Source organism: Danio rerio, chromosome 2 (assembly GCF_052040795.2).
Source record: "Danio rerio strain M-AB ecotype USA chromosome 2, GRCz13ab, whole genome shotgun sequence".
Classification (NCBI taxonomy): Eukaryota; Metazoa; Chordata; class Actinopteri; order Cypriniformes; family Danionidae; genus Danio; species Danio rerio.
In genome coordinates, this window is record NC_141022.1 from 55,790,001 (window position 1) to 55,922,500 (window position 132,500).

Genomic DNA, 132,500 nt, shown 5'->3' on the forward strand with positions numbered 1-132,500 from the left:
ACTAGACAAATTGTTTAAACTTATAAGTCTGTTACGATCATTTTGAACAGGTTTTTTTTTACTTAACTTCACAAGGCTAAAAGTGCCCGTTGTTGAAGAATGGCCCTCATATAAATTGTTTGCAACCACTTATCTTTAAAAATAAATAATGTAAATCCAGTCAATCATAGTTTCAGTGTAATTCTAAAAGGGACAGTTCACCCAAAATTCAAAATATCTCTCAGCCTGAAGTGGTTCCAAACCTTTGCGAATTTCCTAATTATTCATTTATTCATTTTCTTTTCGGCTTAGTGCCTTTATTAATCAGGGGTCTCCACAGCAGAATGAACCGCCAACTTATATAGCATATGTTATTATGCAAGGGCGACACAGTTGCGCAGTAGGTAGTGCTGTCGCCTTACAGCAAGAAGGTCGCCGGTTTAAGCCTCGGCTGAGTCAGTTGGTGTTTCTGTGTGGAGTTTGCATGTTCTCCCTGTGTTGGCGTGGGTTTCCTCTGGGTGCTCCGGTTTCCCCTAAAAGTCCAAAGACATGCGGTACAGGTGAATTGTGTTGGCTGAATTGTCCGTAGTAAATGAGGGTGTATGGATGTTTCCAAGAGATGGGTTGCAGCTGGAAGGGCATCTGCTGTGTAAAACATATGCTGGATAAGTTGGCGGTTCATTCCATTGTGGCGACCCCAGATTAATAAAGGGACTAAGCCGAAAAGAAAATGAATGAATGAATGGTATAACGCAGCGGATGCACTTCCAGCTGCAACCCATCACTGGGAAATACGCTCTTACATTCACACTTATACACTAATTTAGTTTTTTCAGTTCACCAATAGAACATTCAAACTCCACACAGAAAGGCCAATTATTGTCATGATCATCAGTGATCTTAACTCTATAGATTGCTGGAATACATTCACAATCGCTTATGGACTACAAATTCACCAGGTTATGGACTACATTTTCATGCATGCACTCCGCTCACACACACATGTTCCTGATTACACACACACACCACCAAAGGAATGTCAAGGACAGATTACACACACTATTTAAGCAACACACACTCACTCCAGTCGCTGAGTCTTATTTACTGTATGTGACATTACAACACGTTTCCTTTGTCTCGTTTTTCTGTGTTTCTCTCCTAGCCTTGTTAATCTAGTTATCCCTGCCTGCCGCCTGCCTTTTGACCTCTCGCCTAATACTTTGACTACAATTCTGGATTTCCTTCACATATCTGTTTGCACCCGTGTTGACCATTGCTTGCCTGCCTCAATAAACCTGCATGTGGATCCGAACTCTGTAAGTGTCATACCCCTGGTTACAATTATGTTCACTTTAAAAGAAGTTATTTTGAAAAATGTTAAAAACCTGTAACCATTGACTTTCATAGTAGGAAAAACAAATATTATGTAAGTCAGGGATAGGCAAACTCGGTCCTGAAGGGGCCGGTGTCCTGCATAGTTTAGTTCCAACACTAATCAACCACACCTGAACAAGCTAATCAGTGTCTTCAGGATCACTAGAAATCTATTAGCAGGTGTGTTTGATCAGAGTTGGAGCTAAACTGTGCAGGGCACCAGCCCTCCAGGACCGAGTTTGCCCACCCCTAATGTAAGTCAATGGTTACTGGTTTCTAACATTTTTCTAAGTAACTTCTTTAGGCTTCAACAGAAGAAAAAATAAACTGGGTAAACTATATCTTTTCATTGCTTGCTTTTGTTAACCAAGAGCACATCTGTTTATACTGTAGGCCACTTCCCTTGTTGTTAACCAGAACAATAGCACAACCTTACAAAACACAAGAAGAAGATTCAAAACATGTTTCTTTTTTTAAACACTGATATAAACTGGACATTTTAGTTTTTTAATCGTGTGTTTGTGGTGCTTTGCACTGTTGCCTCACAGCAAGAAGGTCGCTGGTTCGAGTCCCAGCTGGGTCAGTTGGCATTTCTGTGTGGAGTTTGTATGTTCTCCCTCTGTTGGCGTGTGTTTACTTCGGGTGCTCCGGTTTCCCCCACAATCCAAAGACATGCGCTATAGGTGATTTGAATAAACTGGCCGTTTAATGGGTGTTTCCCAATACTGGGATGCAGCTGGAACAGCATTCGCTGCTTAAAAAATAGTTTGCAGTTCATTTCGCTGTGGTTACCCCTGATAAATAAGGGACTGGTTTATACTTCTGCATCAAGTGATCGGGGTGACCCACGGCACATGCAACGCGTGTAGTATGAAAAAAAAAAAATTAAATATCATTATAAAAAAATTTGAATTACCTCAGAAGACCATTGTACCATAGAGATATATGCACTATATTAATTGTCTTTAATGGATATATATATATATATATACACACACACATACATACAGTTGAAGTTAGAATTATTAGCCCCCCCTGAGTTAGTAGACCCCCTGTTTAATTTTTCCCGTCATTTCTGTTTAACAGAGAGCAGATTTTGACACATTTCTAAACATAATAGTTTTAATAACTCATTTCTATTACTGATTTATTTTATCTTTGCCATAATAACAGTACATAATATATGACTAGATATTTTTCAAGACACTTCTATACAGTTTAAAGTGGCATTTAAAGACTTAACTAGGTTAATTAGGTTAATATAGGCAGGTTAGGGTAATTAGGCAAGTTATTGTATAATAATGGTTTGTTCTGTCGACAATCGAAAGAAAATTAGCTTAAAGGGGCTAATCATATTGACCTTTAAAAGGGTGTTTAAAAAAATTTATAACTGCTTTTATTCTAGGCTAAATAAAACAAAGAAGACTTCTTCTAGTAGACATACTGTGAAAATTTGCTGTGTTAAACTTCATTAGGGAAATATTTTAAAAAGAGAAAAATATTCAAAGGGGGCTAATAAACAGACTTCAACTGTTTAAATATATATTTATACACACACGCACACACACGCACTTAGGGGTTAGTTGAATTTTGAATTTTGAATACAGTACAAATTGTTCAAGAGTGAAATGTTATTGTACTATAAAATAACTGTTCAAAAGTAGTTTATAATTTAATTTAATCATTTATTCCAGTGATTTTGATGATGAATTTGCAGCTTTATTATTCCAGTCTTCAGTCACATGATCCTTCAGAAATGACTCTAATAATAATAATAATAATAATAATAATAATAATAATAATAATAAAACGTATTATTATTATTATTAATGGTAATAGTAATAAAAGCAATAATAACTGGAGTAATAATTTAATTTGAAAGTACAAACAATAAAAATCAGTTATTTAAAATTGTTATAAATAGTTAACTTTTGTCTTTTACATTTCATAAATGCCGCTTTGATGAACAGAATAATTTTAACATGAAAAAAAATATATATATAATAAAATTTATTAAATAATAGCCTACCTTTCATATGGAGATCAGAAAATAATTATCGCGCAATTAAAACAGTTCACAGATTTTCATTTATGGATCAATAGCTACTCGAAATAGTACTGTAAACACAATCTGAAGGGGTTAATCTATTACAGTATATTCCACTCCTGAACTTAGATAGCCAGAGAGAGAGAGGGAACACGAGTGACGTCACTTGTGGGCGTGGTCATGCGCAAGTAAAGTCTGTTCAACTGTTTGAGCTTCAGTCTTCAGCTTTAACGCGTTTTGTTCAACCGCGTGGACTGAAGCTCGTGGCACTGAAAGTACAGTACGGGAAACGAGCGGGGACACGTTACATCATCATCTTCATCATCCGCGCACCTTCACGCAGGTGCCACGGACACCCGGAAGAACTACTACTCGCTACAGATTCAGTGAAGAAGAATCACAGTCATGTCGGAGCTGAAGAAGAACAGAATGTTTATTGTGCTGATGGATCTTCTGTGTGTCGCCGTGGGTAAGTCTCGTCCTTTTTAAAGGGCTTTTCTGTCTAAAACCTGAGCTTGACGAGTGATTGTGAAAGTTCGAGTTCACCAAAGTTCACCTGCCACCTTTACCGTGCTTCTATCCATTGGAAACAAGCAAACTTACTGGAAACTAGCAACGCTAACTTGTTTATGTATTAATTTTTCGTCAGTGACTATGGCAGTGATGTCTGAAATGCTGAAAAATAAATCTATTAATGTAAAGATAGTGTAAAAATGTTGCTTTCATATAAATATTTTTGAAAAGTTTTGATGTATACCGTCATAGATATGTTTTACATTTGACTATGTATATATTTTAACTGTAAATAATATCTATTTTATATTTTCATAATTATCTATTTTCATATGTCTATTTTATCTATAGATATATGTGTATATTTACATATATAACTTAGTTTGTTGATATTAATTGAATAGTTATATGTCAAATCATAAGTTAGAATAATAAATACACCAGATTTTAATCTGTTTCATCATTTACTCGCTGTTTACTGTCCCACAAGTTGTTTTAAACCTTTATGAGTTTAATTGATTCTTTTGGAAACAGAAGAAGATATTTTAAAGAAAGCTGCAAGCCTGTAACCATTGACTTCTATTCGTTTTTTCTACTATGGAAGTCAGTGGTTACAGGTTTCCAGCTTTCTTCGAAATATATATTTTTTGTGTTCAACAGAAGAAAGAAACTCAAACAGGTTTGGAAGAATTGTAGGGAGAGTAAAAGATGACTGAATTTGTATTTTCGGGTGATTATTTATCATTAACTAATAATAAAAGATGTTATATTCAGGAATTAGCTATTTAACTTGAATATGTATTTATTATTATTATTTTTTTACATTTATGAAAACATTGTCTAGATCCCGAGAAAGCAAATAAATGTCATGATCCAAACGCATTTAATAACATGCCGATTGATTTTTCTGCACTCTGTATATTGAGTTATGTAACTTATATGTTGAGCAATATAAAGCCTGAGGTGTTTAATTTGTAAGTTTAGTGCGACATTCCTCTCAAGTTTATCATACGTGGTAATTATGTATTTCATGCCACTAACAGTGGCATGAAATACATGGAAATAAATGGGAAACTCTTTTTTTTTTCCCATCAGCTATCAGACTTTTAAATGGATAACCAGTGGACACAAACAGTTAATTTTTTTTTTGCTCAGTAACACACTATATTCCTCATCCAGTTTGCACTTTTAATGCATACAGTTGCACTTAATCTGCTCCGGCCATTATACTGTTGTTTGCACATAAGCCAATTGCACTAGGCACTTTTTGCATAATAAGCGCAATTTCAAACAATTATTCTACATTGTTTACATCTCGTCACCTTGGAATTATAAGGTTCTATCTGTGTTCTAAATGATTTCGAGATATTGAGCTTTAAAGTTTTTGCATTCTATATAGCAAACAGCTTGTGTGTAACATTTGTTTTTTAAATAAAGTCTTAAAATGTAAACAACGTATAAAAAAACATGCCATAAAGTAATTAAGTTGTCATTTAATAGGAATATGTCAATAACTCAATTCTGACAAAAATGTCAGATAGAACCTTAATATTCTAAGCAGATGATCTGTTTACACAGTAATATAAATTATTGACATTCATAGATATTTATACATACACATTTCATATTTATACTTCTATCACTTCTGTGTATATATATGTGTATGCCGTGTATGATGTGTATATTATATGTATGACTTCACTGTGGACGGCAAAGTAAGAATGTCATTGTACAGGGAAACGTGTTTCCTTACTGTACATGGCAATAAACAAATTGGATTAATAGAGACAACCTATCAAGGTTGTTAAAATAATACTCAAGACTGAGAGGTGAAATCTGACACGCACCCGCGCACACAACCACACACACACACACTATTCAGTAATTTTCTTGTCGGCTTAGTCCCTTTATTAATCCAGGGTTGCCACAGCGGAATGAACCTCCAACTTATCCAGCAAGTTTTTACGCAGCGGATGCCCTTCCAGCTGCAACCCATCTCTGGGAAACATACACACACACACACATACACACACACTCATACACTATGGACAATTTAGCGTACCCAACTCACCTGTACCGCATGTCTTTGGACTGTGGGGGAAACCGGAGCACCCGGAGGAAACCCACACAAACGCAGGGAGAACATGCAAACTTCACACAGAAACGCCAACGCGAACCAGCGACCTTCTTGCTGTGAGACGACAGCACTACCTACTGCGCCACTGCTTCGCCCCCCCACACACACAAAAAACTCAAATTTGTATAAAGCATTCACCTTATTCTCCGCCGACCAGCGGGCGCTGCCATTTGAATCTTTTTGTCTCGAGACTTCCGGTCACATTCACTTCCATTAATTTTTTGATGTTAAAAACTGCTCGTTACGCTGCTTGATGTTGCAATTTGATATTTTCTTGTTATATTATTCTACTTGGTCTGTATAGTCATGCAAACATTTGTTTGTAGAGCAAGTAGTTTGACCATTTTCTGCCGTTTATTATTCCTAGTCATTTCTCCCATAGGCGACTGAATCGGAAGTTCTAAGACAATCGCGAAAACAGGCGCACTTCCACATTTAAGAATAAGGTCAATAGACAAACCCAAATATTTAATAGAAATGTAATGCTATACAATATAAATTATATTGACAAAAGATAACCCATCGTTATGTTTTGTCCATTTTTTTTAAACAACCCAGATTTGTTTAGTTTTCAATGATTATTGTGTCTACCTCAGTAAGAAATCACTTTCCCGAACTCTCGCGCTCAATCTGTTCAGTTGGTGGAATGAACTCCCTAACTGCATCAGAACGGCAGAGTCACTCGCTGTCTTCAAGAAACGACTAAAAAGTCAACTATTTAGTCTCCACTTTCCTTCCTAATTTGCAATTGCCTCTCTGACTCCTCCTCTAACTACATTAAAAAAAAATGTTTTGCTTCTTACACTTTTTTTTTACACACCTGAAACTTGCCTACAGCACTTATTCATTGTTGCTCTTATAGTTGTGTAAATTGCTTCCTTGTCCTCATTTGTAAGTCGCTTTGGATAAAAGCATCTGCTAAATGACTAAATGTAAATGTAAATCTACTTGGATACATCCAGGGGCGGCGCGTTGACAGATTGTGTGTGCGCTCTATGACAGAATTTTTTGTCATATTGGAATTTTTCTTCGCCCTCTAGGAGAAGAGGGAGGTGGGGGGTTGTTACCCTTATAGTAACTCCTGTGGCCCCTAAACAGCGTGGACCATTAGAATTGCCCTAACTTTCCCCCCTAGTGATGCCACTGGATATATCTATATATTTGAGTGTGTTCACATAATGTTGCAGAAGCATGTTAATAATACAGTAATATTATCAGTCATTTAGTACCATGATGATGGAGTCCAAAGACTATTGTTTAAATTGAATATGATACATTATTTAGGTTTATATATAAATATTTATATTCTATTCTGTTCTATTCTATTCTATTATATTATATTATATTGTTACATTATGTGTTAAATTTGTATTATTAAAAAAAAAAATTCTACAAATTATATTTAACAGGCCAAGGAGATTTTCACAGTAGTTCCTGTAATATTTTTCTTCTGGGGAAAGACATTTATTTTAGTTTGGCTTGAGTCTTCAATTTTTAAAAAACTATTTTATGGACAATTTTATTAGCCCCCTATTAGAAATATTTATTTATCAAATGTCTACACAGCAAACACTTTCTAACAATATATATTAAATTATCCTAACTAGCCTAGTTAAAATAATAACATAGAAAAGCCTTTAAATTGCACTTTTGTCTTGCAAAATAACTAAAATGTTATATCGGTTATTAGAAATTAGTTCCTAAAACAAAAAACAAAAAAATCTTTCTGTTAAACAATGCTTGAGAAATATTTGTAAAAAGTATTAAAAAACATCAAAAAAAGAAAAAAAAATTACAGGAGGACTAATATACACAGGAGGACTAATAATTTGATTATACATAAAATAAACACCACCAGTCCAAAGTTTGGGTTCAGTTTTATTTTTTTATTTTTATTTATTTATTTATTTTTTTTATTATGTTCAGCAGGGTGGCATTTATTAAATGTGATTTAAAAAAATAATTTATTAAAATGTTTAATAACTGCTTTTTTATTGTATGTAGTTGCATATGAAATTATTACTTCAAAAATCAATATTGCTTTTATTCCTGTTACCATTAGTAATAATAATAATAATAATAATAATAATAATAGTAATAATAATAATATAAAATAATAATAACAATAACAATAACAATACTAATAATATTAATTATTATTATTAATTTTAGAGTGATTTTTGAAGGATCATGTGGTGAAGCTGAAAATTCATCATTAAAATCACTGGAATAAATTATTAAATTAAATTATAAACTACTTTTGAACAGTTATTTTATAGTACAATAACATTTCACTCTTTTACAGCGTGTACTGTAGTTTTTGATGAAATAAATGCAGCCTTGGTTGGTGAGCAGGAGAAGCTTATTTTAAAACATTTAAAAATCCTGCTGACCTTAAAATTTTGATTGGTAGTGTATGTGGTCATAATTATATATATTTTATTTATTTATTTATAATGTAACTTTGAATAACCGTGCAAAAACTAACCCAAACGAGCATCAGTGGGAGTAAATCTGACCATCTGAACAGAGAGTCTCATGATCAATGTCATGTTGTTTTGCTTATCTGATTAGAGGCCTGGAAATAGAGCGGAATCATACATTTTACATCAAAACTTGATTCTTTATAACACTGTTTACCAAACTTCTGGATCCCATCAGTCCAAAGCTGTAGCATTTCATAAGCTCAAAACATGTTCGCGCATGCTCTGCTTTATTTGGCATGAATCAATCTTACCTTACAAAACCTCGGACATTTTTATTTCCACGATGATAGTAACTATGTGACATGTTCCCTTTAATTAACATTTGTGACATTTTTGAATGTCTCTGTCTTTCAAATTGGTTGTGTTAGGCCTGTGACAATAATCAATATATTGACTTATCGCACACCACATGGACATGACCTCAATCATTTTTAATGATGCAATTCCAGCAATATTTTAGCCGACTATGCAACATCTCTTCCTCTATTGGAGCTGTTAGTGTCAGTATTATTAAAAACACTCTAGTTTTTACTATAAATTACTATAATATATTGTCATGTGGGTGTTTGGCGACTGAAAATAGATCTGGTAGCAGATATCACAGCCTCTGTTACTTTTGCCCTCGCACTTGTTTGTTAACATTTATTATTATTTATTTAGGAGGATATGTGCTTACACATTCTGATTCTGCTTGATTATAACATTGTTAAAATGAATGCAATTAAATTAATTATTCTTAAGAATCAAATACTTTGGAAGAGTGTACTTGCATTGTGATGATATTACATTGTTCTAACATTATATAAGGAGTGGCGTAAAATGGTCTAAAAATGACAATACTCACCGGTCACTTTATTAGGTATACCTTACCAGTACCGGCTTGGACCCACTTTTGCCTTCAGAGCGGCCTTAATCATTCATGACATAGATTCAACAAGGTACTGGGAATATTCCTCAGAGATTTTGGTCCATGTTGACATGATGGCATCAGGCAGTTGCTGCAGATTTGTCGGCTGCACATCCATGATGCGAATCTCCCGTTCCACCACATCCCAAAGGTGCTCTACTGCAGTGGCTCTCAACTGGTTTGGCCATGGGACCCACATTTTTACATGGTCATTAACCCGCAACCCAAATTTTTAGGAACTAAAGTATATAATTTTAGGAATTATAATTAATTTTTATTTATTTGTTAACATACACAAGTAGTGACAAATAAATCATAAGAAAATCCCCTAGACTTACAAATAAACAATATTTTATTACTATCATTTAACAAAATGTCTCAAATTATAGAAATATTACAAAGTAAAAACGACAAATGTTTGGTTTCTAAACGTGCTCTTGTGAGGGCACATCACTACATATGAAACACTGAGTTTTTAAGCCTTTTGAGTCGACAGTATATGTAAATCCATACTTTACATAATCGGGGTTGTACTTGTAATTCAACAAATTTGTTGCTATAATTAAATCAAATTTCACATGTTAAACAGTACAGTTGTCGCTCGTGCATTTCAAAATAAAAGTCTGGTATAAGCAAAATAAGTTAAAAATGAAACATTTGCTGTTTTTTTTTGACCACACACTGTGGGTCGCGACCCACCAGTTGAGAAACACTGCTCTATTGGATTGAAATCTGGTGACTGTGGAGGCCATTTGAGTACCGTGGTTGTAACAAGTAGTTATTTGAGTTACTGTTGCCTTTCTCTCAGCTCTAACCAGTCTGGCCATTCTCCTCTGACCTCTGGCATCAACAAGGCATTTGCACTCACAGAACTGCTGCTCACTGGATATTTCCTCTTTTTTGAACCATTCTCTGTAAATCCTAGAGATGGTTGTGCGTGAAAATCCCAGTAGATCAGCAGTTTCTGAAATACTCAGCACCAACAATCATGCCACATTCAAAGTCACTTAAATCCCCTTTGTTCCTCATTCTAATGCTCGCTTTGAACTGCAGCAGATCGTCTTGACCATGTCTACATCCCTAAATGCATTGAGTTGCTGCCATGTGATTAAAAATTTGCGTTAATGAGCAGTTGGACAGGTGTACCTAATAAATGTTTGGTGTAATATATTGTACAACAAAAAATGAGATATGGTGACAGGCCTAGTTTGTGTGCTGCTGTATTTTTTCTGTCAGGATCCTGCTTTGTATGTCAGCACCAACTGTTATTGGAAATAGCACATAATAACAGTGTAATGCTACACCGGTGTAATGAACTGTGCAGCATTATCTACATGTGCTCAGCTGTGTCCTCTACTGAAGCGTAGATCATCACAGTAATAATGGCCATCGGTACATTTAAAAGTGTCTCTGTGCATTATTATAGAAGTGAACAATACTTTACTATACTGGAAGTTTTAAAGGGAACCTATTATGCCTCTTTTTACAAGATGTGTGTGTGAAGTTTCAGCTCAAAATACCACACAAATAATTTTTTATAACTTCTCTTTTTAGGTTTTGATCCATATTGTGGCGTTTTGGTGCCTGTTGCTTTAAATTTAAATGAGATACAAATGCCTCAAAACAGGACTGACGTTATCACTGAAAAACCGAAACTGCGTCCTAAACTCCACATTTGTAATGCCTCTTATGCCTAGATCACACTACAGGATTTTAAGCCTGGTTTTGACCCCAATTTGCAAGCTAAAATGCTCGCAGAGAGATCGGATCTGTGTGAAAACCACAGCAATTTAAAGACACAAAATCAAGTCATGTAGTCTGAACAACCCAGCAATCTGCTGATGTTTAAAGTTATGTAGTGTGACCTAGGCTTTAGTCGCTGGCATTATCTTCAGCTGGTATGGCGTAAAACTCTAATAGCGGACGGCTGCTTCTCACTCTGGGCTGTCAATTAGAGATGCGCGGATGGCGGTTACAGCCGCGGAGTCCGCGGATAAACCGCGGATCGGGCGGATGTTGTGACGAAAAACAATATTTTAATTATATTCGGGTGGGTGGCGGGCGGTTGTACTGTTTTTGTACACATAGCTGGCGCACCAACGAAAAAGCCTAGGACTGACTTCACAGAATGAGAGGAGGAATCGGATACACTAATTCTGGATGAAGTACAGAAGTATTCCTCTACAAACTTCCGTATAGACGGATCAGCAGAGGAAAATCTACTTTCCTTTTGGGAGAAACAAGGCAGTCATTCCCACGATTACAGCTCCTTGCCAAGAGAATTCTATGCATTCCAGCAACAAGTGCTGCGAGCGAGCGCTCCTTCAGTGCAGCAGGGCGCATTAGAGGCCAGGCGCTCTCGTCTGAATGTTGAAATGATGTGTCAAAATGCGTTTTCTATTAGGCTACTATAATAAAAAAAAAATTGTACAGTACAGTGCGTTTCATTTAGACTATTTATTTATTTATTTATTTTTGTCCCTGTGCACCGATTGGAGATGTAGTTCACTGCTGATATTCTGAGAGCTTTATAGGGTGCTTCTCATTTCTTATTTGTGTATCCTCGTTTCCTTCCCTTGCTTTCTTTCCTCGTCTTTCCACCCCTATAGGATGCGAGGGAAGGACGCAAAAAAAAAAAACTCAAGGACCGAGGAATCAAATCAAGTGAAACGACACGTCCTCGTATTGTTTAGCGTCACTTCAAAGCGTCAATTAATGCTGGATTTGACTTGCACGTTTGGATTAACTGCATGTCCTTAAAGTCATTCTCTATTTTCTAATAATCAATAAAGAAACATTCATTTAATAATAAAAAGGAATAAGCCATTCAAATAAAGAGCTCAGTCAGCAGATGGCGGGCGGGTGCGGTTTAAAAATTGGTCAAAAATGTTAGTGCGGATGGATGGCGGACGGATGATGAGTTTTATGATGCGGTTGCGGATGAAATAATAGCCCATCCGCGCATCTCTACTGACAATGCTAATAAGGGAGAGATCGTCACTAGTGGGCGGGGCTTCTTCCCTCTGATGTCACGTACAATGGGAGAATGTCAATCAAAGTGTTTCTGCAGACTGTTTTTATTTAAGTGTGATTATATAACTATATAATTAATTAATTTCTACCATTAGAAGCTGGCTATATTACACACAAGTGTGTATAAACCCCTTTTCTTTGATACAGCTATATGCTTGGGTTAATCTGTGCAGTCTGGTAGCTGCATTCAGATGACTCAGAGAGACAGTAACATTTGTAAATCACTTTTACTTGGTTTCACTGGAGTGTGAGTCAGATCGTCATCCGAGAAGTGTTCATTAACTGCTGCTGCTTCAGCAAACTCTCTCACAGATCAAGACTGATGAGTCGAAAGCCATTTAAACCACTGCCAGGTTTTGGCGGACTGGGATCTGCTTGCATTTAAAGCAATACTTTAACACTTTAGCAACACTTTACAATAATGTTTTTTTTAAGTTAAAGGTGCAGTAGGTATTGTCTTCAGAAACATGTTTGGTTGTGCTGGTTGAAAGTCTCTTCACATTCTAATAGTAATGTTTAAAGTAAATGATCTAAATGTGTTTATATGTATTTTTACATTCCAGGTAAAGCATAAGACAAAAAAATGTTTATCCAATTAAAAATTGTCAGGCCGATTACTCCCATTATTCTGATAGATAAGTAGTCCAAACTGTCTGTCAGCAAATGTAGATTTGAACAACTGCGCACCCGTTCACGCAGATACGCTGATGTGCGTTCACGAGTGACGGCGTTAAAAACAAATGCTGAATCGAAACTTTCAAAATTCTAAATCAATATTGGAACCAGTTTTACACGCTGGAGGAGGAACGACACCATGGCTGAAGTATTTCTGTTAGACATGTAATGTTCTGTTTTAAAACTCTTTTAGCCACGCAAAGCTGATGTAGATTGTGTTGTTATGAATGGCCTATATGCACAGAAGTGTTGTTCAGTCACTGAAATCTTCCAGAGATAGATTAATTTGACTATTTTTGTTTCATAAGGGACCTTTTACGGCATTGATAATCAGGAATGGGTACCGAAAGTCGGTACTTTATCGGTATCGATGCTACATTATAAAAGACCAAAGTATAGACAAGCTCTGACGTTAACTGTTCTGTTATCGATACTGGAGAATTATTGCTTACTACACATTACTTACAATAGCATGATTTAACTAACCCAGTTGTCTAATTTGCAGTATTTGATATTCGTCTGCACAGTTCGCAATCTCATCTGAGAAATGTTCCGTGTTTCTGGCGAAAGCATCAAGTATAAAAGCCTTTACAGTTCTTGGCTCTGCGCTCGTGCACTCAGCGGAGGCTTGCGCTAAGCGCACACACATAGCTCGCGACAGACTCGTGCTCACACAGCTCGTAAGCTTGCAGAGTGAACCAAACGAGTTGTATGTCCCGAGTGGACAGCGACAATGCACGTTGCAACAAACGCAGCAAGTTGTTTTCTTGTATAAGCGGAAACTTAAGCAATCTTTCTAAGTGAAAGTATCTTTCAAAAGTGCATTTACTGCAGAGCAAAGTTTTGACTGCCTACCTACTAACGCTAACTTTACATCATCCACATCGTTATGCCAGCAGTCAATCACCTAAACTAGTATAACATTAATAGTTAAATAAACACACACATTCAGTTAAAATGAAAGCAGTATTTTTCTGCAGCAGCCTAAATAAATCTTAAACATTAAAATGCTTTTACATCAACTGTATTTACAAATATCTTGCGAATAGCCTAATAATAAACTATGCTTATTAGAAATTATAAAACAAAACAGCTTGTTTTTACATTGCAAGATGCCCCAAAACTGTATTAAAAACACAGTAAACTCCCAAAACACTGTTAGCTCAGTTATGTGAAGGCGTTAATGAAAAATTCTAAACATTATTCTCATTTAACTTCATTTTGCAACTCAAAGACAGTATTTTCAACTGCAGGGAGCACAATAAACCAAGAAAGATCCCGACTTCTGCCAGAAAAGTCAAACGTTCCTTCAAAGTCATTTTCCTTCAAACCATTGTACATTCTTTTATAGAAAAAATATTTATGTATTTATTTGTTTAACAATTATTGCTTTCATTTAATTTTACATTAAAAACGTAATAATAAAATATAGTTGTTAATTCTGTTCAATTAGTTTTTTTTTCATTATAAAACACTACAAAAAGTACAGATAAGAGAACTGTTCAAGTATCGAACCGATTAGCAACCCATTACTGGGAAACATACATACACACTCATTTACACACATACACTATTGACAATTTAGTTTACTCAATTTATCTATAGCGCATGTGTTTTTACTGTGGGGGGAACCGGAGCACCTGGAACCCACCCTAACACAGGGAGAACATGCAAACTCCACACAGACATGCTGAGTGACCAAGCCGAGGCTCGAACCTGCAATCTTCTTGCTGTAAGATGATTGTGCTAACCACTGTGCCACCATGCTGCCTTTTTAAAAAATTATTATAATTATTGTTTGTTTTTTTAATTTCCGTTTTTTTAAATTAAGTTATTTTTTAGTATAGAAAAAAATCCTACTAACAAAAAATGATTGGGATATTTTTATATCTTTTTTTAATTTCATTTTTGAATTTCATATTTTTTTTTTACATTTCCGACATTTTATATTTTTAAAGTTATTAAACTAATTTCCTTCTGAAAAAAAAAACGATTGGAATTTTAAATGTATATTTTTAAATGTATTTATTTGTTCATACATTTGTTTGTTTTTTTATTAGTTTATTATCTTTTTTTAATTTTTGTTTTTTTACTTTTTTAAATTATTTAAAAAATGAATTTCCAACTGAAAAACTGAATGGGATTTTATTTATGTCCAAAAAAAATTTAAAACTTTTTTATTTCATTATTTTTTATTTTTTATTTTTATTTTAGTCTTTTATTATTTTAAGTTATTAAAAAAACAACTAATTTCTTACTAAAACAATGAAGGGGATTTAATTTTTTGATCATTTTTATTACAATTCTTTTATTTATTTATTTTTTAAAATATTTTGTGCAGCATGGTGGTGCAGTGGGTGGCACAATCGCCTCACAGCAAGAAGGTCGTTGGTTCGAGCCTAGGCTGGATCAGTTGGTATTTCTGTTTGAAGTTTGCATGATCTCCTGTGTTGGCGTGGATTTCCTCCGGGTGCTCTGGTTTCCCCCACAAGTCCAAAGACATGTGGTATATGTGAATTGGGTAAGCCAAATTGTTCATAATGTATGAGTGTATGGCTGTTTCCCAGTGTTGGGTTGCAGCTGGAAGGGCATCTGCTGTGTAAAACATATGCTGGATAAGTTGGCGGTTCATTCCGCTGTGCCCATCCCAGATTAATAAAGGGACTAAGCCGAAAAGAAAATTAATGAATGATTTTTTTTTATTTCATTATTATTTTTACAACTTTATTGTAATTTTCTACAGAAAATGAATTTTTGATTCCCTGTTGCAGTTTGAACATTTTATTAGTTGTTAAATAATCAACATCAAAATGTAAAATAATGAATTTTTACCGTAATCTTCTAAACAACTCATTTTTACACCAGACAACACTGATTGACCAATGAATGTGGTTTATTTCTGTCAATGTGGGTGTGGCCTACTGATAAAACCTACCTGTGCCATTCAGGCAACTCTTCAATGTGCACTAACAGGAGAGACAAACTCAAAGAAACGTGACCAAAATAATGAACCCCATGCTTTTGTGTTTGTGTCTGCACATTCTTGCGGTACTGTTTGCGTCTGTAAATGTGATGTGGAGCTGCGTGTCGAGGCTTGCTGTAGATTCATGCCTGTGCAAGTGCAGCTTCAGGAAAGTCACACACACTATTCTGTGCTGTCAACACTGGATAGGAACTGTGCTCAAATACGCCCCAGTTACATGTCTGTCCAGACAAAAGCAAATATTTGTGCATGCCTGGGTATGGTTATCTGGGACAGAGGGATGATTTTTAATGTCATTTTTGTGCAATAAACATTTAAATAAAAGTACTTATATGGTGATATCTGTAAAGGGCTGCATGGTTCATTAAAATAAAGCTAAAATTGGTAAGAGTGATTGTTAATCAGGGTACGTTTCAGAATAGTATGTTTAATTTTTAATTAAAATTTCCTTTTTACCACAAGACGTAATAATTTAATGTAATAGTACATTTGATTTAATGATGATAATAACAATATTTGTTTTTTATTCAATATTATATTCTTATACTGTATTATTATTATTATTTAATTTATTTGACATTTTATTTTATATATTTTTATTTTATATAATATTATTATTATTTATTTTATTCAATTATACATATTTAAATTTATATTTTATTTATTTTATAATATTTTGATTATTATTTATTTTATTTTACATTATTTAATATATATTTTATTTATTTTATATTATATTATTATTATTTGTCATTTTACAGATTTTATTTTATATTATAATATTATTTATTTTATATATTTTAATTTATATATGTATAAATATTAGTTTTATTTGACATTGTTGTATTTATTTAATTTGACATATTTTAATTTATATTTAATTTATTTTATATTAAATATTTTTTTACTTTTTTACATATTTAAATTTAAGTTTTATTTATTTTAGATATTATTATTTATTTTATTTTATTTATCTTAATTTAGATTTATATTGTTATTAGTTATGTATTTTACATATATTTTATATTGTATTATTTTAATTGATATTTTTTATTATATTTTTATTATTTATTTTATATAGTTTAGTTTATTCATTAATTCATTTTCTTTTCTTTGCTTAGTCCCTTTTTATGCAGCAGATGCCCTTTCAGCTGCAACCCATCACTGGGAAACATCCGTACACACTCATTTGCACACATACGGACAATTTAGCTTACCCAATTCACCTATTTGCATGTGTTCAAACCTGTGGGGAAAACCGGAGTACCCAGACGAAACCCACATGAACATGGGGAGAACATGCAAACTCCACACAGAAATGCCGGGGCGCAAACCAGCAACCTTCTTTCTGTAAGGTGATTGTGCTACCCACTGCGCCACCATGCTACCTTTACTTTGTATATTCAATTCATATTTTATTTTGTATATTCAATTCATATATATATATATATATATATATATATATATATATATATATATATATATATATATATATATATATATATATATATATATATATATATATATATATATCAATCATGTTTCTGATGGAAAGATTTGAATTATTATTAATAATAATTGTATTTTATATATATATATATATATATATATATATATATATATATATATATATATATATATATATATATATTTCTTTTATATTGTTTTATTTTAAATATTTTCATTAATAAGTTTTTTTATATTATTATTTATTTTATATAGTTTTATTTTATGTTATTATTAATTTCATTTGACATATTTTAATTCATATTTAATTTATTTTATATTGTATATATTTTTTATTTTATAATCATGTTTCGTAAAAAATACAGAAAACTTTTATAAAATTTGTTTAAAATTGTGCCGCCCTACAAGAAAATAACGAAAAAAATCCCTGAGTAATATTTACTGTGCCTGCATTAAAAAAGCCAATTTAAAATTTTTTTATTTATTTATTTTTTTTTTGCAAAAAGAGCATTTTAAAAAATCTAAACAAATGTTTTTTTTTTCCAGTGTAAATATGCTTTTGTAGAATGGAAGGATTCCACCCTGTAAAAGTGACAAGTTGTCTTTATTTTAAAGGAATAATTCACTTTAAAATAAACATTGACTCACTATTTACTGCCCTCAAAAGTGATTCCAAACCTTTATGAGTTTCGTTCTTCAGTTGAAAACAGAAGAAGATACTTTGAAGAAAAATTGACTTTCACAGTGTGGTTACAGGTTTCCAGCATTCTTCAAAAAATCTTCTTTCGTGGTCTACAGAATAGCAAAACTCCTAAATGTTTAAAATAAAGTGTGAATAAATAATGTCAGAAATTTCAATTTAGGATGAACTGTCCCTTTAAAAGAAAGTGAGTAAACTCGGTGTAACTTTTAAGTTAACTATTAAGCTGGCTTAACGTCATTATACACAGTTTTACTTTATTTTAGTGCGGCTGATTTTCTCATGTTTTAGGTAGTCAACTAATAGTTGTATTTACAGTGTTAAATGTTCCATAGGGGCCAATAAATTATCTTTATATTAAGTGTACAGGGAGCCATGGCAGTCCAATTTAATGTCTATGACTTGATTTCCTTTTTCCTTTGGTGCATCAGCAGTTTGAGAAGAACTGATGAGTTGATGTTTGTGTTTGGCTCATAAAATCCTCCACAGGATGCGGAGGTTGAGTCTCTGCTGTTCTGCCTTTCCTCTTCCTGTGTCCCATGATTCCCTCTGATTTGTTGACAACACCCCAGGTACTTAAAGTCAAGCTCTCTGATGTATAGAAATCACACACATGACAAGCTTCCTGGGAAAATGTAAATGACAGGATTTCCTTGAAATAACTGGACTGCGGGTTTAGTATAGTGAGACAAAGTAATTAATATCAGCTGTCAATCATTCAGTCAATGCCTTCTTCCTTCAGATGACAGGAGCTACAACCGCGAAAATGTGAAGCGCTGAAGATGAGAGAATGAAAATAACACCTACAGTTACTAATAATGGAACATCTTATTAGTGATCATGTATAATAATAAAAGACTAAAAAAAAAAAACTTCCAGTGGGTTCAAGTCTGCTATGAAAATAACTAAAGCCATTCACTGTAAAGTCTGTGGGACGGGGTTTACAGGTAACAGAGGTGGGTAGAGTATCCAAAATCTATACTCAAGTAAAAGTACAAGAACTTGCGGAAATTTTTATTCAAGTAAAAGTTACAATCCTAAAAGCTACTCAAGTAAGATTAAAACATTACTCTAGTAAATATTTACTAGTTACTTTTGATCATTTATATATATATATATATATATATATATATATATATGCGGCGCCGGTGTATGTACCCTGATAGAAACCTATGTTTAGAAATCTAAAATGCATGGTGTTGCGCAGCGCGTCGCCTAGCGGCGCTTCTGGTGTGCGATCTGCTTTAGTGCTCCCACCAGTGCCGATATACAGCCATATCGCACTGCTACGAGTGTGATGTTGAGTTTATACAACAGTTTGACAGCATAATTGTGTATATAAAAACAAAATCAAACATGGAGGGTCTCAAAAATCCTTTGGAACTACTTTCTTCCGCGTTGGATTCAAATCATAAGCTGACAGTTGAACAGCTGAGCAAGCATCTTTTAAACTATAGATCTGTAGTATCTGCTTTTTGCTGGTTGTATGTGGGCGGAGTAATGCAGAAAGGGTAAAGAGGCTGTACGGGTGCTGATATTACTTAAATATATCACGTCTATCAGTCAATCAGATTCGAGAACCAGACAGAACTGTTGTATGTGTGTGTGTCTATGTATATATATATATATATAAAGGGTGTCACGATCCTCCAAATCCTCGATTCGATTACATTTTCGATTCTTAAGTCACGATTCGATTCGATTTTCGATTATGAATAATTAATTAATTAATGACCAATTAATTATTTGTAGCCTACAGTTTAAACTATGTGACCTGCATGGTCTTTGTTTTACCCATAAACAAATCATACAGTAAATGAATAAAGGCAAGATACACGCATAATTACCACCTGTCAATCACTTTTTCTGCGGGACTCGTGAATAGGCAGTGATCTGTGTCCTTATAATGGCGTCGGTAAAAAAGATGCACAACCAACAGGAACCAGCCAACAGTATCTGAGGTGTTCGCTAAAATGACAGTACAAGTGAGTGAAAGATTGAAGCAGTCCTCTGACTGCCTGGACCTGCTGTCTCGAGCGCATGGCTGTGTGCGTCTGTGTCTGTGTGGTCACGTGATGTGCATTTTCAGAGGTAGAGAGGAAGGAGGGCTGCTCAGAAATGCTACACGCCACTGTGGATGTCAAATCGTTGTCGTTCTAAAATGCCATTTAAAAACAAAGACAGTGTAAACAGGGCCTGAGTGTGTACTTTTCGCGAGCATTTGCAACGGGGGCGGGCGGAGGATCGCGATGTCGGTGTTGTCTATCGGACGAACCGTACGTAATACGTACATAGCAGAGCTTGCAAAACTGTGTTTTTTTTGTCGACAACATGAACGTTGTCAACATAACTCACTGGAAATCCAAAATGCTTCCACACCGGCGACTTCATTGAAAGAGGAGAGGGTTTAAGCTCTGTCGACGGGTCTCCTGCTTCTGCAGTTTAACAAGCACTTCAACAAGCCTGTTTTTTCCCGCTTGGCAAGCCAAGCTGACGTGACATGGGGGCGTGGCAGCATCGACGATTCTATTTTTTGATTCGATTATCGAAATTGAGCATAAATTTCGATCGATGTCGATTTAAAATCCCCTAATTTATATATATATATATACTATGTGTGTGTGTATGTGTGTGTGTGTGTGTGTATATATACACATACATATATATATATAATCTGACCCAGCCGGGACTCAAACCAGCGACCTTCTTGCTGTGTGAGGCGATACTGCCTAGCACTTAGCCACTGCACTGCACTAGCCACTGTGTCGCCCCAATATATTCGTTATCAAGATAATTTAGGCTCTGTAGAAGAAAGTTATAAAGGTTTGAAGCATATATTTTAATTTTTAACTTTGCAATCACTTTAATAGGTAAACTGTTTTTTACATGCGCTCCATCAGTGAGAGTTTTCCTCCTCCAGATCTCTTTTGTTTCCCTCTAAAACGCCCTGTTGCGTTACCAAGAGAACTCTCAGTTTTGTGATGGACCAGTACGAGTTGTCAGCCGCATATTTCAGCAAATATTTCATTTACTTTGCACTGTTGAGGAGCTCTGAACATTCTGATTCAGAGAGTTTTGTACTTCTCTCTGAATAAGCTCGGGACGTCCCATCCAGATACCATCAGAAAACATGCCAAACTGATTTAGCTCAAACCCTGTGATATTCAGAGAAGCTGTTGCGCTGAACGCTCAGGGGCTTCATCTTTAATTCCTATCAGATGCTTTCCTTCCTTTACTTTAAAGCCGTGCTTCAGTCTCCCTCGTCTGCATCTCTGCACATGGATGCTTTTTAGTTGTATTATATCAGATTACAACCGTCAGAAGGCCATATTTCCTCATTGCAAATGTTCAACAAATTATGTTTGCGGTCACAAATAAGCGTCAAATGGCCAGAATAATGGGACATACTGGAAGCGATCTGGTTTTTCATGTCACGCAGCTCATTTCCAACGGCTCCATTCCAATCTGTTAACTATCAATGGGTCAAAGATGAAAAGGCTTTCAAGCATCAAAACAATAATCGAGTAATGCAGTCTTCACATTCAGTGTTTTCCTCATACACTGGAACATGGCTTTACTTTCTTTATTGGCCACAAGTGGAAATTCATCTTTGGCTTCACCACACATACAGATCAACGTTCACATTACACACATCACAGAAAAAGCAGGCTTCACAAATACACTCAGCGTTATCACGTATATCACATTAAAAAACAAATTTAAAAACCTTTACATACTTAAAACCCAGTATTTAAAATTCTAATGGCACTCAACACAAAGGACATTTGATACACATTTTTCTTTACTTGAGGTTGCCTATTTACTTGAGGTTGTCTTTTTGATGGCAAGAGCTCAAATGTTATATTTAAGGGATGGGAACAATCTTCAATTAATCAGCTTTACCTACAATTGCACTGGCAGTTTTTACTACTCAACACAGTTTTTGCTTTTCCTTTATTGGCATTAATCCACACCATGCAATCATGCTACACTTTCACGTTCTTGTTTACCATCTCCAGAACATTTTGACTCACACCAAATTGTTGTAACCTCCTAATGAGATATAGTCTCTGCATTGCTTTTTCAAAAACGCACTCTGCATTTGCAGCCAATGTTAATCCACTATCAATAAGTGTTCCTATATATTTAAAACATCTGACTGTCTCTATTTCATGTCCCTCAAGGACCAGAGGTTTGAACCCTTGACTGAGGACTAGATCAATCTGGCAGATCATTCATTAAAGCATTACTTTTCAAGAAATACAATCAAAAAATATATAAGTTGGTGTTGTAACAATATGTTGATGCTTGAGAAAGTTAAATTTTGGTTTCTATAACATTTATTTCATGTTTTAGAATAAATATTTTTTCTTGTTCAAATTGAGCTTAAAAGGCTGTGCTAAATATTTTTTTCCTGTGCGGATGTTAATTCTATCTAATTAATATGTTAATATTTATGACATTTTATGCTTTATGTGAATTATTGAACCGTATTTATTGAATTTTATATGCCCTATGAATTAAATTAAGTATTTGCCCTTCAAGGCTTAATATAAAATTGAAAGACTTTAAAAGAAACAGACGATGACCAAATGAGTTTAATAAACACTGAAGTGTTTCACTGACTATATGTAAACAACTAAATATATTTCACATTTAATATATACGTTTTTTAATATTCATCTCTTTTTCAACAATATAAAATGTAACATTTCATCTTAATGTCTGCGACGCGGTGCCAAAGTGGGTAGCACGATCGCCTTACAGCAAGAAAAGCGCTGGTTCGAGCCTCAGCTGGGTCAGTTGGCATTTCTGTGTGGAGTTTGTATTTACTCATCGTTTTGCTGTGGGTTTCCCCCGGGTGGTCCGGTTTCCCCCACAAGTCCAAAGACATATACATATACATATATATATATATATATATATATATATATATATATATATATATATATATATATATATATACATATATATATATGTTTATATGTGTATGTATGTATGTATGTATGTATGTGTGTATATATATATATATATATATATATATATATATATATATATATATATATATATATATATATATGTATATATATATGTAAGCAAAAATGTGCACATTAATTTTGACATTCACAGACATAGTCGCCAAATATTAAATCAGAGAGGTCAGACTTTCTCATTTCAGTTGTCAAGTTTTGTAAAAATCGATCTATTTAATTAATCAATCTATTAAAAACTTTGATTAGAATTATGCACTATAGGTTTAAATTATAGAAAGAAATAACAGATGAAGCAGGACTGCAGTCAGATCCTGAAGCAGATCCATGTTGATCTTTTTCTCCTGGTATCAGTGCAGAAATTAACAAAACATCAGGCCTAATACAACATATTATAAGAATAAAATATGGAAAAGTTATCAGATGGTAACTTCTATTGGTCTATTGTCCTGGCGGATAAACGGCACTCAGTAATGTTCGAGCATGCTTTCACTTTCGTATTCGAGATGAAACGCACATTTGCCAGTAGGTATGACATGACATCATTCTCTCTTCGTATAGCCATGTATGTGGCTATTACTCAGCCATGATTAACTGCGATATAGCCTAGTTCGTTAGTTTGTTGGATCGTTTTGCTTTCTCACTACAAATGATCCGCTTCAGAGTTCGTTGCAACCGAGACTACCTCATTCAGGCAGTCTCGGGCCGATTGAAATGGCGCGGATCTGAGCGCATTTACACGATTCACATATACCAAACGAACCGCACTAATTGGACAAACAAAACAGGTCTGAAACAAACATAGGTCTAAAAGCACCCTAAGACTATTTGAATGCAATTGACAAACAGTCACAGCCAAATTAAGCTAGTGACAAGGCAGCACTGGCCCGATCAGGCCAATAACGATCCTGCCCACTGTCCCGAGCATCTTGCACGCTGGCCCTGAGCCATCGAGCAGTCCTTATTGTCGAGCCCTGTGTGTATATGCATGTGTGTTTGTATCTGTGTTCGTGTGTACAGTATGTGTGAGTGTCTGTATGTGTGTGTGTTTACTTTGAATATTTGTAAATGTCTGTATACACGTGTGTGTGTGTGTGTGTGTGTGTGTGTGTGTGTGTGTGTGTGTGTGTGTGTGTGTGTGTGTGTGTGTGTGTGTGTGTGTGTGTGTGTGTGTGTGTGTGTGTGTGTGTGTGTGTGTGTGTGTGTGTGTGTGTGTGTATGTGGCCTGGGGTTTAGCAGACTGAAGAGTGAATGAGTCAGATAATCAGGTCTGTCTTCACTCTGCTGAACACTCAGAATGCATGAAACAAAACCACAAACCACAGCAGTGACGGGACGAGGGATCAGAGGAGAGCAGGAAAGAGCTGTGGGTGGTGACATTTGGAGATGAAGGGATAAAAGGAGGGAACGGACTGAAGAAAGCAGAGACGGAGAGAGGAGGATTAGAGGAGGGAGCAGGTCTCTCCTCCTGCGGGAATTAGATGTGTCAGGTTCAGCGGCCAGTTCTGGGAGCACATACCACTCGCATTACTCACACACACACACACACACACACACACACACACACACACACACACACACACACACACACACACACACACACACAAACGCATATACTGGACACATACAGACACAGTCACACTTGCACACACATACTGTATATATGATCGCATACACACATACAGTTAAAACCAGAAGTTTGCATACACTCTAAAAAAAGGAAGATAACCATTTTTTTTTTTAAATGTCTGATGGTAAATCATACTAAACGTTTACTATTTTAGGTCTGTTAGGATTACCTAAATGATTTACATTTGCTAAATTCCAGAATAAGGAAAGACATTTTTTTTGGAGAATTTTTATTAATTTCTAGATGGTCAAAAGTTTACATACATTTCCTTGGTATTTTTTTAGCATTGCTTTTAAACTGTGTAACTTTGGTCAATTGTTTTAAGTATCCTTCCACAAGCTTCTCACAATAGTTTGCAGGAATTTTGGCCCATTCCTCCTGACAGCATTGATGTAACTGAGTCAGATTTGTAGACTGTCTTGCTCGCACAAGCTTTTTCAACTCTGCCCACAAATTTTCTATAGGATTGAGATCAGGGCTTTGTGATGGCCACTCCGAAACATTCACTCTGTTTTCCTTAAAGCACATTTTAACTAATTTGGCAGTATGCTTAGGGTCATGGTCTGTTTGGAGGACCCATTTGTGGCCAAGTTTTAATTTGCTGGCCATCATCTTGAGATGTTGCTTCAGTATTTCTACACAATGTTCTTTCTTCATGATGCCATCTATGCTGTGAAGTGAACCAGTCCCTCCTGCAGCAAAACAGCCCAACAACATGATGCTGCTGCCCCCATACCTCACAGTTGGGATGGTGATCCTTAGGCTTGTAAGCTTTCCCCTTTGTCCTCCAAATGTAACACTGGTCATGATGGCCAAACAGTTCAATCTTAGTTCCATCAGACCACAGGACATGTCTCCAAAAATTAGTCTTTTTCCCAGTGTAATTCAGCAAATTGTAATCTGGCTTAATTGTTGATTCTGGCTTGTTGATTTTCCCATGTTGTCACACAAGGAAGCAGTGTGTTTGAGGTTTTCCTTAAATACTATTCTACAGTTGTGCTTCCAATTAACTTAAATGTTGTCAGTTAGCCAATCAGAAACTTCCAAAATCTTGACATCATCATCTGAGCTTTCTCAGAGGCAGAATAATCTTCTCCAAAAAGATCCCTCTCATTATTCTGCTATTAAGCAGAACAGAAACACATTTGATCATCCTAACTTACCTAAAAGAAAAAAGTTTACTCACATTAACGTCTGACTTTTTTAAAATGGTTATGTGTCTTTTTGTACAGTGTATGTAAACTACTGGTTTTAACTGTAGATACTGTACACATGCAGACACACTCTTGAGCTCTGTTTAGGCGCGCTGCATTATGATTGGTTCAAATACCATACTGCAGGAAAATTGTACTGTTTAGATGTTCGATTTAGAAATTGAGCATGTACAAATTGCAATTTTGATACGATTTCAGTTAATCGCACAGCCCTACTGTCCCTCCCATAGACTGTATTAGAAACATCCCTTCATAAATTGATGCAAAGATGATATAATACAAAATATAGCTTTATAAATGTACAGTTCATACATTTAAATAAAAAATCTCTCATATCAAAAACTTTCAAGGGATTAAGATGCTGATGACCACTAAATGATTCATCACCATCTTTTGAAAAGGGTCCATTGTTTTTATAACTCTTACAGGAAACTTAAAAATAAAACTCATTCTGTATGATTAATAAACTTTTCGAGAAATGGGAACACTCGCAATGTCCTCATAATTCATCTGAACATCGTAATACCATATCATTTTACACATTCTTGTCCTGATGTCACAAAACACGCACGCAAGCGCGCACACACACACACACACACACACACACACACACACACACACACACACACACACACACACACACACACACAGTAAATCAAGAACTGAAAGGAACATTTGGGTATGAGTGCTGAGGAACTACTGTACATATTGCTCTGCTTTAAACCCTGTTTATTGGGCTACATCTACAGCTCAAGGGGATTTATCATGCTTTTTACTTGTTCAACTTCCTTCAGTGTGTTATGTTGCTGTTTAAGACAAAGCACAAAAGGGAGTTCTTCTCTATATCAGTAAACACTGTTCTTGAAAGTCATCAAACTCCTCTATTGTAGACCTTATAATGAGTTGTCATATGTGCACGCCTAATTTAAAAATGTGCATATTCGTTCCTAAAAATTAAGCTATAATGTGTACTATTTGAACCCTATTTGTACCACCCCGTGACAGTTTTTATGTCTTTATTTTTGCATGTAGATTAAAACTTGTATTTAATTCAAAATATATATTCATTCTTTATATTCTGTGACTTATTGATCAGGTGTCGCCACAGCGGAATGAACCACCAACTATTCCAGCATATGTTTTACGCAGCGGATGCCCTTCCACTTGCAACCCAGTACTGGGAATCACCCATACACACTCACATTCACACATGCTCCTATATACTACAGCCAGTTTAGTTTATTCAATTCTCCTATAGTGCATGTGTTTGGACTGTAGGGGAAACCGGAGCACCCGGAAACCCACGCCAACACTGGGACTCGGGAGAACATACAAACTCCACACAGAAATGCCAACTGGCCCAGCCAGGACTGGAACCATTGACCTTCTTGCTGTGAGGCAACAGTGCTAACCACTGAGCCACTGTGTGGCCCTAATAAGCTTTTAAAATTATTACTAGGCCTAGCCGATATTGGAAAAATCTGCCATTGCTATATTTTTCTGTCATATATATTGCGATATGAATATAATTTCACCAGATGAATTGAATACAGGTCTATTTGGAAAGATTTCATTCATCTAGATAGGTTGGTATGATCAAGTCTTTTTCTATGCAGAGCTATAAATAAATTAACCCCTTAGCGTGTAGCCTGTAAATAAACCCCTTAGCCTGTCAAATTAGCTTAAAATGCCTAAAAATGCATACCCAAAGTTAATTGCATGCTACTTTTGTACCATTTTTAGTGTATGCATGGTTTTTGTGTCTTTTGAAAGGTGACACACTGAGGTTTATTCCTTAATAGTCATTCATTCATTCATTTTCTTGTCGGCTTAGTCCATTTATTAATCCGGGGTTGCCACAGTGGAATGAACCACTAACTTATCCAGCATATGTTTTACGCAGCCGATGCCCTTACAGCTTCAACTCATCACTGGGAAATATCCATGCACTCTCATTTGCACACATACACTATTATTACAATTTAGCCTACCCAACTCACCTGTACTGCATGTCATTGGACTGTGGGGGAAACCGAAGCACCCGGAGGCAACCCACGCGAACGCAGGAAGAACATGCAAACTCCTCACAGAAATGCCATCTGAGCCGAGGTTTGAACCAGCGACCTTCTTGCTGTGAGGCGACAGCACTACCTACTGCGCCACTACGTCGCCCTTCTTAATAGTCAGAATCGCTGTAAATGTTAGTGTTGATATTAGTCGTGGGCCGTTATCGGCGTTAACATGCTGCATTAACGCGAGACTCTTATCGGGCATTTAAAAAAAAAACATCGCCGTTAATCTATTCTCGAAGTTGGGTTGGGAGCTGGCTCTATTCTACGCAAGCTATGATGACTCTCACCTTGGTATTTTAGCACGGATGTATACCTGACCGGTGAGCAGAAGTGCCACTCTGAATCAAATCAGCAGGATGCCCTTCTGGATCTTTCACTTCGAAGACACTACTGACTACATTTGGACATCTGTAGTTTAGTTATTTGCCTTAATAGACAATAATATAATTAAGGTGCTTTTGTGAAGTGTTTTTATGAGTTTTCTGTAATTTTGGGTGACTTTAACTGCAGTTCGGCAGTTTCACTTTGACTCATGAACATTTCATTCATGCCCTGTGACAATCTGGGGTATTAGACGCAAATATGGAGTAAAGACTGGTGAGAGTGTTACGGAATTTAATAATGCACGCCAAATGGAAAGACAAAACTTCCGCATGCCGTCTTTCGGATGAGATGTTAAACCGAGGTCCTGACTCTCTGTGGTCATTAAAAATCCCATGGCACTTTTTGTGAAAGAGCAGGGGTGTAACCCCGGGTCCTGGCCAAAGTCCCTCTATCGGCCCTTACGATCATGGCCTCCCAATCATCCCCTTCCACTGAATTGGCTCTATCACTGTCTCTCCACTCCACCAATAGCTGGTGTGTGGTGAGCACACTGGCGCCGATGTCCTGTGGCTGCCGTCACATCATCCAAGTGGATGCTGCACACTGGTGGTGGTGTGGAGAGACCCCCCCCCCCTCATGATTGTGAAGCGCTTTGGGTGTATGGCCATACACAATAAATGCGCTATATAAATACACATTACATTACATTACAATTATCATAGCAGAACAGTTTCTCAAGCAGTTTGGGATGCATTTTGGAAACAGGAGATGAGCCCCTGGTGTAATGCGCCACCTGGCTTGAGAAACCCGTTCTTAAAAACTTACTTTTAGTCATTATTTGGATAGCACCAGGGCCGGAGCAAGCTGAACTGCCGCTCTAGGCAGAGGATGATCACACCTTAAATTGATATTGTACAGTATATAGTAAATAGTATAGAATATAGTATAGTAAAAGTATTGAGTAATTAAACTTGCAGTACACTGAAAAATAAAATTTACAATTGCCTAAAATTTTTATCTTAACTAATGTCTACAGAAGACTGAAATTATAAGGTATCAGTTTGACAAGACAATTGGATCAAAGCATGAAGCCTTGCCAAGCCAAATTTTCTATTTTCATAACAGTACCATAGAAAAATAGTGTTTTATACACGTTTATCTAAGTCAAAGTCAAAGTCAGCTTTATTGTCAATTCAGCCACATGTACAAGACATACAGAGAATCGAAATTGCGTTACTCTCAGACCCAAGGTGCTAAACATTAATATAAAATATATATATAAAAAATAGTAGAGTTTAAGAAAAAAAGAAAATTTACAGTATATACATTGCACATAAATGTGGTCTAAAAAATATACATATGTAATAAAAATTGTAAACAATACAGTGACATTAAGGGCATATAGCAATGAGTGCAAAGTAAACCAGAGTTGTGCAGATAAAAAACAGTATAGTGCAAAAAGAACTTGTAAACATGATAATTGTGATAAAGTGACAGTGACCTATTGGGAGGTAGTATAGTGTGTCTGCATAAAGTGACCAGTGCAGATGAGTGTGTGTGTGTGTGTGTGTGTGTGTGTGTGTGTGTGTGCGTGTGCGTGTGCGTGTGCGTGTGTGTGAGTGTGAGTGTATGTGTGTCAGAGTCCAGAGGTGCGACATTCATCTAAGTGAATGTCTAGGCGCTCCCCAAAAAAGCCCACCTGGAGACCATCTTCAAGTCTATGCAGTGCATTTGCATAAATTGTAATGAACTACAAGCATATATAAATACAACAGAGCAGAGATAAAAGTGAAATAAAGGGCGCTTTATGGTTTTCCAGACAGTCTAACAGTATTCAGCAACAGAAATTGAACAATTGAATAAACAATTTTTAAATAATTAGATTTAGTAATATCTTTATGACTGTCGCTTCATATCAAGAAGGTCGCTGGTTCGAGCCCTGGCTGGGTCAGTTGTCATTTCTGTGTGAAGTTTGCATGTTCTCCCAATGATGGATGTGGGTTTCCTGTTGCTTCAGTTTCCCCCACAGTTCAAACACATGCGCTATAGGTGAATTGAATATACTAATTTGGCCGTAGTGTATGAGTGTGAATGAGTGCGTATATGTGTTTTCCAGTACACACGTTGCCCTAATCATTATGCACTTCACAACTTCCTTTTTTTCTTCAAGCAGCAGATGTATAATGTGTTTCTAAGCATTTTCTTGCCTCATTATAACCTGTGCTGAAGTGTCCATCCGAAGGGTCACAGACTCGCTGTCTTCTGAGCAGCTTTTCTCCTTCCTGTTAAACGACAACAGCTTCAAAACGGCAAACGTTCATCCAAGGCCACGGAAACATATTTGCAGTTCAGCGACCTCTTCCAAAACTCATTTCTCACACTTGAAGAGTGTTTGTTCATTTGCTCAAACCTTAAAGCGACAGTTCACCCAAGACTGAACTCTCGCTATTTATTCACACTCAAGTGTTTCTAAACTTTTGTGAATTTCTCTCTTCTGTTGAACACAAAGTGAGATGTTCTGAAGAATGTTGGAGACTAGTAGACATTGACATTCGTATTAGGAACAAAAAACAACAGAAAAAAGAAACTCTAACAAATTATTTCAGTTTTTGTGAGCTATCCCTTTGGGGAGGATTGTTGCACTGCTTTAAACCACCAAAGTCCCTTTAAGGCAAGTCATTTTACTTGGCAGCCATCTTTAAAACGCCTCTCGGGCTGTATGCTCGGGCTGTTTGAATGGGGAAACATCAAATTATCCAAAACTACTTGCCAATCTTACAATTACATTTCATATCACAAATAACCAATTAAAGTAAACAACAGCTGTCTCTTTAGTTTTCATTTTAAATGTTCATATCACACAAAATCTGCAGAAACTCACGTCTGGTCTGACCCCTCCTTCTGAGAATTGTCATCCTATAGTGATCGCTGATTGGCTCCTGTACTAGAAGGCGGGCTTTATTTACTATATATTGATCGCTGATTGGCTCCTGTACTAGAAGGCGGGGCCTCAATTGCCATATTGACAGTTACCCTTTTCTCTTGTTCAAAAGTATACGAGTGACATGTCTTGTGTAATCCATAGTCTATAGCCCCTTTCACACATACAGACCTTTCCGGAAAATTGCCGGCAATTTTCCGGAAAGGTTGTATGTGTGAACAGGTCCTTTTTGAAAATACCGGTAAATTCGTTCTGGCTATTTTCCGGAAAGAGAAGTTGTAACATTACCGGCAATTTGCCGGAATGCTGCGCTGTGTGAATGCAGACGGAAGATTGCCGTAATAAGAGCGTGCACGTCTAGAACGTGCTGACGTGAAACGTCTGCTTAAGCCAATCACAACAGTCAGACGCATTTACATCCGTGCGGTTTGTGAGAATAAAAGCCTTTGAATATTTTTCCAGACACATTTAGCTGCTAGAAGATAGTCAGGTCACGTTTATATGTTCTTCTTTATGCCAACTGTGTAAATAATCATCGATGAGATGCTTATGATAAGCCGTTGTTTGTTTACGTTCGTGTGCCTGTGAAACAGCCTGTGAGCGCCTGCACACGCACATATTATGAACATCTCGACATGCGAAAGTGATCCTGAGAAAGTTGTTCACAATATTGATCATCCACAGAGTTTGTAATTTAGTCAAATGTTTACAAATACAAGCGCAGCCGTTTAAAGCTCATTTGTGGTGAATGATGTCAGAATTTACCGTTATTTTGGAATGGATGTGTGAATGCTCTTTTCCGGAAAATTTCCGTAACGTCCTCGCCTGTGTGAACAGCGCTTTTTTGAATATACCGGTAAAGTCGTTCCAGAAATTTTCCAGATATTTACCAGTATCGCTGTATGAAAGGGGCTTATGTTTAAACTCAGCATGTTCACTGCAGTTCTTCAAAAACGTTGGCAATTTTAGCATTTTCTAAAAACAGTCAACTTTTGAGTTCATAACAGTGTGTAGAAAAAAAACTCAAAGTGTTGATTGGTAAGATATTCAATTAGGGTTGGGTGAGGTCGACCAATTTGGCATCGTACGTTGTCTAATGTGAAACATCGCCATGGACGATGGCATCGTCATCATATGAAAAGCAGCGGCGTGGGGTTGGGGGGGTTGATGAAGTGCGTGCGACGTGTCTGAAGAGCTAGGAGGAATCCGGGGGTGAGAAGGGTGCGCGACTTATTTGAGGACCGAGAAGGAGACGCGCGATTTCCGGGAGATTATCACTCCTTTGTGCCCATTATGAGTCCCGCAAATGCATAGAGACTCCCGGAACTTCCGGAAGACTTGGGATGTCTGAATATAACGTTTAACAACTATAGTGAGACACGATCCAGCGGTGCATCCTTGATAAACTGTCCGACATGCACTGCGCTCTGGAGCTCTGAGAGCGCATGACAGTGTGTGTGTGTGTCTGTGTGTGTCTGTGTGTGTGTGTGTGTGTGTGTGTGTGTGTGTGTGTGTGTGTGTGTGATCACGTGATGTGCGTTTTCAGTGGACGGAGGGCTGTTCAGAAATGCTAGGTAAAACGTGGTGTGGCTGTGGGTCATTTTCGTATTAGTGTAAACGGGGCTTGAGTGTGTATTTTTCATGAGCGGGTTTGCAACGGGGCTGGGCGGAGGATCGGCAATGCCTGCTCTGCCTCGTGTTGTCTATTGGCCATCAGTGATGGACGATGGCATCGTCTATCGGCCCAACCCTATATTCAATAAAAAAGTATTGCAGTGTAGCAAAACATCCTTTAAGTCGGCATTATCATCTTATTTTTATATGTACACTACCTGACAAAAGTCTTGTCGTCGATTCCAGTTATAACAAATAATAACTTGACTTCTACTTGATCATTTGGAAAAGTGGCAGAAGGTAGATTTTCCTGATGAATCATCTGTTGAGCTGCATCCCGATCATCACAAACACTGCAGAAGACCGACTGGAACCAGCAGAGACCCAAGATTCTCATAGAAATCAGTCAAGTTTGGTGAAGGAGAAATCATGGTTTGGGGTTACATTCAGTATGGGGGCATGTGAGAGATCTACAGAGTGGATGGCAACATCAACAGCCTGAGGTATTAAGACATTTGTGCTGCCCATTACATTATGAACCACAGGAGAGGGCAAATTCTCCAGCAGGATAGCGCTCCTTCTCATACTTCAGCCTCTACATCAAAGCTCCTGAAAGCAAAGAAGACCAAGGTGCTCCAGGATTGGCCAGCCCAGTCACCAGACATGAACATTATTGAGCATGTTTAGGGTAAGATGAAGGAGGAGGCATTGAAAATGAATCGAAAGAATCTTGATAAACTTTGAGTCAAACCACGCTCAGACTGTCCTAATTAAAGAATTAAAAATCAAGGGATGATCATATTTTATTTTAGTCAAAATAAGCATAATCTAGAGGCCTTTGTCTTTCATATAAGCCACTTCTGATGCTAAATGATCAACTTGAAGTCAAGTTATTTGTTATTTGTTGCTCCTAAACCTTAAAACGACAAGAGTTTGTCAGGTAGTGTAGATAGTAGTGCTTGTTATAAATGTTATATACTAGTTGTGTCCAAACTCAGTCCTGGAGGGCTGGTGTCCTTCATATTTTAGTTCCAACCCCAATTGGACACACCTGAACCAGCTAAACAAGCTCTTTCTAGGTAAACTTGAAACCTCCTGGCAGGTGTGTTAAAAGAAGTTGGAGCTAAACTATGCAGGACAGCGGCCCTCCAGGACTGAGTTTGGACACTCCTGTTAAATGTTATTCTGTAAAAAATTTATTTACCCTCATAATCTTTAATCAAATAGCATTAACTTTCCTCCTTCCTTTAAAAACACTTTTTTTTTCACTTCTGGTCACATGGAATGCCTTTAGGGTGGGCCTATCAATAATTTAGGGTGGGGTTATCAATCATTTAGGGCAGGCTGTTTGTAATTTAAGGGTGGGCCATTAGTTTGGGTCTTCTTTCTGCCCTGCTTTCCTCATTCATCAATATTTCTCCATTTCGAAAGCAACACTCATCTTCCAACTATCCAATTGGTTGCAACTTTTTTTCTAATTTCAGGATGAATTTCAGTCCTAATTGGATGTATGTCACGATATGTGAAAAAAAGACAACCTTTTTTTCGTGTTGACTTTGAAGTCTGTGTGAACCAGAAGTTGCAGACTTTTATTTCAGTATGTTGATGGTACATTGAGTAGTGGGCGGGGCTTTCTTTTTGCACATCGTTCCCTCATTTCAAAGTAAAAGGGGCGTGGTCAAACTGACATCATCAGAAAAGAAGCCTCCCTTTAAAATGCAGAAGCAAATGGTCAGAATTTGATTAAAGATTACCAAAAGTGTGCGCTGGCATAATAAACACTAAATTTGGATTTCATACAGACTTAAAGTACTTAAGTGGAAAAATCATAAGTTTTGAAAGGCCTCATTTTGTAGGATTGAGTCCACTTATTAAGTTATATTAAGATGGTGTAGATGTTTAAATGTTTTTCTTGTTTATGCCATGATGTCAGAATGTTGTGGGTGTTTGCTAATGAGTTTCTATGCCGTTTCAAAGGCATTGTAGGTGTTTTTAGGAATATTGCAATGTAGTTTTTTTGTGTTATGGGAGTTTTTTTTTAGCTTAGGGCTCTAGTTATTCTATCATTCATTCATTGTCCTTTGGCTTAGTCCCTTATTTATTAGGGTTCACCACAGCGGAATGAACCGCCAACTATTCAGGCATGTGTTTTACGCAGCGGATGCCCTTTCATTACTGGTAAACACCCATACACTCTCACATTCACACACATACACTCTCATACCCAGTTTAGTACCACATGTCTTTAGACTGTGGGTCTTATTTTGTGGTCTCTTAAAAATCCCTTGTGAATAAACTATGACTCCTAGAATACAGCCATTTGAATAACTGGCAGAAAAGCCTTGAGCACCACTTGACATTAAATCTAATAGGCTGACATGTTGAGTTCATAATAGCATATGATGAGAGTGTTGACCTCAGACTCGGTCCTTTAATTGTGCTTTTTTTCACGCCTGTCCTCAAGTTGGTGCATGTTCTGGCATCTTTCATCATGTAAATGCTGTGTCAGTGATTAAAATGATGAGTGCAGTGCATTAGGAACTGCTTTGATGAAGTCTGAGTGAACTGACTTAACAACTGCAGTTCAGACTGAAGGGTTTGCTCTTCTCTATGTTTCTGTAATTTCCTCTGACTTAGTTTGGACATTCCTTCTGACTCTTATTTTTTTATCTTTTGCTGGTGTCCTTCTCGGAAAAGAGGAAGTTGTGCTTTTTTCATTTTAAGTCAAATGTAAGGGTCAATCCTGGGGAATATTTACTCCCTGTTCAAGAACCTCAGGCATCATTTTAATCACCCCCCCTCCCCTCCAATCATGTATTTTGTTGAGAAAATTTGTGATGTTAGTTTACTACAGTAAATATTGCAATTAAAACTATTTATATTTAGCTTTTTTTCTTCTTTTACGAACTTATTTTCAACTAGGAACATCTTAGCAACTTTTTAGTAATTAGAGCTGTGGCTAGAAGTCGTTTGAGAAATCGATTCTCCAAGAGCGCCATCTGCTGTTTAAAACTAGCCTAGAGCACCATCAGTGACTAACCTAGAGTGCCATCTGCTGTTTAAAGCTAGCCTAGAGCACCATCAGTGACTAACCTAGAGTGCCATCTGCTGTTTAAAACTAACCTTGAGCGCCGTCATTGACTAACCTAAAGCGCCATTAGCTGTTTAAAACTAGCCTAGAGCGCCATCTGCTGGTAAAAACTAGTCTTGAGCACCATCAGTGTCTGACCTAGAGCGCCATCTGCTGTTAAAAACTAGCCTAGAGTGCCATCAGTGACTAAACTAAAGCTCTATCTGCTGTTAAAAACTATCCTAGAGCACTTTCTACAGTTTAAAACTAGCCTAGAGCACCATCTGCTGTTTAAAACTAGCCTAGAGCGCCATCTCATATTAAAAACTATCCTAGAGCACCATCAGCGACTAACGTAGAGCGCCATCAGCTGGTAAAAACTAGCCTAGAGCGTCATCAGTGACTAACCTAGAGAGCCATCTGCTGTTTAAAACTAGCCTAGAGCACCATCAGTGACTAACCTAGAGCGCCATCAGCTGGTAAAAACTAGCGTAGAGCGCCATCAGTGACTAAACTAGAGCGCCATCTGCTCTTAATAACTATCCTAGAGAGCCATCAGTGACTAAACTAAAGCTCTATCTGCTGTTAAAAACTATCCTAGAGCACTTTCTACAGTTTAAAACTAGCCTAGAGCACCATCTGCTGTTTGAAACTAGCCTAGAGCGGCATCTCCTATTAAAAACTATCCTAGAACACCATCTGCTGTTTAAAACTAGCCTAGAGCGTCATCAGTGACTAACCTAGAGAGCCATCTGCTGTTAAAAACTAGCCTAGAGCGCCATCAGTGACTAATCTAGAGCGACATCAACAGCTGTTAAAAACTAGCTTAGAGCAACATCAGTGACTAAACTAAAGCACTATCTGCTGTTTAAAACTAGCCTAGAGCACCATCAGTGACTAACCTAGAGCACCATCAGCTGGTAAAAACTAGCGTAGAGCGCCATCAGTGACTAAACTAGAGCACCATCTGCTCTTAATAACTATCCTAGAGAGCCATCAGTGACTAAACTAAAGCTCTATCTGCTGTTAAAAACTATCCTAGAGCACTTTCTACAGTTTAAAACTAGCCTAGAGCACCATCTGCTGTTTGAAACTAGCCTAGAGCGGCATCTCCTATTAAAAACTATCCTAGAGCCTAGAGCGCCATTAGTGACTAACCTAGAGCGCCATCAACAGCTGTTAAAAACTAGCTTAGAGCAACATCAGTGACTAAACTAAAGCACTATCTGCTGTTTAAAACTAGCCTAGAGCGCCATCTCCTATTAAAAACTATCATAGAGCACCATCTGCTGTTTAAAACTAGCCTAGAGCGCCATCAGCTGGTAAAAACTAGCCTAGAGCGTCATCAGTGACTAACCTAGAGAGCCATCTGCTGTTAAAAACTAGCCTAGAGCGCCATCAGTGACTTACCTAAAGCGCCATCAACAGCTGTTAAAAACTAGCTTAGAGCAACATCAGTGACTAAACTAAAGCACTATCTACTGTTTAAAACTAGCCTAGAGCACCATCAGTGACTAACCTAGAGCGCCATCAGCCGGTAAAAACTAGCCTAGAGCGCCATCAGTGACTAAACTAGAGCGCCATCTGCTCTTAATAACTATCCTAGAGAGCCATCAGTGACTAACCTAGAGCGCCATCAGCTGGTAAAAGCTAGCCTAGAGCACCATCAGTTACTAAACTAAAGCACTATCTGCTGTTAAAAACTATCCTAGAGAGCCATGAGTGACTAACCTAGAGCGCCATCTGCTGTTCAATGCTGTATCTTACCCCAGACATGCTCAATAATGTTTATGTCTGGTGACTGGGCTGGCCAATCATGGAGCACCTTGACCTTCTTTGAAACAGAATTTTGCCCTTTCTTTTTTTTCATGCTGAAAAAAGTGATAATTGAGAGCAGTGCCTACCAAAATGATAAATAAAATGATTTTATTTCCTTTAATCTAATTAGAAAGCTGATGCAAGAGGATTTGTTCAGTCATGGTTCATCATATTTTGCAATCTTCTGCATGCTTTTTTTTTTATTGCCTCACTCTTAGCCAACATTCCATTCGAAATGTTGTTGTATCACTTTATCATTCCAGCATGGCAGCACTTTCACTCCCATTATTGTGCTTCGTTTTGTTTTTTCATCCCTGAAAAGCCAAATCTTCACTTTGGCATTGGCATTCTTCAAGCGATTGTGAAAGAAGCCACTTTTTTCTGTTGAATATGAGATCTGAACAGCTGTCTTTTTAAAGGCCCGCTCTTAAACACTGATACTATTGTGATATGTTGTGGATTTTGGCATTGTTAGGCTTTCGGGAAGACCGATAACATGTATAATTTCAAATTTATCTGGCCATGGGAAACGCAGAGCGAAGTCAAAGGCCACGAGGATCGCAAACCGTGTCCAATTGTGAATTCTTGACTGTTTATTCTATCCAGTTTCATCCTGAATGAAACCCGAGAGCCAGATGACATTGCGACAGACCCTGGGAGACAATAACGCTCCTTATACTGAGATTTGGGACCCATACGTGTGCAAAGACAAACGATTCTTTGGCGCTGCTCCCAATCACTCGGCGCTGTAATAACTTTCAAATATGCCCGTCATGCAATCCGTCCACCATGAGGCCGGAGCTGTTCTGCTTTTTTTTCTTTTTTTTTGCAGGAATTTGAGCCGTCGGGATTTGCCTGCAACTCTGACCTTGCTTCAGACAAGCCATCGCAACGAATAAGAAACAAACTGATCGTTTTGTTATTATGTACTGTAGGTGGGAGATTTGTTTTTTAAGACCCGCTGTAACTGGAGTGGCGTTTGGATTAATTTACTGACTGTTTTGATAGAGAGTATTTGGATTAAACTGCATTGAGGATTTTAATTAAAAGTCATGCTGAAATAACAAGACATTCAGGTCAGAAAAAGTTCATGCAATGATGAAAACGGAAAATGATCTGCATTGCATCATATTGTGATGTTCAGGAAATTATAAAGAGTTAATTGCAGTTTTAGGGGGTGACACGGTGGCTTATTGGTTAACCTCAGATGAAAAAGGTTGCTGGTTTACGCCCCGGCTGGATCAGTTGTCATTTCTATGTGGAGTTTGCATGTTCTCCCTGTGTTGGCGAGGGTTTCGTCCGAGTGCTCCGCTTTCCCCCACAGTCCAAACACATGCTCTATAGGTGAATTAAATAAAACTAAATTTGCCGTAGTGTATAAGTGTGAATGAGTGTTTATGGATGTTTCCCAGTACTGGGTTGAAGCTGGAAGGGCATCCACTGTGTAAAACATATGCTGGATAAGTTGGCGGATCATTCCACTGTGTTGATCCCAAATGAATAAAGGGACTAAGCCGAAAAAAAATGAATGAATGAATGAATGAATGAATGAATGAATGAATAATTGCAGTTTTATTCTCCATGCATGCATTAAACTGAGAAAACATGACCGGAAAGATGTTTATTATATGTCTTAAAAAATTTAATTCAAGTTTGCTTGAATTTTCTTTAAAATAAAAAAAATGTAAAATTCTAAACTGTATGTATGTCATGGGCAAAGGGCCAAACAGTATCTGTAATATATTTTTATTTCTTTCTGCGCAGAATTATGTCAAATCTGTGGAATAATTTTTAGTGTAGGAAAATAAAAAATAAAATGAAAAAACAATCAAAATACAATTAGAACCAATTGTTTGGTAAACAAAGCCACAAGTTCTCTATAATACAGAAAATATCACTTTACACTGTAAAAAATGCACGGTTGTCCCAACACAAATCAATTGTTAACTTAATTGTTTTTACTAATTTAAGTTGATTGAATATCAAACAAGCTGTCGCGAAACAAAATCTCTAGAATTGTGTTGATTTAGCTCATTATAAATGAGTAGTTTGAACTAGCAACAAAAATATTTTTTGAGTGTACAAATTGTACATAATTTATCTAAACATTTGCATAGTATTTGATAATGATACTGAATTCATATAAAAACTGAATAGTTATATTTTTACTCACATTTACAGAAGTTAATAAAAAGATTGATTGATGGCTTCTATGCAAACAGATTTTGTGTGGGCCTAGTCATCATGTGTCATATCTTCTCTTACCACATTTCTAGAGCTGCTCGAACTTGCAGATTCGCACTCTATAACATCAGAAAGGTCCGGCCCTTCCTATCTGAACATGCAGCTCGACTCCTTGTTCAAGCACTTGTTCTCTCCAGACTGTACTATTGCAACTCTCTACTAACCGGGCTTCCAGCTAACTCTGTGCCCTCCAGAAATTTGCGTTCAGTGAATGAACGTCGCCTCGTGGTTCCATCCCAAAGAGGGAAGAAATCACTTTCCCGAACTCTCGCATTCAATCTGCCCAGTTGGTGGAATGAACTCCCTAACTGCATCAGAACGGCAGAGTCACTCGCTGTCTTTAAGAAACGACTAAAAACTCAACTATTTAGTCTCCACTTTCCTTCCTAATCTGCAATTGCCTCTCTGGCTCCACCACTAACTGTACTCAAAAAAAAAAAAAAAAAAAAACTTATATTACTAATGCTTTGCTTCTTAGACTTTACACACCTGAAACTTGCCGACAGCACTTATTCATTGTTGCTCTTATAGTTGTGTAAATTGCTTCCTTGTTCTCATTTGTAAGTCGCTTTGGATAAAAGCGTCTGTTAAACGACTAAATGTAAATGTAAATGATTTGTGATATTAAAGGACTTTTCGAGAGCTAAAGTGGCAGTGTGCCAAATTTTTTTTTTTGATCTTTTGCTACTTTGTTTATTTTTGATCGAGCACCTGCCTTTGAGATTTTTAGATGTGCGCACATTTCTGTTTTGTTTCCTAGTCATTATGGGCAGTAAGAGATTATGCAAGTATTCGATATTTCTTTGTTTGTACAGATCAGTAGCAAGCAGATTCAAGTATTCAAAGCGATTCACAGCCAAATGTCCATTTTTATATGTCTACGATATTTATATAAATATTTTACTTTATATATATATATATATATATATATATATATATATATATATATATATATATATCATAAATTTCCCCGCTAACATCTGAACGCTGTTGAGCGCATTCTTAAACAGCACTGATTTGCTATTGCGTTCATATGCTCAACAGAAATGACTGTGATTGGCCATGAAGGTCAACAGTCCACCAAACTCATCGCTGTGTACTTAGTGTAAACACAGATACAGGGACACTGGAGCATTTTAAAGCCGTAAAGATCAGCTGTTCTGTTTATAAACATACGTGCGGTCCGCTGATGAATCAACTGATCTTCACGGCTTTAAACGCTTCAGTGTCGCCGTACATGTGGTTACACTCAGTAAACAGTGGTGAGTTCGATGAACTGATGGCCTTCACGGCCTATCACAGTCATTTCTGTTGAGCTCAAATGTTAGAGTGAAATGGACGTTTTTAAAATTTCAGTACTGATTGGTATCGAATTCTAGTATGGTGAAACGTGTACCAAATAGTTGGCACTGATGAATGCAGATTTTCTGTTGGATATCTGCTGCAGGATGGAGGAACACATATGATTTCTAATGTCTTTATGATTATTAATAAAGTTGAATGTTTAAGGGCTTACATTTTATTATCTGACCTTGGTGGTTTGCTTATTGGTTTACTGGTGTCCCCCACAGTTCAAAGACATGCGGTATAGGTGAATTTGATAAACGTGTGTGTGAGAGTGAGGCCCCGTTTACACTAATGCATTTTAGTTTGAAAACACAGACGTTTTGCTACGGTTACGGTTATGTCCACACTACGCCGGAGTTTTCGATCACCGAAAACGGAGCTATTTGGAAATGCTGAAGAGGCTGTCTTTATACTAAAACGCTGCTGCTCTGTCTCAGTGTGGAAGGGGGAAAACACAGACATCTGAAAACGGAGACGGGCCTGCTAAGATTCGCTACGTGATTGGGGCTTTTGAGTCATTGCGTATCCTTCACTTATTCGTCAAGCCCCTATCACATGACTATAACACATGACTTTAACGCTACCAGAAGTCAACAGACCAGCCTTCACTGTAAACAACAACATGGACACAGAAATGGCAGCATTGTTTGCACTATTGTCTGTTTTAGGCGCCATTGTGCAGTTAAACTCTGCCTTTTTTACTACAGCAGCTGCATATATTCGCTAGAATGCGCATGCCCAGAGTGCGCGAATGGTCGCTTAATATACGTTTTTGGTGGCGTAGTGTGGACGGAGGTATGTTCAGAAACGCTAGGTGAAATGCTAGTGTGGACGTGGATCATTTTTAATCTGAAACGCCGTTTTCAAACTAAAACGCATTAGTGTAAACGGGGCCTAAGTGAGTAAAACTGCCATAAATAAAATTGAAGGGTACCAACATTTTTGTCCACATCTGTATTTACGTTTTCATATTTACTTTTTTGGTCAACAATTTTGAAGGGCAGCTATTTTGCAAACTGGAATTAAGATGTTTTTCAAAATCCATCCTAACACTATAAAGCTGGAGCACAAGTTTGTCAAAAGGTACGAGAAAACTCCAGAAATGTTGGAAAGATCCAGTCTGGTGTTTGTCAAGTGACATTAAACGCTCAGGACAAACAGACAAATGAAGCGAGACACCTGCTCAGGAGCCTGTCTTTCTTCTGCCAGACTGACATTTCCTGATGCTACAAAGATACTCCTGTAAGCCGAATGTCCTCATCTGTTGACATTTTGAAGAGCTCCGGCTCTCCTGCACACGCTGTTTACCGTCATGGCCTCATGCTGATGGTATGTTCCAGCTAATATACCCTCATTTTGGACGTTCTGAAACCATTAGCCGAGCGTTAGAAGAGAAACAACATTACAGATGTACTGTAGACAGTACAGTAACATTCATGTTGCATAACTTAACTTAATCAACTTAATCATTTTTCACTAATTTAAGTTGATTGAACATAAAACACTATTTTAGAGGGTTTAGACCCACACACACACACACACATGCATCTACTTACTTGTTGTTTGACATCCTTCAGAGTATTAACGAGCGTTAGTCCACCCAATTTTGCACCCTGATTATAAACGGCGAATACGATAATTTGGTTGAAACTCGTGTGACCTGCTGTTTGAAATCCAAATGCTTTTAAACTCAGTGATACTCCATCCAGTCCCTGCCTTTATTTCAATGCGATACCTGTGTAAACGTTCATATCTCAGTTCTCCAAAGCCTAGGAGTTTCACATCTCAGCGGTTAAAGCCGTGTTCAGCACAGGCCGAGAGCGTGAACATACTGATATAACACATCTCATCCATGTTTCATTCACCAGCAGGAGGCAAAAGGAAGAACTGATTCTCCATTTGCAGTCTTGTTTTCTTTCTCGTGCTGACATTCAGAGCCCTCGTGCGAAATTTCAGAGCTGCTCTACAAGTCACCGAGTGTTGTGGGTAAATAAAGAAGGACATGTTATTCTTTGCTTTTATTCAGAGGTTTTTCTTTTTCATAATTTCGAGATTTGTTGTTAAATGTTCCCATGATATTTATAACATTTTTAAGATAATGAAACTGTCTACCATTGATTCCTAATGGTATTTCATAATTAGATGCAAATTATAATGCCAAACAGAGGAATTTGTTAATTTGACGTTGCAGTCATCGTTCGATTAGAATATGGTTATTGTTAACCAATATGGTTATTGTTAATTTAAGATCTAAGTCTAGTTGTGATTGTTAGTTAATGGCCAGTGTTGGTTCTTGCTTTTGTTTTTAGGTCTGGGTCTAGTAATTGCATTAACCAGTTCCAGAACTAGTCTGTCAATGTGTCATGTTAGTTCATGCTTTAACTAGTTCTAGATGTAGGTGCCAATTTTAGTAATTCGTGTAACTAGTTGCAGAACTAAGTTGTCTGGATTATTAGTTAAGTCGTTCTAGAACTAAGGCTTGTAGGCATTGTTAGTTAATGATCAGATAAAGTTAGATCTAGAGTTTATGAATTAAGTGACAACTAGGTTGTCTAGGTGCTAATTTAGGTGATGCATTAACTAGTTATAGATCTAGGTAACATTATTAATGATTGCATTAGCTTATTACAGAACTAGGGCTAGTTCAATTTTAGTTAATAGTAGTGCTGTCAAAATTAGTGCGTTAACGCATGCGATTAATTTGAAATAATTAACGCATTAAACAATTTACATAACGCAGTTGCTGTTTTTTTATTTCCTGTTGTGGTCGATGTGTGTTCAGCATGCAAAGAAATATGGATAAGGCCAAGGAAGCGCTTTTTGAAGGCAATTTTCAGTGTAAAACAATGAATGTCGCATCCCCAGGCTTACCAGCGTTTTATCCAGAGTTTCTTGCAATTTCGGGTGTTTCATTTTTAACTTTCGACTTCTGTTTTAATGGAATTTGATACCGCATGGCAAACTGAAAGAAAAACCTCCGCATTTCGTGACTCGGTGGTGTTTTAAGGTAGACAAAAATTGCTGCTTACATGGTAGACTCCTAATAAGTGTTATATAATAAATCTACTTGCTTTTGAGAGTTAATGGTGCCATTGTTAGTAATGTCATAAACTAGTTTCAGAACTAGAGCTAGATATATTGTTTTACTTCATGGACTGGTTGTCATTTTTAGTTAATGCATTAAGAAGTTCTAGAACTATTTATCTTTATTTGAGTAGTCTATTTGTCATTGTTAGTTAAAGGTCAAAGTTAATATGTGAGCAAGTTCTAGATCTAAGTGGCATAATTGCATAATCCAGTTTCAGAACTAGGTGGTCTGAGTGTCATTTTAGTTTACACTTTTTAACTAGTTCTAAATCTAAGTGACGTCATTGCATTAACCGGTTCCAGAACTAGGACTGGTTTTCCTTAGTTAATACATACTCAGTGTTAGTTAAAACATTAACTAGTTCTAGATATAACTGCCACATTTCTAGAACTAGAAATGCAATTACTAACAAAGTTGTTTAGTTGTGCTTTTTAGTTCATGCTTTAACTAGTTCTAGATCTTGGTGCCATTGATAGGAATTGCTTTAACTACTTCTAGAACTTAGTCTAGTTGTCACTGTTAGTTAAGGGTCAGTTATAGTTATTGTAAATTAATTCTAGGTCTAAGTGCCATTATTGCTTTAACTAGTTTCAAAACTAAGTTGTCTGGGTGTTATTTTAGTTCATGTTTTAACTAGTTCTAGGTCTAGGTGCCATTTTAGTGATTGCATTTACTAGGTCCAGAACTAGAACTAGTTTTTAATTTTTAGATAATCCATTAAGTAGTTTCTAAACTAAGTCTAGCTGTCATTGTGGCCAGTTATAGTTAATGTGTAAACTAGTTCTAGATCTAAGTGGCATAATTGCATTAACTAGTTTCAGAACAAAGTTGTCTATTGTCCTTTTAGTATGCAATAACTAGTTCTAGATCTAAGTGCCATCCCTCTATTGACCAGTAGATTGTCTAGTTGTCATTTTTTGAATGAACTACTTCTAGATCTGAGTGTCATTTATAGTCATTGCATTGACAGGATGTCATTCTATTTAGTGCAAATACTGAGTCTTGTCTTTGAGAGTTAATGGCCAGTGTTAGTTAATGCAATGACTAGTTCTATATCTAAGTGGCATAATTTCATTACCAATTTCAGAACTAAGTTGTCTATGTGTTATTTTAGTTCATGCTTTAACTACTTCAAGATCTAAGTGGCATTATTGCATTATCCGGTTCCAGAACTAGGACTTGTTGTCCTTTTTAGTTCATGCATATTCAGTGTTGGTTAATGTATTACTAATTGTAGATTTAGGTAACATTTATAGTAATTGCATTAACTAGTTTCAGAACAAAGTTGTCTATTGTCCTTTTAGTATGCAATAACTAGTTCTAGATCTAAGTGCCATCTCTCTATTGACCAGTAGATTGTCTAGTTGTCATTTTTTGAATGAACTACTTCTAGATCTGAGTGTCATTTATTGTCATTGCATTGACAGGATGTCATTCTATTTAGTGCAAATACTGAGTCTTGTCTTTGAGAGTTAATGGCCAGTGTTAGTTAATGCAATGACTAGTTCTAGATCTAAGTGGAATAATTGCATTAACCAATTTCAGAACTAAGTTGTCTATGTGTTATTTTAGTTCATGCTTTAACTTCTTCAAGATCTAAGTGGCATTATTGCATTATCCGGTTCCAGAACTAGGACTAGTTGTCTTTTTTAGTTCATGCATATTCAGTGTTGGTTAATGTATTACTAATTCTAGATTTAAGTAACATTGTTAGTAATTGCATTAAGTAGTTTCATAACTAAGTTGTTTAGTTGTTGTTTTTAGTTCATGCTTTAACTAGTTCTAGATCTATGTGCCATTGTTATTAATTGCATTAACTAGTTTCAGAACAAAGTTGTCTATTGTCCTTTTAGTATGCAATAACTAGTTCTAGATCTAAGTGCCATCTCTCTATTGACCAGTTACAGAACTAAATTGTCTAGTTGTCATTTTTTGAATGAACTAGTTCTAGATCTTAGTTTCATTTATAGTCATTGCCTTGACTAGATGTCATTCTATTTGGTGCATATACTGAGTCTTGTCATTAAGAGTTAATGGCCAGTGTTAGTTAATGCAATAACTAGTTCTAGATCTAAGTGGCATAATTGCATTAACCAATTTCAGAACTAAGTTTTCTATGTGTTATTTTAGTTCATGCTTTAACTACTTCAAGATCTAAGTGGCATTATTGCATTATCCAGTTCCAGAACTAGGACTAAGTGTCCTTTTTAGTTCATGCATATTCAGTGTTGGTTAATGTATTACTAATTCTAGATTTAAGTAAAATTGTTAGTAATTGCATTAACTAGTTTCATAACTAAGTTGTTTAGTTGTTGTTTTTAGTTCATGTTTTGTCTAGTTCTAGATCTATGTGCCATTGTTATTAATTGCATTAACTAGTTTTAGAACAAAGTTGTCTATTGTCCTTTTAATATGCAATAACTAGTTCTAGATCTATGTGCCATTGTTATTAATTGCATTAACTAGTTTTAGAACAAAGTTGTCTATTGTCCTTTTAATATGCAATAACTAGTTCTAGATCTATGTGCCATTGTTATTAATTGCATTAACTAGTTTTAGAGCAAAGTTGTCTATTGTCCTTTTTTAGTATGCAATAACTAGTTCTAGATCTAATTGCCATCCCTCTATTGACCAGTAACATAACTAGATTGTCTAGTTGTCATTTTTTGAATAAACTAGTTCTAGATCTAAGTCTAAAGTAACTGCCTTGACTAGATGTCATCTATTTAGTGCATATACTGAGTCTTGTCTTTAAGAGTTAATGGCCAGTGTTAGTTAATGCAATAACTAGTTCTAGATCTAAGTGCCACCATTGTATTGACCAGTTCCAGAACTAGATTGCCTAGTTGTTTTTTCTTCTCACATGTTTTTTGAAGTTTTAGATGTACATGTCTAAATGTTTAGCTCTAGGACTCGTTACTATAGATCAGGTAATAAATAGCTAGAAATAAGTCTAGTTGTCATTATCAGTTAATGGTCGGTGTTAGCTACTCCTTGATGTAGGTATGGTTGCCATGTTAAGTATTAACTAGTATTTGAACTGATTGTGAGAGTGTATGGGTGTTTTCCAGTACTGGGTTGCAGATGGAAGGGCATACATAAAACAAATGCCGGACTAGTTGCCGGTTCATTCCGCTGTGGCGACCTCTGAAATAGAGACAAAGCCAAAGGAAAATGAATTAATGAATGAATAGGGTCTGGTTGTCATTATAAGTTTCATTGTTGAGTTATTTGACGAATGAACTAATGACACTTAAACACCTCTTTTTAACCTGATCTTTATCATTGTTATCTTCATTTGGGGCACGCATGTTTTATTAGATTTGTCAATAGATGAGTTGAACGTCTTTATTATGAGAGGAATCAGATGTTGAAGTCTCTGAAAGCAGAAGGAAGAGGCAGATCTGAGAAAGACAGATAATGATTGAAGAAGAGTGAAGGAGGTTAAAGGTGGTTTAAAGTCTGAAGTTCAGATAGAGGTCTGATAAACGCTGGTGACCTTTATAAAGTTTTGGAATAATGGATGCTCGTTTTTCTTCAATTTGTCTTCGCATACAGTTGAAGTAAGAAATATTAGCCCTCCTGTTCAATTTTAATTCTGTAAAATGTTTCCCCAACTTCTGCTTACATTTTTAAACATAATAGTTTAACTAATTTCTAGCAAGTGATTTGTTTTCTCTTTGCCATGATGACAGCACATAATGTTTGACTAGATATTTTTCAAGACACTAGTATTCAGCTTAGTGAAATTTAAAGGCTTAACTAGGTTAATTAGGCAGGTTATGGTAATTAGGCAATCATTGTATAATGATGATTTGTTCCGTAGACAATCCAAAGCAAATATTGCTTAAAGGGGCTAATAATACTGACTTAAATGATTTTAAAAAATCTTTTTATTGAACTGCTTATACAATTGATTTAATAAAACAACTTTGATTCTAGCCAAAATAAAACAAATAAGACTTTCTCCAGAAGAAAAAATATTATAGGACATACTGTGAAAAATGTCTTGCTCTGTTAAACATCATTTGGGGAATATCTCAAAAAGAAAAATCACAGAAGTGCTCATAATTTTGCCTTTGAGTGTCTTGTATGATTCTGAAGTCTCGTCTAACATGTTTAAATCAGCCGCTCTGTGTTGTTTAAGTCTTTCATCACAGTGTTATCATCAGGCTGAATGTGGCTCTGAGTTACATGCATATGAAGCATGTTATGAATGTTGCCGATGTGAAGACTACTCTAGTTATGCTGATTTATAAGATACCGTCTCCTACAAGCTAATTGAAAACACCTATCCGAGTTGGTTTACACTAAAAAAAAATCATTTTTGCTGCTTGTTCAAGCTGCATTTGTAAAATGAGCTAAATCAACACAAGTGTTAAGTTTTTTTATTATTTCTTTAGACTTTTTAATTGTTTTATGGTCAATCTACTTAAACTTGCATAAGCATAACCCATCAATTTGTGTTGGGACAACATGAAGGAATTGTGTGGTACCAAGCATTGTTATAGCGTAGCTGAGAAAATGCACTGTATCCACACAATTTTAAGTTATCCCAACCCAAATTGATTAAGTTAACATAACACATTTGAGTGGATTGAACTTAAAACAAATAAGTTATCCCCAAAAAAGTCTGAAGAAGGGTGTTGTTTCAGCTAATTTTAAATAAGTAGTTTGAATAAGTAGCAAAAATATTTAGTTAATTAAATATTTAATATTAAGTTTTAATAATTTAAAATCACTAACAGCTGTTCAGTCAAGATTTCATGATTTATATATGATCCATTGTTAACTTAATGTAAGACCCCCATGTTGTTTTCGTTTAAATTTGTATAACCTTTTAACTCAATGCTTTGGTTTGTCCATAATAGACCCAAAACTAAAAAAAAAACTAATCTAAAATGAGTTAAATCAACACAGTTCTTAAGATTTTTTGTGGACAACTTAAAGGTGCAGTAGGTGATCTTCCACAATGATAACAAATTAGCATAAATCTCTGAATCACAGTCCCTCCCCTGCCGTCTAGAGCCACGCCTCCTTAAACACGAGCACAGTAAAAGAACCCTCTCTCATGTTTTAAAAGCGACTAGTGCTTGTCTGGTGGTGAGCAAGCCAACCGGACATGCTATTTCAGAGCAAATATTTAGAGTTGCATGGTAAACAATATAGGGAGAGACTAGGCGGAATAGCGGTATTTACTTGTGTTTTGTTGTTAAATTAATTCAAATCTACATTATCGATGCTGTAAAAGGTCCCTTATGAAACTGAACATAGTCTTATTAATCATTCATCTGAAGATTTCAGTGGCTGAACAACACTTCTGTGAAAATATAACCCATTTGTAACAACAACATCTAACGTTACATCAGCTGTGCTTGAAGCTAAAACAGTTTTAAAACAGAACATTACCTGTCTAAGAGAAATCCTTCAGACATTGTGTCATCCTTTCTGCAGCGTGCAAAGGTAACTCCAATATTGATTCAGGTTTTTAAAAAGTTTTGATTCAGCAGGTTTTTACAGATCGAGCGCGTGTGCTCTCTCGTGAACTCGCGGCTGTCGGTAGAGCTGCGTACAATCGGCTGCGCAGTTGCTGACAGACAGATTGGGCTACTTTATTATGTTGGCTTGAGAAAGCCAACATACTGTTATACTACTCTGTACTTGAAAACAAACGTATCTCCTCCTAGGTCGTTCATGCCACAAGGCCCAAATGTGGTCAAAATGTGCCTTCTACATTCAAGATTGTTGCTATATCTCCTCATGCCTATAAGACTTATTGTTTTTTTAAATAAAAAATGTTAAATATTAAATTTTTATAATCCGGGCGTATATAAAAATTATACAAGCCCCAAATTTGGCCAAAAGCTGTATTTAGATGTGTTAGATTTTGTTGCTATATCTTTAAGGTTTGTCAGACTTATAGTTTTCCAATAAATAATTTTTAAGCATTATTTTTCTCAAAATATGGCAAGCCATTTTTGACTTAAACTCCATATTTTTTACTGATATGGCAAGCCATTTTTGCATGTATCACTTTCACACTTATTAAGCATTGTATTTTCAAAAAAATACGGCAAGCCATTTTTACATAATGTTCATTCCCTTAGTCCCATTATTAACCAGGGGTCACCACAACGGAATGAACCGCCAACTTATCCAGCATTTGTTTTACACAGCGAATGCCCTTCCGTCCGCAACCCAACACAAGGAATACATAATGTTCAAGTCCAGTTTTTGACACTCATAAAGACTGTCATAGAAACATCGGGGTTGATTTAGATCACTCATATTGCCAAGAAGCTTTGATGTATCATCACTAACCTGTCAAACGTCCCCATAGCAATAAAACAGTATAACCTAGCAACCATTTAAAAACAGCAATATCTCTTCATCAGAACATCGTAGGGACCTGGGCATTGGCTTGTTTGACTCATGCTAGCAAATGGGACTTCCTGTGTTCTATGCATGGTAACAATGATAATGGAAGCCAAGTACTAAAAACGATTAGCTACATGCTATGAATGATTATCTAAATGCAATAACATATGCTAGAAATGCCTACTAAGTATTAGCATTTGATCAAACATGTACACGAGCATTGCCGTTTAGCAACTGCTTAGCAACCACCTAACAATGCCATAATTGTTTTAGCAACTGCCTAGCAACCACTTAGCAACCGCCGCTGTGCTTCCTGCCAACTGCCATTCCCAGTCCTAGCGCAGTCACATTGGCTTTCTCAAGCCAACATCAAAGTTTATCAATAAACTTTAGGTTCTAGTTGGAATTATGAGAGATGTCAGCCCGACATTTTTGTTTTATGCCTTACCCAAAATATAAAAATACATATAAATGCATTTAGATCATTAAATTTAATCATTGCTATTAGACAGTGAAGAGACTTTCAACCAGCACAACAAAAAATGCTTCTGAAGACAATCACCTACTGCACCTTTAAATCTTTTATGTTCAATCCACATCATTTGTAAAAACAATGAAGTTAACTTAATCGATTTGGGTTTGGACAACATGAAGAAACAACACAGGGTCATTGGGATAACCTACCTCTGTATTTATTTCTGGAGATCGCGAATTATGTATGAGCTACGTATGGCTGCATTTAGTCTTTAAAACGAATGCTATGAGGCGGTATGACGCCTCTGACTTCTTGTGGGGGTTTTTTCGCGCTGCCAGCTGAGGAGTTGATGACGATGGGGTTCGAGTCCTGCAAAGAATGGCTCCAGAAAAAACGCTGTCTGTTGGGTTCAGAGAAGGGGGCGATCGGGTCAATCAGTACTTTTGAAAACACTATTGGTTGGGTTAAAATAAATAAATTGTACCTCCTTGTACGTATTTTGCAATTTAGGGGTACGTATCAACAGTGAGCCTGGGTTGTTAAAGAATTATGTTGGTTTAAAGCAACCCAGCATTTTTTTTTTAATGAATGTTGGGTTAAAGCAACCCAGCATTCTTGCAATATGGTTACCTTTGCCAATATTAGTTAATTTGCAAAACGGATAACTCTTGTTTTAAGATTTTGACTCAATGTAAAACATGATTTTTAAAAATGAAGTATAAAAACATCAGCTTTCGCCATTTATATAAATTAATAAGAAAATTAAAAAGGCTCATCAAACTCTTCAATATTAATACATAAGCAAAATCAAATGAATAATTTATTATTTATTTATTAGACTTAATCTATTAACATTTTATGGACCTGAAATATTGATCTAATTTAATATCTATTGGAATAGTAATGTTAAGAGTGGTTCATTTTAACTTTTATCAACACATTATTTAAATATGTATATTAAAATGTATACAAAATGAATTAAAAAGTATAACCCCAAGTAAAAATAATATATATATTTTTAAATAATATATTTTAATATCCCAAGTAATTGTAAAGACCGCCACTGTTGGAGCTTCTGTTTGATAGTTTTCTGTTGAAGACCCTCAGAGCTGCTTGTCATCCGTTCACAGACAGCTTTACAGTCTTTGTGAAATGTGTGCGGTTTGCTGCTGCCATTGTGTCAGTGTTATGAATCTGAGCCCGTTTTTTTTTCCCTTTTACAGCTCTGTCCGGGTTTATGGACATTTCCTTTTGTGCAAAAAAACGCTGTTCTTTGTGCCTGAAAACAATGCAGAGCTTACTCAACACATGATAAACCTTTCACTGGTGTTTCTTGTTGGAACTAAAACGGGGATTTTTCTGTCTGGAAATAGACTGTGGGTGAACTTACAATTGTGCATAAATGAATCATTTATTTTGGAGGCATGGTGGCTCAGTGGTTAGCACTGTCAACTAACAGCAAGAAGGTCACTGGATCGAGTCCCGGCTGGATCAGTTAGCGTTTCTGTGTGGAGTTTTCTAATGTTGGCATGGGTTTCCCCTACAGTCCAAACTAGGGGTGTAACGATTTATCGTTGTATGATTTATTGCGATGCAAAAATGTCACAATATGCATCGTGGCGTTATGACGATTTGATTACGATATGACGTCCGTTTTCTCTTATTAGTTGAGCTGTTTGCACGTGAGCTACGTTCCACCTGCTGTCGCACGTGAGTTCAGATTGCAGCAGCAGTAATGTTAGCAGACCAAGATGAGTGGAGGTGAAATAGAGGATGGCCCATCCTCTCAAAATCAGACGTCTGGCAACATTTCAGTTGTACAGTCATTGCTTTAGACTCATCCGCTTTTTGACACGCATACTGGGTCAAACATCTTAAGTTTTAAAGACTTCACAGTGATTTACATACTTTGCACAGCGACATGGATACCTACTAATGGTGTTTAAAGAGTCACATACTGTATTTATAAGGTACAATTCACCCTAAAATATCATTCTGTCTTCATATAATGATGTATTGGCGGCCGCAAAATCACACATGACGTGAGCTGACCGTGAGCTGTTACTACAGAGGGCGGAATATGATAGACGGGCGCGTATGGCAAGCCGTTTTAGCATTTAAACCTTTGTTCTGACTATCCATAAATATATTTAGAGATATCTCTAATTATATTTTGACTAGTCATAATTATAATTCGACTAGTCAGAATGACAATTAGAGATATCTGCAATTACAATTGTACTAGTACGAAATCAGATTGGAGATATCTGCAAATATATTATGACTAGTCATATTCCTCCATTGACTTCCATTGAAAAATATTTGCAGATATCTCTAAATGAGTTTTGACTAGTCACAATTGTAATTAGAGATATCTCTAAATGAATTTAATTAAATATGAATTAATACCTGGAAATGTGGATTTTTTTTTTTTGCGCACACAAAAAACGCAAGTGACCAAGCAAAGCCTTAAGCTCTTACTGTTAAATTCAATTGAATAGAAAGTTGTTTTTTTTTTGCACCTTTACTTAAATTGTTCCTTAATTTTGTCTGTCATTTCAATAATATTTTTATATTTATATATAAGTTTTAAAATTGTTTTATTTTCCAGAGACAGGCCTGTTTAATTTATTTTCTTAAAGAAGGTTCAGTTTAACAAGTTGAAACAAAAGAAATACATAAAAAATAGTTTACTTGGTAAAATTTGCATTTCAGTTCAATTTTCAATTTTTATTTCAAATATCGCGATACATATCGAATCGTGAACATTATATCGTGATACACATCGTATCGTGAGCTGAGTGTATCGTTACACCCCTAGTCCAAACACATGCACTATAGGTGAATTAAATTGATCTAAATTGGCCAGTGTATGAGTGTGTGTGTGTGTGTGTGAATGGGAGTGTGTATGGGTTTCCCAGTACTGGGTTGCGGCTGGAAGGGCATTCGCTGCATGTAACATGTGCTGGAATAGTTGGCGGTTCATTCCGCTGTGGCAACCCCTGGTAAATATGGGACTAAGCCGAAGAAAAATGAATGAATAAAAAATGTATTATAAATGGGAAAACATGAATATACAGTGTTGTCACTTTTCTCACTATAAGTGAACTTGCAAGTTTTTTTTTATCAAAGTGTCAAAACAAAAAGATGTTTCAAAATTCACACACTTTTAGGTATTTTAAGTACCTTTTTTGGACTTTTTGTTTTGTAAGTGTACACACACACACACACACACACACACACACACACACACACACACACACACACACACACACACACACACACACACACACATATATATATATATATATATATATATATATATATATATATATATATGTGTGTGTGTGTGTGTGTGTTTGTGTGTATAAACATATACAACTTTGAATGTTCTTGAAAATTCTAAATATTTCTGGATTTACAATTTATAATTTTATGTTTGAAGAAAAAAAAATTATTGTGAAAATTGTTGATGAAATTTCCTCTAAATGTAAATAAAAATGTTCTGAGAATATTCTTTTATATATTTTAGAGCTGATTAATATAATATATTCTGTTAATACCTTTTCAAGATAATTTTGAGTTTTTTATTTATTAATTAATTATGTTCATTTTGTTATTTTTGATTTTTGCATGTTAATTAATGTATATGGCTAAGAAAAAAACTAATTTAAAATAACTTAATAACTAGTTGATCATTTGGAGAAATGTCAGATGGTAGATTTTTCCCATGAATCATCTGTCGAACTGCATCCCAATTCATCACAATCATCACAATTCCTTTTGGAACCATCATGGACCCAAGATTCTCATAGAAATCAGTCAAGTTTGGTGAAGGAAAAATCATGGTTTGAGGTTGTATTCAGTATGGGGGCATGTGAGAGATCTGTAAAGTGGATGGCAACATCAACAGCCTGAGGTATCAAGACATTTGTGCTGCCGTTACATTACAAACCACAGGAGAGGGCAAATTCTTCAGCAGGATAGTGCTCCTTCTCATACTTCAGCCTCCACATCAAAGTTCCTGAAAGCAAAGAAGGTCAAGATTCTCCAGGATTGGTCAGCCCAGCCACTAGGCATGAACATTATTGAGCATGTCTAGGGTAAGATGGAGGAGGAGGCATTGAAGATGAAGCCAAAGTATCTTGATAAACTCTGGGACTCCTGCAAGAACGCTTTCTTTGCCATTCCAGATGACTTTATTATTACGTTATTTGAGTCATTGCAGAGATGTGTGGATGCAGTCCTCCAAGCCAGGGGTTCCCAAACTTTTCAGCCCGCGACCCCTAAAATGAGAATGCCAGTGACTCGTGACCCCCAATATTCTCTGAGGTGGTGGTTATAAATACAGAAACCTTGTATGCAATGACACACACACACACCAATAGGCCCAAGTCTATTCTTTGTTTTTTTTTTTTGTTTTTTTATGTATGTCAGTGCTGTAAATGGGCTAGAAAGTTTAACCTGGTGTTACAAAATCTGCTGCATCTGACAGTATTGCTGTGTCTTTAGTATAATGTAATTACCCAAATAGTCGCAATCCAATAGAACTAGTAACTATAAGCTACTATAGTAACTATATAGTTCATAGTAACTATTATTGATAAAATACAGTAAGTCTTAAGGTTTAATAAAAATTAATTGATTTTTGAAAATTACCAGGCGACCCCCCTTCATTGTCCTGCGACCCCTCGGGGGGTCCCGACCCCCACTTTGAGAACCTCTGCTCCAAGCCAACGGGATTCAGACACAATATGCATTCTTTTTCCACTGCAGTATGACTTTATATTCTATACTGGACATTATTTCTGTTAAGTGACAAGACTTCTGTCTAAGCAAAGTCAGACCTTACTGTCCTAATTAAATCATTAAAAATCAAGCCATGATCATATTTTATTTTAGTCAATTAAGTGTAATCTAGAGGCCTTTACCTTTCATAAAAGCCACTACTGATATCAAATGATCAACTAGAAGTCAAGTTATTTCTTGTTGTTCCTAAAACTTGGAAAGGCAGCAAGACTTTGTGACTTTATATGTTTATTTATTTAATTTGATTACTTTTAAAATGACAACTACACTTGTTTTGTCTTTTTATCCTTTCTTGATAATTCACATAAATCACTTTGAACGATTTATGTTAAAAAATAAACATTCCTAGCCTATAACAATTTTTATAGCAAGTTTTCCTTATAGAGTGTGCATGTTTTGACCTTATTTGACATAAATGGTTTGATGTTTCCAGTGCAGTGACATTTACACGTTTAAGTTAAGTATCCAAAAAACTTCTAAAGGCCACATTTAAGAGCCTTTCGAGAGCACATCTTTAAACTTGCTTTGACTTTGAATCTGTCATCTGGTTCAGTACATCTGCTTCAGCGCTTGTGTGTGTGTGGATCCAAGTAACACAATATGACTGGACTCCAAGGTCCTGATCCTTGGAAAAGTTAGCATTGCTTTGGGAATATAAAATATGTTGATGAACTTCTGAGATTCTGCAAATATATTTCCCTCAGCCTTTTTATCCACAGATCATTTTCCCCTAGACAATCGGTGCAAAATCTGATGGCCATTTTTTGCCGTCCGATGGGAAAGGAGCTCCATAGTTTATAAATATTCCCTGGTTCTCATGATTAAAAAAATAGTAGATATGCACATGTTGGACTCATAAGTCTGTGTTTTCCTGGTTACAAGATACTGTTGTGGGCATCTGATGAAATGAAATCTGGTGCCGTGACCCTGGTCATAATTCTTCCTGAATCCGGAGGGTTTTCCAGCATCTCTGAATCCACAACATATGTTAGATGTTTGTGATTAGTCAGTGTCTTGATGTGGAAAGCCTTGTGATCTGTTCTACACTCGCTGTGTCCATTTTCACATTGTGAGGCCTGTTTCCTATTAGGACTGCACTATATATCGTTTCAGCATCAATATCTCAATGCCTGTTTCTCAATATGTGTCCTTAAGTGATCTTACGTTCTTGTGTTTCGTTGTATGACCATCAATAGTACTGAGTTGTGGTTGGAAGGGCATCCACTGCGTAAGCCATATGCTGGAATAGCGACCCCTGATAAATAAGGGACTAAGCTGAAGGAGAATGAATTAATGTATTGTGCAAAGTACATGTTCAGGGCTTATCCTAAGCAGTATACCAGCTATGTTGGCCTAAGACTTTTGCACAATTATATAATCAATCAGCCTCTTTTATTAAAAAACAAACAGAAAATATAGGAAATATGTTCAGTAAAACCACAACAGCTCAACATTTCCTCTTCCAGCTAAAGTCTATGTTTAATGTGGCTTCCTTTGGCTTCAAGCACAGCTTGAACTGTTTTGTTTTAATTGTCCTGACATTTTCTGAAATAATAATAGGCTGTGTTATAGCAGCACTTTCCAGAGTACTTCTTTAGGTTTAGAGTGTCTTATCTTTCTTTTTCTTTCCACCTCATTCAGTCTCCATAATATTCAGATCTGGACACTGTGGAGGCCAGTTCATGACAATTTCATCAGCTGTTTCTTTTTCCAAATAGATTTTCTCTGCAATTAGCGGATGATTATCATGCTGAAAATTTAAACTATTACCACTGAAGTCTTTTCCAGAAGGAATGCTATAATAGATTAAAACCTATCTGTACTTTTCAACATTCACAATTCCATCAATCCAGATAATATTGCTAACAACACTGGTACAAAGGCAGCTCAAACCAGGGCAAACAGCCTCTCTCCAACATTATTTCACATGTCTTAAACAGTTAAACCAAAATAATTCAAACTCCAACCAAACTCCTCTCCTAGCAAACCATACATCAACTCAAACATCATTTATTCACCCTGTATTAATCTCAATTAAAAAAATTGATGAAAACGTTTACACTTATGACGTTTATTGTCACATTTATCCATTATACCAGCAGGAAAACAACAGATTTAGTGTTGGTCTGAAATGTTTGCACAGTACTGTATATCCATTTATTCATTTTCTTTTCGGCTTAGTACCTTTATTAATATGGGTCGCCACCGCGGAATGAACCACCAACTTATTTAGCATATGTTTTACGCTGCGGATGCCCTTCTAGCTGCAACCCTTCACTGGGAAACATCCATACACTCTCATTCCCACACATTCACTACGGACAATTTAGCCTACCCAGTTCACCTAACCACATGTCTTTGGACTTGTGAGGGAAATCGGAGCACCCAGAGGAAACCCAAGCGAACACGGGGAGAACATGCAAACTCCACACAGAAATGCCAACTGACCCAGCCGAGGCTCGAACCGGTGATTTTCTTGCTGTGAGGCAAGAGTGCTACCCTCTGCGTCACCATGCTGCCCGTACTGTATATTAAAAATAAAAAAATACAATAATTTGTAAAAATGCTGTAATGTTTTTAACAGTTTTGACATTTGACGCAGCATCTCCTGAGTTTGTTCTTCTGAGATACAGTAACTTAACAAGACCATTCTCCACAAGAAAGCGAGTCCTGTGTTCTTGCAATTGAGAAAGAGCCAATGTGAACATTGACAATAATTGAATCGCAGGATTTACTATAGTGATGTCAAAAGTATCGAGTTTGGTACCGTGTGGTACTGAAATTTTAAAAACGTCCATTTCCTGCTACCATTTGAGCGCTGTTGAGCATGTTCTTAAACACTGCTGATTGGCCTTCGTGTTCATGTGCTCAAAAGAAATGACTGTGATTGAAGGTCATTGGTTCCCCACTCTTCACTGCTGATCACCAAGTGCAAACACAGATACACGAACATGAAGCAAAGTCGTTTTTTGAATGAAATTTTTTAACTAAATGGAAAAGCAACGTGAAATAAAACAATAATCAAACGAAAGCAAAAAATAATTTACTGAAGTAAAACTAGGAAAAGAATCACACAAAAAAAACCTAAATCAAACTAACAAAAATCCCTGAAAAACAAACCGAAATAAAATAATAAACGAAACGAAAGAATTAAATAAACCGTTTTGTTTTAAACAAAAACTAAAACTATATTTTAAAAAATTATCAATTACTGAAATAAAATTAGAAAATAAATCACAATAAATGAAAAACTAAAACTGATTGAAACTAAAAACGAACTGAAATGAAAATAATAATAAAACTAAAAATATTGGTCAAAAAAGGTAATATACTTAAATCAAATTAGAAAACGAAAAGAATAAAAACTAAAGCTGAATAAAACTTACAAGTCACTAAGAAATGAACTGAAGTAAAATAATTATTAATAAAAATCACTGAAAAAGAAACTAAGTAAAATAATATTTAAACTAAAACTAAAAAATATTTGTCAAAAATTGTATTTACTGAAACAAAATAAAAAAACACAATAAACAAAAAAAAACTAAAACTGAATTAAACGAAAAACAAAATAAAATAATAAACAAAAAATAAACAAATTGTTTCAATTTAAACAAAACTAAAACGGTCAAAAAAATGTTTTCTTTAACTAAAATAATATTAGAAAAAAACACAATAAATGAAAAACTAAAACTGAATGTACCTCACAAAATTCACAAAAAATGAACTGAAATAAAATTAACAAAAAATAATTAACTAAAATGAGTTTATTTACTGAAAACAAGAAATAAATAAATGAAAAAAAAAACAAAAACTGAGGCAGGCATCGAAAAACAACCTGAAACAAAATAATATTTAAATTATAAACTAAATCTATTTGTCAAATAAATGTTATTTACTAAAATTAAAAGCAGAAAAAAAATCACAATAAATTAAAAACTAAAACTGGCACTGAAAACAAACCAAAATAAAATAATATTTAGCACAATAAATAATCGCTTTCATAATGAAAAGGCACTTATTTTGTAGCTACTGAATATGTATTAGTAAAAAAAATACTAGTATCCAAAAAGTGTGGTGTATAGATTAAATGTTGAAACAGTGTGCCATCTGTAAATATCACCATATCACCATAGTTTTCTATAACTGCACTTTATAACTTATTCCTGTATCCTGCACTTGCTGCTATTGCACTGCTGGTTAGACCTAAACTGCATTTCGTTGCATTGTACTTGTACATGTGTAATGACAATAAAGTTGAATCTAATCTAATCTAATCTAATCCATGTCTGATGATTTATTTTGATGTGCGTTCCTGAGCCGGCTATCTGAGCTCAATAATGACTCTGTTGTTTGTGTTTCAGTGGCGATGCCATTCATCATAATGACCATCATGTACCGGCCGTACCATCGAGGTGTTTACTGCAACGACGAGACCATCCAATACCCCTACAGACCAGACACCATCTCTCACAAAATGATGGCGGCCGTGACCATCTCCTGCTCCGTCATTATCGTAAGTCTCAATGGTTAAACGACAAAATTCAGAAAGCCTTGTTTTTAGCGACACCGGTGGCCATTCAGTGAACTGCAGCGGAAATATATTTCTCACATTCATGCACATGAGATTTAATGTGGTTCGGTGTCTCGCTATACTCAGAGTGAAGTTCTATTTCAATCTTTTATTAGAAGTTAACTCAAGTTGGAAATACCTTTGCAGTGGCATATAGCTGAAAGCAAAGACATTAAAATTAAAATGGACTTTTTTTTCCCCAAATATTTCTGAAGTGATTTTAACAGAGCAAGGATTTTTTTCACAGTATATAATATTATATTTGTCTTCGGGAGAATTTTCTTTTCTTTTAATTTAGGAGTAATAGTGGATATAACAGTTCTGTGTGGTTCTTGAATCTGATTGGCTGATAGCCGTGCCATATTCTGCCAGTAACAGCACCAGTCCAGTCTCTTAACTCTTCAACATTCACCCTTGTCTATTACTCCGCCCACATACAGCAACAAGCAGAGGACACTCTACAATTTTACAAATATTGCAGCTGTTGGACAGCATAATGTACTTTTGAGGCTTTTTTTAGTTGAGAATGTTGTTTAGATGGCAACTATACAGTTTATTTATAAAGATAGTGCCTATTTTAAATATTTATCATTTCTGAAAGACTGGCGGCCATCAGCCTGTCCTTGAGCAAAAACGGTTGACAATGTTCATCCACAAGATGACGACAGAACGCATAATAAGCCCTAGAGAAAAACAATGTAATTTCAAACTACAGCTGATCAAATCATTATTAAATAAGTACATTTTTAAGTCCATCTCTCTCTTTTGTATGTTGTAGTGCTGTATTTATAATATAGTAATATTGTGATCTCGCGATTGCAACAGAGAAATACTGGCAAATCTCTGTAGACTGATGATATTTCATGATGTTTAGCCTTATAATCTTAAAATGTGAGCAAATCATCTGTTTTGTCATCACTTTAGACATTACGCTAGAGAATCATTTAAACACTAGCTCTATAGTTACGTTGGTGAATGAGTAACAGTTTCTGCTGTTTTGACGTCAGCTGCAGATGTGAATAAATGGCGGAAGAAAGTAGTTCCTTATACAAAAGGGTTTTGAGACTCTGCATGTTTGATTTTCTTTTTTATACACATGATTATGCTGTTTAATTGTTGTATAAACGTAATATTACACTTGTAGCAGTGCGATGTGGCTTTATATCATCACTGGTATAACACTAATGCACGCCTCCCACTAGTGCCAATATACAGCCACATCGCACTGCTACTCATGTGATATTGCTTTTATAAGTTTTTCGCATGGTTTTAAAAAGTCTAAAATTTAAAAATCAAAATTTAAGGCCTTAAAAAGTCTTAAATTCGCTGTTCTAGGTCTTAAATATTTTTGCACAGTTCTTATTTTTCCGATGTCCATGTAACGCTGTTATAATGTTCATATAACATTAATGTTCATTTAAATTATGATTTGTTGTTGTCGCTAGGTTTTCGGGGTGTTGTAGTACTTTATTTTACTTGTCCAATTATATTTTGCAGAATTACAACATCAAAAAAGGTCAACTTGCAATAGCCAATCTCAATGCGCGCAGCGACTGTGATGTCATCGATGTGTTTGCGGAGGTTCCCTGTGGTTGCGCGCCACGTGATTTCGGCTGGCGGAGTATGGCAATATTTTACTGACAAATGTCGTAAGCGCAGTATTACAAGTCGGGAGCGCATTCATGTAATACTAGAGAGCGAATCTCTTTGCTCACACGCCAGTTTCCTTTGTTCGTGGACAACTTCTTGCGTGCACTCAAAACACTCGCAGCTCATGTGTAAACGGTCTACTCTAGCTCTGTCGGACAATGCGGATTCATATATTTTGTGTCTTGTGTTTCCTCCTCTTTTCGTGCTTTTGCTCTCCAGAGATGCTACAGCATACTGTAGTGTAGTATTAACTGATAAAAGTAAATACAGTGTTGTTTTACTACAATAAAGTGTGGTGAATTGTAGAATAATAGACCCTATATTGTAAAAGAAAAACTACAGCACTGGGTGGTTTGTTTATGTTACACTTGTTGTGTTACCACAGCAACTATGGTATTACCACAACAGATTAATTGAATAATATGTAATATGTAAGTCTATTTTAGTATTTTGGTGATTGGTATTAAATAGTGTACTAATATAAATCATATCAAAAAACACAAAAGGAAGAGGGAACAGTGTACTTAGAGCGCACAAGTGCATTTGTGCACGATCAGTGTATATTTAAAAGTGAGAAAATTTGCAGTTTTGTCCACAAACAGGAAATCGGTGCACGAGCAAAGAGATTCGATTGCTTGTATTACATGAATATGCTCTTGACTTGTAATACTGCGATTACGACATTTGTCTGTGAAATAACCCCTAGTGGAGCTAATCGAATTTTTTGAGACTCGGGTGAACAGTTCGCGTGGCACCGCATTTGATTTGAATTGAATATGAAACAGAGATTTTGTACATAAACCTTGTACATAAAAAAGAAAATCAAACACAGATAGTCTAAAACCCTTTTGTATTAGGAACTACTTTCTTCCGCCGTTCATTCACATCTGCAGATAACGTCAGAACAGCAGAAGCCGTTACTAATTCACCAACGTCACTTTAGAGCTAGCGTTTGAATGATTCTCTATAGCATATAAATTTTGGCCACATTTTAAGATTATAATGCTGAACGTGACATGAAATGCCCTTCGTCTACAGAGATTTCTCCCTACAGTATATTACAGTCTACAGTATTTCTCTGTTGCCATCGGTATTGTGACGGGTGCAAGGTGTCCCAGCGTTTACCCGGAGACTTTAAGGAATAAAAAAAGGAGACAGAAACTATTTCGCTTTTCATATTGGACTTACAAGTCCAATGAGTTGGCAAAAGGAAAAGACACTCAAACATCCGTCGCAAAATAAAATGTTGCATTATTGTAATAAAAGAGTGATACTGAACTGAACTCCCATACATGCGTGCTTACATCTAAAAGGTAAAAACAAACAGAGAAAAACAGAGCAATCACTAACTTACCAGACTGCTGTTGTGTTTGCGATAAGGAGGTACGAGGCTGAATCCAGCTTCTTATTTGCAGCTTCTTATTGACTCTATCTGGTCCTCCTTAAAAACCATGAGGCTTCCGTTTTTCAGCTTTTTTTCACGCTCAAGAGAACACATTGAGCAAGGCACTATTTTTTACAAATGAACTGCATAGTTACAATCTAAACAACTACATTCTTGACTAAAAAAGCCTTAAAAGTACATTTTTTGTCTAACAACAGTAATATTTGTCAAACTGTAGTGTCTCTGCTTGTTGCTGGCTGTATGTGGGCGGAGTAATACACAAAGGTGAAGGGTGAAGAGGACTTTGTGTGATGTTACTGGCAAAAAATTGCACAGCTATCAGCCAATCAGATTCAAGAACCAGACAGAACTGTTGTATTTATACAACTATTATACAGTTGTGTCAAAATGTTATTTATTTATTTATTTATTTATTTTTAAATATTACCCAAATTATATTTAACAGAGCAAGAACTTTTTCAAAATATTTCTGATAATATTTTTTCTTCTAGAGAAAGTCTTATTTGTTTTGTTTTGGCTAGAATATAATCAGTTTTTAATTATTTTTAGAGCATTTTAAGGACAGTATTATTAGCCCTCTTAAGCAATATACCTGGATATATTTTTCCATTGTCTACAGAACAAACCATCATTATACAATGACTTGCTTAATTACTCTAACTAGCCTAATTAACCTGGGTTTAGTCTTTAAATGTCACTTTGAGCGTAACACTTGTATCTTGAAAAATATCTAGTCAAATATTATATAATGGCATCATGGCAAAGACAAAAGAATTTGGAAATTACTTCATATAACTGCTGGAGAGGAAAGAGACAGCTGTGTTGATTTTGAAAGGAATGTTCTGTGTTGTGTTTGATTGTGTAAAGATGCAGGTTGGTTTGTATTATTGTCAGATGTCCTGAGAGAACACTGTGATTAGTTCAGTGTGATTCATCAACTCTCACTGTGAGTCATCTACAAAGATATTTACTCAAGGCAAGTTTTGTGCAACACATTCAGTACACAATGGCAATTCAAAGTGCTTTTTATAAATCATAACATATAACAGTTTTCTCGCCATAGACTTCCATTCATGCACATGTGAATACGACAGACTGGAAACGCAAGCTCGTGCGACAAGTTTTGCAGTTTGCTGTGTTGGAAAGTAGGGATGTCCCGATCAGGTTTTTTTGCTCTCAAGTCCGAGTTTGGGTCATTTGATTTGGAGTATCTACGGATACCGAAACCCGATCCGATACTTCTATAATATATTAAAAAAAAGAAACAAAGCAAAAGAGCAAAGAAACGGATCCAGGATGTTCCTTATTTTGAATCTTATGCACCTTGTTTTAATGTTCAACAACTCTGTTACCCCGCAAGCACACAACATCATAAGACGTTAATAATAGGTTAGATTTAGGTCATGACGTCAGGTAACCAAAATTCAATGTCTAGCCAGCCTTTAAGGACGTTATTTTAATATTTTTTTTTTGAGCATATATATATATATATATATATATATATATATATATATATATATATATTATACAATTTCAGTCAACAATATAAAAAAGGCTCAAATATTTTTGTGTAAATATACATATAAAACAAAGCAGAAAAGACAAACAATGTGGAAGTATAATACAATTTTGTAGCAAGAAGTACAATAAGTTTATATATTAAAAAAAAAAAGAAAGAAAATACGTGTTTATACAGATACTGATTGGAAGAAGTCTATGAAGGGTTGCCAAATATTATAAAAACCTGAGAGATTGTCCTTCAACAGATATCTAATTCTTTCTAGATGTAAAGTATTGGAGAGATCTCAAAGCCAAATCCTTTCCATGACATCTAAAGTTATTATTTTTTTTGCAGTAATTAGAGTATGAAATGAACCGCTGTTGGGCTGAGGTAAATTTTCTAAATAACTCTGATGTGCCAAGAATAATCAACAATGATTCAGGTAACAGTGCAGTCTTAAAAATTCTTGACAATACATTAAATACATCAGACCAGTAGCTTGTGACCTTCGGGCAAGAAAAAAAGCATGGAAAAGTGTTGCATTGAGGGACTGACATTTATCACAGTTGGATAAAGTGTTTGGGAAAATGCTGTGGATCTTTACTTTTGAAAAGTGAAGCCTATGTATAATTTTGAATTGTATAAGACAATGTCTCGTATTATTGGAGCAGGAATGTATGTGTTCCTAAGATTCTTCCTATATATGGGTGCCCATGTCCTTCTCCCAGCTATCCTTATATTTATTGGATGGGGGGGGGGGGGGGTATTGTTTGTAATTTGTTATATATATATTAGAGATAAATTTATTTTTATATGGGGATATAGTGCAACATTCATCAAGCAAAGATTGTGGTTGTGTATCGAAATCTGGCATGAATTTTCGAATGTAATCTCTAACCTGTAGATATCTATAGAAATTATTGTTATGTAATTTGAACTTTGTTTGCAATTGTGCAGAGGAAGCAAATTTACCCTCAATATACAGGTCACGGATACAACATAATCCTAATTTCCTCCAATTAGTAAACATCAGATGTAAATTAAAAGGGGGAAAGGATGGATTTTTAACAATTGGTAAAGAAAGAGGTAACGTCTTGTGGGTAAAGTGTGATTTAATTTGTTTCCATTTACGAAACAAATTATGTATGATTGGGTTTTGAATGTCCTTTGTTTTGTCAAGTGGTAAAGGTGAAAGTACTTGGGCTGCAGGTAAATATGGATCACAGTCTTCCATTTCAATAGCTAACCAAATGGGGAGAGTGTTAGAGGGGATGTTAAAGGAGTTAATATTTTTAAAAGCACACGCCCAATAATACATCATGAAATTTGGGAGAGATAGACCTCCGTTCATTTTAGATGTTATTTTAACTTTCAATAACCATGTTAATATTTAGTTAATTTTGAGCATTGGACATTGACATTGGGTTCTGACGTCAACCCGATTTTAATTTCCAAACAAAATCCAATGTCCTCATGACATTGGGATATAACGTCAATATGACGTAATGTTGACGTCCTGTGCCTGCAGGCTTAATAAACAGGGCATTTCTGTAGGTAGCTTGAACAATTAAGTAATAAATAACATACATTTTAACTTTTGGACTTCAGTGCAACAGTAAATATAAAAATCTAATATAAAACAAACAGCACCTCAACTTGAAAATCCCAGGCAGGCAATCCCAAGTTTATCTATCTCACAGTTTCTATGGCAATTGTCTAAAACTGCGTGATCACGTGATGGGATCTGGACATCTCTATTGGAAGGTTCAAGCTTTGTTGAACTCTGACCTGCAAAATCACATCACGCAACTACGTGAGACCAATCGAAAATTAAAACATGACCTCCTGCCTCTTCGCAGCGCCATACTACAGAATTTAGCAGAATTTTCAATAACGACATCAAATTACGTTGATATTTGGTTGATTGTAGGTTGTGTTAGAAAATGATCAAAATCCAAAATCTGATAAATGTCATAGTGGTAACGTCCACACAACGTCAAGGTGTAACATGATTAGACTTTGGTATTTGGTTGAATTTAGGTTTGACGTCAAACATTGATGTCGGTCTGATGTTGGGTTCTGAGGTCCTCATGACGTTGGGGTATAACGTCAATATGACGTCATGTGCCTTTAGGCTTAACAAACAGTACATTTCTGTAGGTAGCTTGAACAATCAAGTAATAAATAACATAAATTTTAACTTTTGGACTTCAGTGCAATAGTCAATAAAAAAAAATCTGATATAAAACAAATAGCACCTCAACTTAACCTCAACCTCAGATACCCAGCAGGCAATCCCAAGTTGACATATCTCACAGTTTCTATGGCAAAAACTGTGTGATCAGGTCCGATTTCCGATCACGTGATCGGATCTGGAAATCCTTATTAAAAAGTTCAAGCTTGGTGAACTCCTGCGAAATCACATCACGTGACTGTGTGAGACCAATCAAAGATCAAAACATGACCTCCCGCCTCTTCACTGCGCTGTGCTACAGAATTTTGCATGCTCAATCTAGTGTGACCGCGGCATAACCGGAAACTCGCAATTCTGACTATATAACTTGCAATTGCGGCTTTATTTCTCAGAATTCTGATTTTATAACTGGGAATTCAGACTTTTCATGTAGAAATTGCAACTCTATTTCTCAGAATTCTGACATTATTTCTTGCATTAAAAAAAAATAACTGTTTCTCTAATCTGTGTGGTTTTCTCTCCTGCAGATCATATCTGGCGAAGCTTACCTGGTCTACACCAAGCGTCTTTACTCAAACTCAGACTTCAACCAGTACGCTGCAGCGCTCTATAAAGTGGTCGGGACGTTTCTGTTCGGGGCGTGTGTGAGTCAGTCTCTCACCGATATGGCCAAGTACACCATCGGACGCCTGCGGCCAAACTTCATGTCGGTTTGTGCTCCAGCAGTGTGTGAAGGCTACATGCTGGAGATAAACTGCACTGGAAATGCTCGAAACGTGACTGAGTCCAGGTACACACTAGGCTTGGGCGGTATTACGGTATTATGGTATACCGCAGGATCTAAAAATAGCAACGGTGTCAGTTTCAATACCGTTATACCGTCATAAAATATTAAATATCCTTTATTTAATGCCTACAAAAACGTATGTGTGGTTGTCATCACGGGACAGTGTGGAGGAGAGAGGGAGAGGAAGAGGGAGAGGGAGGGAGAGAAGGGGGAGAGGGAGGGGGAGGGGGAGAGGTGACGTGACGAGTCGCGCTTCAAAGTGTCCTGCAGTTTGGCAGTTTAGACTGAACAGAAGGGAGACGTGGTTAATATGAACGAGAGGTTTGCATTAGAGCTAAAGATCTTTGACCGAACCCGGCGAGACCCGAAAAAATCCAAATCCCTGCATTAAAATCCATCCCTGCAAAGGTGAAACAAATGATGACGAAGTAGTAAAAAAAGAGAATTTTGACGGCGGTCAAGTCAGTCACTAGCTCAGAAGGAGCGGTTATTCCAGCCGCAGGTATTTCGCGGTCGCTCATACACTGCGTATTACGGTAGAGCCCTAAACCGCAAGCTGACAGGTAAAAAGAAGAGGCCATTCGCTAAAAGTGAAACTGCATTTCTTGGAAAATTAAATGCATGTTAGAAGATGAACAAACAATCCTACCAAAAACTTGCAAAATCAGCCGGATCAGAACTCTGCATCTCGACCTGTAGCCGCAGGAAAGGGTGTTCAGCTGATGGACGCAGCATGAGTGAGAGACTGCGCTAAAGCCAGTGGATTTAATAATGTTCCTCCACAAACACACGTAGCCTAATCTTGGTGCGTAAAGGTTTTTTTCAATTATAAATAAATATTAATTAAACCATATATACATAATGTAGACAGAGTATACAGACTAATGGTGGCATTATTCTTTTAATATTCAGCTTCACCGCCGCCTTAATGCCAGATTGTGAAGAGAAGTGGAGAAACACATCTTGCAGAGCCTTTATCTTAATTTCGATATTGCCAAAATACCCGTCATCATTTAGAGTTTATTTTAATTTGATTTGTTAAGCAAGATTACTTTTCATTGGTGTGTAGGCTAATTTAAAGGCTAAGTGCATGTACCTAGACCTATAGAGTGCTGAGATGTTACGATGTTACAGCTGTAGGACTTATTTTATTTCTTTGTTCCAACTTCCAAGTGGCCTATAGTCTACGCTTGTTACGAATAAATGATGTTAAAACATATAAATGACTCATTCTTGAAAAAAATGCATTAGAGCTGTGTGCATGAGCACATTTTAATGTAGGCTGTGAACGGGTTTGGGCTGTATAAAGCTGTCAATCAAAATGTACCTGTCGGACTCGGGACCTCGGGTATAACTGCTGTTCCGCGGGAGCCGGCCAGATTTCTTACGGTGTGGGAGTAAATTTCTGAATAAATCGCGGGAGAGATGTGTGTGTGTGTGTGTGTGCAAAAGGGAGAGAGAGAGAGAGAGAGAGAGAGAGAGAGAGAGGTGCTGTGCGTCGCTTTGCGCGCTCTCTCTCTCTCTCTCTCTGACCGCGAGCCTAAGGTCGCATAGAAAGTATTCAGTTTCTGAATGGTTTAGGCTTAAGCCAACAGTTTGGTGATGCTGTCTGAGCCTTACGTCATAATTTTTTTTATTACGCCGGTAATACCGGATACCGGGGTAAAATATGGAGGCGGTTTGACGGTATCAAAATTTGGATACCGCCCAAGCCTAGTACACACACACACACACACGGGGCAGGAAGAATGGTGTCACAGGTCCTACACTGATGACCTCACTTCCTGGACTCATTGATATTCGTCACCTGTTGTTGTGCTTCCTGTTTGTCCAGTATCATTTGTGCTTTCTTAGGCTTTGACCTTTGCGGTTCGAAGGTCTTATTTGTGTTTTGAAATGTCAATTGTTTTTAGGAGTATTTATAGTTTTGATAATACGTGAACTGGGATGTGTGAACTGTGGTCGTGGCACTTTTTACATTGTTTTGTTTTTGATTGTTAGGAAAATACAGTTTGAGGAGTGACCTGCCATTTATGGGAATTTTTTATGGGAAAATCAAAATAGGACTTTAAATGTGGTGGTAATATTATTATTATTTTTATTATTATTATTATTATTATCTTCATTATTATTGTTGTTATTTATAATGCTTTAAAAAAATGGTATATTGTGAAATAGTTTTTTTTTTCCTTTTTTAAATTTGAAGTTTTACATTTTAAATACAGTATTGCCGCACAGTTCATTTTTTCCAATAAGGTGTTTTGTAATATTTTAATCCTTTATATTTATATGCTATATATATTCTTATTATATCCTGTATATCCTTAATATATTAATTCTTTTTCATATATAAAGATATTTGCGTATTGCTCTACATCTTGTGTGTATTAAGCAGTGTGTAAGCGAGGCGCACTCTGCCCCGGACTTTACACCGGCTTTGTTCTGGTCTAAAGAACAGACTATTACAGTTTCTCAAAATAGCAACGTGCCAAAACACGCCTGCTTTTTTAGACTAGAACGCCTATGGGTGCACATATGAGCGCAAATGCATTTGCTATTTAAACAGCGTGGCGCAATATGTCAAAACGACTCTTGCGCCGAGCTGAAAGTAGCAAACAACAATTGTGTCGCGTCTTGCGCCACATTGCGCCGGGTGTATGATAGGGTCCTTAGAACATTTCTCTTCATCCTTAAAATAGTAAAAGTGGATTCGGAAACGCCTTTTAATGCTTAATGCTTTTTAAAATAGAGCCCTTAGTTTTGATATTATTAGCAAAAAATATAACCAATTTTGAAAAATGTAAAATAAAATTCAAAATGTTAATTTACCAACAGATATAAAAAGTTTAAATAATTGTAATTTCGAAAAATATCATTCATTCATTCTTTTTTTTTGTCGGCTTAGTCCCTTTATTAATCTTAGGTCGCCACAGCGGAATGAACCGCCAACTTATCCAGCAAGTTTTTACGCAGCGGATGCCCTTCCAGCCGCAACCCATCTCTGGGAAACATCCACACACACACACACACACACACACACACACACTCATATATTACGGACAATTTAGCCTACCCAATTCACCTGTACCGCATGTCTTTGGACTGTGGGGGAAACCGGAGCACCCGGAGGAAACCCACGTGAAGGCAGGGAGAACATGCAAACTCCACACAGAAACGCCAACTGTGCCAAGGTTCGACCCAGCGATCTTCTTGCTGTGAGGCGAACCTACTGCGCCACTGCCTCGCCATTTCGAAAAATATATATTTAAGTTTTGGATCACAGTATTGTCACACGGTATTGCTAGTATTAACAAAACCTAAAATTGTTACATTATGAACAATTTGAATAAAAATAAATAGTTAACATAATTGTAATAATTTTTTTTTTAGTTTTCAATTAAATTTTGAGTTTTATGTATTAAGCTGTATTGACGCACAATATTGATACAAAATAATAATTAATAACAAAACCTAAAAGTGTTACATTTGAAAAAAATTAATTAATTAATTAAATAATAATAACTTCACCAATATCACCACTAAACCCAGAAGCTGAAATTAGCTGACAAAAGCTGCAAATTATCCAGTTTTTCCAGGTGCTAACATTGTTTTAACTGATGCTCAACACGCACTAATCCGTTAACATCTCAAAAAAAGTACTCGAGGGTTTCGTGAACCATTAACAAAACCTAAAACTGTTACATTTCGAAAAACTTAAAAATAAAGTCAATTTTACTACTAACAGAAATCAATTCTAAAATGACTCAAATTAAAACTGAAATACAAATGAGAGTAAACTGAATAAACAAACTGACACAAACAAAAAAAAGTCAAGTATTTCCCATAAAGGACATAATGAGCCATAATTGTGTTGTTGTGAAGTGTGAGAATGATCTCTCTCTCTCTCTCTCTCTTTCTGTTGTCCTGTAGGTTGTCCTTCTACTCGGGTCACTCCTCATTCGGGATGTACTGCATGTTGTTTCTGGCGGTGAGTTTTCACACTTCTCTTCCTCTCCTGCAATCATGCTGACACAGAGAGCAGTGCAGAGAGATAAAGAAATCACAGGAAACGCGACCGAGACCATAAACTACAGCCAAACACATTCCCAGAGTGCCCAGCTTTAAATCAAGAGCTGCACGAGTCTGAGAGTCAAAGAGTGTGATGTTTGTTTTAAAATCGATTTTAAAAAAGCTTGAATGACTTTTTAATTCAGACATTACTGATCTACATTTTTGAGCAAATCTCTTGAACAAATAATTTAACGAGTCACCAAAGAAGACTTCACTAATTCAATTTAATATCTAGGGTTGAATCATCTTTTTTGAACAAATATCTTGAATAAAAAGATTTAGTGATTTATTTGTTAAAAAAAAAATCAATTGTTTTGTTACTGGATGAATCAAAGTGTTTAATGCATCTCTTGAATGAATGTGTCAATGGACCACTAATATAGACTTTTACCTAATGAACCTAAACCCTGAACAAATTAGATTAATGATCAATTTGCCCTAAAAGTACAGCTTATTTATTATTTACTCTCACTCATGTCTTCTAAAAACCCACATGACATTTCCTTCTCTCAGTGTAAGTGATCCACAGAAGAAAGGAAGTCATAAGGGTTCTGGCCAACATGCGGGGTCTTTAATAAACTCTCCAGTTTCACTCATGTTCAGACGTGTCAGTAGTCAAGAAGTGAGTCTTATTCTCATTAGGTGCTTTCCCATAACAGACAGTGGCATATAACTCATTTCCTCCTATTTAATGTTAAAGGTCTTTGAATTGTGCATTTTTAAGTTGCTGTTTGAAGTAATCTTAACTGAAATTAGGAGAGGGACAGCATTGTGTAGCTCCTCGCCTTTAGAAAAACAGCCAATAGCGTTTGGTTTTATCACAGCTCTGCCAGTGAGAATCAAGCGCATCAAATTAAAAAGCAAATGAGAAGAAGGGGACGGGGCATGTCAGATACTAGAGGGCATCTGATTGGTCAGAAGATTTGATGAGAAACTGAAGTATGAGGTGACATCAAAAAAATCATTTAAGAGGAAGTGACGAACGGCAAGATTTAGATCGGTTTTACATTTTCTTAAAGTGAATTTTGTCACGGTTTTAAAGCACACTAGTTAATATAATTAGCTAGCTAATTAATACAGTTACACTAGTTATTTTGATTTTAATTACACAGGATTTTTAAAGTCAACATGAACTGGAAACTGCAACCTTTTTTTCCATATTGTGACAGTTCCAAGAGAAACAAAATGTTAAATGAGCAAACAGTGGGTGTGGCTTGTTTTTCTACTGCGAACTAATTGGATGTATTAAATAGGGGTGTCAAATTTAATCGTTTCTTCGGTGCATCGCGATGCAGACGCAGACAATTCGGTTCAGTAATAATCTTAACCGGTTATTACTTGTTAAGTTCTATTCCAGGTGATGACATCCGTAAATGTGGATGCTGCACATAGAAAGGAAGTAGGACTTTTATGTGATGTTAAAAGGTCACTTCCGGTGTGAGCGGGAGTTGTTGTCGTTGTTAGTGAACGGCCATGGTAGTCATGCAATAAAAGAGACGAGTTCTAAACTGTTGTTTTCATTTAGTAACATTACTGACCTCATTTACCTCATATGCGCTCTGTCGCGAGGAAGGCGATCGCGAGTATTTAAAACACTCTAACTACTTAAAACTCATAAACTGTGCACAATTTCACTGTGTGTGTTTGCTGGATCAGTCTTTCACTGACATATACAACAAAAGCCCCTATTTCACTGAGATCGAGAGAATAAAAGTACTCCATTTCTCTCACACACACACACAGTGGCCCATTTGACCTGCTGGCGTGGCTTTTCTTCTCCTCTCAGCTGTTTTACAGCGTTACTTCTGGATAAAGAAACAAGCGTGTGTCTGCAGAGTTTTCTCCACCGTGTCTATCATACATCAGCTGTGATCGCCGCTGCTGCCTGCCGCTTATCACTCATCTGTGAAGAGCGCAGCGCGCAAGAGCTAATCGCAACCGTTTTTGTTGAGGGTGTGACCAATCAAAGAGGTGTAAGAGAACTAGACAAGGATAAGAGAGTGAGCTGGATATTTATATTTGTTTATATTATTTGCTAAATGCTTGTTTTGTTTAAAGTTACAGTTTATATATCTGACTGTTTGTATTAAATGACAAAATTGTATTACAAATAATATATAAATATAAATATATTCATACATTTTAATACAAGAACTGCTGCTGTGAAGAAAATATAAAACTGTGTATGAAAAGCATCGTCAATGCACCGTGATGCACCGAAATATCGAATTGAACCAAATCGATGGCATGATAATCGTAACCGAACCGTGAGACTAGTGTAGGTTCACAGCTCTAGTAGTAAAGTAGGCATTTCATTCAGAATGATCTGTAAAAAAGTGTTTGGGGAGACTAAATACAACCTAACAGACTCCTCCTCCCGCTCACCATTTCTGTTTGTTGTCAAAACGGACAGCTGGAGGGGCGTGGTTACATGTGTTAGCCCCGCCCAATACCTCAGACAGATATAATCTGAGGATTTAACTGAAAACAAACAGGAAGTGCATTTTCAGATTTCAGTTAAAGTCTACAAGGACTTTCTTAATGGCATGCACAGATGAGTTGTTCACCACAAAACTAGCAATGTGAGCTTACAAAGTCAGTATGCTTAGTTTTGATTACATTGGTACTATTTCCCATATCCCCTGTGAATGTTGTGTCATCTGTGGTTGTTTTGTGCAGCTCTATGTCCAGGCACGTTTGGCATCCAAATGGGCTCGTCTCCTCCGTCCCACAATTCAGTTCTTCTTGGTGGCCTTTGCCATTTATGTGGGATACACACGCGTGTCGGACTACAAACACCACTGGAGTGACGTGGTGGTGGGTCTCCTGCAGGGGGCACTGGTCGCTGTTCTCACGGTGAGACTGTTGCTTAAGTTTACTGTGAAAATAAGAGTAGAAAATACGGAAATGAAAGCTTGCGTATAGAAAATGAATGCGGTTGCAAAAATAGTAATTTTGTTTTCATTGTGAAGAAGCAAGAACCCTCCTGTCACTTGTTGTTATTGTTATATTTATTGTTTTCTCTTTCAAATATGTATGTTCTCATTCATTTATTCATTTTCCTTCGGCTTAGTCTTTTTAATCATCAGGGGTCACCACAGCGGAATGAACCACCAACTTATCCAGCATATGTTTTATACAGCGGATGCCCTTCCAGCTGCAACCCAGTACTGGAAAACATCTATACACACTCATTCAAACTCATACACTACGGCCAATTAAATTTATTTAATCCACCTATAGCGCATTTGTTTGGACTGGGGGGGAAACCAGAGCACACGGAGGATATGAATATATATATATATATACACAAACAGTTGAAGTCAGAATTATTAGCCCCCCTGTTTATTTTTTTCCCTAATTTCTGTTTAACGGAGGAAGATTTTTTTTTCAACACATTTCTAAACATAATAGTTTTAATAAGTCATTTCTAATAACTGATTTTTTTATCTTTGCCATGATGACAGTAAATAATATTTTACTAGATATTTCTCAAGACACTTCTACACAGCTTAAAGTGACATTTAAAGGCTTAATTAGGTTAACAAGGCATGTTAGGATAATTAGGCGTTATTGTAATATGATGGTTTCTTCAGTAGACTATCAAAAAAAAAATTAGCTTAAAGGGGCTAATTATTTTGACTGTAAAATGGCTTTTAAAATTTTTTTAACTTTTTTTTATTCTAGCCGAAATAAAACAAATAAGACTTTCTCCAGAAGAAAAAATATTATCAGACATACTGTGAAAATGTCCTTGCTCTGTTAAACATCATTTGGGAAATATTTAAAAGAAATTTAAAAAAATTAAAGGGGGTTTAATTCTTCTGATTTGAAATATCAATTTACATTTGCAAACATTATTTTTGTCATTAATTTCAGTTCTACAGTAAGATTATTGTCTGAGAACACACACAGATCTGATCTGATCATCCAGTCTGTCTAGTGTGACATAAAGAAACAGAACAAATTAAATCCAGAAGAATTTTGGCAATATCTCTAAGATGCTTTAAAAAGCCTACCTGTAAAGCTACCTGAAAAAATGTCTTAAGTGTTTTAAATGCAAAGTGTGATCAGTTAATATAAGTAAAATGATAAATAAAATCTATTCATGCATTATTTTTGAAAGCATCCTCATTTTACAGTATTTTTACACAAGTGCCTAAAACTTTAAAAATTCTTTATTGATATTATAGGTGGGCATAGATCATTTTTTAAATTTAGCTTAATCTCACTGTAATCTTGGATTTAATCCAGATTATTGTAGATTAAAATTGCTCATTTGAATTCTGCCGAAGGCATTTAGAATATGTGTGCTACCCAAATAATGACTAAAAGTAAGTCTTTGAGAGTGGGTTTCTCAAGCCAGGTGGCGCATTAGACCAGGGGCTCATCTCCTGTTTCCAAAATGCATCACAAACTGCTTGAGAAACTGTCCTACTATGATAACTGGTGATGAAAATAAATGATGTTCAATAATATGTACTTGTGTTTACTAACTGTATATTCAGTTAAACATGAAGGCTTACATAAGCTCCAAACAGCGATTTTTGATTATTTTAATGCGACTAAAGTCATAACTGAACTAAACAGAAATGGAATTAGGACACGTGTAGTATGCAGATATTAGTGGCATTACTGAAGTAAACACCACAATCAAACTATCACCCAGCAAGCAACAGCCGTCATTTCACCATCTAGGTGAACTATCAAGCAGATCTAGTCCAGCTATGTGTAACCCAAATTTAGCCCGAATAACCTTAAATTTGGTTGCGTGTTGTTGTTTTTTTTTTTTTGTTGCAAAATAAAGCTTATGATATCTATGATACTCCATCATGTAAGCCAAGTCAATAACGTTTAGGTACCTACAAGTAATAGACGTAATTTCACTTTCTCTGTAAAGAGTAGACCCAATCTAGTCCGGCTATGTGCAACCCATCTCTAGCCACCCAAAAAATTTAATTTGGTTACCTGTCTTTTTTGGCAAAATACCTTGTGATATCCAGGATATTCCATCAAGTACGGAAAGTGAAAAGCATTTACTGTCATGCAGGACTTTCGCCATATTTTTGACAAGATCCACACACACAGCTGTCAGTAAAGGACCACACACACACTCACACACACAGAAGTTTTTTCTTTCCAGTTGGTGTGTGTTATTAAATTCCATGACACTCTCACCAGTCCTTACTCCCTATTTGTGTCTAATACCCCCGATTGTCACGGGGGCATGAATGAAATGTTCATGAGTGAATATGAAACTGCCAAACTGCCACCCAAAATTACAGGAAACTTACATGAAAGCACTTCACTAAAGCACCTTAATTATATTATTGTCTATTAAGGCAAGTATGTAAGTGTAGGCAGTCGTGTCTTCAAAGTAAGTGAAATATCCAGAGGGGCATCCTGCTGATTTGATTCAGAAGGGCACTGTTTTGTCAGATGGCTCACTGGTCAGGTATACATCCGCTCTAAAAAATTAAGGTGAAAGTCATCATAGCTTGCGTAGAATAGACTCGGCTCCCATCCTCACTTTGAGAATTGGTTAACGGCGACATCTTTTTTATCGCCCGATAAGAGTCTCGCATTAACGCAGCACGTTAACATCGATAACGGCCCACGACTAATATAAATGAATGTAATATAATATCATATTAACAAATTAAAGTTGTATATATACATTTGTCAGTGTGTGTGTGTGTGTGTGTGTGTGTGTATGACTCATTCTAGAACATTTCAAACAATTTTCCATCATTTTTTCTAAAACTGGAATGAAATGCATCATTCGTTCATTCATTTTTCTTCAGCTTAGTTCTTTATTTATCAGGGGTCGCCACAGCGGAATGAACCATTCCAGCATATGTTTTACACTGCGGATGCCCTTCCAGCCACAATCCAGTACTGGGGCACACCCTTACAAACTCATTCACACACACTCCTACACTATGGCCAATTTAGTTAATCCAATTCGCCTGTACCGCATGTCTTTGGATTGTAAGGGGACACTGGAGCACCCGGAGGAAACCCACGCCAACACGAGAAGAACATGCAAACTCCACACAGAAATGCCAACTGACCCAGCCGGGACTCGAACCTGCCCCCCTTCTTGCTGTGAGGCGACAGTGCTAACCACTGAGACACTGTGCTGCCTCAAGAATGAAATGCAGCAAATGTATAATTTAAAGTAAACTAAATCCATTAATAATGTAAAGTAACAGTAAAGAAACATTTGATTCTGTTACTGATTAAACTTATTGTTCACCTTTTGAATCCACTAACAGAGTTGACGATCACAAAATAATTAATCTAATCTAATCTAAATCTCTTTCTGTCACAGGTGAGATATATCTCGGACTTCTTCAAGGAGCGTCCTCCTCGCTGCCAGGATGTGGAAAACGCTGAAAACGCAGACGTTGAACGCAAACCCAGCCTTCAGATCGCAGATACGGACAGAAACAACTATTATCCAATCAGCAGGCCTGTATGAGCCAGAACCGCTGTCATGTCTATACACTGGCACTGACGGTGCATCCACTAACACTGAATACCGCATTTTATACTTCTCTACAGACTGCGTTTATACCGCCTTTCGCTTTTCTGCACGCTCATATACAGCAAGTGTGCAGATCACTTAACACCAAATGACACCGTCTTCATTGTATCAGAGCACAAAGACGAACTTCAAGGGGAACTGGACAAACTTAAAACCACCGCTTGACATTTACCGACTTCTGCTGCAGCGTGGGACCGACAGCCAATGAGAAGAGCAGAAGTTTGCGGAGTTTGAAATCCAGGAAAAAGTATGAACGTGGAAGTGATGCCAAAAAAGGTCTTTCTCACATTGTCATTTAGATAGTTTACTATTTTAAATATGTACTGTATATAGTAACACTTTAGTTTAACTACCAGTTTCCTCTATTAACTACAGGTTTATTACCTGCTTATTATTAAGATATTGGCTCTTTATTAGTATAAGATATGTTTTATACTTAATACATATACCCAACAACTTCATTACTGACCATTAAGCAAAAAATCAGGAGTTAATTGCTTGTTGATAGCAAAACATTTTACCTTATATATATATATGTATGTATGTATGTATGTATGTATGTATGTATGTGTATGTATGTTTATATATATATATATATATATATATATATATATATATATATATACACACATACATATATATATATATATATATATATATATATATATATATATATATATATATATACATGTATGTGTGTATGTGTGTGTGTGTGTATATATATATATATATATATATATATATATATATATATATATATATATATATATATATATATTTATATATATATATTTATATATATGTATGTGTGTGTGTATACATATATATATATATATATATATATATATATATATATATATATATATATATATATATATATATATATATATATATATATTTACATACATATATACATACATATATACTTATCAGCTATGAAAAATAGAAAACACTTGCAATTCCTCGGTTTCTATTAGTTATAGGTTTGAGTAAAATTAAGCATTTCTTCTTAATTTTAATTTAAAAAAAATAGATTTGTAAAAAAATGTTAACCTCAAAAGACTTCCTTTTCTAATGCTGCGTTCACACCAGATGTGGATGAAGCATCAAGCGTGAGTGATTTGCATGTTAAGTCAATGCAAAGACTCGAATACACATCTTGCGACGCTATTCGTGCGAATGAGGCGGCGCTTATGACACAATTCGGCGAATCGAGTGGAGCAAGTTAAGCTTTTTGTGCATTTGACACGCTTAACACGTGAATCGCTTGAGTTGGAAAATCTGAACTTCACCGGATATTCGCTCTGCGGTAGCCAATCAGGAGCTTGCTCTTGTAGGGGCATAACTATGACATAGTGCCTGTTGTTGGTGTCTTGAGGGGAAATCCTGCTGCTGACGCGGACAAAAGCTCATTAAACTGGGTTAGCTCAGTTTGAAGCACCGCTGAAAGCCTCCATCATCCAGGTATAGTTTCTGGAGGAGTTTATGAGCTCACACAGCTCTAAAAGGATCTAGTGGACTTAGACACGACGCCAAACAAATCTACGCTGTTTTTCAGCCTTCATAAAGCACATAAACACAGCTATTCTTTCAATAAAATCCATGTAAGCCATTTAGCAACAAAGCTAGAGTCACCGGGCAAACAGAAGCAAATCTATGTCTATTGTGAAGAGAATTTGACAAATAAATGAAGCAAGTAAACTCAAAATGTTGATGCGTCTATTTACGCGTAAATAGTGTGAACACGGCATAAAAGTAATTACATTTTTTGTAATTGAACTCTTCTGAAGTTAAAACACTGTGTTTGATTTAAAATTAAACAAGCATTTACACATTAGTTTACATTTAAACATCTAAATTTTTTCTCTAAATTGCACAATATTTGTTTTAGATTTGGTGTGATCAGTACATTACAGAAGAAAAAACATCATTACATTTTACTCAAACTGTTATTTTTAAAATTCAAAAAAGCTGAATTTGAAGTGATCTCTTAGGTCATGTGCATACATACATGGGAATTTTCATATTTTTTTCTCCATTTTCATTTAAAATAATAATAATTGTCCACATGAAAATGCAAAAACACACTTTGATGCATATTAAGAGCACGCCGAACCAACAGGGGCCGATAATGACACTTTAATGCTTACACCAAAGAGTTCACACCAAATGCAAAATTAAGTATTTCCACGAGTAACCTGCATACAAGTCAACGCAAACGTGAGAACAGAGGCAGATTACCATCCTGCGACGTGAACAATGTGAAATATGCAACATGCTTGCTATGAAAAAGTGCGGAATTACCTCATTCATGTCTTCTGTGTTTGGTGTAAACCCAGCCGTGTCGGCCAATCAGGAAGGAGAAAACAGCAAGCATGCTGAGGTCATGAGGTAAAAACTCTAGTTGCAGCGTCCACACGACCATACTGTACTCAGAGTTTTGGAAAATCTTCACCCTGGCCAAGGTTTTCAGAAAGTTTCGGTTTCAGTCAGACGATGCTCTTGTTTCTTGTGAAGAACAAAGAAACCGTGTAGAAAAAAAAAAGTGTGGTCTTGAAAATACCTGTGTTCGTGTGGACAGGGCCTTTGCTGTATACTGTATTGTATTACATTGACTATTATTCTTATTAATAATATTATAATTTTATTGGAAGTTAATTTCCTATGGTGTTAGGTTTAGGTTGCCTTGATAACGTCCGATTCACACGGGGCTTCAGCGTCAACACTTGACGAAGGTCATGTCTGAAGTTTGGGCTGACGCAATCATCATAGCATCGTCAGCCAATGAAATTAGTTCACAGTCTGCGACTGTCTGAGCTGGTGTATTTGCATGAAAGTGGTCTGATTAGCTGATGCTTCTGTTGGTGCTTGAAACTTGGAGAAATTCCCAACTTCTGCAGCGAGCAACGCCCAAAAGTAGCGTAGATGAGTCCAGAATTCAGTTCAGCAATGCCTGACGTCACTCATTTAATGTAAATGAGAAGCATTGATGTTGATGCTCCGTGTGAATATAATGAACTATTATATCCACACACCTCTGCTAAAAACCCTGCATAGCATCATAGATTTTTATTAAATACTACTTTATTTCAATGTTTCACATACTAAACTCCACAAATTCCTGCTAATTTGCTACATTATTAGCTCTCATAACAATAAGCACCACTAGCTAACCGAGGCACATGTATCTTTAAATATTTCTGTCATGCTGTTGTAAAAGCGCAGCGTTTAAGATCTGATTAGCTTAAAATCAATGATCTTCACTGCCTGATTGAGATATGATATAAGGAGGGTCTCTGACCGGACAAAAAGCACTGCATTAAATGACATTATTCCATACCATGTCTTTAAAATATGGACATTTGTTGTACCACAGTATTTTCAATGGAGTTTCAGCACTCAGCTGCTGCTCCTGACGGCGCTTACATTTAAATGGCCTTTCATCTTGTTTTACGCTTTAACAACTAAATGAATGTTTTTAACTATTAAAAGAAACTAAAAGTCTATTTAACTGATTATATTTGAATTAAATTATATTAAAGATGCTGTAAGAGGAACCTTATGAAATTGGAAATAGTCACAATTGATCAGTGGTCATCAATGAGGTTTAATCAAGGGATGGAGCTAGACAGAAATAATCTGACGCTTGTAGATTTTATTCTCTTCACATATTTTTATTAGTGCTGTCAAACGATTAATCGTATCCAAAATAAGAGTTTATATGTACATAATATGTGTGTACTCACGGTGTATACATATTGTATATATAAATTTAAAAAATAATAAAATACATAAAAAATTAAGACAAAATATTTACATTTATATTTATGAGTATTTTGTATTATATAATTACAAAAAAAATAAATATAAATAAACATTTTCTCGAATATATACATGTGTGTGTGTGTGTGTGTGTGCGTGCGTGTGTGTATATGTACAGTATATATGTGAATGTGTACATGTATAAACATATGTATGTGTGTGTATGTGTGTATATACATGTAAATATATACATGTATATATGATGTGATTATAAATATAAATAAACATTTTCTCAAATATATACTTGTTTTAGATGTGATAAATTGCGATTAATCCTTTGACAGCAATATATTTCTTTATATGACAATATTATGTCTCCCATAAACATATACCGAAGCAGCAATCTTTAAGTGCAGTCAGTCATCTTCTGCCACAGTTTTGTTGTTCTGAAGATTATTACATTTTACTTAATTCTGTAACCTTCGAGTTAAGTTCAGAGCGCCAACAAAGATTAGGGGTCGACATAAAGCCAATTATTTCAACACTGGATAGGCAAGAATTATTGTGTAATAGGTGTGATGCTCACTGCAGAACTGAGCTCTAGCAAGGAGGAGCTTGAGCTCTAGCTCCTCCTTCCTTGCACTTCTTCTAAGAGTGATGTCACTGGGGGTTGGGGTTAAGCCTGGTTTATACTTCTGCGTCAAGTGATTGGCGTAACCCACGGCTAGTTGCTCTGCAATAACACCTACGAAACGCTAGTTGCAGTGAGGTGTTAATTTTTCTCTGTGTCGAGTTTCTTCGCTGGTGTTTTGTTTTTTCTGAACGCTTCCTGAATGTACAAGTGGCTCAAACTCGCTCATTTTGAGGCAGGAACCGGCGGACGTGCAACAACGTAAACCATAAGGTAAACACAAAGCAAAACTTTCCATCTGGAGCTCCTTCACAGGACTCCACACTTGTAAACAATCGTGCTCGCGCGGCTCTCGGTCCCGCCCAGACGCATAGCCGTGGCCGTCGGCGTCACTGACATGCACCTCTCAAAAAATGTAACTACACGTCACAACGACGCATAGCGCAAGCTCTGTGATTGGTCGGCTTGGTAGCGCTGACGAGTCAGGGCGGGACCGAGAGCCGCGCGAGCCCGATGAAGCGATTGTTTACAAGTGTGAAGTCCCGTGAAGGAGCTCTGGGGTCCGTTCTTCGTACCTCGCTTAAATGATCTAAGATTATTTTGCAGATCCTGGATCTTTTAATCTTGATAACTGATCTCTCGCTAATTTGGTTCTTCAAACAAGTTCGCGAATCAGATTAGAATGTCTGGATGAACTGATCTGAGATCGCTGCGTGTGTTGTGAAGGACAGATCTATCGATCCTCGAAATCATGATCAGCAATGCAACGATTGGCTGACGGCACAGCAGCGTAATGACATCATCTGATTAATATTCAATTCCATGTGAGCAAAATTACATCAAATTAGCAGTCGACGGTTTGTTAAATATGACGCGCAATAACTTTACACATTTGTTGTGAGCTGCAGGCTTTACACTTTCATTTGTCAAGACAAGAGTATTCATCATGTATTTCAATGCAAATCAATGTATTTAGTTCTACATTTAGAAAAGATTTTCTTTATTATAGTAGCCGTTTTTTAATCGGTGTAAAGAATAACTGGTTGTTTACAAAAGCATTTTCATATTGGTATTAAAGGCGTCTGCAACTTTTGTGAAGCATCAAATCACCGGCATATTAACTATAAAAACATGTTTATGTCAGCATAAATGTATTATTGCTTTAAAAAAAAGTCACATATTGTGTATTTCTATTATACACAATTTGTACTAAAGCGATCTAAAAAGTTCATATCAATAAGTTTTCTCTTTGCACCAGATGGCAGTCTTTGTACTTTCATTTCGAGGGTGCAGATTGCATAAGGTTTATTAATATGTATAACTTTATTTAATTTATTAATGACTATAACTTTATATATAGTTAAGAAATATTTACTATTTTCCCAAGTGTATATAACTACTACTGTAAGAAAATATCAGAATTCAGAACATACTTTCTGTATTATCTTTGCTTGAACTGAGCCGATCTAATCCTGTTTATATGAATTGAACCTGCTCCCGATCAGGTTTGACCTAGCAGAACTGTTGCCATGACAACAACTCTCGGATCAGCTTTGAAGAACGAAACGATCCTGGATTGTGTCAAATCGTCAATATCCAAATCCAGCTAACTGAGTAATCCACGTACGAAGAACAGACCCCTGGATGGAAAGTTTTGTTTTGGGTTTACTTCATAGTTAAAGTTGTTGCACGTCCGCCGGTTCCTGCCTCAGAATGAGCGAGTTTGAGTCACTTGTACATTCAAGAAGCGTTCAGAAAAAACAAAACGCCAGCGAAGAAACTCAATACAGAGACACATTAACACCTCACTGCCAAGTAGTGTTTCAGAAGTGTTAATGCAGTCCAGCAGAGACAGCGCGCAGAAATATAAATGCACAGCTACGCGCGTTGCATGCGCCGTGTGTTACGCCGGTCACTTGATGCAGAAGTATAAACCAGGCTTTAGGGGTGGGGTGGGGTGGGTGTACGCATTAAAACAGCTTATAGGAGGAGAAGCGAGAGCTCAAGTGGCTCTGCAGCAGTGTCTCAGAATTATTGTGTAATAGATGTTAGGATACAACCACTGTAACGCTAAATGAGTTCATTGCTGTTGGAAAGTATTAGGATATTCTTGTTAGTATTATATTAAGTTCATCTTTGGATTTCACTGATATAAAATGTCATATTGGTACATATATACAAGATATATCGCAAAAAAATCATATTGTTCCATATGGTGAGAGATTGTCACTTTTTTATCATTTAAAGTGCCTATTTTTTAGAAATATTTGTCCAATTTATGAATTTATCCATACATGTTTATTGAAGCAGATATACTGTATTTTACTTACTTCTTTTTCTTTACTTTTTTAACTCTCCCCTCTTTCTTTTTTTGGAAACTATCTTATTTATGGAAAAATGCTAATTTTGTCCTCCCCTTTTGTAGAGTGTTTATGGAGTAAGCATTTCTATTTCATATGAACCTGTTGACAATCATTCATATAACGCATGTACAACAGAACCTGCTGTCTACTGTGAGTTGCTAATGCTGCAATATTTTTTATGGACACTATATTTAGTGAATATGAATGATGTCTCCTTTTTTCCATCTATGTGGAACAGAGACTCTCTGTGACTCTGGTTTAGTCACCGAAAACCAGACGTCCTGAAAATAAATGCGGACTGAGCTCACACACTGACTTTTACACTGAATGTGAAGACTGGAGCTCATGTATTTGACAATATTTGTAAAAGTGCAGTTATTCTTAATGTTCCAGATCCATGTTAAGTATTTTGGCAGGATATATACAGTTGAAGTCAAAATGATAAGCCCTCCGGTGAATTTTTTGTTTGTTTGTTTGTTTTTTGTCGTATTTGAATATTTCCCAAATTATGCTTAACAGAATTTTCTTACAGTATTTCCTATAATATTTTTTCTTCTGAAGAAAGTCTTATTGTTGTATTTCGGCTAAAATAAAAGCAGTTTTTTTTTTTTAAACCATTTTAAGGTCAATATTATTAGCCCCCATTAGCAATTTTTGTTTTTGATTGTCTACTGAACAAACCACTGTTATACAATAACATGCCTAATTACCCTAACCTGCCTAGTTAACCTAGTTAAGCCTTTAAATGTCACTTTAAGCTAAATACTAGTGTCTAGAAAAAATATCTAGTTAATTATTATGTATTGACATCATGGTAAAGATAAAATAAATCAGATATTAGAATTGAGTTATTAAAACTATTGTATCTACAAATGTGTTTAAAAAAATCTTGCTCCGTTAAACAGAAATTGGGAAAAAAAACTAAACAGGGAGGCTAATAATATATATTGTATACATTCACTATCATCACAAGACAGAAGAAGACACAAAGAAATTACTGTAAAAGAAGTTCTCAACTTAAAATTTTAACTTATAACAAACTTCAGGACATTTTTGAGTTCACTCAACTAGGGTTGTCATGATACCATTAATTCATGTCACCAGGGCTTAATTTGTGCCGGAACACGTCAGATCCGGCACCACTGAAATCTGATCCTGCACCTCATTTTAACCGCCCTCCTCCCCCATCCACTGTTCACTTTTACTTTCTTTTGTGACTCCCCAACCCTCTTCACTTTCATCCGCGACAAACTCCGCCGCTCTTTACTTTCCTCCGCGACACCGCATTTGAAGACATATTGAAAACACTTTTTAAAGATTCTGACAAAATATATAACATATACAGCTGAAGTCTAACACATTTTTAACAGTTTTATTAACTATTTTTTGTCTTTGCCATGATGACAGTCCATATTTCAATATAAGATACCAGTATTCCCCTTAAAGTGCGTTTAAAGACTTAATTATGTTAACTTGGCAAGTTAGGTTCACTGTAAACCTTTACTTAAACTGAACAGTGTCTCAGTGGTTAGCACTGTCGCCTCACTGCAAGAAGGTCGCTGGTTCGAGTCCCGGCTGGTACAGTTGGCATTTCTGTGTGGAGTTTGCATGTCCTCCGGGTGTTCCAGTTTCCCCCACAGTCCAAACATATGCGCTTTAGGTAAATTAAATAAACTAAATTGGCCGTAGTGTATGAGTGTGTGTGTGATTGGGTATGGGCGTATGGGTGTTTCCCAGTACTGGAAGGGCATCTGCTGTGTAACCACCGGGAAACACCCATACACACGCATTCACACACATACACTACGGACTGTTTAGTTTATTCAGTTCCCCTATAGCGCATGTGTTTGGATTGTGGGGGAAACTCCACACAGAAATGCACACAGACTTAGCAGGGGCTCGAACCAGCGACCTTCTTGCTGTGAGACGGGCTACCCACTGCGCCACCATGCTGCCTGAATGAATTTTACTTAAACTTATTTTAATAAGTTAATCAGGTTTTTTTTTTTTTGGTTTAACTTAATATTTTTAGTCAGTTTGACTAATATGAGTTGAGATGACTCGAACGCTTCATTTGATTCAACAAAAAAATTTGAGTGACAGTAAGCTTTTTATTACAGCATTGACAACAGTAGTTTGTTTTGTATAAAATCAAAACAAATATATTTTTCTTAATAATATTGACAAAATAAAAACTATTTAAAAAGCCAGAGTGGAAGAAATAAGACTTTCTCTAAGAAGAAAAAATATTATATTGAAATACTGTGAAAATTCCCTGCTTTGTTAAACAGCATTTGGGAAATATTTGAAAAATAGTAAAATATAATAATAATTCCCAGGAGGGCGAATAATTTGGATTTCAACTATATTTCATAAACTAATGAAGTTTAACACATTATTTTAACATTTAGGACATCATTATATCAACAAATCTGCATTAAATTGCTGTCAAAAGCAAACATTTAGACAAAAAAACAACACAAATTTAAACTACTGAAGTTTTTATTTTCCCCAATGATATTTCTTAACCACTTATAATGCTTATAGAGCTCCAAGAAATCTACATGAATATTATTATCTAGTCCAGGGGTGTCAAACTCAATTCCTGGAGGGCCGCAGCCCTGCACAGTTTAGTTCCCACCCTGCTCCAACACACTTACCTGTAGGTATCAAACAAGCCTACAGCATTCAATTAGTTTGATCAGGTGTGTTTAATTAGGGTTGGAACTAAACTGCAGAGCTGCAGAGTCTGACACCAGTGATCTAGTCCGGTTCTACTTTTGGTAATGATTTTGTGACTTTATAAGAAGTTGTTTGCGTGTATAGCATATGAATGTTGCACATATCATTTTATTATTATTATCATCATCATCGCTTGTATGTTTTATATTTGTTTATATCTACATTAACATGAAATAAAAAGTTGTTCCGAGTCTGTCTGCTCTTGCTGCAAGGTTTGGAAAGTGCTCAAAGTTCACAGATGTCTTTAATGGTTTTATCTTATCAGTCGCTAACACTTCATATTTGAACGTCAGCATTATCTGAATTGTGTTTTTGCTGTCTGCCAGGCCAAGTTTCATTATTACATTTGCTCATACTCGAATCAGGCACGAGTTCAACTTTTACAAAGCACAATTTTTTTAGCATGTGTTTTTGATTGGGTGAACTTTTACATGCTCATCTAATACAGTTGTACGGATTGTACGCTGAAGAAAATGATTAATTGAATTTACTCATTTTTATGAAGGTAAGTGGTTGCAAACAATTGAAACAAACTAAGTTGAACATTACTCTGTTTAATTCGTTCTTTTACATTCGGCGCATATACATTTTTTGCACCCACATTGACTAAATCCAAAGGTATCTTTTTTTGTGTGTGTTTAATCAAAGTAATCATCATTGGACTCTTAAAACTTTTCTATTAAAAAGATATTATGAAAAAAGCTTTAAACACCATAGTTGGAAAACCAAATACAATTGACGTCAATGGTTACAATTTCCAGCATTCTTCAAAATATCTTCTCTTGTGTTCAACAGAAAGAAGAAATTTATGGGAGAACTTGTGGGGGATAAATAGTTATTAAATATGTAGTAAGTTTCCATTTTTGTGTGGAGTATCCCTTTAAGTAGGCCCTAGCCTAGAGCACAGTTACACTTTGCCTCAATTTTTCAGTTAGTTACTACAAAAAACGCCCTGAAAAATAATATACACATTCTTTACAGTTTACTTTGTAGTTCATATTTGGGGTATTGCTGTATTTTACTGTAATCAAGTACTGCTACTTTAGTTGAAGCAGTTAATGAAAAAAAAAATTGTTTTGGAAATGTATTACATTGGATAGTAAATACTAAAAAAAGGGTTTTGTACTGCATGTGTAAAATGTAAATAAATTACAGTAAAACTAGTGTAAAAATGGTGCGTGTTCTTTTATTTACTATAAAAGACATTGGCAAAAAAAAAGAAATTGCAGTAGGGTCCTGCTAAAACACATGGTCTTTTTATCATAAAAGGAAGAAGAGGTTAGGTTATTTTACTGTAAAAAAAAAAAATCAATTGCAGTAGCAATCTATTGTAAAACACATGGTCCTCTGCCATAAAAAGAAGTTGCGGTAAGGCTATTTTATTGTAAAAAAAAAAAAAAAAAAAAAACTCAATTTCTAAAGGGCTCTCCTACTGTAAAACACATGGTCATTTTACTATAAAAAATTGTGTTAGGGCTATTTTACCTAAAAAAAAATTTTAATTGCGGTAGGGCCCAGCTGCTGTAAAACACATGGTCTGTTTACCATAAAAAGAAGTTGCGGTAAAGCTATTTTACTATAAAAGAAAAGTTACATTACGGTTGGGCTCTGCTACTGTAAAACACATGGTCTTTTTCCCATAAAAAGAAGTTGCGGTAAGGCGATTGTACTGTTAAAAATGTAACTGCAGTAGGGTTTGCTACTGTAAAACACATGGTCTTTTTATCATAAAAAGAAATTGCGGTAAGGCTATTTTACTGTAAAAAAAAATGAAATTGCGGTAGGGTCCTGCTACTGTAAAACACATTATCTTTTTTTGCCATAAAAGAGTTGCGTTAAGGCTATTTTACTGTAAACGAAAAATTAAATTGCAGTAGGGCCCTGCTACCGTAAAGCACATGGTCTTTTTTCATAAAAGGAAGTTGTGGTAAGGCTATTATACTGTAAAATAAAAAATGAAATTGCGGTAGGGTCCTGCTACTGTAAAACACTATCTTTTTTTGCCATAAAAGAGTTGCGTTAAGGCTATTATACTGTAAAATAAAATATTAAATTGCGGTAGGGCCCTGCTACTGTAAAACACATGATTTTTTTTGCCATAAAGAGAAGTGGTAAGGCTTTTTTACCGTCTTTTTTTTTTATTGCGGTAGGGTCCTGCTGCTGTGAAACATAGTCTTTTTTTTATCCTAAAAAGAAATTGTGGTAAGGCTATTATACTGTAAAAAAAAAAAAAATTATTGCGGTAGACTACTGTACAACACATTTACAGGTAAGTTACTGTAAAGGGGCAATTGCAGTAGCAGTGCTGCCTGTAAATTACCAAAAAAAAAAAAACAATAAAATGTCTAACACAGCAGCAGGGCTCTGAATTGCGACCGTTTTGGTTGCATACAGGCCCAAAATTTTATCTATGCGACCTCAAAATAGGTTTGGGAGCATTTGTGCAAGTGCATAAAATTGATGTCGTGCGACCAGTGTACACAGCAAAATGTGCCACATGCATGGAATTAGGAGGCATTCACGCATTAAGCATCTTTGCACCTAAAAAAACCACAAACGCAGCGCTCAGGAATGGTTTAAAACAGTTGACGTCAACTTGCTGCAGTAAACAAAGCCTGCAGTGACTGCCCCTACAGTGACTGCCTCTGCGCTAGAACAGAACGCAAATGGATTGGTTAATATCAGCTGTCAATCACTCACTTCCAATAACAGGGAGATATAGCCATGAAAACGTAAAGGTCTGGATACGAGAGAACGAAAACAACACTGACAGATTTAATTTTAGAAACCACCTAAAGTTACAAATAATGACACATCTGATTAGTGATCATGTAATAAACGTCAATTTAGCATTTACACTTTTCCAAGAGTGAATAAAAGACTTCCAGTGTTTAAAGTTCGCTATGAAAATGAGTAAAGCATTCACTGTAAAGCCGGTGGGACGGAGTTTTCAGGTAACAGTGTTTGCCACTGAATCTACACATTTTAGGCACGAGATGTTTTAAAGTTATTTAATCCTTCATTTAATTGGCACGATGCTGTCACTTGTGCGTCTGACATCTGGTTCACCATCGCTAAAGAGCATGCATTCACAGAGATGAAACTAAAATTGCAGTTCATGAAAAGACCAGTATAGAGATGACGTATGCAAATAATAAGTTATATGTCAGTATCATCTGTGCAATATCAGACAGCACCCGTTAGAACAGCACAGTTATTATTGCTAACTCAGTTCATCTGATTCACGTCAAGCAGTGCATGCAGGGCCGATGAGCACATGCAGATTGTTGTTTATTTGTTAGTTGTGATTAGAGTGTTAATATCAATGACTGTAAAAAATATGGACGACGCGACAGCCCTTTTTCCCATTGAACGCCTTGAGGGCAAAACGCCTGCTTGACGGGCACAAACTGTCGCAAAAGACTGCTGAAATTGGAGCCTTGACATGCGCAGAAGGATTGTCTGATGGAGCCAGAGGAGGAGCCGCGAAAATGAGCAGAGTCGAGCTTCCAATCAAACGCTTTATGTAAAATCAACCACGCCCCCCGAACTTCTCAGCATGCGTTTGCTGTCATATCAACACAAATGGATGTAATAACGTTAACAAATATGAGGGTTATATATATTTAATCGCGCCAGCTCCAGGCCGCAGCGCATAACTTACTCGCGGCGTCGCGGGCTGATTCCGGCTCGCATGCGGCAGCGCCTGCTCGCTCGGCCGCCGCATCTGGCTCTATTGACTCGGGCTGGAATTGGGTAGTGAGTCCAGGCATCCGAAGTAGGTCCAGCAGAGCTAACGTTAGTCAGTCTGAGCTCTAAGAGATAAGTCTCCGGCAGGCGAGAATCTAGCCGGAACTGTGTTTTGCTATCTGGGTGGCTAGGCGTGTATCAGCAAACTAATAAAGCCCGAAAAAAGCCCTGAACTTAGCGAATAAACAGTGTTCCACCAGGATCATGTATGTCAGAAACTATAGTTTACTGCTGAACTCATTTTGTCATGGTAAAATAACACAGAAATCGAATAATAACATTTCAGTCTATTTCAGTCTACTTCAGTCTCCTGCCGAAGCTCAGACGCCGCGCTTTGAGAAACTGTCAATCACAGCTGTCAATCACGATGACACGCCCAGCATTAAATTACTGCTAAAAACAAACTGTTTACAAAAATGAAGATCTGCACCTATTTTAGCACAATAACCAGTGCCTTAATCGACCAGAACCATCTTTCGGGACATTTTATTGCAAGTGTAATATTTTTTTTTATTTGGGCTCAAGTCTCCTTCATTAACACGGAGGAGGCGGGCTTTATGACTTGTACTGCAGCCAGCCCCCAGGGGGTGATCTAACGGCCGAGACCCTCACTCAAACGTAGGCTTGCGGCACACTTGGTTAATATATAATAGAATCTGTTGATATAAAACATGTATTTAAGGTGCTCATAATTTTTAGTAGGTGCAATTATATTTTGTCTGGAGCGCCTACATTTTTGAAAAAAGGTTCATTTTGAGCCTTAAGCAGTCAAAATTGTCACATAAATCCAATTTTTTTTTCTTCCTCAAGTACATTGTACTCAAGGACATTGACAGTATCTGCTGATTCCTCTGTTGCTTCTTTCTAACTGCTTTTATTGCAGGACATATGGAAAAAAAACACATTCTCATTTAATGTCTTGAAGGCAAAGCCTCATTGTTACATGTGTATATAAAATGTTCTTTTACATTGTGTCTATGAATAGGCTGCTACTGGGCTTGTTTTCATTGACGTATTGTGTCATGAACACGTGACATCCTGCTCCTATACAAAGCTTTATTTACAGATCATGTCATACAACAAAAGCTGTTTTTCCACCCTGGCACAAAAAAAAACACTAAAAAAGAACTAGATGAAATGAATGAGAGATGATCACTAGAGGATTCATAACAGAAATATATGTTAAACGTGATCATCTTTATATGATCCTTTATTTTAATATTTAAAAATTAGATGCTTTACTTACGTTTATTATGCCTTTGTACACTTAGTAAAGTGATTGTAAACAATTTATATGGGCTGAACTTAAGTTAAACATTATTAAATTTAAGTTGTTTAAATTCAGCCCATATAAACCACCTATTTAAAAAAAAAAAAATTAGTAAATCCAATAAAATTTTCAGTGTATAAAAATCACCTTTTCTAAAAACCATTTAATAAAAACAAATAAATAAAAACAAAACAAAAGAATGCTATTTTTATCAGCCTTGACACTGTTTTAATATTATTGTTTATACAGTGTTTTTACAGTTTTCACATCGCTTCACTTTTCCACATTTTTTATGTTACCACCTTATTCCAAAATGTATTAAATTCATCTATTTCTTCAACATTCTACACACAATCCCCGATAATGACAATGTGAAAAAAGTTTTTTAATTTGTTGCAAATTTATTACAAATAAAAAATGTACATCAGTATTCACAGCCAATACTTTGTTGATGCACCTTTGGCAGCAGTTACAGCCTCAAGTCTTTTTTGAATATGATGCCACAAGCTTGGCACACCTGTCTTTGGAGATTTTTGCCCATTCCTCTTTGCAGTACCTCTCAAGCTCTATCAGGTTGGATGGGAAGTGACGATGTACAGCCATTTTCAGATCTCTCCAGAGATGTTCAATAGGATTTAGGTCTGGGTTCTGGCTAGGCCACTCAAGGACATTCACCGAGTTGTTGTGAAGCCACTCCATTGATATTTTGGCGGTGTGCTTTGGGTCATTGTCCTGCTGGAAGATGAACCGTCGCCCCAGTCTGAGGTCAAGAGCACTCTGAAGCAGGTTTTCATTAAGGATGTCTCTGCACATTTCTGCATTCATCTTTCCCTACATCCTGACTAGTCTTCCAGTTCCTGCTGCTGAAAAACATCCCCACAGCATGATGCTGCCACCACCATGCTTCACTGTAGGGATGGTATTAGCCTGGTGATGAGCGGTGCTTGGTTTTCTCCAAACGTAACGTCTGGCATTCACTCCAAAGAGTTTAATTTTAGTCTCATCAGACCAGAGAATTGGGTTTCTATATGGTCTGAGAGTCCTTCAGATGCCTTTTGGCAAATTCCAGGTGGGGAGAGACTTCCGTCTGGCCACTCTACCATACAGGTCATATTGGTCACCTCCCTGACTAAAGCCCTTCTCCCCTGATTACTCAGTTTAGATGGCCGGCCAGCTCTAGGAAGAGTCCTGGTGGTTCCAAACATCTTCCGCTTATAGATGATGGAGGCCACTGTGCTCATTGGAACTTTCAGAGCAGCAGAAATGTTTCTGTAACCTTCCCCCAGCCTTGTGCCTTGAGACAATCAGCAGACTCTGAGGTCTACAGACAATTCCTTTGTCTTCATGCTTGGTTTGTGCTTTGACATGCACTGTCAACCCTGGGAGCTTATATAGACAGGTGTATGCCTTTTCAAATCATGTCCAATCAACTGAATTTACCACAGGTGAACTCCAATGAAGCTGCTGAAACATCTCAAGAATGATCAGTGGAAACTGAATGTACCTGGGCTCAATTTAGAGCTTCACGGCAAAGGCTGTGAATACTGATGTACATGTGATTTTACAGCTTTTTTATTTTTAATAAATTTGCAACAATTTCAAAAACTCTTTTTCACATTGTCATTATGGGGTATTGTGTGTAGAATGTTGAGGAAGTAAATTAATTTAATCCATTTTGGAATAAGGCTGTATTTTAACAAAATATGGAAAAAGTAAAGCGCAATGAATACTTTCCAGATGCACTGTAAATAGTATTTATTTAATAGTAATATTACAATTTTAATAATATTAAGATTTAGATTTTTTAAAAATATTTGTTTAATTGCTTTAATAGCCTCCAATAGCTACATTTGTGTTAAAGTTTTAGTGATTTATTAAGTATTGTTGTTACATTTTTGCAAAATAATTTCTATTTGATTTTTTTTTAGGTCAGTATATGAACTAAAATACTGAATTAAACTTTCTAATAGTCTTGCCTATTAGTTTTTTTTTTCAATAATAGTTTCTATATAAATCTCAATCTAAAATCTATATTAAATGTTAATAAACCCACAAACATAAAACCTTATGCATTTATATGTGCAAATTATGGATTTGTCAACACAGAAAAGTTTAAAATTAAATCAGTTTAAATCAATAGCTTAATTTTACAGCTCTACATTTCTAAATCAATAACAATAGTATAAAGTTGAGGACAAAATTATTAGATCTCCTGTGAAATATTGATTCTTTTTCAAATACTTCCCAAGTGATGTTTAATGGAGCAAGGAAATTTTCGCAGTATTTCCGTATTTTCTAGAGAAAGTCTTATTTATTAATAACCAAGGTCAATATTATTATTAGCCCCCTTAAGCAATATATGTACAGAGTCCTTGAGTCCTACAGAACAACCCTGCTAAAAAATCCAGCTTAAACCAGCCTAAGCTGGTTGGCTGGTTTTAGCTGGTCAACCAGGCTGGTTTTAGAGGGGTTTTGGCCACTTCCAGGCTGGTTTCCAGCCATTTCCAGCCTGGTCTTAGCTGGTCAGGCTGGGAGATGACCAGCTAAAACCAGCTTGACCAGCCTAGCCAAGCTGGGAGTCCAGCCAAAACCAGCTATATCCAGCTTAAACCAGGCTGGTCAAGCTGGTTTTAGCTGGATTTGGCTGGTCATTTTCCAGCCTGACCAGCTAAGACCAGGCTGGAAGTGGCCAAAACCCCTCTAAAACCAGCCTGGTTGACCAGCTAAAACCAGCCAACCAGCCTAGGCTGGTTAAGCTGGATTTTTCAGCAGGGAATCGTTATATATATATCTAATAAAATGTTATAAGCTTATGTTCTTATTATTAAGTAAATATTATAATTGTGGCAAAGATAAAAGAAATTAGCTATTAAAAGTAGGCTATTATGTTTAGAAATGTGTTGAAAAATACTTCTTTACATATCCTCGGGGAAATGTATAACAATTATAAAGAGAGCTAGTAATTCTGCATGCAACTTTATGCATACCTTTAATAAAAAGGAAGAAAACAATCCATTAAAAAATGCTTTCATACAAAGTCTTCTGTCCCAGTTTTCAAGTAAATCAGTAAACGACACAAAGCCGAAAGAAAGTTTCCAGTGCTTCAATAAAGGCGTTCTCTGACCTGCGTTTGACCGTCGATATTTCACGTTTCTGTCTTGCATCACTCAGATAAACTGTTTGAGCACTTCAGCCAAAACATGCGCTCATATTCAATGATTTTTAGACGCATTAAATATATCGGCGTTTGACGTAAACAAGTTTCAACATTCAGTGTTCACAGGATTATTGATTGGCTTTTAACGGATTGTTTCGATGGCAGTTTGGAAATGTTAGCAAACAAACGGTTGAGCTAGCTCGTAACTTCTTCCACATAGCAAACAAAAATAACCCTGTTTAAAAGCCAAAACTAAAGTTGTGTTGAGTTATAGCACAACCTGGTGTTGAAAATAGGTTTCACAGGAAGCATCTTTGGTTTCCCAAAGTAAATAAAATAGCCGAACATGGGGATCGGAGCTTAAGTTATTTTAGAAACAATCCTCTTTCATTTTAGATGGGCATATCACTTTAAATTGACATTTTATATCTCGCATAGATAAACAGTTGATTGTTTTAAACCATTTTTAATTAATTTAACCAATATTCAGGTCTGGCAGAGACGGAGCACTTTTGGCTTAGCTATAACGTTAGCTTAGCATATATAGAGCAAACCTCACTTACTGTATTTCATAGATATACACTAAATATCTATGAGTAATGTGAAGCTGCAGAGCCGGAGACACGCTCAAACCTGCACTTTTCTATCGTTTTCTCAGACAATGCCATCTGCTGTTGGGTTGGGTGAAGCGGCAGGACCCAACTGCATGCTCAGACCAACAGTTTCTAGCAAGTAGCAACATCGTTTCAATTATTGAAACATGGATGCCCTTCCAGCTGCAACCCATCACTGAGGAACACATACACTGTCAATTTTAGCATACCTAATTTACCTCTACGTCTTTGCACTTGTGGGGGAAACCGGAGCACCAAGAGGAAACCCACGCAAACACGGGGAGATGCAACTCCACAATGCCAACTGACTGACCTTCTTGCTGTGAGGCGAAAGTGCTACCCACTGCGCCACCGCGTCGCCACATCAAACAGAAGCATGAGTAAGGTTATTGATTTTATTAAAGTGATTACTGAAAATGACCAGGTTTATGGCATAAATCAACGTGGCATCTTATTACATCAACAAACAATTATTTCAGCGTTTCACTTGATCAAAATTAGTCAAAAGATAGCATATGATATTTACAGCTTACTCTTATTTTCTGCATTATTGTACCATTCTGGGACACTTTTCTAGCAATGTTTGCTGGCAAAATAAAAAACGTTAAAGTAAAAAAATCTTTCGTTTTCATTTTCACTTAGTCCCTTTATTTATTATGGGTCACCGCAGCGAAATTAACCGCCAACTTATGAAGTACGTTATGCAACGGATGCCCTTCACCTGCAACCCTTAACGGGGAAATATCCATATACAATCATTCACAATCATACACAACGGACATTTTAGCTTACCCAATTCACCTGTACCGCATGTCTTTGGACTGTGGGGGAAACCGGAACACCCGGAGGAAACCCACACAAACAAAGGGAGAACATACAAACTCCACACAGAAATGCCGACTGACCCAGCTGAGGCTCGAACCAGCAACCTTCTTACTGTGAGGCAACAGCACTACCTACTGCGCCACCGCATCACCCTGATCTTAAGCAGTATATTGAAAAACTAAAAGATCTTACAAATTAAAAAGCTATAAGGATGTATGCAATTGTATGAAATTGTTTTCTTTTATATAAAAGTTTAACTCTCTGGTGATTTGTTCCTTCAGTATTAATGTAAAAAAAAGAAATCAGTACTGTATTCTTCATGTTTGTATGCTAGTGTTGTTGTGCAATATTAATAAAACTAATTAATATAATTTCATTAGTTCACACTACGCTGATGATTGATTATAAAGTGTGTTTGGCATGCTGTCCCTGTGAGAGCCCTGAGCTCAGAAGATCCTTTAGCCCTTGGCTCCCTCCCGTTAGCAGGTCGAGAGGCGAGATTGAGCCTTAAACTTTAGAAAGATCTAGATGTAGTATTCGTGATGTCACCCATAGACTTCTGAAGAACGCAAAAAGAAGCTACAAGTGGGGCCAACCGGCACCATTTTGTTCACGCTTCATTGCCCCGACCAGGGAATACCAGACAAGGGCAAACAGGCGGAGCTACAGACGCCTGCTAGCATTTTGCTTAGACAGGCTTTTCTTGGGAGAAACGCTTAATACTTCATTACCTGCGACTCGTTTGTGTTCTGACCACTTGTGCTTGGTTGTATATATATCAATAAAGTGTTTAGTCTTTTTAAAAACCCTGCTGTAGTACAATGAGCCACTAAACATTGTTCTTATGATGTTTTTCTACAGGAGGAAAACCGTGAATTACTTCCAAACACTTTAGATATAGTCTGTGTTAGTAAATGCAAGACTGTTGATGAAATCCAGCATAACACTGTATGACAATGCTTCAGATGACTGTTCTAGAGCCCACAGCTAATCAGTCTGTCAGATTCTGGAGTGCTTTACAGGTCTGAAGAAAAATATTAATGATAAATGATCCTAAATAAAACAAAGACATTGATAGAGATGGTATATAAGTGTATAATTTCATTTACCTGGGAAATGGAGGCCACATAAATGGTTTGTGAGCACAATTAAGTGCACACAGCATGCCATATCATCTGATAATTGCAGGAATTAATTGCAAAAGGTGACTGACTGTCACATAAGACAACACAAAAATACGATGTATATCCCGAGTTCAGCAGCTAATCAGCCGGAATCAGCTGAGGTGAAGTGATGGCGACCAACGAGACCTAGCTATCAATCAAGTGGCCACGCCCTTAATTATGCAGACCTAATAAAACCTAATATAAAGGAAACAGATGAGTTCTGAAAAAATGTACCCCCCTCACAGTTATCACGAAGGGTAATATTAGCTATATGAACCAAAATCATTCTTTGTACCAGGCTGTAAACACCTTTTTTTCTGCTGTAAAGTTGGCTATTTTGAAAAGTGGGCTCAATAGAAATTTGCTCAATATGGCGCCAGGACTAGCGGAATTCTGATGAATTGCATTAGCTACACAAGGGAGAGCAGGAGGTTGCCGCTTGGTTTGAGCTCAGGTAGATCACGCCTGCCTATTTGTGGCTTATGACAAATTAGGGATAGCTATGAAGAGAAATACTGCTACCTAGGAGCTCGTCTATGCCGGTGCCAATTTGGTTTAGCTAGTTCACTCATGTTGCATGGCTTTAGAAGGTGGGAGGAACCCGGGGGAAACCCACGAAAGCACGATAAGAACTTGTTAACTCTACAAAAACATCGACTGGCTTGGTAAGGATTTGAACCAATGACATTCTTGCTGTGAGGCAACAGTGTTAACCACTGGGCCGCCGTGCAACCCTATCTAGAAAAAGGGAGGAGGAATAGAGGTGGATTCTTCAAAACAAAGATGATTGAGGTATGAAACTACTTATTATTGTAAGGATTCATCTGATTGGTGAATTATGTGTTAGCTAATGCAGGACCAGCTGTGGTCAATCATAAGCATGTGATCCTCTCGAAATAAACTTCACAAAGCGAGTGTTTATGTATAATATAAACAACAGATACAGGTTTATTTATCTCTTTCAACACTGTGTGAAAGTAGTGCTATACACTCAAAATCAGCTTTATTCAAATCTGTCTCAATGAGGGGAAACGATGCGAGGTGTTGTCGATTTTCCAGCTCTTGGGGAACAAAGTGAAATGGTGGTGAAACAGGAAAACTTTAATGTCCGTTTGTTTGGAGGTGTCAGTGTCTTTAGTTTTGAACTCGTGTTGATAAAAGTGGCAGTAAAAGTATCTCAGTCCATTTCTGTGTGGGAGATGATACAGTCAAATCCATATCTTGCCTCCATTTGCCGGTCACACTGAAAGACAAACAGAGGACAGGATTACACTACAGGAATGAACTTTAATAAATTCATTTAAAAATGTAAGATAACTTCACATTATAGGTGAGAATTATTGTAATATAGAGCATGTGATGATTCTGAATCAGTTTGTGTGTTTTGATTTTATGCAGTATTTTTCTTTTACCTCCCATGATTTTAGGGAACAATGAAATTAATTATCAACTAAATTCATAAACATCAAATTTTTTCTAGAGCAACTTTCATGATGTTGCTGATATAGCAAATGTTTATCTTAGAGCTCATAACATAACTCAGCATTATTACATTTAAATACAAATTTACACATGTAGCTTTTTTATAATACCGATAATTTTGACTAATTTGTTAAGAATATAATCTTTCAAGTAAATAATTGTATGTATACTCAGTGTAACGATTCAAACTATTTTTCATGGATAATATCTCCAACCATTTACTTCTATCATGATCTCTTTTCCTTGAAAATATATTACATTATATACATTAAATAGGGGAAATATTTGTAAAAAATAAAAAATAAACATACATTTAAATTTATAGTTAATAAAAATGATAACAAAAACTATATATTTAGTCAAAATGGTCACTTGTGTACACACACATATATATATATATATATATATATATATATATATATATATATATATAACTCCGTCTTTTAAAATCGAAATCAAAAGCGGAATAAAAGCAGGCGTATCAGCGTGCTGCTGCATTGAAATCCTACATTATGATTCGATTCGTGCCTTCTGATGGTGGTTCTGGAGACATAGCCGCTTTCACTGTCAAAGGCAAGTGGTGTGTAGCAGCTTTTGCAAACAAACTGTTATTTCTGAATGCGCTGGGATATAGATGATTTGAAGCAAATGTGTTTGTTGAACATATACTACGTGCCTAAAGCATTCACTCAATGTCAGTAGCTCATTTTTGGCAGAAGTGGCGTTTAGCAGCTTTTGCATCTGAACTCTTCCAATAAAGATATTTAGAAAAATGTTCGAAACTTGTAACTATTGACTTCCATAATAGGAAAAGAAAAGCATGAAAATCAATGGTTATAGTTTTCCAACATTTTTCTAAATATCTTAATTTGTGTTTCAACATAAGAACATGTTTGTGACAAGTAAAGGGTGAGTAGAAAAAAAGATTTCTTTGGCGGGGTGAACTATCCCTGAATTTAATGGACACTAACTACATGATAAAAAAAAAATAAAAAATCATCTCCTTATACACATCTTTGTTATATACACTTCATAAAGTAACAGTAGCAGCTCACCAGAATATTCAGCTTGCTTTCTAATTGGCCGACGGATCTGTCAGTCCAGCTGATTGGCTGATTACTCCCAGTGTGTGGGAAACACAGATGTGCTTCGCTCAGAGTTCAGCTCGGAGGGTCACAAGGACGGATGAAGGGCTTCTGAAAGACACCTGATGCCCTGGCCCGAGCGTTCAGGGCCCGACCGTGGCATTCTGGGACTGGCCCCGTGCATTCTGGGAAGGGCGGGCTGGGGAGGGGTAGCGGCTGTCTTTCACTAGTCTCACTCCATGGTTAGGAGTGGGTCCTGAGAGGAAAAAACAAAACAGACAACTTGTAGATAGTGGTGGGTAGAGTGAGGCTTCATGATACACTGAAACAAACTACGCAAATGTGTCAAGGCTTAAAACATTTAGAAACCCGTCTCTACAGTGACACCTAGACGTTGTTTTCAAGTATTGCTACGAAACAGAAACCGTTTAGTAAATTCAGTAATTATATCCAATGTTGTGTAAAAGGTGATATCAAGTGATTTAATCTTTGAAAAACAAGTTTGAATTTCTTTCTTCTGTTGAAACCCAAAGATACTTTGAAAAATGTTGGAAACCTGTAACCATTGACTTACACAGTATTTGTTTTTCCTACTATGGAAGTCAATGGTTACAGTATTCTGACACTTTTTTTTATTAGACTTCGAAACATTTCGAAACCTGTCTCTACTGTGACACCTAGTGGTCGATTTCAGGTATTGTTAGGGTATTTTTTTCTTTAGTTGAAACCCAAATGAAGATATAAAAAAAATTATTGGAAACCTGTAACCATTGACTTGCATAGTATTTGTTTTTCCTACTATGGAAGTCAATGGTTACAGATTTCTGACACTTTTTGTTAGACTTCGAAACGTTTAGAAACCCGTCTCTACAATGACAACTAGTGGTCGTTTTCAGGTATTGCTCTGAAATAAAAAAAAATCGTTAAGCGAATTCAGTAATTATAACCAACGTTGTATACGGGTGATGTTGTATAAAGGTTTGAATAAAACAAGTTTGTCTTTGTAACAAGTTTGTAACAAGTTATTTTTTAGAAAAATGTTGGAAACCTGTAACCAGTGACTTGCATAGTATTTGTTTTTCTGACTATGGATGGAAGTCAATGGTTACAGGTTTCTAAAAAAATATTTAGAGTTCAAAACCTGTCTCTACAGTGACACCTAGTGGTCATTTTCAGGTGTTACTCCAAAACAACAAAACCGTTTTGCGAATTCTGTAATTATAATCCATGTCATGTAAAAGTCATATCCAGTGATTTAACCTTTGATAAACAAGTTTAGATTTCTTTCTTTTTTTGAAACCGAAATGAAGATATTTTGAAAAATGTTGGAAACCTGTTACCATTGACTTGCATAGTATTTGTTTTTCCTAATAGGCTTTGAAATGTTTCAAAACCCACCTCTTCTGCAATTTTAGAAACTATAACCATCATTGCATAAAGGTGATATCAAGTGATTTAGTCTTCGAAAAACATATTTTGGTTACTTTCTTCTGTTAAAACCCAAATTAAGATGTTTTGAAAAATGTTGGAAACCTGTAACCATTGACTTACATAGCATTTGTTTTTCCTACTAGGCTTCAAAATGTTTCAAAACTCTCTAAAGCAAATTTAGAAATTATTGTCCACATTGCATAAAGGTGACCAAGTAATTAAGTATTTGATAAACACTTTGGGTTTTTTTCTTCTGTAGAAACTTAAATGAAGCTATTTTGAAAAATGTTGGAAACCTGTAACCATTGACTTGCACAGTATTTGTTTTTCCTATTATGGAAGTCAATGGTTACAGGTTTCTGAATTTTTTGATAAGGCTTCAAAACGTTTCAAAACCAGTCTCTACTGTGACACCTAGTGGTCGTTTTTCAGATATATTTTCAGATATGTTTTATAAAAGGTTTGAAAAACAAGTTTGTTTCTTTTTTACTTCAGTTGAAACCCAAATGTAGATATTTTGAAAAATGTTGGAAACCTGTAACCATTGACTTGCATAGTATTTGTTTTTCCTACTAGGCTTCGAAATGGTTCAAAACCCACCTCTACACCAAATTTAGAAACTTTAACCCACATTGCATAAAGGTGATATCAAGTAATTTAGTGTTTGATAAACAAGTTTGGGTTTCTTTCTTTTGTCGAAACCCAAATTAAAATATTTTGAAAAATGTTAGAAACCTGTAACCATTGACTTGTATAGTATTTGTTTTTCCTATTATGGAAGTCAAGGGTTACAGGGTTCTGACAATTTTATAAGGACTCGAATGGTTTCAAAACCAGTCTGTGACACCTAGTGGTCGTTTTCAGTTTTTGTTACAGTTTTTTTTTTCTTCAGTTGAAACCCAAATAAAGATGTTTAGAAAAATGTTGGAAACCTGTAACCATTGACTTACATAGTATTTGTTTTTCCTACTATGCTTCAAAATGTTTCAAAACCCTCAACAGCAAATTTAGAAATTATAGTCCATGTTGCATAAAGGTGACCAAGTAATTTAGTCTTTTATAAACAAGCTTGAGTTTCTTTTGAAACCCAAATGGAGATATTTTGATATGAAAGTCAATGATGACAGGGTTCTGACATTTTTTAGTAGGCTTCAAAACGTTTTGAAACCCGTTTCTACTGTGACACCTAACGGTCATTTTCAGGTACTGCTTTGAAACCGTTTAGTGAATTCAGCACTTAAAATCCACATTGTATAAAGAAGATATTAAGGGATTTAGTCTTTGAAAAACAAATCCAAGTTTCTTCTTTTGAAACCCAATTAAACATATTTTGAAAAATGTGGGAAACCTGTAACCATTGACATGAACAGTATTTGTTTTTCCTACTATGGAAGTCAATGGTTACAGGTTTCTGATATTTATTTTTTTTAGGCTTCCTTCACCATAATACAATAGTAAATAAACCAGATGTCATGACACACTTTCTATTATAAACACAAGCTTGCACCTGTTGCCCAGCCTCCAAGCTCTCTGATTGGTCCACTGCTGTTAAACTGACAGTGATGAGCTGCGCTGCGTTTTAAAATTTGACACATCTAAAAAATCACAATGCTCATGAGTGTGTAACGGTTCCATCCATTAAGCGTGTGTTTACATTGAAAAAACAATAGAACAACACAAACAATAGAAAATGAAATGCATTCTCTGTGAACGGCCACTAAACTTTCAGACACAGCCAATTAGAAAGTCTGTTTGTTTATCCAAGTTAGCAACAGTAGCTAAGGGGGGCGGGGCTTACTGATAGGTCAAAAGGGAAAAGCATTTGTAGCCGAGAGCGAGATGAGCTCACAGGCCACAGTAAAGGCATCTGCTGTGGCCCAGATTTACAGTAAGCTTTATGAACGTGAGTCAGGAAGGATTTTAAGCGAGTGAGTCAGGACTGACCTAGTGTTTGAGAGCGGGAGACGGGCCGCGGGCAGAGGAGGACAGAGGACGAGGAGCTGCTGGAGAGCCAGGAGACAGAGACTCATGAGACGCTGATGGAGACGGAGATCGCACTTTCTCCTGCAACAACAGAGAGGAAAGAAACTCAGCACTGGGTTTTATAAAAGCTAAAACAACTATCGGATATGAGAAATATGACCCATGTTTTATTTATTTTGCTTTGGGATAAACATTTTCTCATTACATTGCTGTCTGTTTAATTACAGCTTAAACTAATACAAATGGATGCATACGCAAGTCATAAACCTTTAAGAAGGTATTAATTTATAAAATAGTCATTCATTTTCCTTCAGCTTAGTGTCTTATTTATCAGAGCTTACCACAGTGGAATGAACCGTTAACTATTCAAGCATACAGTTGAAGTCAGAATTATTAGCCCCCTTTTGATTTTTTTTTTTTCTTTTTTTAAATATTTCCGAAATTATGTTTTTTTTCACAGTATGTCTGATAATATTTTTTCTTCTAGAAAAAGTCTTATTTGTTTTATTTCGGCTAGGATAAAAGCAGTTTTTAATTTTTTAAAAACTATTTTTGGGACAAAATGATTAGCCCCTTTAAGCAATTTTTTTTTTTCGATAGTCTACAGAAAAAAACATCGTTATAGAATAACTTACCTAATTACCCTAACCTGCCTAGTTCACCTTATAAACCTAGTTAAGCCTTTAAATGTCACTTTAAGCTGTATAGAATTGTCTTGAAAAATATCTAGTAAAATATTATTTACTGTCATCATGGAAAAGATCAAATTAATCAGTTATTAGAAATGAGTTATTAAAAGACTAGATTAAAGACCTATCTGTTTAGTAAAGCATACACTCAATGCATCACCTAGCGGGTTCCACACAGGCTTCTGCATCTTGCTTATATACACTATGAACAGCAGCTACGCTAATTATTCTCTTTATTCTCTATTTTCACCTGGGGATACTCATCCCGAGGTCCTCAGATTATGCGGAGTCACTGATTGGATCCAAGACCAGCGACGTGATGATCCCAAGGATTCCATATCCGGGACCAGGCCATATCCTGAGCTGCTGCTGCGCTGATGGTCGTGGGGAGTGGAGAACATGAGTCTGATTCCAGCGACGCTCCAGGGACAGACGAGTCTTCGCTGAGGCCATCTTCCAGCCTAAACCACGGCGAATGAAGTTCTGCACAAGACTTTTGGCCAGCGGAGAAATTAAAATGGTCATGCCCAACTGAGTCTGGTTCTCTCAAGGTTTTTTTTCTTCACTCCCATCAGGTGAAGTTTTTTTTCCCTCTCCGCTGTCGCCACTGCCTCGCATGGTTCAGGATTGGTAGAGCTACGCATCGATGAATTGGCTCTTCAGTGTTTGAACTCTCAGTAATGATTAAATCACACTGAACTGAGCTAAACTGAACTGAACTGAACTTAAACACTAAAACCTGAACCACACTGTTCCAGTTACTATGACCATTTACGTGAAGCTGCTTTGACACAATCTACATTGTAAAAGCGCTACACAAATAAAGCTGAATTGAATTTAATTGAATTGAAAAACTATTATGCTTAGAAAAGTGCTGAAACAATCTTCCCTCCATCAAACAAAAATTGGGGAAAAAAATAAACAGGGGCGCTTATAATTTAGGGGGCTAATAATTCTGACTTCATGTATGTTTTACGCAGCGGATGCCGTTCCAGCCACAACCCAGCATTGGGAAACATCCAAACACTCTCACATTCACTCATACACTACTTTTCACATTCGCATTTTAATAGGTGTAATTATTTTTAAGTCTGTGTTCACCATTCTAATGAGTTTTTATTGGGTTAATATATTTATATTGGGTCAATCTAATTAATATTGAAATTATTGGGTTAATGTAGTTAATAATATTTAATAAAAAGTCCATTTTATTTAATAAACACATTTGTATTAAGTTGTATACACTCACTGGCCACTTTATTAGGTACACCTGTCCAACTGCTCATTAACGCTGATTTCTAATCATCCAATCACATGGCAGCAACTCAATGCATTTAGGCATGTAGACATCTACTGCAGTTCAAACCGAGCATCAGAATGGGGAAGAAAGATGATTTGAACGTGGCACGGTTGTTTGTGTTAGACGGGCTGGTCTGAGTATTTGCTCTCATGTCAATATGGAGCGAAATCTCTGAGGAATATTTCTAGTACATTGTTGAATCTATGCCACGAAGGATTAAGGCAGTTCTGAAGGCAAAAGCGGGTCCAACCTGGTACTAGTAAGGTGTACCTAACAAAGTGGCCGGTGAGTATATATAGGTACTGTAATCTTAACAATAATATAGTGCTATTATTATTGTATTTTCTAAATTTCAGATTTATTTTTAATAACTATTTTAAAATAAAGTAAAAAGTATGTTCTTTTAATTACATACAGTATATATATTTCGTAATCATAAAAGTATGGGTAACACTTAACAATAAGGTTGTATTAGTTAATGTAAGTTAATGCATTTACTAACATGAACAAACAATGAACAATACATTCATTACAGTCTTTGTTCATGTTAGTTAATGAAAATACAGTCATTCATTGTTAGTTCATGTTAACGCAATGCAATAATTAATTAAACAAGCATGAATTTAGATGTTAATAACACATTAGTAAATGTTAAATTAATGATGAATGAATGAGTAAATGATTAATTAATGCTAGACAAGTATTGTTCATACTTAGGTTATGTTAGTAAATACATTAACTAATGAAACCTTATTGTACAGTGTGACCAAAGTATGCAATCATTTATTTGAATTTTACCAAAAACTTGGCAATAACAATTTTTTTCTGGAACACTTTTAATCTTACATAAGTGTTAGTCAAACAAAACCAGCTGAATTCACAGAAACCAAACAATGTAAGAATTGTAATGTAAGAAATTGTTATTAGGACAAATTTTGTTTCATTCATTCATTTTTCTTCGGCTTAGTCCCTTATTTATCAGGGGTCGCCACAGCGGAATGAACCGCCAACTATTTCAGCATATGTTTTACACCCTTCCAGCCACAACCTAGCACTGGGAAACACCCATACACTATCACATTCACACACACACACTTATACACTACGGCCAGTTTAGTTAATCCAATTCACATATAGGGCAGGTGTTTGGACTGTAGGGGGAAACCGGAGCACCCGGTGGAAACCGAGGAGAACATGCAAACTCCACACAGAAACGCCAACTGACCCAGCCGGGACTCGAACCAGCGACCTTCTTGCTGTGAGGCAACATGCCACCTACAAGTTTTGCTTATCTTTTTTAAAGGATCATTTATTTTACCCATTTTCATTTTCCGGAAGCAAAACGAAAACAATAATCTAAATTTATTTAAAATGTAAAAAATGAGCTGATCCGCACCTGGGTTGGGCTCTTGCAGAGTGCGGGTGAGCGAGGCTGAGACGGAGGAGAGGATGAACCTTCTCTTGACGGATTCTTGCACAGCACCGGAGAACTGTTCAACCCGTTCCCTTCAGTAGACCTGGGAGAAACTCCAGCAGGAGACAAGCTTTTCTGCAAACACACACACAATACAGAACATCTTCACAAACTTCACTCTGATCATAAGTTAATAATAGTCTAATATAATGCTTTTCTTCAGGAGAAAGTCTTTAGTTTGGCTGCAATATTAAAAAAATTAAAAACAGTCCTACTTTATATTGTGGCCTCAACTAATATGTACTTACACAGGAATTAATAGTTTGTTACAATGTAGTTATTGTGTAAATACATGTATTTACTGTGTGCTTATGCTTGATTAAATACATGTATGTAATTACATCTGTAATTAACTTTTGTAATTACATTTGTAAATACACTGTTGACTATGGAGTCAGAATAGACTTAATAATAATTCACGCAAAAGACCCGATGTACACATGCGTAGCCAAATTCACGTGCATAAAACCAAAATATTTTTTTATATTCACACAAAAATTTCACGTGCACAAAATAAAAATACATTTTCATAAAATACGTTTCACAAATGCAAAACACCATTTGCAAATGTATAAGAGTGTACAAAAAGTTTTGAATGTTTAAAACTTGCGAGTTTATCCTGAATGAGAATGTGCAAATCCTCTTTCACGTACGACTTCCCCTGGATACATGTGTGTGTATTTTTTGAGACTTTCCTGGCAGAGTCAGGGCTACTCGTATCTTTCAGCCAATCAGATAAGTGCTGTATTCAATGACACCAACTCTGCGCTTCTTTTGCGCAGACTGTTCCTCTCCAGCATGGCGAACGGAGAAAGCAGCAGTCTCACTTTTTTATTTATTTATTTATTTATTTATTTATTTATCTGACTATATCCTCACTCTTTTTATCCATTATTTTGCCGCAGCTCCGATTTTTCTTATTTATTGTCTCGCAGCCCCATGAGCAAAATGTAGCCTACTGGGTAATGTTGAAGATTAAGTATCATTCCGGCCTCACAAGCATTGCAGCGCCGTTGTGGAACAGGGGTCAGCACGTTGGATTGCCATTCCCTTAGACCCGGAGTTATTATCTTTTTTTTTTTTCATCTTTATTGTTAAGACATATAAAAATATAAGGTTGTTGAACATTTGAAGTTCTAAAGCAGCTGTTTTCTTGAAAAAGACGTGATAGTGTCATTAGAAACTAAAAAAAAATAAAGATCCTCACCTGAGTAAATATCTTTTTTTTCAGTTTCATTCAGTTTCTAATGAATCTATCCCAACTCAAAAGCACCAAAAGTGTTCTTGAATACATTATAAACACAGTAAGTTCATTGTATTTATTTTTTTGATGTAAGAACATAGTAGTTAAGGACACTTAATATAAAGTGGGACCTTAAAAACAGATACACGCTCAGAAATAAAGGTACGCGAGCCGTCACTGGGGTGGTACCTCTTCAAAAGGTACATATTTGTACTTAAAGGGTCCATATTGGTACCGCAAAAGTATATATTAGTACCTAAAAATTTAAGAGGAACACTTTTGTACCTTTTAGGTACTAAAATGTGCCCTTGAGGTAATAATATAGACCTCTTTGGATCAAATTTGTACCTTTTGAAAAGGTACCACCCCAGTGACAGCTCGCGTACCTTTATTTCTGAGAGTGTAAGGTCAATAATATTAGCCCGTTATGAAATGATTGTTTTCAATTGTTTACAGAACAAAACACTATTGTCTGACTTACAGACAATAATTGCCTATTTAACCTAATAACCTATATAACCAAAGTCTTGTGGCCTATCCAAGTTTTAGGAACAACAAATAATAACTTGACTTCAAGTTGATCATTTGGTATCAGAAGTGGCTTATATGAAAGGCAAAGGCCTCTAGATTACGCTTATTTTACCACAATTAAATATGATCATGCCTTGATTTTTAATTCTTTAATTAGGACAGTCTGACTTTGCTAAGACAAAAGTCTTGTCACTTAACAGAAATAATGTCCAGTATAGAATATAAAGTCATGCTGTGGTGGAGAAAGAATGAATATTGTGTCTGACTCCATCATGAGCTTGGAGGACTGCATCCACACATCTCTGCAATGACTCAAATCACTTATTATTAAAGTCATCTGGAATGGCAAAGAAAGCGTTCTTGCAGGACTCCCAGAGTTCATCAAGATTCTTTGGCTTCATCTTCAAAGCCTCCTTCTTCATTTTACCCTAGACATGCTCAATAATGTTCATGTCTGATGACTGGGCTGGCCAATCCTGGAGCAGCTTGACCTTCTTTGCTTTCAGGAACTTTGATGTGGAGGCTGAAGTATGAAGGAGCGCTATCCTGCTGAAGAATTTGCCCTCTCCTGTGGTTTGTAATGTAACGGCAGCACAAATGTCTTGATACCTCAGGCTGTTGATGTTGCCATTCACTCTGCAGATCTCTCGCACACCCACATACTGAATGCAACCTCAATCCAAGATTTTTCCTTCACCAAACTTGACTGATATCTGTGAGAATCTTGGGTCCATGCTGGTTTCAGTAGGTCTTCTGCAGTATTTGTGATGATTGGGATGCAGCTCAACAGGTGATTCATTGGAAATATCTACCTTCTGACACTTTTCCAAATGATTAACTAGAAGTCCAGTTATTACTTTATTCTGTACAACTGGGATCGACAACAAATTTTGTCAGGTAGTGTATTGAACAAAGATGTTTGCAAATGCTTGTTCTCAGTAAGTTAAAAAGCAAAAGAATAAAACAAAACAAAACAATAAAGACTGTACACCACAAGATCGCAAATCAATGGCATGTCATGCATCAGAATATTAATGAATATGGACCAATTAGCTATGAGATACTTTTCAGAAACAGATGAATTATATGTATCTGACTTTATACATTTATTTTCTTAATTAAATCTGTTGGTGAACATATGATGTTCATTACAGTATAATTTTGTATAATGCGAGAAGGAGAGAGTATCTGTTTTCACACCTCTTTAGCGCCGTCTCTTCTGAGAGTGTCTTCATTTTTATTGCCGCTTTCCTGCAGGAAAAACAGAAGATCAGATCAAGGCAATAATACTTTATCTAAACACTAAAAACAACAGGAATGTCTCAGATCTCCAGGTTCTCAGGTGGAAACTAACTCAAATGTGTGTCATTTGAAGCAATAAGATAAAAAACTGGAATAATAATAAATGCTTACGAAAATGAATAACTAAAAGCAACTAATGAAAGAACACATAACAAAATATACAAAAATAACAGAGAAGAGAAATTCACTAAAAATGAAACAAGTAAAATAAGAACCTAAAAGATAGAAATAAAAGCTTATTTAAAATATGAATAATACTGTATTTGTATACAGAAATTACATAAATTAACAATGATGATGAGGATGATAATATGATAATATTAATATGTTAAAAATAAAACTGCAAACTGAATATATATAAATAATTTATATATATATATATATATATATATATATATATATATATATATATATATATATATATATATATATATATATATATATATATATATATATATATATATAGATTAAATTAATAGATTAAATTTTCTCAATTTAGATTAATCTCACTGTAATCTTGGAATTAATCTAGATTAATGTTGTCATGATAACCAGCGAGATCTACCCACCAGATGTTGCTGGAAAACATTCACTCTCATAGAACTACATATCTGCTTGTAAATGGACTACATATTCAGTCATGCCACACACACACACACACACCTGCTTCCTCATTTAGACTAATTACACTCTCACCATCTGAGGATTGTCAAGACTGATTACACACAGTATTTAAGCAGCACACACACTCATTTTACATTGCCGAGTCTTGTTATCTGTCACTTGTAACACTACAACGCGTTTTCCCAGTCTGATTATCTTGTGTACCGACCGTTAGCCTTGTTAGCCTCTTTGTCTTTGCCTGCCGCCTGCCTTTCTGACCTCTAGCCTGTATTATGTGACTATGATTCTGGACTGTCTCCAAATACCTGTTTGCACCTGTGTTGACTATCACTTGCCTGACTTTGAATAAACCTGCATTTGGATCTTACCTCAGTTGTTGGTGTTACTCCCCACGTTACAAATGTAGATTAAAATGGCTCATTTAAATTCCGCCGAAGACATTCAGAAAATGTGTGCTACCCAAATAATGACTAAATGTAAGTCTTTGAGATCGGGTTTCTCAAGCCAGGTGGCGCATTAGACCAGGGGCTCATCTCCTGTTTCCAAAATGCATCACAAACTGCTTGAGAAACTGTTCTACTATGACAATTGGGGATGAAAATAAATGATGTTCAATAAGATGTACTTGTGTTTACTAACTGTATATTTACACATGAAGTTTGAACTGTCGGCCTACATAAATTCCAAACAGTGATTATTGATGACCTTAATCCGACTAAAGTCATAACTGAACTAAACAGAAATGGAATTAAGACATGTGGAGTATGTATATAATAGTGGCATTACTGAAGTAAACACCGCAATCAAACTATTACCATCATATAGGGCTTTTCGCCATATTTTCCGACAAGATCCACACAAGCGCCTGTCAGTAAAGGACCGCACACACACACACAAAGAAGTTTTCTTCTTTCCATTTAGCGCGCGTTATTAAATTCCGTAACACTCTCACCAGTCCTTACTCCCTATTTGTGTCTAATACCCCAGATTGTCACGGGGGCATGAATGAAATGTTCATGAGTGAATCTGAAGCTGCCGAACTGCAGTTATAGTCACCCAAAATTACAGGAAACTCTTACATGAAAGCACTTCAAGTAAACACCTTAATTATATTATTGTCAATTAGGGCAAATTACTATTATTACAGATGTCCATGTAAGTGTAGTCAGTAGTGTCTTCGAAGTAAGAGAAAGATCCAGGTATATATATATATATATATATATATATATATATATATATATATATATATATATATATATATATATATATATATATATATATATATATATATATATATATATATATATATATATAGATATATATATAGATATAGATATATATATATATATATATATATATATATATATATATATATATTTATATTTATGTATAAATACACACAGGCATGGATATATTTCAGAAAATCTTTATATATTATACATGTATATACAAATTATATCTAAATTGTAACAAAATAGTTTTGTACGTTTTGTTTCAATAGATGTGTGTATCACATAAACATAATAAATGTGTGTGTGTGTGTGTGTGTGTATATATTTATATATATATATATATATATATATATATATATATATATATATATATATATATATATATATATATATATATATATATATATACATATATAATACAAAGTGGTTCATTCCACTGTGGCAACCCCAGATTAATAAAAAGACTAAGCCGACACGAAAATTAATGACTATATTATGTCAAAACAAACTTTAATTGTGAAAAACGTTTATTTTGCAATTAATTTTTGCCCAGCACTAATTAAAAACATTTATGTTATTTTAACTGGTGCTAGTTTTACTTAGTTTAGCTTGAATTTGTCAAATAAAATACAAAAATAGAAACTAATACTACATTAGAAGACAAAAAATGACTATGTGAGCCATTACTGTGACATAACTTTCAAAAAAAAATTCAATTCATAAAAACTACAATTGCATCCAAGTAAAAAGCAAAAATAGCATTTGTTTTCTAATTTCCCAGCTCTAAATATAAATACTTACTGTCGACTAGTTTGTGTCAGTGTTTGTGTCACTCCAAGCACACAGTGAGAAACCTCTGAGATTTATTAATACTTAAAAACCTGAAAAATGCACTATGAGCAAGGAAAAAGCCTGATCTGTGCAGTTTCCCTCTGATTCGGCGAGTAAATTCACAAGTCGGTGATCAGGGATGAAATGATATGACTTTAAATAAATAATGAGCATTAATATTCAATGGCAAAGTCTGCTGATCAACGTGAAGCACAAGTGAAAAATCACAGACTTCAGGAACACCTCTATGTTTCTGGTTGTACAGATAGCTCTTTTATATGTGTTTATACAGCCTGATCTCACAAGGAAACGTAAGTATTTTACGTTTTGTCAGTTTAGTGGCTAATTCGTACGACTTTGTACGAGTTCAGTCGTATGAAAATGTATGATTTTAAAAAAGAGGCGTGGCACCCAACCCCACCCCTAACCCCAACCGTCATTGGGTAATGATAAAACCGCACTAAATTTTACGAATTAGATTGTACGAATTCCTATGAAGTAATCAAAAAGTTACGAATTGCTGTGAGATTGCGTTGGTTTACACGTTGTACTTTATTTCTACAGCCACAAACTCCATATCGAAAGTCTTTAAATATTTTATATTTGCTTTCATTTTCTGTTGCATAACTACTATTTCTCCATGATTTAGATTGTTAAAAACATCTATTGTTACTATTTTTACTTTGTTTTGTTATTGTTGTAACTATTTCAAGCTCAATAATCGTTGTGTAAGTGTCTCACTGGATATCCTCACACTGTGTATTGGTAGGTAGGTTACATTATTTATGCCCGAAGGTAGATTTGGTTTGCAGTCAAGAGTCCTCATCTTGCCACACAAAGGAACTCACACAGTAACAACAACAAATGCACATTAAGGGCTCTATTTTGACGGTCCATGTGCAGAGCGCAAAACGCAGGGCGCTAACACTTTCAGGGCGTGCAGAACGCATTTTTGCTAATTTACGGACGGGAAAATGCGCTTTGAGCCCAGGTGCATGGTCTAAAAGGGTTGAGTTTATTTTCTTAATGAGTTATAGGTGTGTTTTGAGAATAAACCAATTAGAGTCTCATCTCCCATTCCCTTTAAGACCCAGCTGCGTCACGCCAAGAGCGCATTCGCTATTTACAGGACGTAAAGTAACTCTAAGTGGAAAAAATGAGCATTTCACTAGCAAACAGTTAACAGTTGACAGTTTTTTAACAGAAAACTGTTAAACAGAGCATCTACTGCGTGAGAATGAGAGATAATGGAAATACTTTCACATTCGCTCTTGGATAGGGAAACCTTTACACACAGACATCAGTTAGCCTATAAATAATTAATTTAGTTTGTTAAGTGCAAAGATTTGTTTCAAAACTATTTCTAAATTCAGTTCTAATTTCCAGCAAACTAATAAATGAACAAAAATGACCAAGTGTGGTCAAAATACTGAGTTATTTCCAAATACACCTGCCATGCCCCATATGGTCTTAAACCTGACAGGTGGGCAAATCTAAGCTTTTTTTAAATAAAACAAATATAAATATGGATATAATAAATAATACTGCTAATAATAACAACATTATACAAAAGCAAATTGTTATGAATGAACTGAAAAAGCCTCCCGAGATGAAGAAGACATAAAAGCAGTGGTTTTTCATATTTATGTAGGCTAGAAAATAATATGTTTTGTAATATTTAATCCTTTATATTTATATTCTATATCTATTCTTATTATATACTATATATATCCTTAATATTTATTGTTTTTTCATATGTAAAGATATTTGCCTATTGCTCTCTTGTGCGTATTAGGCAGTGTGTAAGCGAGGCGCAACTCTGCGCCGGAGTTTAGACCAGGTTAGTTTTGATCTAATGAAAAATCTATTATAGTTTCTCAAAATAGCGACGCACCAGCGGTCCGCCTCAGAACGCCTTCCTTTCTATTTTTTATAGAAAAATGAGCGCTAATGCATTTGCTATTTAAACAGCGTAGCGCAACGCCTCAAAACGACTCTTGCGCCAAGCTGAAACTACCAAAAGACTATTGCGCCGGGTGTATGATAGGGCCCAAAGACATAAAACGTAAACATAAAGAATAAATAAATAATCACTTTAAGTGTCCCCCCCCCCCCCTCCCCCAAGTAAATGTTTAAAATGATCTAAAATATACAAGTCACCGAAACACCTCTGCTTTAGTCTGTGCCTAATTTAAATGTCTAATGGCTGCTGGTATGAAGCTATTTTTGTATCGTTTCGTTCTACAGCTTAATACTAGAAACCTGCGACCGGAAGGAAGAAGCTGAAACTTTGAGTGTAGGGGATGAGCAGTGTCATCTAAAATTAAATTTGTGATTCTCTTTAGCTGCCTAGTGTACACAGCCTCTAGATTGGCTAGTGACACCCCGGTCAGCTTACTGGACCACTTCACTATTTGATTTAGTGAGTTTTTATTTTTGAAGGAAAGATTCTGTATGACTCTGTATGTGACAAATAAATTGTGAATTAGAAATGAGCTGGAATGTGTGTTTAGAGAATCAGAGGCTGTGTGTTTTTGACTGACCCGCCGTGTCCGTCCTGCGTCTGAGCCGCTCCGTTTACTGTCCAGATCAGAGTGAGAGGAAGAGGAGGAGGAAGGAGGGGGAAGAGCCAGACGCAGACCCACTGACCGATGACCCACCGGTGAACCACTGCCGCTCTGAAACACACACACAATATACATGACAGAAACGCGCTGTAACCTCACACTGTGCAGTACAGATCACATCATTCAAACTACGGCTATATAAAAACAATTAAAATCAATTAAGCTCAGAAATTTAAATAACATAAATGTTTATGAATTAAGACATTTTCCATATTAAAATATTTTTTTCCCTAACATATTCACTGGGGTGTATTAATTTTGGCACAGTGACCTTAATTTATTTAATTAGATTAGTTTCCGTTTTGGCTTTGGTACTGACTAATACAATGTATATACACAAATCTTATATATAGTTGAAACCAGAAGTTTACATACACTAATAAACACTTTACATACATATACACACACACACACACACACACACACACACACACACACACACACACACACATATATATATATATATATATATATATATATATATATATATATATATATATATATATATATATATATATATATATATATATATTTATATAAATATAAATATATATATATATATATATATATATATATATATATATATATATATATATATATTTATATATAAATATATATATATATATATATATATATATATATATATATATATATATATATATATATATATATACATACATACATGCATACATACTGTAAGGCATACATACTGTAAGGCAATGCAATGTGACTGTATATCGTCACTGGAAGGACACTAAGGCACTCGGCCTGCAAACTCGAGCGATGCACGACCTCCCACCACTGACAATATCCAGTCACATCGCACTGTTACTCGTGATATTGCTCACATATATAATTTTTATTATTTAGTATATTTATATTGTTTATAATATATATATATATATATATATATATATATATATATATATATATATATATATATATATATGTATGTATGTATGTATTTATGTATGTATGTATGTATGTATGTATACACACACACACACACACACACACACACACACACACACACACACATACACACATATATATACATATATATACATATACATACATACATACATACATACATACATACATACATACACACACACATATATACATACATATATATATATATATATATATATATATATATATATATATATATATATATATATATTATAAACAATATAAATATACTAAATAATAACAAAAATTATATATGTGAGCAATATCACGAGTAACAGTGCGATGTGACTGGATATTGTCAGTGGTGGGAGGTCGTGCATCGCTCGAGTTTGCAGGCCGAGTGCCTTAGTGTCCTTCCAGTGACGATATACAGTCACATTGCATTGCCTTACAGAAGCTTCCAACTAAAATTGAAAATAAAATAATTCATTTTTTATATAGTGTAATTTTTAAATAAATTACTTTAATTAAGTTGTATAAATAAACATATACATACATATATGCATGGCTTTACATTAACACCCGCCAACCCGACCAATGCGGGTAGATTTCAGCTTTGGCGGATTGGACAGCTGCTCCCACTAGCCACTGTGGCAGGTTGGAAATCATTTTTGCATTGCACTTTTTTTAAAGCAGGGTTCGACAATAAGGATGGCCCAATATGCGTGCAAATGTGATCTTAGAATCGAGAAACAGCAGGACTGAAAACAATAACAAGACAAAAATTGTTCGAGACAAAGCAGGTGAATACCGTATGATAGGATGATTTCTCGTGCGCACAGGTGACGGTTTAAAGCGTGCACGCTCCCGTTTACTCGCGCTTTTTTTCCGTTCACTTGCGGTCAGTTCTCTGTGAAAGATTAGACAAAAACGATGCTTGTGTACCCACAGTCCTGCTGCTTTTAAGAGATCAAGATTGAAATTATATATATATATATATATATACATATATATATATATATATATATATATATATATATATATATATATATATATATATATATATATATTAGCGCTGTCAAAATTAGTGCATTAACGCATGCGATAAAATTGAAATAATTAACGCATAAAAATTTTTTTACGCAATTAACGCAGTTGCAGTTTTTTTTTACTTCCTGTTGTGGTGGACGTGTGCTCAACATGCAAGACGTGGATAAGACCAAGGAAGCACTTTTTGAAGGCAAGTTTGAGTATAAAACAATACGTCGCATCACCAGGCTCTCCAGAGTTTCAAGCAATTTCGGGTGTTTCATTTTTAACTTTCGACTTCTGTTGTAAGTTGATACCACATGGCGAACAGAAAGAAAATCCTCCGCATTTCGTGACTCGGTGTTCCTTTAAGGTAATAAAATCACTGCTTAGGCTACACGGTAGAATTTTAATAAGAGTATACTCTTAATCATGTTAAAATCGGAGTTTTGGAGTCTTGTGTGAATGTACTCAGAACGTCTCTGGTGACGTCGCGAGCTGTCAAAGACAGGGCATTACTCTGCCTTTCAGCATGAGCCCTCCAAGCGCGCGACATAGGCTACCTGAAGAGCTAGGAGGGATGCGGGGGAGAGGGGTGTGCAATGTATTTAACGACCGGTTTGCGAGAAATTATTATTCATTTGCGGGCATTTGGGAGTCTCTGTGCACTTGCAGGATACTCCTAGTCTTAGCAACTGGATGAATGTAAAGGAGGATTAAGCAAAATTGTTTCTACTCTATAATTAATGTTCTCAACTCACAGCAATAAAACTTTACAATGAGTGCAACAGTTTATATTCTATAGTTTATTATTATAATTTTTCATTTTCCATATCTGCAATTCCTGTATTTTGGCATTTTTTTGCAGTCCACTTAGAATCCAACATGGAAATCAATGTTTTCTTTATTGGCATTGATTGTTTTGAAATTTAAATGTCATTAACATGCCTGTGTTTTTATTTCTGTAATAAATATATCTGTCAAGCCAGGATCTTGATGGTTTATTGTGGGTATGTTGTTTACATAAAGAAATCTGTGTTACAAGTTAAACAAAAATTATATTAAACAATTATATTTAGAATTTAAATAGTTTTTGTCTTGCGTTTACATTAAATTTAACATTTGAATAGCCAAAATTACAAGTTTCAGTATTTTAAATGCGATTAATCACGATTAATATTTTTAAAAAGGTGCGATTAATTAGTTCAATTTTTTCAATCGATTGACAGCACTAATATATATATATATATATATATATATATATATATATATATATATATATATATATATATATATATATATATATAAGCAACAGCAGCAGTCACTGCTTTCGTTTTAATTATTCTCAGGCACGTGATCATCCTTTCATTATCACTGGTATGTTTTTACCTGCTTTCTTTTGCTTACAGTTATTTTTTTTAATATAGTTTAATTATCATCCTTTACAATAACATTTCTTTAATATGAGATTAACCAACCATTTGTGTGTAGTAACTGCTGATCTGGGACAACACAACATCTAAATCAAGTCATTTTAGCATGTCAAAGTCACATTTATTTATATCAAATATATTTTCCAAACAACAAAATTGTGGCTAGTGAAAATGGCAAGTGGCTAGTAATGTTGGCAATCTACTAGCCACAGTGGCTGCTGATTAAAAAAGTTAATGTAAAGCCCTGTATGTGAGCAATATCACGAGTAACAGTGCGATGTGACTGGATATTGTCAGTGGTGGGAGGTCGTGCATCGCTCGAGTTTGCAGGCCGAGTGCCTTAGTGTCCTTCCAGTGACGATATACAGTGACATTGCATTGCCTTACAGAAGCTTCCAACTAAAATTGAAAATAAAATAATTCATTTTTTATATAGTGTAATTTTTAAATAAATTACTTTAAGTTGTATAAATAAAATATACATACATATATCATATGTGATAACAATATGTAAATGTATTAGTATTTTTTTTTCCATTTGCAACTGCATGGATTCAATAAAGCTGACTATTAACGAAAAGGCATTACAATGATGGATGATACATTATGCAGAAACAGCTTCACATTATGAAACATAATTCACATAAACATTACGTCACACTCTTTAGCCATTAAAGGTGTAAATAAACATTTGTGTAGGTATTAATAAGAGCGATTGTGTATTTTAAGCTATGTCAGTCATTAGCTATAACAATAAATTTACAGGTTTAAGGGTTGGCTTTTCAGTTGTCAGGTTACAGAAACAACAATCAGAATCAAGTTGCATTTGCTTCTGGTTTGTTCAATGGTGTATATCTTATTAAACCCAGTTCTCCTTTGATTATGAATATTAATGATTATTCACACACATGTATCATGTCTGACACTGACGAAAGCTCATAAATAATAAACGTATGCACATATTAAACAATCACAGGCTGAAATGGTTTTTCTGTTAGATATTAAAAATCATTATGAAAATTAACTTAAACATAAAACGAAAAGCATAAATGCATAACTCCAGTGCAATTCTTTAACCCTTATTAATGAAAATGCTATATATATACACATAAATCCAATCCAATATCGCAGAAATCCCATCAGCCGTGCAATCCTTACAGAAACAAGAGCATGTAAACACACAAATAATCCACCTCAGCCATCAATGCACCAATCAGAGACACAATAAACACACACTGAGCTTTAATACTCACCCTGTTCGCCGCTCCGTCTGCAGAAACAAACACAGACAATCATCGTGTTATCTTCGGCTTTTTTATAAACATTACAGACATTTTCAGGATTGATTTCAACCTAATGACTGGAGCACATCTGTCCTGCAGTTTAGGGCTGCACGATATTGAGACTGTGATATTTAGTTTTTCTGTAATATGAATATCAGTTGACAAGATGGGTTAAACAGCTGTATTTGGAAGGAATTCATTCGTAGGTTTACACGGATCGAGATGAGTTTGTAGTGGAGTGCATCTGCATTAAATATGATGAACAAATTATGTAAAAAATGACAGAACAAAAATGCTGATGATGGAGGCAGTGCTTTATGGTTTTCTGGAGTTTAAATGTAATACTTTATGCAATCAAACTATGTGATCAAATGCAAAATAAGTAATTACATTTAGTAAATTAATTTAGTTTTCGTTGTACAAGCGAAATCACAGCTGGCCTCTGAGTTTCTCCTTGCTACGTCACACTTAAGCTCTGATTTGTTGATGAATAATTAATCAGTTTTTAAAGTTTTATATTGAGATATTCATTGCATTGCATTGCACAGCATTACAACACATATTACAACATCTCTATTTTTTTCTTTTTTTTTTTTGCAAAAAAGAATTCAACAAGTTAAATAACACACATAAAATAAATAAAATGTAAAAAAATAAATAAGTAATTCGTATAGATCCAGAATACACTTTAAAACAACATCTAACCCTTAAAACCCACCTCACCCCTGGGACTAAAGCTTATGCAGTACTGTTGGTGTGACCTTCACCATCTGGGTTATTAACCTACGCTTTCAAGATAGAGGAGAAGAGGAGACCAAATCTTGAAAAATTTTTTCAATTTCTTTGCTATAAGAAATCTGATCCTTTCCAAATGTGCTCATTTAGTTCATTCTTCCAGCCAATATTTAAATGATGGGGATTCTTTTGATTTCCAAAATCTTAGCACCAGCTTCTTTGCCACAATAGGGTTGTAAGATAGCAGATCAGGGAATCAGGGCCGGAGTGGGACTCCTTTTCAGCCCTGGAGTTTCAAGCCTTAGACCGGGCCATCTATTCCACCTATGTTCTATTCCCAGTTATCCCCCATATTCCCTATTCTAACTTTTAAACTTGGAATGATTAAAAATACAAAAAAAAAAAACATTATAGTCATCTCTCTTAGGTGTAATTTACTTTTAAAGTATTTTTACAGTTCAGTTTTAGCGATCTTTCTGTTTCCAATTGCGCTCCTTTCGCAGTGCACTTTGAAAACATTGATGTCATTTTGAACACAGCCTCATGGCGAAAGCTATATGTGACCTATTATTTAAAAGTGGAATTTGTTACATCTCCAAAGCTTGTGAAAACAAAAAACACAGCAAACGTTAATGCTTTTAATTTTATAATGGGTTATTAATTAAGTATCTGTACTGTATATGACATGGGCCTGTTGGTTAGAACATTTCTGCAGTGGTTTGCATGTCAAATTGTAAAAGTAGACTTTTAAAAAAAAATAAATAAACAAACAATATCCTACTTAATAATAATAATTATTATTATTATTAATATTATTATTATTATTAATGATAATAATAATATTATTATTATTAATATTAAAGTAGGGTTTTTTTATTTCCTAATAAATAATATTAAATTAATTTCTTAATAAACAGCCTCATTATTTATTTATATGATTTATATATGAGATTAGAATACATGTTAGCTTTTTTTTAAGTGATTTTATGTTTTAGAATAGAATATGTAATGTTCTCAATAACATTAGTAAAGGAAACACAGACCCTATATGTGCCATTTACATATATTTCAGTTTATATGGAAAGCGAGTGCATGTTTTTTACCAAAACTGATATTGGATTTTATTTTAAATGCGTGTGCGTGTAAAACAATATAATTTGCACAAAAAAATGATGGGGTTCTTCTTTAAAGAAGCTGTTACTTAACCCCGTGTAGAGCATCATTATGGGCGTTTTACGTTATAACTAACGTGGTTCAAGCGATGGATCTATGAAAGAGAAACTATGGGTTTTGGGAAACACTCGTCACTACATCGTTCTTTTCCCAAACGATGCATCATACTATGATAGTTCAGCTGCGAGTTACGTCGTTTTTTGGGAAACGCACCCCTGGTCGGTGATGTCGCCAACTAATTAAGCTAACACGAGAAACTTGCTTGAAGGAAAGATGAAGGAAAGTGTAATTCGCTCATTCGCAAACTGCGTCACAAACTTGAGCACTCACAACTACAGCTCTGCAGCTGTAGTTAGAAACATAGTTCCTGGATGTGTTCTATTCCCACTTATCCTCCCATCATCATCATCATCATCATCATCATTAACATTGTTATTATTAAAGTAGGATTGGTTTCATTTCCTAGTAAATAATAAATATTACATTTTATTTCTTAATAAACAGCCTCATTATTAATTTATTTATATGATTTATATATGAGATTAGGATACATGTTAGCTTTTGTAAGTGATTTTAGGTTTTAGAATAGAATATGTAATGTTCTCAATAACATTAGTAAAGGAAACACAGACCCTATATGTGCCATTTACATATATTTCACTTAATATAAAAAGTGAGTGCATGTTTTTACCAAGTCTAATTTGGGATTTTATTTTAAATGCGTGTGCGTGTAAAACAATATCATTTGCACAAAGAATTGACGGGGTTCTTCTCTAAAAAAGTAGTTTCTCCACCCTGTTTAGAGCATCATTATGGGCGTTTTATGTTATAACTAACGTGGTTCAAGCGATGGATCTGCGACAGAGAAACTACGGGTTTTGGGAAACTACATCGTTCTTTTTATGATGCATTGTACTATGATGCTGTGTTCACACCAGACGCGGAACGCGCGGATAAATCGCGCTATTCACGTGTAAATTGCCACGTGAACATTTGAATTTACTCGCTTCATTCGCAAGTCAAACCCCGCTTCATTCGCGCATCAAATCTGCTTCATTCGCGTGTCAAATCCGCTTCATTCGCGTGTCAAAACAGACGCGGATTCGCGTGATGGGCAAAGCTTCTGTCTACCCGTTGACTCTAGCTTCATAGCTTAATAGCTAACATGTGTTTTATGAAGAAAAAACAGTGTTTATGTGCTTTATGAAGACTGAAAAACAGTGTCGATAAGTTTAGGGTCGTGTCTGAGTCCACTACATCCTTTCAGAGGTGCATCCAGCTCTTTGAGCTCATAAACTCCTCCAGAAACTGAACCTGGATGACGGAGGCTTTCAGCGGTGCTTCTGACTGAGCCAAGCCCAGTTTGATGACTTGTTGTCGGTGTCGCCATCAACAGGTTCTACGTCACAATCACACCACCACAAGAGCAAGCTCCTGATTGGTTAACGTGGCGCGAATGTCCGCTGAAGTTCAGATTTTTGAACTCGAGAGATTCGCGCGAAACGCTCATTAAGCGCGTCAAACGCGCATAACGCTCAATTCGCCCCGCGCCATTCGCGCAATTCGTGTCATTCGCGCCGCGCCATTCACGGGTATCGCGCCGCAGGATGTCTATTCGCTTGTTTGCATTGACTTAACATGTAAATCACTTGACACGCATTCCGCATCTGGTGTGAACGCAGCATGATAGTTCAGCTGCGAGTTACATCATTGTTTGGGAAAAGCCCCTCTGGTTAATTATAATCCCAGCTCAATATTGCGAATCCTGCAATGTGACTATTTCAGATTCGCTCATTGTGATATTGATGTTGATCTATTGTGCAGCCCTAACACTGCTGGATGTGCTACAATCAGAAAATAAACACAAATCACATTTACAACTCTTCAAAATCTACAAAGCAGACTTTATAAGTGATGAAACTTAAAGAATGTGCTTCTTCCTTAAAGAATTTACAATAAATCTATCAAAAAAGCTCATCTTTTTAAAGTGGAAACACATCTCTCCACCCTTAATGCATGGATAAAGGAAGGGTTTACTTGCATTAAATCACTTACTAGTTCTTTGACAAGGTGTGGCGCCCCTTTTTAGATTATCTGCTGGCTAACTTTTGATTCTTAAGCTGAGCAATAACATATGAATACACATTTATTATTAATTTTTTATTTAATTTGATTGACATTTTTACTTATAAATTATGTTTATTTAGTTTTCAATGGGAAGTTATAGGCCGTTGGGAAGTGTTTTTGGGGGGAGTGTCAGCAACAACATGGAAGGATAACTATAAAATAAATGTTGCAATTGATATTCCATGTAGAAACCTAATAAAAGAAATTTGAAATAAAAATGCTGCTATTTGAGCTGTAACGTTCTCTACATAATCCCTTTTGAGGTGGAGGAAAATACACACGTTTGCATATTTAGTATGCAAAATACGGTTAGGCCTCATGGGTTAGTAAAGACCATCATTTTGCATTAATTAAAGGAACATTACACTTTTTTTAGGTTCATTTTACAGCTCCCCTAAGAGTTAAACATTTGAGTTTTATCATTTTTGAATCATTAGGACGTGGCTGGAGCACTTTTAGCTTAGCTTAGCATAGATCATTGAATCGGATTAGACCAATAGCATCTCATTCAAAAATGACCAAAGAGTATTGAGAGTTTGACTCTTCTGTAGTTACATCATGTAGTAAGACCGACAGAAAATTAAAAGTTGTTATTTTATAAGCTGATATTTTGGCAGCATCTTAATATCTTGAGAGTTTTTAATATGCGAGGTGTTTCTTATGCAGCATTTATAGGGGCTGGACAGTAAATTTAACATTGTTCTCTCTTCTCAGCTGACGTTCTCGCTGACGTTCTCAGTCTTACACTCTCTTTTCTTTTTTTGGAAAGTTTTCATAACACAATCATGAAGTTTTTCTTTTATTATTTCAGCAAAGAAATGATTTGTTGTACACTCCCATTCACTGCGCTCTAAGTTTTCCCAACTATAATGACAAACCCGGAAATGTGAAAAGGGTCCATATCTGTGCGAGTCTGTACCTCTGGATTCGAGGGCCTCGGGGTGACTGAGGTCATCTTTAGGCATCAGGTGTGGAGGGAAAGGAAAGGCTCCGGGAAGAGCCATGAGTCCTGCACCGGCGCCCAGACTCAGCCCTGAGGGGTGCGGTGTCATGGGGAAACCTGGCGCATGATGGGACAGATGCTGGAACTGCTGCTGCTGCAAACCCAGAGCATCAAACTAATGTAAAAGACGACAATGGATGAAAACACACCACAGATATTCAGATGCAGACAATTATTAGCCTTTATTATTATATTATATATATTATTAATGATTAGCCTTAATTAGTAATAGAACATGGATGGATGGATGTATGGGTGGATGGATAAATGGATAGATGGATGGAAGAATGGGTGGATGGATGCATAGATGGATGGATGGATGGAAGGATGCATGGATGAAAGGATGGGTGGATGGATGGACGGATGAAACGATGGATGGATGGATGGATGGATGGATGGATGGATGGATGGATGGATAAATGGATGGATGGACAGACGCATGGAAAAATGGATGGATGGATGGATGGATAGACAGATGGATGGATGGATAGATGGATGCATGGATGGATGGATGCATGAATGAAAGGATGGATGGATGGAAGAATGGGTGGATGGATGCATGGATGGATGGATGGATAGATGGATGGACAGAAGGATACATGGATGAAAGGATGGGTGGATGGATGAAAGGATGGATGCATGGGTGGATGGATGGATGGATGGATGGATGGATGGATGGATGGATAAACAGTTGGATGGATAGGTGGATGGATGGATGGATGGATGGATGGATGGATAAATGGATGGAAGGACAAACAGATGGATGGATAGGTGGATGGATGGATGGATGCATGAATGAAAGGATGGATGGAAGAATGGGTGGATGGATGGATGCATGGATGGATGGATGGATGGATGGATGGATGGATGGATGGATAAATGGATGGATGGATGGATGGAGGGATGAATGGATAGATGACAGCATAAATAAAAAATCAAGTTTATTTGGCTTGTGACAGGTCATTGGTCAGGCTGACGAAACGTTGGCCTGTGATTGGTCAGACAGTAAACGGATGTTTGAAGTGAAACTCACCCCGATGATGGCGTTGAGCTCAGCCATGCTGACGTGTTTGGATCTTTCCACTGCCTGAGCGACCTGATGCTGATGCTGGAGGAACACACAAACAACACACGTGAACACAAAACGGACATTCAGACTTCAAGACCACGCATACAAAACAAACACACACACACACACACCACAGAATGATATAGACTAGATATAGAATATAGAACGACAAACAGACAGACAGACAACCTGATATTCAAACTTCAAGACCACACATGCAAAACTGCACCCGATGGGGAAACCTGCACCTTTCACTGTGGAGAAACCACAAACAAAGCAGAAGCATGTGTGCATGTACTATATGTGTGTGAGTGTGTGTGTGTGTGTGTGTGTGAGATGGGTGGCTGAAAGGAGCTGTTGTTTTCTCTGCGGCGGCGTTGATGCTGATGTTCTCAGAGGCCCTTATGATTACAAAATAGCCAAATCCACTCAGCGGGGCTTCGAGAAGAACAGCATGAAATATTGATCCAGCAAAGAGGAGGGCGACTGGAGGCTCTCGCCGATGACCACCTCTACTGTTAATAATTCACGTGTAAACAGCCAGGGGGGAGTGCGTGTGTGTGTGTGTGTGAACGTTTTGGTGAGTGTGTGTTAGATTGTGTATGTGTATGTGTGTGTGTGTGTGTGTGTGTATGTAAGTGTGTGTGTTAGTGGGTATATGTATGTGTGTTAGAATGAGTGAGAGTCTGTGTGTGTTTGTGCATGTTAGTGTTTATGCGTGCGTGCGTGCGTGTGTGTGTGTACATATCTATATATATTTGTATGAGTATAATATTTGTATATGTATGCGAGTTTGTATAAATGTGTGTGTGTGTGTGTGTGTGTGTGTGTGTGTGTGAATTTCTATATATATATTCGTGTGGGTGCAATATTTGTATATGTGTGCGAAATTGTATGTATGTGTGTGTGTGTTGTGGCGAGTGTGTGTTAGAATGTGTATATGTGTGCATGCATGTATGTGTGTGTTTAAGTGGGTATAAGTGTGTTAGAATGGGTAAGAAAGAGTCTGTGTGTGTGCACAGTAGTGTGTAGGCGTGCGTGTGTGTGTGTGTGTGAGTATAACATTTGTATATGTGTGTGAGTTTGTAAGTATGTGTGTTGTGGTGAGTGTGTGTTAGAATGTTTATATGTGTTTGTGCATATGTGGGTATTATGATACCTATGTGGGTATGTTAGAATGGGTGAGAGTCTGTGTGTGTGTGTTTGTGTGAGTATAATATGTTTATGTGTGTGTGTGTGTGTGTGTGTGTGTGTGTGTGTGTGTGTGTGTGTGTTTATATGGGTATATGTGTTAGAATGGGTGAGAGAGAGTTTGAATGCGTGTGTGCGCATTAGTGTGTATGCGTGTGTGAGCTTAATTATATGTGTTTGTGTGAGTATATACATGTGTGTTTGTGTGTGAGTATATATATATATATATATATATATATATATATATATATATTAGGGGTGTAACGATTTATCGTTGTATGATTTATTGCAATGCAAAAATGTCACAACATGCATCGTGGCGTTATGACGATTTGATTACGATATGACGTCCGTTTTCTCTTATTAGTTGAGCTGTTTGCACTTGAGCTACGTTCCACCTGCTGTTGCATGTGAGTTCAGATTGCAGCAGCAGTAATGTTAGCAGACCAAGATGAGTGGAGCTGAAATAGAGGATGGCCCATCCTCTCAAAATCAGACGTCTGGCAACATTTCGGTTGTACAGTCATTTCTTTAGACTTTTTGACACGCATACTGGGACAAACATAGCCTAAGTTTTAGTCTTCACTGTGATTTACATACTTTGCACAGCGACAGGGATACCTCCTAATGGTGTTGAAAGAGTCACATACTGTATTTATAAGGTACAATTCACCCTAAAATATCATTCTGTCTTCATATAATGATGTATTGGCGGCCGCAAAATCACACATGACGTGAGCTGACAGTGAGCTGTTACTACAGAGGGCGGACTTTGATAGGCGTGTCTGCTTCAGTGAACAGAACCTGCAGGTCGTGACTAACAGGCAATAAAGTAGTAAACAACATTCAGTTTGTGGAACAGAGTGATCGTTCTGGAGCCGCGTGGGAAGTATGAACAGCAGTGGAAATGAAACCGAAAGCGTACACATTATTTAAATAATCATATCGCATTTTAGAGTGCGACGAGCATTAATTCTTTTGAGTACAGAGGTACACAAAAATGCACGTCAACATGAGACACTTGATAGTGCCGACATCAACGACTCAGAAGAAATAGTAAACCTGCCTAAACTGCTGAAAAGAGTCACGACTGTCCTGTGTAATAAAAAGACGGCCGCCCTGTCACTCATCATGCCCAACATGAAGACAGCCATCCATAAAAACCTCTCAGACAGATACACATTAGTTCAGGATTATCTTATACAGTGGCGTAGCGCAAAATGCGGAGGCCCCCCTGCAGGGATCGCTGACGGGGCCCCCTGATGAAGAGAGGGGGAGATACGTCATACGTCAATTTGCATATCACTGACGTCATCACGTTTTACCGTTTCTGTTTGTTTAACAGCCTATGGTTAATAAAGGGGCATTTATAATTGCACTACACTTTATATAAGCATGTTTATTTAACTAAATGTATTGCTGTTTGAATACAGTATGTCATTATAGATGTGTAGTGAATGTGCAGTAATCTCTCATATGTAATAAACTCAGACAAGTTCAGAAACTGTCACTAAAATATCTGTGATTGTGAACAAGAAAAGAATAAACGGTCCAATTAAATTGTTAAAATAAAGGAGAAGTAGATTGGTTTGACTGTACAAGGGAAATACCTTCACACTGCCTGTGCTAAATCATTTGTCGTCGGTACGCAGAGGGGTGATCTGCTCTCGGGCTGCAGGTGGGAGAGGCTGCTGTACGAGGACTGACTGGGCCGCCTGTCAGTGCTGTGAGGCGGGGGAGGGGCCGGCGGCATCACACGCAGCTCGTTGAGAAGAGTAGGGACGGTACAGTATGGACAAATGACAGTCTAAAAAAAATCTCCAATAACACAAAAAAGTCGCTAGATTTGTTGCTAGGGGGTCTGAAAAGTCGCTAAATCTAGTGACAAAGTCGCTAAGTTGGCAACATTGGCGGCAAGCAATCAGAATGAAGTAGTCCACCGCTTGAGAGGTGTTCAGAGAACACAGACGTGTGAACTTTGGTTCCGACCACAGTTGTTCCCAAGAGTTTGATTATTGCGGTTGCCGGTGGATTATTGAAAATTGCGACAACGCGGGGCCCCCTAAACACGCGGGGCCCCCAGGCGGTGCGTGCCCTGCGGGCCCGTCCACTACTCCACTAATCTTATAGAACTGCTGATTACCTGGAAATGTAGAATTTTTTTTTTTTTTTGCACACACAAAAAAGCAAGTGACCAAGCAAAGCCTTGAGCTCTTACTGTTAAATTCAATTGAATTGAATCATTTTAATAATATTTTACAAGAAGTTTTTAAATTGTTTTATTTTCCAGAGACAGTCCTGTTTAATTTATTTTCTTAAAGAAGGTTTAGTTTAACAAGTTGAAACAAAAGAAATGCATAAAAATAGTTTACTTGATAATTAAATATTTTTAAATAAAATTTGCATTTCAGTTTAATTTTCAATTTTTATTCCAAATATTGTGATACATATCGAATCGTGAACATTATATCATGATACACATTGTATCATGAGCTGAGTGTATCGTTACACCCCTAATATATATATATATACACACACAAAGGAAGTTTGTGTGTGTTTTTATTTGTGTTTGTGGTAGTGTTTATGCATTTGTGTGTGTGTGTGTGTGTATGCGTTTGTGTGAGTTTATGTAAGTAAGTCTACTGTATGCGAGTGCACATTAGTGTGTAAGAATGTGTATGAGTTTATATGTGTTTCTGAGAATGCATGTGTATTTGTGTGTGTTAGTATGTATGCATGACTGTGTGTGTTTGTGATGGTATATGTAAGTGTGTGTGTGTGTGTGTATGCGTTTGTGTGAGTTTGTGTGAGTTTATGTAAGTAAGTCTACTGTATGCGAGTGCACATTAGTGTGTAAGAATGTGTATGAGTTTATATGTGTTTCTGAGAATGCATGTGTATTTGTGTGTGTTAGTATGTATGCATGACTGTGTGTGTCTGTGATGGTATATGTAAGTGTGTGTGTGTGTGTGTGTGTGTGTGTGTGTGTGTGTGTGTGTGTGTGTGTGTGTATACTCATTAATGAGTATGTGTGTGTATGTGTGGTTGTGTGTGTATGTGCATTTGTGGGTGTGTTAGTGTTTATGCATGTCTGTGTGTGTTTGTGTGAGCATATGTAAGTGCGTGTGTGAGTGCATATTCGTGAGTATGTGTGTGTGTAAGAGAGTGTATGGGTTTACATGTGTTCCTGAGAGTGGATGTGTGGTTGTGTATGCATGTGCCTTTGTGTGTGTGTATATGCATGACTGTTTGTGTAAGTATATGTAAGTATATGTAAGAATGTGTGTGTGTGTGTGTGTGTGTGTGTGTGTGTGTGTGTGTGTGTGTGTGTGTGTGTGTGTGTGTGTGTGTATGCGAGTGTGTTTGCTCACCTCTTGAGACAACAGT

The 132,500-nt window shown here is 36.1% G+C and overlaps 2 protein-coding genes and 3 long non-coding RNA genes across 10 annotated transcripts in view; 2 read left to right on the forward strand and 3 right to left on the reverse strand.

The window, feature by feature from the left end:
• The first annotated feature begins 3,616 nt into the window (after positions 1-3,616).
• Positions 3,617-80,941, forward strand: plpp2a (phospholipid phosphatase 2a). Of its 5 annotated transcripts, none has more exons than XM_087241573.1 (7): positions 3,617-3,869; positions 60,678-60,829; positions 68,164-68,426; positions 72,354-72,411; positions 75,174-75,350; positions 78,829-79,580; positions 79,978-80,941. In XM_087241573.1, exons 1-6 carry the CDS (start codon positions 3,806-3,808, stop codon positions 78,976-78,978), a joined length of 864 nt encoding a protein of 287 aa, XP_087097699.1. In that variant the 5' UTR covers positions 3,617-3,805; the 3' UTR covers positions 78,979-79,580; positions 79,978-80,941. The 5 variants fall into 5 exon arrangements, with proteins under 5 accessions (XP_087097699.1, XP_087097701.1, XP_087097700.1 ...); XM_087241575.1 differs by having other exon boundaries at positions 78,829-79,487; positions 79,959-80,941; XM_087241574.1 differs by having other exon boundaries at positions 78,829-79,483; positions 79,951-80,941.
• Positions 46,313-49,529, forward strand: LOC147837264 (uncharacterized). The gene is made up of 3 exons (XR_015479105.1): positions 46,313-46,506; positions 47,242-47,772; positions 47,849-49,529. It is a non-coding gene; the product is annotated as an uncharacterized LOC147837264 (long non-coding RNA).
• Positions 54,950-60,030, reverse strand: LOC147846543 (uncharacterized). The gene is made up of 3 exons (XR_015479096.1): positions 58,640-60,030; positions 56,235-58,461; positions 54,950-55,753 (listed from the first exon to the last, which is right to left on the reverse strand). It is a non-coding gene; the product is annotated as an uncharacterized LOC147846543 (long non-coding RNA).
• On the reverse strand, positions 72,705-75,702 carry LOC147846544 (uncharacterized). Its single transcript, XR_015479119.1, has 2 exons — positions 74,029-75,702; positions 72,705-73,831 (listed from the first exon to the last, which is right to left on the reverse strand). It is a non-coding gene; the product is annotated as an uncharacterized LOC147846544 (long non-coding RNA).
• Positions 80,942-100,241: 19,300 nt separating the features above from the next.
• Positions 100,242-132,500, reverse strand: part of tle2c (TLE family member 2, transcriptional corepressor c) — a 61,833-nt gene continuing 29,574 nt past the window's right edge. Inside the window, exons 5-14 of one of the 2 annotated variants that reach the window (XM_087240040.1) lie at positions 132,485-132,500; positions 127,887-127,961; positions 126,770-126,968; positions 121,786-121,802; positions 117,075-117,209; positions 111,743-111,793; positions 108,691-108,843; positions 105,267-105,386; positions 101,862-102,147; positions 100,242-100,567 (exon numbers count right to left, since the gene is read on the reverse strand). The exon at positions 132,485-132,500 is cut by the window's right edge and continues 47 nt beyond it. In XM_087240040.1, coding sequence (XP_087096166.1) covers positions 105,267-105,386; positions 108,691-108,843; positions 111,743-111,793; positions 117,075-117,209; positions 121,786-121,802; positions 126,770-126,968; positions 127,887-127,961; positions 132,485-132,500 — 766 coding nt within the window. In that variant the 3' untranslated portion in view covers positions 100,242-100,567; positions 101,862-102,147. 2 annotated transcript variants of the gene reach the window in all.

What these genes read in the sequence shown, in the direction of transcription:
- plpp2a (XM_087241573.1), top strand. Translation starts at nt 3,806, where the DNA reads ATGTCGGAGCTGAAGAAGAACAGAATGTTTATTGTGCTGATGGATCTT. An exon ending in CGAAACGTGACTGAGTCCAG is followed by an intron (nt 68,427 to 72,353) that starts GTACACACTAGG and finishes GTTGTCCTGTAG; the next exon opens with GTTGTCCTTCTACTCGGGTC. An exon ending in CACTGGTCGCTGTTCTCACG is followed by an intron (nt 75,351 to 78,828) that starts GTGAGACTGTTG and finishes TTTCTGTCACAG; the next exon opens with GTGAGATATATCTCGGACTT.